This window comes from Miniopterus natalensis, chromosome 6 (assembly GCF_054644295.1).
Source record: "Miniopterus natalensis isolate mMinNat1 chromosome 6, mMinNat1.hap1, whole genome shotgun sequence".
In the NCBI taxonomy this organism is placed as follows: domain Eukaryota; kingdom Metazoa; phylum Chordata; class Mammalia; order Chiroptera; family Miniopteridae; genus Miniopterus; species Miniopterus natalensis.
The window spans coordinates 35,791,855-35,936,033 of record NC_142086.1 but is presented as its reverse complement, the minus strand read 5'-3'; the positions used below and the strand labels follow the sequence as shown (position 1 = coordinate 35,936,033).

The window sequence follows — 144,179 nt, the reverse complement described above, 5'->3', positions numbered from 1 at the left end:
GGCATGTGGAGTGAATCTAGTTCTGGGTAATATGATACCCCTAGGGACCCCAGGTTTAGACTTTAAAACATGCCATTGCAGTATGTCAGGTGACTTATGATTGGCAGGAACAGATAACATCCACCCAAAATTAGTTCCCTAACCAATGAATAAGCACCCTGTGCTGGTTTTTGTTTGTTGAAGATCAGTACCTTCCTACCTTTCTAAGCTCTCCTCTGTACTGCAGGGATGAGAAGCCTAAAGCCACAGTTTCCCGAGCCCCTTGGCAGCAGGCCCAGTTAGATTTGGTCTGTGAGAAGCATTTGTTTGAGATTTTGTAAACAGAAGATCCTTTTTCCCCCTAAATGGCAGCTGCACATCAGGATGTGGGTATCAGCAAATGACAGACATAGCAGGATGTTACCTGAGGTTTACACACATCCTCCTGAGTCACCCACTTCTCTGCAGAAGTCAGCTGAGGTCATGGTGCTGGCTTCCTGTATGCCTGTTCTTCCTGGTCCCTGGCATGCCTTGACTCCCCCAACCTCCAATCTATGGCTCCAATTATCAAACTCCAATTCCCTGACTGATATGCAATCTATGCTTCTGAGTAAAGAATGTTTACAAATATGAGATCTCCTGGTCCTTGACCTAAACTAAGCCCCAGCAAGCCACATCCTCATCTGGGTTGTAAAAGCATACATAGCTTGTACTCAAGAATCCTTGAGCAGTATGCCTTCATCCACAAAGAAAATGTTTCTTCAGTGCCTCTTGGTGTCAGCACAGTTTTAGCAGTGCAAGGAGCTTACATTCTAGTGAGAGGAGACAGATCATAAACAAGTAAAACTGTAATGTATCAGAGGGTGATGAATGCTATGGTAAAAAGAAAGAGATAGATAGAGATAGAGATAGAGACAGATGATAGAGATAGAGATAGAGATAGAGATAGAGATAGAGATAGAGATAGAGATTGATAGAGATAGAGATGATAAATATAGAGATAAAGACAGAGAGGTAGATGGAGAGAGGGAGACGGCTAATATATATATATATATGTTATATATATATAATGTTAGGATAAAGAGGACAATGTGCTTGTGGGGAGGGAGTTTTTTAGTATATGGTAGTCAAGAAAGGCCTCATGGATAGGTGATATTTGAGCAAGGATCTGAAAGAAGTGAGATAGTGAGTCATGGAGCTTCGTGGAAGAAGACGTTTTTCCTGTTGTAGTCTTGAAGCCATGAATATGTTTAGCACCAATGAGGGAACAATATGCCTGAAGCAGAATGAGTTATGGGGACAATAGAGATTCAATCAAGAAAGTGACTATGGTCCATATTACACCGTGTCCTATAGATCATGGGAAGATTTCTGGCTTTTACACTGAGTGAGGTGAGAAACTGCTGGCTAGTTTTGAGCATGTATTACTTAAGAGAAAACAAAGAAACTTTATTTTTAAACCAATAAAACCTTCCCAGGCCTCCCACTAAAGAAGATATGCAGATGATAAATAACATATGAAGAGATGCTCCATATCATATGCCGTTGGGACAATTCAAATTGAAATCACAATGAGATACCGCTTTACCCATTAGAATGGCCAAAATCAAGAACACTAACACCACCGAATGCTGGAGGGGCTATGGAGCCGCAGGGACTCTCATTCATCGATGGTGGAAATGCAAAATGGTGCAGTCACTGTGGAAGATAGTTTGGTGGTTTCTTACAAAACTAAACATACTCTTGTAATACAATCCAGCAATCATCCTCTTTAGTATTTACCCAAAGGGGTTGAAAACTTATGTGTACACAAAAATATGCATACAGATGTTTATAGCAGTTTTATTCATATTTGCCAAAACTTGGAAGTGACCAAGTTGTCTACAGTAGGTGAAAGCATAAATTATGATATATCCAAACAGTGGAATATTATTCAGCACTGGAAAGAAATGAACTATCTATCAAGACACAAAACAAAACAAAACATGGAGAAACCTCAAATGCCTATTACTAAGTGAAAGAAGCCAGTCTTACAAGGCTACATACTGCATGATTCCAACTATAGGATTTTCTTTTTACTATAGAGACAGTAAAAAGTTCAGTGGGTTGCCATAGGTTGTGGGGAAGAGGGATAAACAGGTAGAGCAGAGAAGATTTTTAGGGCAGTGAAATACTCTGTATGATATTATCATGGTGAATATTGTCATTACACATTTGTCCAAACACACAGAATGTACAACACCAAGAGTGAATGCCTATGTAAACTATGGACTCTGGGTGACAATGATGTGTTAATGCAGGTTCATCAGTTGTAACAAATGGACCACTCTGGTGGGAGTGACGTTGATAATTGGGAAGGCTATGCATGTGTGGAAGCAGGAGATAAAGGGAAATCTTGAAACCTTCTGCTCAATATTGCTGCCTGTGAACTTAAAACCACTCTATAAAATAAGTCTATTAAGAAAAATAAAGCATGAGAAAACACAAGCACAGAATTCTATCCTCAAAAGCCACGCTGCACTACCTTTCCCACTGACCAACGACTCCTCAAATATAATCTGGCTCCTTGGCTCTTATTTGACACCAGTTTTTGCCATCCTATCATTTTGGCTTATAAAGTGATTATGAATTCTATAATCAAGCTCTTAGAATTTTTAGCAAATTAAAAAATAAGGGCTTAGTTCCCTGAATGACTAAAAAATCATGTTGGATTTTAGGAGAAGGAAAAATATAATCACAGCTTAATGCTAAGGGAGAAAATGCCTGTAATCTGGCTGAGAGGATTTCCGTGGGAGGAATGCCCACTGGATAGTAGAGAACGTCTCATTGGAAGGGGCCCCAGAGCAATGAAAACTGTGAAAGCTCCCAGAGCTGCACTCCAGACTCCGCTGTGCTGAAAAAGACACCAAAATGAAGAGGCGTCTCCTTCAAGGGGCTCACTTCAGTTCTTATGAGCTGCACACAGATACTGTGCTAAGTATGACTTGCCCATGCCCAGGGCCTCCAGGCCAAAGCAGGCCCCCGAAACAAGCAGCTGAAAGCCAAGGAGGCTGCAGAGAAATGAAAAGAAGACCCGAGGAGGGGGAGGAGAGGAAAGAAAAAGTGGAGAATTTAGACTGTCCCGGGTAACACTCCAGGGTTGCTGTGAGAGAGAGAAAAAAATCTTCAACAAGACACTGGGAAACAGAGGAGATAAAAACGTCTGAGTTGCATTAACTGACCTTAGTCGGAACAAACACGAAGAGGAATTCTAGTCTGTCTTTGGAAACAGAGCTCGTTTTTCTAGTTTGGTTCAATCAAAGCCTTTCCCCAATAAGCTTCCCACCCAAAGCTTCATCTGGGACAATAACAATAGTCATAAAAAAGAATCTCCTAGCTCTATGTAGACATAAAAATAATTTAGCGCTGGCGAGTTAGAGTGTCGGCCCGTGCAGACTGAAGGGTCCCAGGCTGGATTCCGGCCAAGGTTGCAGGCTCGATCCCCACCCCAGGTGGGGGGTGTGCAGAGGCAACCAATCGCTCTGTGTCTCTCACATCGATGTTCCTCTCTCTCTCCCTTCCACTCTATGAAAATCGATGGAAAAAATGTCCTTGGCTGAGGGTTAAAAATAATAATAATTTAAAGCATCTGTTGTACAACCAGTATTCAAAGAGATATTAACACACAAATAACCCAATTTTTAAAAAGTCATTTCTGGCTCTAATAGCTCACCTTGTCAAGATTCCTGGGCCCTCTTCCCATATACACAATGCACACCACACTCCTTCACTCCTCCCGTCGGCTTTGGGTGTCACCTATCTGCTCCTCCACAGCTTGTATACACAGCTAGTCCCCCTCATCTACTTCAATACTTGACACGGGTTGAACGGGGGTGTTCAACATCGGGGGTGGCCTTCTGACTCTATATTGTGCTCATGGAATGAACTGAAAAACATTGAAAGGCCCATGCCCAGAAGTATGGTTTCTGCTCGTCTTTTACAGATTCTTGCTATTCAAAGTAGGTATACGGACCCCCAGCATCAGCATCACCTGGAAGCTTTTACAAATAAAGAAGCTTGGGTCCCACCCTCAGACCTACTGAATCAGAGTATGTATTTTAATACAACCTGCAAAAGTTCTGTATGCAACTGAAATTTGAGAAGGAGCATTGCATAGGGCCCCACACTTTAGGCCATTCAGAGTCAATCATTGCACAAAGGTGCTGCTCTCTTCAGTGTTCTGATTGGAAAGCACACTGGGACCTTCTTTGATGTCTTCACTCTGCTATGAACTTACTGTGGACTGTAGGCGAGTCTGAGAGATGCAAAGGCAAGCTGCAATGTGAGTTTACACTTCCTAGTCACCATCTTAAAAAGTAAAAACTAAAACAAAAAAACAGGTGACAATAATATTAACAATATATTTTATTTAACCCAATCTATACAAAATACAATTATCTCAACATGTAGTTCATATAAGAACTTATTAAATAGATAGTCTGCATTTCTTTTGTACTACATCCTTGACATTCAGTGTGTATTTTACACCAGAGCACATCTCAGTTTGGACTAGCTATATTTCAAGTATGCAGCAGCCACCTGTGGCCAGCGGCTTCAGTATTGCCCTGTGTGTCTCACAAGATTGCTGTGTATGAAGAGCTAACTTATGTGAACACACCTTATAAGCTCTAAATGCTGTCATGTGAATGGAACTTGTAAATAAAAAGATCACTAATTATGTATTATGTATCATGTGTCATGGGTCCTATTTCCCTGTCATACTTTCCCTCTATGACCATGAGCTGTGAGCTGGACATACAGCCATGTGCAGTTAGTTGTATCAGGTGCCACAGTTGCGGTCTCAGGGAAAGAGCACAGACTGTGCAGTCGGGATACACAGGGTCAGGTTTTTGACAACATCCTCGCTCTGTGACTTTGGGCAAGTCCCGTTCACTTTTCAGCATCAGTTTCCTTTACTGTATAAATAATATCTCTTCTATTTATCTCACAAATTTGTTGTGAAGATAAATAAACCTAACATGTGCAAGTAAACTGTTACATATTATAAAATGCTGGATATTGTTTTTCTGGCATTTACTAAACCTAGTACACCCTCACATAATTGTTGATTGTGTCCTGGGAACATAACTATAGATCTTTCAGATTTTTTAATAACTATCCTATTCATTGCCTCCTCTAGCACAGAGCTCCTTGTGAGGCTTGGTGTGCTGGGCTCCGCTGTCAGATGTGATGCCTCTGTGTCCCCTCTGCTGCATAATGTGCCCCTGTGTGGATTGTTTCTGCAATGGGTAGAGGGCAGCCAAGGCGAATTCGGATCAGAGCGATGTTAAGATGTTAAGAACATGGGTTTGAAGTCAGAAAGAGCCAGGCGAGACTATCAAACCTGCTACTTTCTCTCTGTTTTCCTTTCTGAACGGTAGTTTCCCCATCTGTGAAATAAGCTACTGCCTAGAATTGTTGTGAGGCTTCCAAGAGAAAATACAGTAAAACACTTAGCACTGTAAGTGACCTGTAGTCCACCCCATTAAATGCTAACTGTTTTTATCATTGTCTCAGTACCAGCTGCCTGACACGCCACTGGGAGAGAAAGGAGCTATGGTGAAGTTCCAAAGTGGCCTGACCATTCATCTTGTTTGGGGGGTTTTGTGGGGAGGCCGTTGGCAGGTTTGTTTAGCAGGGATCGGGCCCTCGGTTCACACTCAGTTTTATAACTTCAAGCCATTTAGTCACATCCCGCTGGATAGGCTCATTACTTCTGAAGAGCGAGACAACTAGCTCACAGGATTGATGGTGCTTTCCAGCCTGTCCGGCTCCCATGGGGCCTTTCTCACAGCGATGGCTTCTCGGGGAGAACCTTTCTGCTTGATCAACTTGGGCAGGTTGAGTCCTGTCTTCTGAGCTCTCACATCCGACATGCACTCGCTGAGTTAATGAGAGCATTGGTCATCCTTCTGGTTGGGTATCTGTAAGGCGTCCTTTCAACCCAAAGGCTCTCAAATTACTTTTTATAGTTCACCTCTTGTGAGAAGCCTTGTCTAGGAATGATATAATTGCTGGGTGCCAGTGGGAGCACTGCAGGGAAGGGCACGGGGTCAGAGAGGTGACGTCTAGCAGGCATTTATAGTTGTAACTAACTGTGCCTTGGTGATGGAAGGCTGGCTGACCAACTGTCTCAGTTAGCCTGAGATGCAAAGGGTTGCTTTGAATGCAGAACATCGGTCAGATTACTGAGAAGCCTAGACAAGGGGTCTCATCCTCAGGGACAACAGGACAGAGCAGTGCTTCTCAAACTTTAATGTGCCTACTAGTCACCTGAGGATCTTGATAGAATGCAGATTCTGATTCAGAAGGTCTGAGGTAGGACCTAAGTTACTTCATATCTAACAAGTTCCTGGTAATACATACCGATGCTGTCACTTTATGGGCCACAATTTGAATAGTGCTGGTGGACCTACACAAGGCCTTGGAAAGCCCTGGGTCACCATCCTGGCCGTACCTCTTCCCAGACGTTATTCTTTGGATTTCACTTTCCTCATCTGCTGTACCCTTACCGTCCCTAAGGATGAAACTCATTGTTGAGACCATTCAGAATTCTGTGTTCCTGACCTCCTAAGCGTCCATCTCCCTAGGCAGTCCCTACCCCTTACTGTCTCTTACTCCTCCCTAGTTGTACCGGTGCTCACATTTTCTAGTAGGCTAGCACATGATCATGCTCAACAAATACAGGTTTCCTCTCCCCACTGCTCACACCTCCATCAGTACTGGTCCAAAGATATCACTGTTCAAATGCCCCTTCTCCTCAGCCTTACCCACCTCACCCATTTCCAATATCAATTTGGATGATTTGGGCCTGAATGTGCCTCAGGACATTTAACTACAAACATTCCCCTCTATCATATACAGCACTCTAGTTGTTGGTTTTCTCACTATTGGAGGCAGAAATCTAAGATGGTCCCCAAGATTCCTGCCCCCTGGTGATAATACCTTCTGCTAATCACACACTAATCTAGGTGCTACTATGAAGGGATTTTACAGACATAAATAATTTCTGTAATCAGCTGACTCTAAGACAGGGAGGTTATCCTTGATGGGCCTGACCTAATCAGATGAGTCCTGAAAGAGGCTGGGCCCTCCTTGGTATATGAGATCAGAACTCACAGGAAGCTCTGATGTGAGGAGGATTATCCATGCTGGCTTTGAAGACAGAGGGTCGCATGAGGCAGGAGACTAGAGGAGACTCTAGAAACTGAGAGCAGACCTTGGCTGATAGTCATCAAGGAAGCAAAGACCTCGGTTCTCCAAAACACCAGGAACAAATTTGGCCAAACATCTGAATGAGCTTGGAAGCAAATTCTTCCCCAGAGCCTCAGATAAGAACCTAGATCAGTCAACACCTTGATTTTGTCTTCTGAGACCCTGAGCAGAGGATCCAATTAATCTATGCCTGGATTTATAACCAACAGAAATTACAGATGATAAATGGCCATTGTTTTAAGCCACCAAATATATGGTAATTTGTTATGCAGCAGTGGAAAACTAATACACTAATATACTTACTCAGATTACCGAAGTAAGAGAAAAAAATGACTATGAATCCATTTGCTGGACTTCCTCTTGTATAATTTTCCCCAGGAATCCAAGCACACTGGGTCAAAGTATTAGTAAAATGATATGCACTCAGCATCTAGAAGGTATGTTATTAAGTTGAGAACCATGATTGAGGAAACCCCCTGATTCCTCTCTGATTATTCCCCTCACCTCCCCTATTCTGGCCATACTGGCCTCCTTGATTTGCCTCACATGCATCAGTTGTGTATCTGCCTCAGGGCCTCTGTACATGTTGGTCCTTCTGCTTACATCACTCTTCCACCAGATAGCTACATGACTCCCTTCCTCACTTGCCTCCTTATCACTCACATTTATGGTGTATATGATTTGTCACTTATATGCTCAGGCCTTCCCTGACCATGCTGTTTAACATAGCTATCTTTCAACCCCTCCCCACCAACACCCACTAACATTTATACACACTCCCTATCCCTCTGCTTTTCGTCTCTCCCAAGCAGTTATTTAATTTACTTCTTTGCTTTTTCTTTGCCTCCCTCCACTGGAGCATGAATTCTGGGAGGGCAGAGACTTTTGTCTATTTGCTCTTTGCTTTAGCACCAGTGCCTAGTAGAGTGCCTGACACATGGTAGGCCCTCAATAAATACTAGTAAATAAAGGACTATTGTAAATTGTATGACATATTAAAAGCTTCAATATCAGAAAATAACCATAATTAGCCAGATTGATGCACATATCAAGTGCAAAAAGAAAATGCATCTTGATTCAAAGCCTTTTGTAAATTCCTTCTATACTACTTATAACTTGGAGCTTATGGACTTAAAAATGCTTAGGTATCTGTGAACTGTCACATGTGTTTGCAGACACATGTTCATACACATACACACACCACAGCTTAATAAGGAATACATATAACATACACAGTAAGTGTGTTTTTTGTGGGGACAAATGAATTCTCTGTGAACCCTGAACAGCATGGCACTCTCTGCCTTAGCACGAAGTAGTAGAAACTTCTCTTGCAAGGAAAGGTGGCCCCTGTGACGGTATGCCTCTTCAAATAGGAACCTGACCAACTCTGTTTAACAGGGATAAATTCACCGAGTCTCTGTGTCACGCAGAAAGGCAGAGGAGAAAGCATATTTGTGTCTAAAAGGTGCCCTGACTGTTTCATGATGGCCTTCATTTAGTGTTAATGGTTTAATTTCCAGATTGCACGGACTCCCTCCTTAAGTAGCTCTTCATGTAATTGACACCTGGTTAATCACTATGCCAGCCAAGGAAGTGTCCACTGGGCAGGAGCCACACGCTGTTTTACCTGCGCTTAAAGAGGAGAATGTCACGCATCTCGGAAGAAACAATGCCGCCCCAAAATAGTGCTGTGTCTCAAAGGAGGTCTTTGTGCAAAATAAAGCACGAAGCACAAGGTGGGGAAGAGAGAAAAAATTTGCCACTATCTAAGAATTAAGATGAAGATTAAGTCGACTATTTTTCTTTATATTATTAAGTAGTTTCCAAAATTATAATAGGTATGTATTTTTTATAAATATCGACAATATGGTGTTATGTAAAAATAATGCACATTATATGGAGCGCATTCCCAATTTTAGTTGGGACTTGTCTTGGTCCATTTGAGCTGCTATAACAAAACGCCATAGACTGGGTGGATTACAAACAACAGAAGTTTATTTCTCACAGTTCAGAAGGCTGAAAACTCCAAGATCAAGTCATGGGCAGATTCAGTGTCTGGTGAGAACCCACTTGCTGGTTCACAGACTGTCTTTTCTCTGTCCTCACGTGGCAGGAGGAGTAAGAGAGCTCTCTGGGGCCTCTTTTATAAGGGCTTTTCTCTCATTCATGAGGGCTCTCCCTTCATGGCCTAATCACTTCCCAAAGGCCCCACCTCCCAACACAGCCACACTGCAGGTTGGGCCTCAACATGTAAATTTTGGAGGGACAGAAGCATTCAGTCTATGGCAGGACTCTGAAGAACTATAGGACTCTAAGGAAACACACCGAAATGTGGGTTATCTCTGAGTTGTATCCCTCCCCTTTTTCTTTTTTATTATTTTCTAGATTTTTGACAGTATGTGCAACCTTTTTAATTAAAAAATAGTTGGTTTATTTTCTAAAAATTGCTCTCATACTGTTAAGCACTTTATTTGTTTGTTTGCCTTGGGTCTATTTTAAACAGGTTTTGTCTCTTATTCCTGGCCTTACGTTAAGAGAGGAAAGTTTTTGTCTCAGAGAGGAAAAGGGAGTGCCTCTCAAAGTGTATCATTGTTTAGAAGGAATCCTTCCATCCTGCCTTCTCCTAAGATTTCCCCCTCACTGTCAAGACAGGGTAGGCATGGAAAGCGGCACCCCTGGCCTTACACTCCTCTGAATCCAAGGCTGGAGTGACCTTGGAGATCAACCAACCAGGGCCATCTTCCTCCACCATAGAGGAAACAGTTCCCGAGGGAGGACAGGATTTGCTCAAGGTGACCCTATGTTGGCGACACCCAAACAAACGAAAGTCTAGAATCCCAGAGAGAACCTGCGTGTTCTGCCTGTTCAAGATGCTTATTCTTTAGACCTAGAAATAGAATCCTGCTGAATTCCAAGCCTTGTATGCAGTAGACCCTCAATAAATTAAGGTTGGAAGACTAGAAAAATTAAAACATTTTGAACATTAATGACGATCCTTCACATGAGAAAAAAAAGAAGCTTTAGAAATAAAATCAATTCCTGTTTTTTAACTTGATGAGAGAAGGAAAAAAAAAGCAGAGACAAAACTGTCTTAAAAGTAGGACATCTACCACTGTCTACGACACATGTTGACATCAGGGGCCGGGGTCTGTCCCCAGCTAGGGAGTCAAAATGTCTCTGAGGATGGAAATGCACAGGGAGGCCTGCACAGATCTGTCTTTGTATTTAAGGAGTCCAAAGAACTGGGAAAATATGTAAAAATGTCTCTATCTGTTTCCTGGTGGGTAAAGAGAACCTAATTCAATGGCCACAAGGGAGTCCAGTGAGTAATTGGCCAAGGAGCCTCCAAACCCAATGGGATATCCCTCAGCTCAGTGAAAACCAAAGCGGCCAACACATGACAAACTTCAGGTAGTAGAAGGAGGTTTAAATGCACCCTGGAGACAGTCAAAGGAACAGAGAGGATATTTAGCTTCAAAAGTAGGGACAGTTTTAGAAGCAAAAAGAACATTTTCAGGATTTAGTAAGGCTTACTAATAACACACAGGCTTCTTCAGTGACAGATTGTACAAGACATGCAGGGCTTGCTTTGCTTCTGTCATCACTCTGTCACTCGAGCCAACCGGAGTCTCCTCAGGAGCTTGGCTTGCTCTGAGCAGCAGTCATTCCGTGCAGCTCAGCAAACCACAGCCCTCGCAGGACACAGCAGCTGCCAGAGCCGACAGAGCCTTCCCCGTTGTCCCCATCGTGAGGGTCTGCAGTGCTAGTGTCCGTATTTCCCCACCCAGGATGCCTTCTCTGACGATTCCAGATCGTCTTTTTCATCTCAGCCTTCCACCCAGGTGAACAGTAGTGCAAACTTGATAACAATGGCATACCGAGCATCCTTTCTTTGAAGATTTTCTCTCGCAGTTCTGAGACTGGGGATTTGCATTTTCTTAATAAGATGAGAAAACCGAAGATTACCGAACACAATACTGTGGCATTGCTCTCCTGTGTATCATGGGGAGGGTGCCATGGGCAAAGGTGCGCATCTAGTTCTCATAGAGCTTCAGTCTGCTTAGGTGCTTCCCATATTGAAAGACAGTCACCTCTTCTCAAGATAATCTCTGTTTATTTTCACTTAACAAAACCACTAACAAAATTTATTTTGATAAAAAGATGGCTTTCCAGACAGAGCTGTCGGTACTGATAGGAAATCTATCATGGGCTTTCATCTTTAAAAAGGACCTTACTCATAGAAGCTGCTTCATTTGCACTCATTAGATAAATAATCTGTGGAAGGCAGAATAACACACATACCCACCCCCCCACAAAGATATCCATGTCCTGATCTCCGGGAGCAGAAGATGTAGCCTTATGTGGCATAAGGAGCTTTGCAGATTGATCAAGTTAAGGATCTTGCAATTGGGAGATTATTCTGTATTTCCTTGGTGGGTTCAGTGCAATCACAAGGGTTCTCACAAGTGACAGGTGGAGGCAGGAAGTTCAGGGTAAGAGAAAGTCTGAAGATGCTACTCAGTGGGCTTTGAAGATGGAGGGAGGGCCAAGAGCCGAGGAATGGAGGTGGGCTCTAGATCCTGGAAAAGGCAAGGAAACGGATTCTTCCCTAAAGCCTCCAGAGGGCATGAGGCTCTGTAAACCCCTTAATGTTAGCCTGGTGCACCCCATTTCAGACTCTGACCTCCAGAACTGTAATATACTAAATCTGTGTTGTTTTAAGCCACTCAATTTGTTTCGGCAACAGTAGGAACCTACCAAATAACCCCAACGAAAAGGAACATTTTAGAATCCCCAGTCAAATGATCCCTCACCCCTTTCTTTAAAGAGGTGATTAACAGACAGGAAGACTTCTAGTGTGGACTCTTCCACTAACCTCTTCCATCAGAATCCTCCCACAATGGCCTGCAAGCATGAGCACACAGGACCACAGCCACCCTCGCTTTGGCTAATACGCATTTCACAAAGCCATATGCAAACAAAACGATCTATCCTAAATTACAGAGCTTTTTGCTCTGCAAATCAGCTCTCCAGCCTCCTTTTTACTCTCTATTATAACAAATTCAAATACCTCAGTAGCACATGAAACAAAGGCACAGCCTAATGTGTAATTTGGGAGGGAATTTAATGATAGATCTGTCTGTTTTGACAAAGCACAGTCTTGAAGTATCTGTTTAAAATAAAATCAGCAGATTGGCAGCGATTAAAAATGGGAGGCTATAAAAAGTTTAGGAAAAAAAAGCATTAAAGTCTAATAGCTCTTGGTTTATGTGCCAGCACTATAGTAAATATTTCCAGCACCAAATTTCTCTCCTAAAATCTCAGCATTAGCTACTGCAAAAAAAAATATACCACCATTAAGCACATACCACCCCCACAAAAAAAATTCGTATTTTATAAAGATTAGGCAGTGAGTCCATCTGGAATCCAGTAAGACTGGGTATGCATAATATTACAGGATATTTTATTGCACGTTGCTGAGTATTATCTTTCAAACCAGTAAGGTAGAAACAATATGTTATTGCTTTGTATAAAGATGCCTTAAAATCTTTTTGGTACTACACTAATGTTATTTTGCCTGAGCAATTTATTAAGGGATTTTGGAAGTTTGTGAGTTTAGGATATTCTAAATGATCATTTGGAAATATACTAATGGCCATAAGACATATTAGTGTCTGTTGTCCAAAGCTTTAATATAGTTTACACCTTAAAAGCAATCATGTAACCACCTGAGATAGCTACTATGAAAATAAACTTTTAAGTAAAGTTAGTCATGAAATTGATAGGGTCACTTATAATGTCCAAAGATTGAGCACCTGAATCAATCTGAAATATAATAATATTACTTATACAAATGTAGAACACATATACTTATATGAGCAGGGATTTAAGTTTTTTTTCTTAAGCTTCTTTCTCCTAGGCCTTTGCGTCCTACACTCCCCTTGATCCCGGACTGAAGCAATTAAGGAGGTGGCACAGCTGAGAACAAGGAGTGAAGATATCACCTTATCGAGAGACATCCCCAGGCACCAAGATCAAAGGAGTGAAGATATCACCTTATCGAGACATCCCCAGGTGACCAAGATCAAAAGAATGACTTCCAGGACTGCACATAGCTGCATTCCTCAGTTTGCCCCACATAACCCCATCTCTCAGGTTTTGGATGCTCACGTGCTCCCTGTTCTCTTGGTTGGCCAGCCTTCTCAATAAACACCTTATGTGATTCAACCCTGCCTCCGCTGAATTGGATACAGCAACAGGCAGCCCCGAGCCCCACTGGGGTTTCCCGGTAACAAAATCACCGGAATTACCAGTGGGAAATGCCATATGTAAGATCCTCAGTGGTAAAAGCTACTGCAGATGAAACAGCCTCAGGCCCAGAACTCCACCCTGAATCATATCCCAATGCAGACTTTACTCCCCTTCGGAGATTAACATTCCCTTACCTTCGGCTCCAACCATTCTCAATGTCTTCTTAGGTCTCCTGCTTCCTTTCTTTAACTTAGCTTACTGAAATTGTTGGAGGTTTGTAAGAATCTAGCTCTTGTCTTATATATCTCTTATCTGGTATCAACCTGGTGATAGATATTCCCTTGCACAAGTTCTTTGTGCTATGCAAAAGCCTTACATTCAGTGAGTCTCCCAAGAACAACAATTAAAACTTCAAAATAATTCTATAGCTTTATAAAACTACTTAATTCGTAAATGGCTAGAAATGATTTATGTCATGGCATGGGACGGTGCCAATGTGGACTTTTAATACCTCTATTATTATACCTACTTCCTCAGCATAGAGTTGTCCAAAGCTTATCCAAGAAGAAAACAGAGGCAGAAGAGAATATCATTGAGGAAATCATGTTTATTTATTTAATATTTATTGTATATCTGCCATATGCTATGTCTTGTGCTAGGTGTTGAAAATACAATGGGGGATACAATGGACATGGTTATGGCCTTTTTTCTCATGGTCTAAGGTAATTATTAAAACTCCAGCTATCACAAACACATTTTAGGCATGTCTCCTCCGTTTAAGGGAGGAATTGTCCACACTATCACTTAAATCTCCTTAACAAAAACTTAGTCCTGCTGAGCTACAAGGGAGCTGAGGAAAACAGATCCTTAGCTGTGTGGTCTGTTCGTAGCTTAAAGTTAGTATTCTTATTTCTAAGGGAGAAAAAGTAATGGATCTTGGAAGTTATCTGGTACACTATACTCCAACACAGTGTCCTTATTTCTTTTATATTCAATAGCATATAGCCTGACTTCAGGCCTAGGAAATTCTCCATTTAGTTTGAATAATAATTGTGACAATATGAGAAACAGCTTTGTAATGTAAAAAGTGCCACATAAATATAAAATATTATCACTGAAGATAAAAATCTACTAGCTGTGAATCCAGAAAATTGGTTCTTTCGACACCCAGAGTCTGAAAGGTGTCATAGGACAGGACCAAGATCGATTCCTTAATATATTGACTTCTCTGTTAAATTATCAGGTGTTTCAATTTCAGATTTATTTGGTTGCTAATTTTTGTAGAGTTTTTTTTCTATTGATGCATTGTTTTTCTTTTTAAAATATTTAAGTATTGTTCTTGTGTAAAATATCTGTCCTCAAGGTTTCCTTCCAGAATTCACTGCATATCGTCTTTATCAAATGATTCAAAAATAAATTCACTCATTTAACATGTCTACTGAATACCTACTGTGTGGCAGGTGCTATTCTAGGTCCCAGGTGAACAAGCATACAATATCAAAATAAAACCCAAAATGTGCTTTCAGAGAGCTTATATCCTAGTGGGGGCGGAGAGAAAACGAAGAGCAAAGAAAATCTTTCTCTTTCTAGCTTTGCAATTTCTGTGAGTGACGCAAAAACAAAGACATAAGCAAACAAAAACCACTAATGCCCTTTACTTCTATAATGATAAAATGAGAGAGAGAGAGAGAGAGAGAGAGACTGAAACATTTGCAGGGCTGAATGAACCAGTTGGATAAGAAGAGACTTTATGGTAAGGGCAGGAAAAGCAATAGAGAAAAAGAAAAAGTTGGTAAATGTTAATGGAGGAAATAAATTCTCCCCCGCCCCCAGCCACTGGGGACAGTGCAGAGTGTTTTGCTGGTGTGGGTGATTTGGGATGATGCGGGCTGGAACCTCAGGAGCTTCCCAGGTGAAGGTGGAAACTGGTCCCTGGACATGAAGGACAAGGGGAGACAAGAGGCAGGACACTCCAGACCGAGATGTGGTGGTTTGAATAAGCAAGGAGCTTACGGGGAGCCTTGTCTTGGGCACCTCAGGACAAGCTGATCTCCCTCCCACCCTCTGGAATCTTAAAAGTTTCCTTAGAGGCCTTACCTGGGCTCAGTCCTGTATTCAGTCCTGATGGTCTCAGCAACACCTTGCTCTCTCAAGCCTCCTTCCTTGCAAATGGCTCCAGTTGTGGGACTGGCGCACAGGACACGTTTCAAGGACAGGGGGTGGGGGGTGAGGAGCCTCCAGTTTCTGGATGGAGCTCTGGGGTCAACCGGAGGTCAGGTCTTCCTGATGACCTCCCCCAGCAGATGAAAATGGCTGGAAACAATAGTTTCTTTTGCACTGTGATATCTTCAATAGACTAAAGGGTTTATGAGCCAAGTGAGAGGAGGAAGGACCACCCCAGTGCAGAAGGAGGGGCACCTCCTGAGGTATTGCTGAGCAGGAATTCCCAGTCAGTGCAATTATTTATACATTCATTCATCATACTGCTGGGCCAAAAGGTAAACCAAATAGACAAGGTCCCTGCCTTCATGTGGTGTGTAGCCTAGTAAAGGTTGTGCACATTAAATAGGAACAAAAATAAGCATATATCTGGAAATGGCATATAGACTGGTGCGAAATTGACATGCGGTTCTGTGTTAAACTGGGTGTGTGTGGGCGTGGGGAGGAGTGGTCAGTGGAAACTAAGAAAGAGACGTCTGCACCCAGACAGGATGAATACACATTAGCTGGGGAAATAGTGGGCTAATTCCAGGAAAGCATTCAAAGTTAGAGATCACTGGTAAGAAAATAGATTTTGGAGACTGAAGTCACTCAAAACTCCCAGTGTCCATGTACAGATGAGTCATTTGAACTTCGAAGCACATTGTAGAACATTTTCCATTAGTTAGATTTAATATATCCCTAACACTGATGTGCTGGAGCTAGCTCATGCAGGCTCACTATTCTAAGCCTCTCTCCCAGATATCCATTCAGTGATAGCAAAAGGGTATCTTGAAACTGGCCATGGTCGCAGCCTTTGCATCATGGAAACTGACAAGGCTACACATCAGGGCTTTTTTTTTTTCATTCCAGAGACTTGGTTGTTAAACATTTACCAGCACATCATTGCTCTCTTGTCAACTAATACCAGAACGGCTAGGCAAGAAACACCTGGAAAAAGTAAAAAAAAAAAGCAGTAATTTAATGAAGCTATACTAATAAAAATTAGATACAATATTTAGATGGTTCTCTACTAGTTTAATATCTTCATAAAGTATCAAGGTTATTTTGGGAACAACATAGAATAATTAACCATTCAGTTTGCTGTATCTGTTGTAAGTTGTTTAATAACAATTGTTCTAGAATTTACCCAAGTCTAAGAGCATCACTTGTAAACAAGAAGCACTTTTCTGAAAAGTACAAAACATTTCATATTAAGTTTTATTTTTCAACTTTAATAACTGAAAACCTGTTTTTTGATTACTAATTATTATGCCAACCTCAGCAAGGGAAATACCAAAGGAAAATAGCAAACCCTGGGACCCAGAGAGTTTCCAATGTTGTTGGAATGAGGAGATTTTTAAAATTAGAAGTATTTAAATATTAAAAGACTACTAATGTCAATGAGTGGTTCAACTGTTATGTGATGTAAGATAAAGGTAGGCATAGATAAAAATGATGAGGGGGGATGACATCGCTGAGAGCTTGAATTGATTTGGGTTATCAAAGGTGTATGGAATCTCATTTTATTATTGTAAAACCAATCTAATATATTGGTGGTGGAGATGTAAAATGGTACAGCCAGTCTTGAAAAGTATGCTCACTTTTCTTACAAAACTAAATATGCACTTACCATAAAACCCAGGAATTGCACTCTTGGGCATTTATCCCAGAGAAATGAAAATGGAAGTTCACCCAAAAATCTGTACACAGATGTTCATAGCAACTTTATTCATAAGAGCCCCAAACTGAAACACACACACAAAAGAACAAACAAATAAAAAACCACACAAACAAACCCTGTTTCTTAAGCTTTTAGTTTACAATGGAGTGAATGCCTAAACAAATGGGCACATCTATTCCATGAAATGCGACTTATAGAGATCTCAAGGAAATTATGCTGAGTTAAAAAAACAATCTTAATAGGTTACATATTGTATGATTTCATTTATATAGCACTCTTGAAATGATGAAAGTGTGGAGATGGAGAAGAGCTTAGTGGTTATAAAGGGTTAAGCAAACGGGGAGAAGTGGCTGGGGTGATAAAAGGGTCGGAAGAGGAATCCTATGGTGGAATTTGTTTTGTATCTTCACTCCAGTGGTGGTAATATAAGTCTATACATGTGATAATATTGTATGGGAATAAATCCATATGCACACACACTCTTGCACAAAAGTAAGTGCATGTAAAACTGACGAAATCAGAATGAGTTGTATCAATGTCAATTTCCTGTTTGTGATATTGCACTGCAGTTTTTTCAAGACTACTGTGAGGAGAAACTAGCTAAAGCGTATAGAGGGAGACCTCTGTATTGTTTCTTTCAACTGCATGCAAATCTATAATTATCTAAAACTAAAATGTCTATTGAAAATTATAACATAGTAGATAGGAAAGTGACAATAACCTCCATAATGCCATCATACTACATATTGTAATAATAACAGCCATTTCTTTTATTCATGTATGTAGCAGTTGGATAAACACAAAGAATAGAATAGGTTTTATTATAATATCTCAAATAATGAATGACTCTACCAATATCAAAAATTTTGGTCTTATTGATTCTCTGTAAATATGAACCAGGAGAAGAAAATAGTATAGAACTGCACTGCCAACTCAGGTTCCTCTCTTATTTATCCCATTCTGCCCATGATAAATGTATCATCCTACCTGCATCATCCTTGGCTCTCCTGAGAAGGATAACTTGAGGAGGCAAAGCTACCTCCGACTGCCATTTAGCGCAGAATGTATGCAAACCGAGTACTCCTCTCCCCGCCCCTCTTAATTTCTTAAAATACAGTGACAATCAGGAACTTTATAGCAGAATGGACCCCAGTGTCTCGGCCTGCTGTTGTGTTGGATGTGAAATTTCAGGCTGAGTGACAGTGAAGTATATTTTTCATCTGATGAGGCACAAACCCAAGCAGTAATCTGTCTAGGTGTAAGTCAGAATTGCAGGGTTTGGATCTTTATGTACAATACCTTCCCGCCACCAACACACATCCGAAACATACACAGGTTTTAAGTTCTTCCTGTAAATCAATATAGAAAATTATGTAAAACTTACTGATGAAATTCTGTCATAAATGTGAAATTTGAATGCTCTCTCCTGAATAGCCCCAGATAACATCCAAACGCTACAACTTCATTGTAGACCCAAGTGAAAGGTTTATGGCAATGTTATTCAAACAAACACATGTTGCCGTGAAATAGCACCGTGACCACACCATCTGTTTATCTGGGCGATTTCATTCAGTGTGTAGATCTGACAGATAAATCAGCTGCTTTTTGGCATAACAGGACTGCAGAGACGGGCAAAGTCTATAATTCAGCTTCTGCTCATCACTGGTCAAGCAAGAAGCCAGAATGAGAGTAGAGGGGCAAATGGCTGATTTGAAACAGCAGGCACTGGCCTCTATTTCTCAAATCTCTCTTTCCAGAAGTTCCTTCAAATTAGATTAGATACACAGTTATACATATGTTTCTGATGCCTGTATGACCCAACCAGGTATTACCTTGGGGATGTTGATTACATTATTTATCCTTTCATGTGTTGTCATGTTGTTACACTGTTCAATAAATGTCTCCCGATAAATTTAGTTAGTTTATATTTTAAAACTAAAAATATGGAGAACAAAACAAATTAAGATATTAGATAATTTGCATGTACTTCTTAGTGTAGGACAGTGGAAGGAATACAAATTTGAAATCAGACACATGTTCAAACATCTTGACCAGATGTATCCTGGGCAAGTTATTTCCTTCACCTCTCTGAACTTCACCTCCCTGAATTTATTTCCGCACTTGTAAAACAAGATTAAGGAAAAATACCTCTCAAAGTTCATGAGAATTGACCCACTAAGTGGCACACAGTAGGTGCTGGATAAATGCCCACTCATGTCTTTTACTGAGATTGTCTTGGGGAACAGAATGGAACCATTGAACAGGAGCTGCCATCAGCGTGTGTGTAGTGAGTGGTTCAGAGTGCAGATCCTGGGTCCTGACTGCCGAGCTATGAACACCAGCTCTAGAACTTTCTCCTTACAGCTCCTTGGACAAGTTATTTCATCTCTCTATTCAGCAGCGTCTCCATCTGTCTTCATACAGATTGAATGAACTGATTAATCTAAAGCAGTGCCTGGCACAGGGCAAGTGCTAGATAAGGTTTAGCTGTCAGCATCATTATTACCATGTGTTTTTGAGAAATTATATTTCATGTGTATTTATTAATTCCAAAGACCATTTTTTCCTTTCAGTATTTAATAAAACGATTTCTTTTTCCATTGTTTTCCATTAAAAATACCTGGGTATATCTAGCTCTCTTCCTCCCTGCCTCATCAAGTCTTTCTGGGTGAAAAGATGCTTCGAATGAGGGAATCAATGACCTTTTGGAGTCTCTCTCAGCAGGGGGAGCCGGCTCTAAGGTTCTTTCGAATGTCTGAAAAAAGGTGGGTTTGTTTTTTTTTTCTAGTAAATCTGCCCTCAGGCATGACACTCTCTAGGGTTCCTTCCTTTATTAGAATTCTGTGAGGAAATCCTTTTGCACTCTCAGAACTGACGAGGGAGAAAGAAACAAGTTTATCTAAATCTCCAAGGGAAAGAAATGAATCATAAAAATGGATCTAAGGCCTACTTAGTCCCTTCTCTTTAGTAATGAGTCCATTAATATGTTCCAGGCTGTTCTATCACAAGAGCTTTAAAAAATTTCCTTTTTGCTTTCCATTTTACTGAAACAGCATACTTAATTATGTTAAATAAAAACTTCTAGAGCCCGGAATAGCAATGGTCTGCTTTGCAGAGGGACGTGGCACTGCTGTTCTCCGCAGCAGGGCGAGTGTGTTGAGTGAAGTGACAGTGGGGGAAAGGACCTGCCCCCTCCCCGAATGCTCTCACGCTCTGCTTCTCTTTGACCAAGGTGAAGTATTTTCAAGATGACTGCTTCAGGCTGGGCACATGGGTTTTCTCCACAGCCAAGCTACCGTGCACAGCTGCCAGGTCACACCATCAACCCCCCGAGCCGATGGCATGTCTGTGCTTTGCTGGCCAGCCACAGGCTCAAAGACGACAGCAGCCGAAGGAAGTGAGGGCGTGGGGGTGGGAGGGTGCTCAGCTCATTCAGTTTGGCGACCACCGAAAGTGAGGGGACCAGGACAGAGAAGCATCTTTAAAAGAACATCCTGACACTTTTTCTGCTCTCTCATCCTATTTCAGATCCTGAGTCACATCACGGCATCCATGAGAACCTTCCTAGAACTCAAGAAAGACAGTTCCCAGTTTAAAGAAAGAGCTCCCAGCCACAAAGCTGACCTTATACTATAGATGGGGGTGCTTACCCCCGCCCCCAGTGTGGCTCTAGAGGCTGGAAGAAGCCTCCTGAAGTTCCTCCTTTTTGGCCTACGCCCCCATAAGAATTGGCTGTTCAGATAGTTGCTGTAAATAATTTGTAATCTGAGATCAACTTTTCCCATCTTTAGCTGACCTCTGAAAAAATAAAACGACCACGGAAAAAGCGGAGAGAGCATATCTAATTTTATATTGCTTACCAAATATATAGACTATTTTAAAAGCTTAGCAGTGAACGTACTTAACTCTTTTAGCAATAAATTGGAGATGGCTCAAAACTGCTAGCTCATTAGTTCCTAGGTGGCCAAGTAATTCTGTGCAAGGTCCTCACAGGAAGAAGGCGCTATTGCTCATTTAGGGTGGGGCAACCTGGCCTGGGGCGGGAGGAGTCCCCGGGAAGACCTTGCTGATTCCCCGTGGCTTCCTCAGGACAGGCCGCCAGGCGTACAGTGACCATGGAACCAGATGCGCTGGGACAGCTCAATTTCATGCATTTTTTCCTTAATAGAAGCATTCTGCTAAATATAACTGAATGTGATCTAATTTTCATATTGAAAAGACTTTTCCAAGACAAATTGGGGAAAAGTGTCCTGTCCCACATGTTCTGGTTTGAGGTTAGGAAAATATAGCCTTTATTGTAAGGAATGCATAAGTCAGAGCTGGGCAACTTGGTGCCGAAGGGGGAGAAACACTGCGGAGGGCTACCAAGCCCAGGCGAGTGAGGAGCTGGCGGAATACAGCATTGTTTCTCTTGACTAGAACCTAAGAAAGAAAGGTAAGGAACTCAGAAAGTTGACCGGCAAGGCCTTCCCACTGGAGCAGGTCCCCTGAAACTGGGAGAAATGCAGTGTCCAAAAGCAGCATTTTTCCACTACAGCTGTACTGTGGTTAAACAAACCCAAACCACATGTGGGCCCGGCCCAGCAAGGCGTCTGAGGTTTGCTCCCCTCCTTACTTGCGTGCCTGACTCCTCCATCCAGCTATCTGGTCTCTTCTTCCTCAGACAAAAGACTTGAGAAACCTCGAGAGTAACTAGGAAGTCACTCAAAAAAAGTTTGTTTCAGGGAAAACAATTTTTAAACAGAAGATGCCTGTTGTTCTAGGAATTCAAAATTACATTCAATCTTATATACAGGGTGTCCCCCCAAAAAGTACACACACCTTAACAGCTGATAGCTTAATTTTGAAAACAAAATGTATTTTAATAAACGTTGCCTTTATAATTATTTAAAGTGTGTGTATACATTTTTGGGGACACCCTGCATGTCCTGAGTTTACTTACAGTTTTTTTTTAGTGGAAGTGTCCATAGCTTATGCCCACATTTTTGTGTTTTTTTAGGGGGAGAATGGGGAAGGTTCCAGCACAGGGCACAATCTGTATAGTCTCTTCTCTGCATCTCCAGCAAGTGTGATTGGGACAAAGTGGTCAAAGTTAGCTGCTCAGTTCAAGTTCTAGCACTTTTACTACCTGGGGCTCCTCAGTGAGCACAATTTCATACCATTATAATTGTCAGGTTCAATTGTTCCTCTAAACCATGAGGAAGCATGGGTTACACACATAAGTTAAGAAGCCGAAAGAATGTAAAATCTCCAGCAATGAAACAGGAAAATGCACTGATAGATGCAGATTGCTCTGCTACTTGAATGTTCCTCCTCTCTGTGCTGGAGGCAAGCCCTGCTAAGCAGCTCCGGCTGCTATAAATGTTTATTCTGAACGCTAAGTACCTGTGTGTTCTAAATGGTGTTTTTGAGACTATAAAAGTAATGCATGTGTTAGAGAGAATCTGAGAAAACACAGACCATAAATACAAAATAAAAATCAATTCTAAGCCCATAAAGAAGCATTAATATTTTAATGTATTTATCCCAGCCTTATTTATACAATACACACATATTCAAACACGGACACACAACCGCACCACTTGTGACATAATTGAGATCACAGACTATAGTATTTTGAATCTTACTGTTTTCACTCAATAGATTAATATTTTCCTATAATATTCAAATATTAAATATTCTTTGAAAACATTACAATGAAAACATTACGTTTAGATTGTTTCATAATATAAATGCATCATTATATATTAACTTTCCTCCATTAATGAGTTTTGTATTTTTCCAAATATTTGCTCTTTTAAATAATTTAATAAACATCTTAATACATGAATCTTTGATTGTTTTACTATAATTGTAGGGTAGGTTGCTGAGAGGGAAATTATTCAGTCAGAGTACGGGCTTTATATTTAGAAAGATGCATTAGTTTATATTCCTAGAAACGGTGTGTGAGAATGTTATTTTATGATCCTGTTTTCAAACTGAATATTATAATTAAAAAATTCTTTATTATTATAAGGAGTAAAAAATGGCCATGTCATGATTGTTTCAAGCCTTGTAGTTTTTAAGAGGTTTCTTCTTTTCTAGGCATATTTGTGTGTGGCATGTTCATTCACAAGATGATGGCAGGTCTGTCCGCAGCACTTTCCATCATAAAGGAAGCAGTTGGTGGTGACCATGATGTTCTCAGTGTAGTGTTTCGAGGGTGTGCCTTCAGAACCAATGTGTCAGAGCACCGGCTGCAGGAAGGAGAGGAAGGGGCCTGCGGAGGTGGGGTTCTCAGGCCCAGAGTGGGATCGTGGGAAGGGCAGGCGCTGTCAGAGCTGCCGTCCAGGAGGACTCTGCACGCTGGGAAAGGAGGTGCGCGAGGACAGAAGAGAGTCCTGGAGGCTGTGACGGTATTGAGACAAACGCTGTCCAATAGCCTGTCCTACTGAGATGTTCCTGTTGAGAGGGAAGCCTAGAGGATGCTGAAGTGGGCAGAAATCATTAAACACTCTTACAGCAGAAATGAAAGAGGTCAGCCCTACCCATCTGGTGAGCAGCTTCCCGTCAGCCACAGGCAGTGGGAAGATATCCGTCTAGGAAGGCAGAGTATGCCATCCGGGTGGAAGGCGACGGCTGTTGCTCAAGCGGACAGCACTCGGCACTGAGGAGCTCCTAGACTGATTCCCGGCGGGTGTCCCTGACCTTGATAAGACATGGAGAGCTAAATACATTGTCTGCACAAACGCAAGGCTAGGCCAGGGAGGTGCAACGTGCAAAAGCAGACCCCGGGCTGTTAGCTGTGGTTCAGGGAAGGACCAGCAAGGGAAGGGGGACCGCAGATGTTCCGAGGATCTGGAAAAGTTCAGCCCGATCCTTGAACCCAGACATCCAAACAGGAAGCCAGTTGCCAGAGCTTATGCGCAAGGTGTGGCCTGGATGAAGAGATCCTTGAGATCTATGACACCGACTCCATACGCAATTCCGGCAAGGTCCAGGATTGAACCCAGATGCTGCTTCCAGATGGGGCTTGAAAGGTCTCAGCGATGGGGACTGGCAGACCGAGCTGGCAAGGAGCCAGGAACGTCATCGCAGAAAACAAGCAGAGAGCTCGGGAGGACGCCCCAAATGAAACTCAAAATACTGCATTTCGCTCTCACTATTCAAGTTCAAGAGCAACTGGAAACTTCAAATGATAAGTTGCAAGAGATTTATGGGTGACAGGGGGAAAAATGTATTAGAAGAGGCCCTGTGGGAAATGAACAAAAAAACATAACTGTAAAAGTAGCCTAAAAGGTATAAAATGAGCAGCCAAAATGAAGTGTATTTTGATATCAGCGAGGGGGGACTAAAAAGCAGAAGGATTTGTAAGGACACATTTTTTCTTAAGCCAGCTTGTCGTAAATCAAGAGCGTGAGATTAATGATGACTTTAAAATGGCTAAGGTATTGAACTGATTTTCTTAATCTGTCTTTAATAAAAGAAATGGAACCAAGCAGCCGTTTCAATTAGGTGGTAATGTAAAGTTTGCAAAAATGTCCACAGCTGGTAAGAAAAACCTGGGGACTGTATAAATATGCAGCTCAGCAGGTCTTGATGAGGTTCATCCTTGAAGTGATACCAGCAAATAATCCACATTATGCAGGGAAAGGGGTAGGCAGGGGGGGGGAGGGGGAAAGGAGGGCGGGCAGCCAGCTGCTTAACCCCTAGAAGAGAGCCATGCAGCAGTGCGCTGGAGGAGACGGGCATCATGCAAGAGATGCATGAGATGTCCTCATTACAGGGCTAGGAACAGGCACGAATGTGTGTCCCCATGCCAGGAACTACCTGTCAGGGTAAAGCAGTTAGGAACATGGGTAAGGAGTTGTAGATGGTCAACATCATGTTTTCCCACGTCTCTAACACATTCAAAACCATTTGCCAGATCTCTACCAAAGGCATTTTTTAGAAAGCGTTACCTTCGTTTCGAAGAGCTTAAGTTGTGTTTTGTTCAATCCAGGAAATATTTGCCAAATATATATTACATGCCTCATTTGTGCTGGGGGCACAGGGGCATGGAGAAGGCAAAGATATATTATATCCAGTTTCTGCCTTTGTGGAGCTTATGAACTCATGGAGGCACCAAAAACCAAATGAGAAAATCATGCAAAATGGTGTAAGCTAAATGGCCCGCATGTGAGGCGCAGGCCCTATGGGGCAGGCCAGAGAACAGACTTGCAACATTATGGAAGACATCAAGAAGCCGGCACTTGAAATGGGCCTTAAGGATGGGAGGGATCCAGGAAAGAAGAGTGTGGGTTGTCCTTTCAGAGGTTAGAATAGTGGGTAGTGTGTGTTAGGTGGACAGTAAATCAGCTAACAGGGGAATAGAGAGCTTGTGCCGGGAAGTGGGAGGGGGGAAAGTAGATAGCGTGCCAAGTTCCAAAATGTTAGAGCAGCAATTTTCAACAGTTGTGCCACAAGAATTTTTTTTAAAATTTATCTTTATTGTTGAAAGTATTACAGATGTCCCCCTTTTTCCTCCATTGATCCCCTCCACCCCGCATCCACCCCCCCCAGACCTTCCCCAGATCAATGTCTGTGTCCGTAGGTTATGCGTATAAGCATATAAGTTCTTTGATTAATCTCTCCCCACCCACTCCCCCCCAACCCACCTTCCCTCTGAGATCCCTCAGTCTGCTCCATGCTTCTATGTCTCTGGATCCATATGTCTCTTGTTCATCAGTTTATTTTGTTTATTATATTCCACATATGTGTGAGATCATGTGGTACTTGTCTTTCTCTGACTTATTTCACTTAGCATAACACTCTCCAGTTTCTTCCATGCTGTCCCAAAGGGTAAGAGATCCTTCTTTTTCACAGCTGCATAGTATTCCATGGTGTAAGTCACTAAGCATCAGAGAGATGCAAATCAACCACTGTGCCACAAGAATTTTAAAGGATGCAGTCAGTACCTGACTATTTTAGTCAGGGACACTGACCTCTTTTCCCTTAAAAATATATTGTCAAATAAAAATATGAGAACAGCAAGCACAATAGCCATCCAGTGTGAATTAATCAAAATTATACTTTTTTTTTTTGTCAGGTTGACAAAGAATATATTTTTTGATGTGCCGCAGAATTTTAGTAATTAGTTTGTGTGTGCCATGAGATGAAAATGGTTGAAAATTGCTGGATTAGAGTACTAGAAAAGAAACACACAAAACAGAACATGATTTGGTCAGCAAAGAGTTAGTTACTTTGGTGTTCTTGAGTAAGAGAGTGATGTGAGAAGCGTGGAATTTAGAAAGAGGTTCTGCTTCTGCTCTGGAGGACACAGAAAGGAATGGAGCACGGGCAATATGTCTTCAATATAAACAATACTTTTCCTACCACCACCCTGATCTAGACAGCATACCTCTCATGAAATACTTGACTGGCCTCTAAACCAAGCGCCCGGCTGCTGGCCTTGCCCCACTGTGGTCAATGTCAACATAGCAGCCAGCGTGATCCTGTCGAAGGACAAGCAGATTATATCACTCCTCTGTTGAGACCCCTCCAATAGCTCCTAATTTATGCAATAGGAAGCCCAAGTCCATACATTGCCTCAGAAAGTATTGTCATAATTAGCTAGTTATTAATATTAATAATAGGAAGGAGCAAAGGGGAGTCCAGACATTTTAAGCACGGTCATCTGGGCAGCTTCACCAGGAAGCTACAGCTTCATGCTACCCAGGGAACCACTGGTCCATTCCCTGCAGATCACTGGGGGGAAGGGATCCAACAAAGGGGAAGATGGGCGCAGGTGCAGTGAAGTCTGGGTGACATAGGGAAGGTGCTTGCCTGTCAGTCTAGCCTGGGGAGCAATGGATTGGAGAGAGGGTGAACCCATCAGAAGCATGTGAAACCTTGGAGTGTTAATTGGCTTGAAGAAGCTCCTGGTTAAAATCCCCAGAAAAAGAGCGCCTTCTCTCTTTGTTCTCTCTTGTTTTCTCTGGTCCTTGACCAGCACTTTCCTTGTGCATTCGAGTGTTCCCTCTCCATAGCCATGTGGCCTTAAGCAGCTCATGGCTGTGCAGACCCCACATGCAATAGACTGTAGTTGGGAACACAGGCTAAGTTACCTAGATGCTGACTGGGCTGTACTTTCACACGGAGCAGAGATTCTGGGCAGTGGCCTTAATTTTGGCCCTGCTGAAGACATGGTTGGACTTCTTTCTTGGCAAGATGGACAGAGATAGGACTTTGGAGGGGAACTCCCTTAATTTTACATCATAAATAAAGCTTTCCACAAAACCCCATCCTCTTGTGGGGGACTCAGGAAATGCTTTTCCTTGCAGCACTCCAAGAACTCCACTTTCACCGATAACAGTAGTACCCAATCCAGTGCCCACCTCCCATTCCTTCTCAAACCTCATATTCTACTTCTTTCCCCCTCCCTTACCCATTGGTATTCCTCAGATGCTGTGCTCAAAGTCCTACCACAGGACCTTCACACTTGCTACTCAGGTCCTGGCAGTTCTTTCCTCAGATGCATCGCCCTCCACCCCTTCATACCTTTACTTAAATATCACCTTTTCAGTGAAGCCCTACCTGGCCAGCCCTTCTAAAATTGTAAAAGCACTATGCTCCCAACACTTTCTAACTCCCTTCTCTGATTTTTAAATTTACACTTATCACTTTCTAACATATGAATTTCTAAAATTAAATTGTTGACTCTCTCCCTCTCCACTCTCACAAGGCAGAGATTTTTGTTTGTTTTGTTCATTGCCATAGTCTCAGCACTTAGAGCAGAACTTGGCAGACACTCAACTGTATGTATTGGATGGATGGATAACTGGACAGATGAATCGATGCATAAATATCACAGAAAGCTGAAAAGGGTTGAGCATGTAAAGTGGATGAGTGCTGTAAGGATGGAGAAAAGGGGATAACCGAGGAGAGAGGTTGCATAAAAATGCCAGAGCCTTTGAATTACTGAAAAAATGATTAAGGAAATGCACATCCTTTCAGCAGAAGCCCTGCTATTTATTACTCACTATGTCTGAAACAAGGGCTGATAAGGTCAGAGGTTTATGAATGGGAATCATCTTTAAAGCATGATTAACATCTGAATGAGGCCCATTAGGTGACCTGAGACATGAATAAATCTCAACTTTTTCTTTCCAGGATATTCCTAGTGAGGTTTTGAACCATGCACATTTTCCCTCCTATCTTTAATTCTGCTTGATATTAATGCAAACAAAATCCACTTTAATAGTGGTCAAAATTCTAAAATCAGTTATTAGTAAGTTCTATTCTTTTCCAGAGCTCATTTTTAAAGTAGCATTTTGAGGTTTCTTATGACAAGTATTTTAATCCTTTGTTGTATAGTGAGAGCTCTCAAAGGACGTCACACACGTGGACACTGAAAATAAGAAAAAAATATAATATGAAGGAAAGGAACATAAATGTGAGTAAAAACAATGATACAAACAAGAAAGAGGCAAAGTTTTTTCTCAAGTGCTGCTATAAATAAATACTGTGGGGCTAGAGCTGAGGCTTGATCAATACAAGAATAAGCCAATGGAGTGAGGTGGGGTGGGTGTGGGCTTGCTCATGCTCTCAGATGGATGAGAGAGGGGCTGAGGGAGGCTTTGCACAAAGTGCTTAACATCCTCTCAGCATCCATCTGGCAATATGTGGTCCAGATGGCCTAAGGACACAGAAGGTATGTGTGGAAGGAACAGAGAGGCTTCTAGAACCTAAGCAATTAAGAGAGGGGGAGGGACTGATATGAATGCATTTTTTTCACATGTAAAGCAGTCCATACGCATAGGTGTGCAAGAAAAATCCTATCTCTTTATTTTCTTCTAGTCAACTTCTAAAGCCATGCTTTCATCTCACCTCAGGGAGGTGGAAATCTGGAGCTATTCTTGCAACATGCTTCTGTTACCATTTCCATTTCAAGGTTGTTTCAAAGTCCTAGAGTTGCATACAGTGCCAAGCTGGTGGTGGCAGTGATTGAAAAATTCTGCTCAGACACCCGCCGTGTAGCACATGTATCTCCAGGTCCACCACTCTGTTGCTCCTGAGCCAGGATTAGGACACAGACACGGATGGTCCTGCCTCCCATATTCAGTGGGTAACCATTCCCTTGGATATCTGCTACATACACAGGGAAATACCAGAAACAATAAACACGTCTGTATTTCTTGTGGGACCTACCATCCTAGAGCATCTTTGTTAGAGAGAAATTGCCTTCTGTTCAAACTCTATTCTCAGAATAATGGTTTTAGGTTTCTAGGGGAAAATCCAGAAAAGAATGGAATTAAACTCCCCTGAGATAAGGAAATATGAGAGGTCGCTGCCCCATAATAGGGAAAGATAAGGGGTAAAGTACAGGAAGAAAACATAAGTTCATAACCTAAACATTATCTTGCCTTTTACATAGATTCCCTGCCTATAAATAAATGAATAGAAGGCAATCTGAACAGAAGTAGCCAGCTTCCTTCCTGGACTGGGCAGTGGAAACGCACCGCCCACATCCCCTGTTGAAGAAAGTATTGAAGCCCCAGCTCTCAGCCTCGAGTTGACCCTGCTGCAGGGGCCTCGTCACACAAGGACATGCTCATCCAAGGGCAGGTCACATCCAGTGACTGAGGGAGAAGCAGGAGTATGGAAACCTGGCCATTTCAGCCAAATGTAGGACAAAACTGATGGGCCATATATACTCCAGACCTCCCTGTGGGGTGGATTGAGGCTTTTCGGGCCTGCATCACAGTCCTTCCATCCCTCTGCCCAGTGTTACTTCTTTCCTCTCCCTTCCACGAGTGTTCAGCTCTACCTAAGTGCCCTGCACACCAAAATCATCTCAGCATCTACTTCCAGAGAACCCAACCTACGACAGTGCATCTAGGAGTGGTCCTAGGAAGTAGTCAATAAAATGGCTGGAGTCAAATCACTAGCTACCTGGCAGGCAATGAGGACCCAATTGGTGATGGACAGAACACAGCATCCTCTGGCCCAAGGTGATAGTGCACTGGGTGGTAGAATGGAAAGATATATCCATGGGAAGGAACACACAAGCAGGTAAGATTTATCAGGTGTTGAGAACTAAGGGGGAAGTAGTAACTCTAAGAACAATGGGATTGGACGAGTATTGCCAAGAACCATTGATAATAAAAAGCTGCAGGCTATTCACAGGTAATCTAAAGCCAAATACGAAAGCCAGATGATCTCCCTGGTAGTTTACTGAGAAGCTCTCATAATTTGTAGCTGAAGCCCAAGCCCAGGACTAAATCTAGTGGTGATATCCAGAGATTATTAAATTTCCAACCAAGCAGACCTGTTATCCCAACTTGGTTGGGGAAAATGGGACCTTGACACTTGGGACAGAAACATCTAGGAAGATGCCCCTGAAAGCTTTGAATCCCCAGAATCCTAGGGAGATCAGCTGTCCTGGTTTCTACTGATCGAGGGGTTTCCTGAGATGTGGGACTTTCTGTGCTAAAGGCCAGACAGTCCTAGGCAACTTGGACCATTGTTTGCCCTGTAACTCCTGAATTCTCTTGGCGATAGCACTGCCCTCTTGCTGTAATCACTGCAGTTTCCCTCCTTGGAGACAGCATGTGCCCCACTCAAGATCTCCCCCGACTTCTCCTGCGGGTTTCTAGGCCCACGAGTAGGATTAAGTCACAGCATAATGACTGCAGGACGTGCTAGGCCTGATAAAGGGGAAAGGGGACTCTGTGCCAAAGGAGCCGTAGGGCCCAGCCAACACACAGGCCGGTGCCAGGGCAGTAGCAGGGCGACTGGATTCTGAGGCTGCATGACCGAGAGAGGCTGGAACATGTCATTGGACAAGGGAGAGTGTATTAATTGGGGAACACTCTCCAGGGATATACCTTGGCAAGACCCTCAGGAGATGGTGTCACCTTGTTACTAGGATGATTTCCAGAAACATGGGAAAAAGCAATGGCCCATACTAAACAAAGTTGGAATGCCAGAATTTCCTTGGCAGGTTGAGGAAGAAAGAATTCAAAGGCTCAGGGATGTGATAGGCTGGAGTGGATATAAATTATGTGAGGCCTGAAAAGCAACCAAAGGATTATGTTCCACAGAAAAGCGTAGACGACATACCAGTAACCAAGGCCCTATCAGGAAAGGCCATCAGAGAGATGCTGGTGAGAGGGGCTCCAGCATCACTAACATGTTCAGCAATAATGAAGGACCACAAATGACAGGACCCCAAAATAACAGAGGCAGGTGTGTAATGCCCGAAGCAAGCCAGGTGGACACAATTTTCCTAATGAGCAGCAAGGAGAGAGTAGCAAACAAAGGAGCTTGACCTCTAGAGCTATGTAGATGACAGGGGCCCCCAGACCAGCAGCCTCCTGAATCAGAAATCTGCTGTTTAACAAGCTCTCCATGTGATTCTAGTGCAAGCTAAAGTTTGAGACCCCTGAGTTAACAGAATACAGGTATGACCGAGTTGGGAAAGCAGGACTGACCTTGGAAAGCAGGAATATGCCAGGAAACCCAGGAAGTCGGCATCAATCACTGCAGCTGACATTTGTGCTAGAATGTCCTTTGCATTTTAGAAAAGGCTTTGCTTTCTCTTTAGCCAACAGAAGAACAAAAGAGTTACAAAGAATTCACACATTCTTCAAGTCACTTTGCCTTACACATTTCTACCTAGGAAATGTCAAACTGGGAAGTTAGCAATTGTGAGTCCCGAGCAATGAATGAATAGCTCCACCGTTTGCTACACCGAGCAAGGTAACATGATGACCACTTCTGCCCAGCAGAGCTGCTGCTTTCTTTGATTTGTGCTGACAAACACAGGTTAAAAGCATTAATCCCACACGGTAGCTTTGGGCTTTATTATCAGTAGGAAGGAGGAAGTTTAGAAAAATTAAGGGGAGCCCCAGGAGATTGTGGACCAAAGGCTGGGTTATTCTTAAAATGCAGTTCATGAACAAATACTGACTTGGAAACATATTAGACTTATTTTGTGGATGAGTCACTAATTTCTCTGGAGCCTTCTTGAAGCAATTTCAGAGGCTATGGAAGAACATTTTTTCTATCCCTGACATTGTGCTTTTTGATGAAAGCATAAATCTAAAGGTGAGGCTTTTCCCAGAACCTCCTGGGAGAAGAAACAAGGAAAATACCTGATTGCAAGAATTCACAATTGCGTATCTGACCATGGAGACATAGGTTCCCCACTTTCTTTTTCACTCCCATCTTGGAACTCTTGCACAAACCATTCATATGCGTGGAGTATGTCTGCTCTTCTGTTTACCTGGCCATTTCTTATCCATTCAACATTCAGCTAAAATATATTTCCAGGAAGTCTTCTGGATGGATCAGAATATAACCCCCTTGCCCTGGATGGTGTGGCTCAGTTGGTTGGGTGCCGTCCCATGCACCAAAAGGTTGCTGGTTGATTCCCTGTCAGGGCACATGCCAGGGTTGCCGGCTCAGTCCCCAGTAGGGTGTGTGCAGGAGGCACCCCATCGATGTTTCACCCTCACATCCATGTTTCTCTGTCTCCCTCTCCCTACCTCTCTATCATACATATATATATATATATATATATATATATATATATATATATATATATATGTATCCTTTTGTTTCCTTGACTTTTTTTTGAAATGAATTTGACTAAATCACAATCAAAGATGTTTCCTTAATGAGGCTTTAACTTTATTCCAATAAGGTTTTGACATTCTTGGAAGTGTGCATGTGGAAAATGTAGCTACGATTCCAAAGTAATGATGGCTGAGAAAGAGCCACAGGCTATTTGGAAGTCTAATAATATAATGGGAAGGGAAAGCTATTTTCCTTTCTACTGGTTGGTTGTAGGAGTGGCAGAGAAGGCCAATGATAGCCTTGGAGATAGAAGCTGCCTTCCCTGACTGCCCTATGTCATACGTGCACAGTTAGAGATGGGTGACGTCAGTGATGTGCTGTTCAGCTGGCACCACTCGCAGTGCCAACTGTGCATGTCCCTTTCCAACTCCAGATTCAGTGGTGTCACATCACGAGCTTAAAGTTGGACATGGTGGGAATATTTATACTGTGAAACTCAGCAAATGCTGCTAAACAAGTTTCTTGTCTAATCCAGCAAGCTGATTTATCAGCACTCCACTGTGGGCCTTCTTTTCTGATGTCCCACATCTACCTCTCACAGGCTCATTATTTCCTCTACTTTCTTGAACACAGTGTACTTATAATACCATTTTAATGTACTTGTCTACTAATTCTATCTTCTAAGTCAGAGGCTGGCTAACTGAGGGGCACATCTAGCATGCAGCCTGTTTTTATATGGCCCAGGAGCTAAGAATGGTTTTATATTCTTAAACGGCTGTAGAAAACAAACAAACATCAGCCATTAGGGAAATTCAAATAAAAAACACAATGATAGCACTTCACTCTTACTAGGATCGCTGTAATAAAAAGACCAATAATAACAAGTATTGTTGAAGATGTGGAAAAATTGGGACCTTCATACACTGTTAGTGGGAATGTAAAATGGTGCATCAGCTTTGGAAAACAGTTCTTCAAAAAGGTTAAGCAGTTCTTCAAAGAGATCATATAGAGTTTCCATATGATCCAGCTATTCCATTCCTAAGTATATTTGCAAGAGAAATAAACACGTATGTTCACACAAAGGCTTGTACGTGAATGTTTATAGCAGTGTTATTTATAATAATTCATAATTACTTGCAAACGTGAAACAACACAGTGTCCATGAACTGATGAATGAATAAAATGTGGTATATCCATACAAAGGAATGTTATTTGGGACTAAAATAAAAATGATAAATGTTACAGAATGGATGAGCCTTGAAAACAGTATGCTAAATCAAAGAAGCCAGACACAAAGGACCACATATTATATATGATCCCTTTTATATGAAATGTACAGAATAGGTATATCCAGAGAAAGAAAGTAGACTGGTGATTGCCAGAGGCTAGAGAGGAGAGGGGAGGAGGGGTGAACATCTGATGAGAGTGGATTTCTTTTTGGGGTGATGAAAATATTCTAAAATTGATTGTGGTGATGATTCCACAATTTTGTGAATATACTAAAAAACACTCATTTTTATACTTTAAAAGGATGAAGTTTATGGCATCTCAATAATTTTTAAAAAGTGGTTCCCAGACTTTGGGGTTTTATAGATCAGTCAATTATTCATCTCTAAAAAAAATTCAGGGATCCATCAGAGATGTCTTTTTTTTTTTTTTTTGGTAAATAATCACACAAAAAGTTATCACCTAGCACCAAAATCATTTCATAAAAGTAAGGGCATTTTAACATCTAAAGATTAATCAAGAATGAAGAAAAATTCTTTAAGTGGAATAAATTTAGCTTTATTGAAAAGAAGTATTACAATAAAATATAACTTGTCACATTTTAAAAAGCACTTCCAATACGGCTTATGTATAAAAGTACTCTTGTTACTATTTTAAAAATAGTTTTCAAAAGAACTCCTGTATTTTTTTCTATTTTGCATTTCTCAATATTTCTACAATAACATTTGTTATTTCTTTACAAAGCTGTTTGCTAGTTAAAAAAAGAACTCCTGTATAAAAACTTACCATTTCTATGACAGATGTTCTTTAAATCTTGAAGTCTAAGTCCTGTACTTAGGTTACTAAATTTCATATGTATTTTAATCAGAATTGATTTATTGATAATAATGTATGTGAAAACCTTTAGTTGATAAAACCTTTATTCAAAACATGTCAAGAACCAGAGTTCAAAACTGCAAAAATAAAAGACAATTTCTGGTAACTTAAAAATAAAGAATATCTAAAACAACCACATTAACATCCACTATTTATAACATAATCTCAAAATCAAAGATAATCTATTTCTCTATTTGCCACACTTGACCTAGACTCCTACTTATCCCAATGCGGTGTTATGTAACCCATTCAGTTTTAAGCCTTAAATTACAACTTGAGTATTTTCTGACAAGCAATATTATATACTATTGATTTCTTTCTATACATCAAAAGAAAAACAGTTCACATGACTAGAAACTAATTTTCACTAAGTAAAAGGACATATTAGCAAAACGTTTCTTCTGAAAATAGTGATTAGTATTCTGAATTGAGCTGCACCTGAACACATTTCTACCTGAAGACTCTCCAGATTACTCGCTAAGCCTCTATACAGTACTGGGCATTTGCAAAATGCATTTCATCATTTATTAGTCAGGACTCACACCCCCAGGTGCTGGGAAATAGCAGAATTAACTTGTGTTTATACGGGGAGAACCAAGGCACAGGGTGAGATCTGGTCAGGGCCAGAGGGAGACCTCATTAGCTTCTGACTTCTTGGGTCCAGAGCAGGATGCCTCCTTCCAGAAGACGCTGATTGATTTAATGATGGAAGTAGAATATGTGGATCTGCTGTGGGGGAGTTAGTTTTGGCTCCTTAAGTAAATAGTTCAGAGCGTGCATAAGGTAGAGAGGACAGGTTCAGTGTGAAAGGGTTAACAGGGGGAAAGTTAGAACCAGAGTAGAGACTCTGACAGAGATCGCTTTTCAGAAATAAAAATAGCAGTACAAGAATAGTAAAAAATACAATAGCTATAGAGTTTCTCATTTCTAAGCCATGGGGTTTTTATAAAATCACTTTAAAAGCAGGATCTCTCTTGAAGACAATTGTTACACATCTTAGTTTCCCCTCCATAAAACCCCTATGAGGTAGAGAGAGTTCACAGGGGTGAGACTGAGAGGTAAAGAAGAGGTTAAGACCACATGGAGAGTGAGCGGGCTGGAGCAGATGTCACGTCTTAGAGCACCGACTTCGAAATGAAACAGAAGGAAGGGCGTAAACAGGAACTTTTCTGGATGGACGAGTGGAATAATCCCAGGATCCAGTAGCAACCAGCTACTTAACATTTTTTACAAAGGACTTGGAATTTCAAGTACACAACGAAACCTAAGATGACAAATGCGCTTCTGGGTATTAAAGTGCTCAGTTGATGGGAATATACATAGAAGCACTAATTTCTCATAAGACCACATGCAAAAGCAGAGCATAAATGAGCCACAGGGCGGGCGAGTGAAAATTAGTGCATTTAGGACAAAATACTGCTGCTTATAGTTAAAATATGATGGACAGTGAGCCATCAACATGGCTTAAGAGAGGAATTTAACTCAGCTGTGTTAGGGTGCATTAAGAAAAAAATACTGGTCGTTATCAGAAAGAATATTGAAAACCAAAGCAAGGGAACCTGTTTACTTAGAAAATCATGTGTAACCCTGGGCTTCATAGATTCACTGTGATGACCTATTAAGGGACACTGGGGATGTCTGAAGCACATTCCTGACCTCTGGAGAGGGCACATAAAACATCTCCTGGCTGTCAGGCATATATTGTAGCGGGAGAGGCCACAGTTTTAAAGCAGTGTAACAAATCCGATGTTCTGGATTCCCAAGGAGGCTTTCCCTCAAGATCTCCACTAATCGACTTTCACAGTTAAATCCCAGGACATGGCAATAAATACACCCAATTTAGGCCACAGGGGATGTGATCATAAAAACTTTAATGGTAGTGTTGGAAATAAACTCAAGAGGGCAACTACTGGTCTCCCACCTCTAGATGGAGAGCAAGATTAAAATATCTCTGAAGGCTGCCTTCTGTTTACTGAAAATTGTTTGAGATAGCAGTTATAACCTAATAATAATTTAAATCCAACAGTATATCTCCTTGGGTGCAGCTGACATGACTCCTGTATAAATTGCTTGCAATGGCAACTGCAAGCAACACAGCTACAGAATGGAGCACTAAGAGGACAGGGCCCTGCCCATTTTCAATTCATGGAGATGCTACTCATTTCTGTACATATTCACAACATCTGTTCCCCTGAAACTCAGGCATTTATCTCTACACCTCACAGCTGGAAGGACACAGACTATAACTAGTACATTTTGGTGCAGGGAGATAGTAATTTGATATATATCGTGGCCATAGCTCCCCAAAACTGATTAGAATATTCTGGGGGACGAGCCAATGGGAGGGATTTTTCCCAACCAATAGAATGAAAGATCCTTTTGTCACCAGTGGTTTCCCTTCTCCCTGAGACATTCCACATCACGGTCTCAGTTGATAATATATGATAAAAAGATATTTAGTGTCGTATGAATTTTTGACATTCTTTCCACAATCAAACTGCGACTTGAGTAGAAAATAACTTACCTAATATTGGAAATAGAGTAGAAATAAACCTAATATTTTACATATTTCAGCTGTCAAGGTAAATATGGCGTCGCTCATCCTACCTCTAACCATTTTTTAGAGATAATGTTAAAGCAAATATAGTAAAATGGACTTGAAATAGTGAGATGTTTGCACATGTAAGGGTTCTCTTGTGCATATGAACTGCAAAGTTTTTTTCAGCTGCAAATGTTAAGTAGCCCTCTTTTCCTCTGTCATAACACATACACACACCCCTAAGAAGGAAAGGCTGTCGCTAAAGAGAAATGCCAGTGGCAGCCTACTCAGCAGGTGGTCGGCTTTAGAGCAGTGAGTACATCTGCCTCACGCTAGTGGGAGGAATCCTTAACAAATTGTTACATTCCATACATTTTAATTATTTTGGCACAGGTTAATTAATCTTAAAGGAGTGGTTAGTTAACGTTTGAAGTGTCCTACTTGGAAACACCCTCCAAAGGTTATTAATAAGCATTTGAAAAACTGTAGTCACTTCAGAGGCTACTAGCTCAACACCAGAGACTTTGTTAGTGAGTGATCATTTTCTATGGTGTTAAAGGAGTGTGGACTGGCCCAAACACTGTAGGGCACTGCGGCCCTTCTGTGAACAGAGCCCTGGAATCCCTAGATTCCGTATCTAGAATTTAAAAAGAATCAGGTGCCTGACACTGAATCTGCCTCAATATTATTGGATACATTTCTAATAACCCTTTAAGATATTATTGGGTTTCTTAATAAAACAGAGTTGGGACTTTTTCAAGCTTACAGGACAGGTTGACTGTTATAGGATGTTTTCTCTAGTGCCTGCTTACTTATAAACATGAGTGATGCAGAAATTGGTCTAAAATCTGGTATCAGTGTAAAGTACCACCTGGTAAGGTTTGGGAGAGATTTACAGCCCTCCCTCACCTCTACCTACTGAAAGCCACCAAAAGCAACCTAATAATTGCAAGTGACCCAGTTGGCCAAGTCCAGCTTACAACAATTTTCTCTAAAGGAGGAAACACAAATACCTTTACAGGTGCAATAAGATTAATTCAGTTATTGTCTATGGCTGAATAGGCTTGCAGAAAGCAGTTTTTAGTTAACAGAAGAACTGAAGTCCCTGGTTCTCTTATAAGATCTTTCAACAGCCTAAGGACAAAAGACCTTGTCAGTTAAACACAGCAACAAGAGAAGCACAGAACTGTGACATTTCTACTTCACACCTTTCCTATTCTGGCTTTCCACCAAAGCCAGCTTTCTTTCTACCTGTCCACTATAAGAGTACCACCACTCCTGGGAGTGCAAGCAAGGTGAAACTAAGCAGAGCAATGAACTAAGCTGAGCAAGAGGTGTTAGAAGTTTGTGCCACTAAAACGGAACCAATTGAAATGGAGTGGTTTTAATTATTTGGCAGGTTATTTTTGCAGCTATGGTTAACCTAATGGGACTCTTAGTGAGCATGTTGAGAAGTCAGAAAAACTAAAAATGGGTATATACTCTTGCTTTCATCTTAATAAACATTTCTAATGGTTTTGCCCATGTTCTCTTTTATAACTCTGCTTTAACAAAATCAAGAAAACCCCTTCCCTACCACCATTCCCAAAAACAGATCTGAAAGACGACCAATAAGGATGATGTGTGGGTTTGCAGCATGGGATGTGAGCCTTTCTGTCCCCACAGGGGCTGCTGGAGAGGGAACAAAACAGGAGCTCAGTTCCAGTCTGTGAGATGGCTCATGGAAGGTGCTCACCTTAGAATCCAGTCTGTATTCTGCACATAATAATAGTAGCTGCTATTAGTAGTAATTTGTAAACCAAGCAACTACTGGTCATGGCAACATGTATTTTCAATTCTAGCCAAAGCTTGAGAGGCTAAAAATCCAGGTATCGTTTTCCATGTGACAAATGTTTATTACAGTAAAAAAAATGTTTTCCACTTGCACGTGGCTAAACTCAAGCCAGGTCTAACTGAAGCTTTCTTTTGCCACTTGGTTCTCCTGAGGACACTATGGTATTTGAAATGCTGGAAGGGGTGCTGGGAGCTTAGGTTCAACATGCAGCAATAACAGAGTCACAGGCATCTCATTTGAAGAAACTTATAATATTCCATCCGTTATTATCTTGTTTAAGTCTCACCACACTGCTGACAGGGGAGGTGTTACAGTCTCTGCCTTATGGACAAGGGCAACTGATGCCCCAGGCAGGTTAAGTGGCTCGTCTAAGTTTCCATGGCTGGAAGGGGTGAAGCTTGCAGTGGACCCTCTTCTTTGATTACTGGTATAATGGTCTATCCTCTACACTCCCAGGTTTGAAGGAAGGCTTTATTGTGTATAAAGAAGTGCGCTCGGAGACCAGCCCAGTGCAGGGAAAGACCGTACAACAGAACACAAACAGTAAATTTTAGACCACTGTGAAGCAAGACTTAGGAAATCATTCTCGAAGATGAACAAGGAAACTGCACCACCCCTATCAGTAAACAAGGCCATAAACAATTAATGAGACGAGATAATTTAGTTTACAGCACAATTTTTTAGTATCTACGATGGGCATGTTATAGGGAAGCCCAGCACAGGTAAGACTTTTATATTTCATGCCCCAAAGAGCATGGACTGCTTCAAATTTAAAACACGTAAGAAGGTCAGGGATAGGGGAACCCTCACCGAAGACAGAACAAATCACCGTTAAATAATTCATCTAAATTCTTATCCCATTATGTCAGACCAATCCTGAGTGGTGCAGCTGCTCCGTTTCAGCGTGACTTGCACAGGGCTGGTTACCTGCTATGGCACCGACAGTGCAGGCCCCGGAGCCTGGGCCCCTCCGAAACAGGCAGCAGGGGCTGCGGGCTTCGGGCGGAGCACGCACACGCCCCTGGCACGCAGAGCCGCAGCCGCGCGTGGGTAAGTGCTCTGGGCTTCATCTCTGCCTCAGTGTTTCAGTAAAACCGGGAGAGTCTCCAGTGCCTCCTCCCTAAGCCTCACTGACCTTTAAGAGTCTAACTTCCAAATTTAAATAGCCATCGTCAAGCAGTCTAGGCTCCAAATTTAGAGACTGACAGGCTAATTTTGGAGGGTATATTTTGGTTAAGGGAGCTGGTTGATCAAACCCCTTTAAAGCTCCTTTCTGTTCCACTCAGTATTTGGAGAGAACAGATGGGATGCAATTATATAGCTTACGTGACCCACGTCAGGGGCCAACAGCCATAAAATCTACCAGTTTGTTAAAGAAATACCACACATGACAGAGAGGCAAAAAGGATATTGAACTACCTGGCTGTGAGGGAGGTACCTACATTCTGAAACTTCTTTTCCATAACTACACTGAGAATCTTAAAATGCAAGGGTGGGAAGGTGCTATAGACAAGTCAGAGGGCTCCTGAAACCCAGTGCTTCCAAATCTCCTTCCCTGGTGCAAATGAAGTCACCTCAACTCCCCACTAGGTCCCAGGTGCGCTCTGAGGACACTAACCAACAACCTGCTTCCCCGCAGGGCCCTGGAAACCACCTCCTATGTGTGATACATTTTTAAAGCTTTCTGAAGGAGGTGATGCTCCACAGTATCTCGTCCTCTGTAACACCCAACATTTTATAAACTCTTCCTGGGAGGAAGAGCTCTGACCAGGGTCATGTTTCTACTCTACTGGAAAGCAATTGCAAGGATTCCTGCCCCTTCAGTTACACCAACTCACTGATGAGATGCCACATAAAAAGGCAAATATTTTCTTTCTGTGTCAGCTTGCTACAAAGGGCAGTGAGTTCTAGCTCTGAGGTAGCTGTGATACAGCAGGGAGGGTCCTTGGGATTTACCCTTTGATCCCATATACCTTTTACTGCCAATTACCTAGCTGAAGCACTGAGTTAGAATTTAGGCATCTTTTCTCCCAGAATCACTGGTCACCCGGGCCCTGGGGGGAGTGGATTACTACTGTAGAACAACTGGATGATTTCTCTGACAAAGCACGGCACCTAAGAAAAGGAAAACACACGAGCAACAACTAGAGCCAGCACAACACGAATCACCAGGTGTCTTTGGTGTTGCATTAGAAATCCGTGTTCATATTCTCCCGCCCCTTGAAGCTCAGGTTGGAAATGTATAACATTTCATAGTGCTATGTCGCTCTTTCCTAATAGATGACAAGTCCGTAGTTTGTTTTTTTTATGTATCTGTGGCATACCTCTACTCTTGCAGAACTTGCGGTAAAACACGGCTTTCCTTAGGATGTGAGGGAGGGTGACCGACACCGGTACCTGTGTCCCTCCTCTGCTCACCCCACTCCAATTACTACCTTGAAGTGAGAAAACTCCAGGCCGACACTGGCAGGCACCAGAGTGGTGCAAGATGAGCTGCTACGACAGCCGCTACATTATTGGCTTTTTTTTTTAAGCATTTCTTTATTTTTGTTGTTGACCAGGTAAAGCAGGGGTGGGGGATTAAGGACAACATGCGGGTTTAGCACAGACGCCACAGTGAAGTGGCTTTTCTGTTTAAGTTTTCAAATTTCCCACCTGCCTTTTAAGAACAGGAGCAATTTCACGGTGCTTTTCCAGCAGGCTTTTCTGAGGTAGATAAAACCGACTGTAAGTAGTCTGAAGAATGCAGAGGGTGGCTAAGGCCTATGTGGGCAGGATTAGCTTGAAAGAAATTTCAGGAGTGAAAGCCGAGACTGTCACACACAATGCCACAGATGAGGGAAAAGGCTCGCCACGGCTGCCCACCGTTTAGAGAAGGTCTTTAGAATTTAATAGGTGAGAAATAGGCTAATCTGGCTAATAAAGGACAGAACTGTGGGAACAGTGACAGAGCAAGAGAAGGACGTTGGTTAGCACTCCACTGATCCAAACTAGGCAGATATGTGGACCAGGCGAGAACTATGCATCCCTCAGGACCTTAGTGATTAAGAAGAAACATATATTACAATATCAACAGGCTTGAAGGTTTAAACTGCCTTTTGTTGTATTTTTTGGAAAAAGAACAAATTTTGCCTCTTTCCTCAGACCTCTCATTTGTACATAGGTATTGTGATTGTATCAAGCATGTCAGGGAAAGCCAAATCCCAACTAAGTAATTCGTGAAATGAATTTTGAATTCCTTTTTCTGCCTGCCTGAGTGACAGAGGAACAGGCTGGCCTGCCTGAGACCCAGCGAGGTTAACATTCCCAGCTGGGGCCTTTCTTTCTGGAGACTCACTGCTGGCATCCCGGGCACATGCTCTACTGTTAAATGAACATGCCATTGTAGGCCAGATGTTAGTAGTTAAACACCATCGTCACAGACACACACAAAGCTAGAGTCAAGTTCACAGACACAGCTGGTGGTGAAGAAACTTTCTGGAGGAAAGAAATTCACCACTGGCTCCAAGTCGTTCATCACGACTCCTGGTACTTAGAGGGGTACTGTTTTATATGAGAGAGCAAAATAATAACTATTGACCTTGGTTTCTCTCCCCAATCTGGGAATAGCATTTGGTAGAACACGCACTGGAAGCAGGGTCATCACACGTAATGCTCTCGCGGGTGGATGCAGGCTCTCCTGGGATTGCTGCTCTGATGATGTTTGCCGGGGCTCCGATCTTGGCAGCACATCTGGTTGTAAAGAGGGTGCATCTGCTGAATTTCATCTTCCCCCACTGGATTCTCGTCTTCATAGTCAAATCTCCTGCTATTTAGTCCATTCTAAAAATTCAAACATTGCTTACATTAGCAGAACAGCTGTTGGCATTTTTCTAGCACTTTGGTAAAAGCAAGCAAAAATAGAGCTTGTTACAGTCTGTGTCCCCAATTCCTCATTCCACAAACTATTGAATGGCCAGGTAAAGTTCGACAAATTTTCATTTTCTGGTCCTATGTTGCTTTCAATACCTGAGCAAGACTGGTGGCAGCTCCTAAAGAGAAGATTGTGACCAAGCCATGGAGACTACAGTCGGTTTCAGGTTTTCCAATACGGAATTAGTATCAGTTAAAGCAAACTGCAGAAAAGCAAGGCTGTGAATGTCAGGCGTCCCTCAGCATGGCTCAAGCTTGGAATGACCGCATGAGATATGCAGGGAATTCAATCAAACAACCCAAAACAAACTAACACAAAAACATACCCTGAGAATAAGAAATACTGTCAAAAATATTCTCTCATCTTGACCTTCCTTCCTTACACAGCTGACACTATAAAAGGAAGCCCCTGATGCTCTCTTTGCCTGGTACTATTTGGTTACTGGTTTCATAAAACTTGATTACTTCTAAGAGGGACAAGCAAGCTCAAGGACTTTACAAAATGATATTGCAGATGCTTAGATATCAGAGAGGTGAATAAAATAAAATGTCATAGAAATCAAGTGATGTTTTAATGAACATGGTGGCCACCGGCTCCACCTGGGCTCATGGCAACAGGACCATGTTACTCACAGGATGCTGGAGACCGCCAGCCTCTCTTCCTTTGAAGTGAGTCTGCAAAGGTAAGAGTTCAGTCTGCAGGAAGAAGACAGAAAAAGCATGTACCCTTTAAAGCTCCAAGCACATGGTCAAACAGATCAACCTAGACCACTGAGACTCCTATTTTTAAAAGAGCTAATGTCTTATGAAAGGTCTACCAACTAAGCAAAATATTCTAGATGGAGATGGAAAAAACAGCTATATTTCTTGAGAGTCTCCCTTCTTCCTTTCCTCCCTCTCTCTCCCGACCCCTCAGTCCCCCCACCCCGTCTCTCTCTCTCTTCCCATGGCTCCAGACTTCTTCTGGAAGGAAGAAGATACACAGAACATCTGCTGCAGAAGTTCCCAGGCAAACCTGTTTACATCTTACTTCTAGGAGGACTCAGCACAGGTCTCTCACCTTTTTTCAGTGAAGAGTTTGCTAAAAGTAGTTTTTCAGTGCTAATGAAAGGTCATTTTTTGTCCTTATCTATAGATGGTTTATATGATCACCCTTCTCTTCCTGCTGTTCCTCCCTGCCCCCCAACCCCACGCAGATCATAAAGAGGACTCATGGTTTTTCAAACTCTAAAAAGGCTCTTTCTCAGAGGCCCTTTGGCTAATAAACACATACTTACCTTTCAGTCCCCAGGTCAAGTATCACCTCTTCCTGGAAGCCTAGCACTAAATCCTCAGGCAGAGAGAGCCACTCTCCTTTCTGTGCTCTCACAGTATGTGCTATCACAATTATCCGTGTATTTGCTTGTCTCCTTCACTAGACTGAGGGTGCTGGCTGGAGTATTTTACAAACATCATTTCATTTAATCTTTGTAATAATTCTATAAAACCAATATCTTTATTTTACAGATGACTAAAACTGAAGCTCAGAGTGGCTAAGTAAGTTGTCCCCAGTCACACAGCTGGGAAGTGGTAGACTGTGATTCAAACATGGATTTGTCTGATGCCTAATCCTATATTCTTCTATCGCCTGCTTCTATCTCAGTGTTTGGAAAATAGATGTTCAATAACTATAACCATAGAACGCCTGCAAGTCCCAGCATGTAGGCATATCTATCAACACACGCTCTATTTTACTGCCTTTCTTATGCTGTCCATTTGGTCTAGAAGGTCTGCCCCTTAGTCTCTGGGAACTGAAATACTACCCATCCGTCTTGGCCTGACCAAAGTCATTCTTCCCCCTTACAAGGCCTTTCCACATTGTCCACCAAAATTAATTCCTTTATTCCCAGTTTTCCTGTTGTTCCTGTTGATACCTCTATTACCTTACTCATCAAGACCCGTTTGTTTCATAGTTTCTAATGTGCCTTCCAAGCCCAGTAAACAGTGAGCCATCCTTGGCCATGGTCCTCCATCCCACACCCTGCCTGTGGTTCTGTAAGGGGAAGACGTCGACTGATAACCAATGAATTTACCGAATTTTACACTATCAACTCTTGATGTCTCATTTCAGGGTTATCCAAATTATAGATTATCTGAGACAGATATGTCCCCCTGTTGTATTCTGCATGATTCTAGGATGCTTTCCACATGACCAGTTCATAACAACGGTACATAAAAGTCCAAGACAGTGACCAGTCATGGACGAGTGACCAGCCACACAGGACCTGGTACTCACAAGGGTCCCCCACTTTGGGTTTCATGCTCTGTGCTTGCAATCTTAGACTTCTTAATTTTACTGAGACTGTGTATTGTAAGCGATCTAATGGGACAATGGAGCATGCCCCAGGGACTTGCAGCCTCAGCCCAAGGGTATCCTGCCACCTGCTACTTGTCTTTGATTTGTTTCTTGGTCACTACTCACTCACTCAGGTGTGTCCCCCCCCCACATATACTTTTCCAGAGCAGTCCCAGAGCAACTGCTACTGTGCTCTGCCTGGCAGGGGCCTGAGTACTGGTTCAGGGGAGCATGGTGTCAAGAGTCATCCACATCTAGGAGGTGGCTGGAGAACATGTCTCACGAGGGTAAGTCTCTCACTCACCCCTGATCTAGGGACCTAGTATTGACATCCTGACATTCTTAGTTTTAAAACAAAGGGCCCTGGGTTTTCATTTTGCCCTGAGCCTCTCAAATTATGTAGCTGGTTCTGATCCAAGGAATATAGGCTCAGGGAATAAAATACCTAAAATGAAAATTCGCATTTTGTTTAGTTTATTTGCTGTCTTAGACTGTCCCTGTCGCTGTTCCCCTTCCATTAATGCGGGTCATTGAGAAGTGATTCTAATCACGGCTGTATGTAATTTGCCAGGAGGCAGGGCACTTAGATGCTTCTCCGTGGAAAGAGTAAGTGCCTTCCTCCCGCTGGTGGCAGCGTGTGCGGGCACAGGCCACACTGAAAGAGATCACGTTCCAGGAACGGTGATTACATCCTCAAGGGTTCAAGAAAAGACTTGGCTGGAGTACATGCTATTCTATGTTTATGTTGTAAAATTCCAAATGGCAAATTTAACATGACCAGATAAGAAATTATCATTCACACTTTCCTGAACACTCAGGGTAAGATCTGCATCTGGTCGTTACCAACGGAACACAGTACAACCTTTCAGTCCGCCTGGGAAGCTGGTGTTCACGGTGGACACAGTGGGTGGCACAGTATCATGAGTAACAATACAACCAGTATTAATTTAATAGTACTGGGAAATTAAGAGAGGAAGGAAATTCTATTCTGTTTCAATACAAAGAGATTTCAAAGAGCCGGGGCTTCATGAGTAATAAGAGCATTGCTACCTTTTTCTCATAATAGGAGATATAAAATTAGCCAGGAGTGGTACATTTGACAATAAAGGACAAGGCACAGAGTTTCTAGACCTGAACAAGAAAAATGGTGCCTGGGCACTATGAACAGTCTTCACATGCACTGACTGGACCATAAGCAAAGGCCTACGTTCCTCTTCTCTACCCAATATTGTAAAGCTTCACCCATAGATTACTATACCTCACATGGGCCCGTGAGTTTTAAATTCTGGAATACAATACTTAATCAAATGGCTTATATAGACAGGATCCCCACACATCCTAGGGATGCGCCTTCCCCCACCCCAGGAACAAAGGGCTACAGAGCTACAGAAAAGCACGCTTGTCTTTACATTACGTAGCCATCCAATTTCTCACAATATACAGAAGGAACATAATTTGTTCTAACAGTGGGTGGGTACATATGTCCTCTTTCTGCTGGTCCATTGAACTACCCAAAATGTTGCATATTCAGATTTCTTTAAAAAGTCACTGACCACAGTATACAGAAAAGTGTCTTGCATAAGACCTCACATTTGGTGCTTAATATATAGGTCCTGAGTTAATCTCTAATACTTTAACTGATAGATTTATGGCATATGTTATTCTTGCATTCTAGGAAGCCTTAGGCTACTCTGAATCTCTAATATATATTTCAGTTTCCCTACTTACATGTATGTACCATCTTACAGCAATTTCTATTGACCTACAACCCATATTCACTTTCCTGATTTACTAAAGTCACAAAGACTTCCATTCCTGGCTTCCAAGGTGCTAACAACACTAGTTTTTTTTTTAAGTTTTATTATATGTTATCTTAATAAACATTTTACCTTCTATGGCTCAAAATATAAAGCAAAATCTTCAGCTTTTACTATGTATTATATTTTAACCTGTTTCCAAAACAGAGCTTTCAGAGTTGTTGAGGTTTATTTTCAGTAATGACAGAGTGAGATTTCAGGCTGTATTGTCATGAGATGGACAATAACTGGATACTGGGCTTGCTCTGGCAGCGTCCATGTGGATCCATTATTGCCACTACCAAATCTGAGGCCTTCTGATCTCCTATCTTGTTTCACAATTTCATCTTGAGAGAGAAATGAAAAGATAATACCTATTAAAACTTCAACTTCTTAAATTCTAAAAGGTCCTTAAAACTTACGTCTCAAAACCTCAGCTTAGGAAGATACCTAAAACTCATCACCTGCTGAAGGACCGCCTGCCTTCCCTCAGCTCCTACTGTGAAGATATTCTAAGTGCCCTCAACCTCACACCTCTTGGGTAACTGGTGTCTCCGCCAGTGCCACCTTCCCAATTCAAGCATTCGCTGAGCTTCTTCATCGCATCATCGGGCAACCTTCTGCTGGCACGCCAGACAAAACCAAATGTTTTCATATGCACACACTATTTCTCAGGAAACCAGAAAACCTCAGTATAGATTATATGAAGAATGCATAAATAATAAATACAATACTTAATTACTTGGATTCTGCCTGAAATCTTGGCCAGTTCTCTTAGAAGTGGAGCAAATTACCACACATTGCTCTATGAGGCCTGTCAAAAAATTGAATCCTAGATAATAGAACATTTTTATGACTTTAATTTTTAGTTTGCTTCTATTTGTTCCTTTGTTCCTCTCTCAATACCACTCGTGACCAGGGGAATTGTATCTCTTTCTTTCCCTCCATCCAAGTTTCAGCTTAATACTTAGGATTTACACTGAATTACCTTTCACTAGGCTCTAAATCGAGAAGTTTCTGGAATTGCTGGGTTGCAGGAACCCCAGCCATTTTCCTTGAGCTGAGCTCTTGCTCCATTACCTATAATGCAACAACATGAAGCTCAAAAACATTATGCTAAGCAAAAGAAACTGAACACAGAGGAGCACACTGTGATTCCCTTTATGTGAAGTTATTTTAAAAGGGCATAACTAATATAGACGCTGTCCCAAAAAATGTATACACACACTTTGAATAACTATAAAGGCAGTGTTTATTAAAATACATTTCATTTTCAAAGCTGAGCTATCAGCTGTTAAAGTGTGTATACACATTTTTGGGGGGAAATCCTGTATTGTAAAAGAAATCACATTAATGGTTGCCTGAGGCAGGAGGTATGTGTGTGCGGGGTGGTGGTGGTGGATGGTGTATATGAGAAATTTTACAACTGACAGAAATGTTCTCGATTGGGATAGTGGTTGCATCAGTGTGTGCATTGGCAAAGCTTATCAAACTGCATACTTAAAACATTTGGGGGAGCATGTGTGTGGAGGTGAAGCAGTCACTGATGGCCCAGAGACTGGCATGATACAAGTACATAGTATTCTCGATAGTTCACAACAGACTGTCCTTGATGCAGGACTTTCTCAGCTCGAGTATCCAATTGCCTACTTGTGTTCTAGTGACTGCCTTCCAAACCTATAGAGATGCTTTCATCACACTGAAGGAGCAAGGCATAAAAAATGGCTACCATACATAATTCACAGAGTATGAATCCTCAAGGCATAAAGGATAGTTCATTCCTATCCATTAAGTACCTCTCTAAATGAATTTATAAAATATTATTAAAGTTATGAACCAAAGGTCAGTTTTCCTTTTCATTTTTTTAGTTGTCAGAGCGGCTGACCATGTCACATAAGCAACAAGGGCTGTGTTCTAGTCAAGCAAAATTTACAACATTAATTAGGCACTTGTTTAATGAGATATACAATTGTTACTGTTCTCCACGATAATTACCCATAAGGCTAAGCTATTCACATGAATGTCTCTTATTAGTAAAGTAGACCCTTGGCATTCACAGGCTTAACATTGCTGGTTTTAACCATTCATGAGTGAGTTTGAAAAGGTTATGGCAGCTAGTAATTTGTAATTCTGTTGAGACACAAATCTGAATCAAGATCTAGGTTTTGTGATGGGATAATTATTTAGCTAGTTAATGAGCTTAGCAACTGCTCAATATCCATCTTTCAATGTGTCTTTATCATTCTTAACCCTATGAGTTTTGAAAAGATAGGGGTATTTAGAAATGTAGTGTTTTTCAAAAGCCTATGCATGTCAAGAGTGGGTGCTGTATTATTAATCAACCTTTCTTTAAACATTTGTAAGTGTTTCCTTATTATTTTTTAGTTGATTCTTAGTTCTCGTGTTACAGTCAATCACAATGGATGCGGATTGCCACTACACACTGTATAGGTTCAATGTCTGATCTCATTCCCAAAGACTTGAGATTTCCTTACAACCCCTCTTTCTCAATGTCTGGGAAGTAAAAGTAACGTCTATGTTCCGTCCATGTATCCCATCCTATAAATCCTTTCCTGTTGACCCCTAAAAGGTTGACAGGGAGGTTCCCCCAAACCTCACATGGTGCTATCACAGAGTAGATGCTCAATGAACACTTGCTGACATGCTATCCATGCACAGGATCTGTACTGACTTCCACTCTCCGTCAGTGGTCCACAGAGGTCCTGGGTGCTGGAGCATGCGGGGAAACCTGTACCAGTTGGACTAAAAGCCTTGGGGTCTGAATTCCTAACTGCAAGGACCACACTCTGCTCCTACTCCCTGCCCCTTAAGATAGGTGTTGTACAAGATGCTTTACACAGGCCCATATTCTTACACTTCCTCCTTGAGGTAACTTTATCACTGGTCCCATTATAAAGATAAGGAAGCTAAGGCTTAGAGAGATGAAGTGATGATCCCAAATTCACAGAGCTAAGATTCGAATTCATGTTTATGTAATTCCAAAGTCTGTGTTTTAAACTATCACACAACACTGCCCCTCTTGAGAGTCTCCAGTCTCTTCCCAACTAGACCGCAGAAAGGGACTGAAAAGCAGGAAGGCAATGAGCATATCAAAGGAGAGAGGGCCAACGACGGCGGGAAAGACTGGCGATGCTCAGTACTTTATAGTTTTGCCACCTGCTCTGGGTTATCTGTATCTGCTCTGGTCACATAGAGGCTATGGTCTCAGTTCCTTCATCTCCTGCTCTGGCTCCAGCCTTGGCTAAAGGAAAACAAATGCAAGGCTTTTCTTGAGCAGTTTGAGACTCTCACAGATTTAAAAAAAAAAATCTGCCCCAGCCCATGGCCATTTGCTATGATACTTCAGAAAGTTAATATAGAGGGCATTTTCCCTCCTGTTTATATCCTGCAGTGATAGAGCTGACACCTTAAAATGCAATGTCAAGTCCCCTAATTTATAATACTAAAGACTGCAATAAGGCAGTTAGTTACAAGAAGAAAGGACTACAGAATGTCCTAGTGGCAAATTTCAAATGTAGGCGTAAGTCAATGAGGTTTATTTGTAAAACAGAAGAATATTGGATATTTAATCCCATGAGGTAGCACTGAAATTTTCTCAAGTCACTGGAGAACTGTTAACAGCCTAGCGGTTGGAAATGTCTTATCCAAAAGGAAGTCAGTGTTCCCTCTTATCACTGGTAAATAAATTTCATTACTTCTATGGAGTATACATCCCAGATTTTAATTTTTCAAAGTGAAACTGGATATGACACATTTTAATGAAATTTCTTATCTTGGTTTTGGTCTCACTTAATCCTTACATTAAAATGCATAAGAAAGTGATACTTCACCTAAATTGTAATATGTATGCAAGGTCAAATATCTAATTAAAGCAGACAGATGATAAAGGTGATGGGAAATTATGTGCAGGCAAACTAGGCACCCACATACAAGGCTAAGATGGTCCCCAGTCCTAAATCCTACCCATTCCCAGGGTACAAATCAAATGCTTATGTATTCATATGCACTATTTTCCATAACGAATACCTGCCCATTTTACATCAGACTGCTGTACTGTCCTTGTCACATCTGTGCTCTCCAAGCAGGTGCCCAAAAACTGAACCAGACTGCCCACTCATACCACTTTGGAGCCAAAACTGTCTGCCCACAAGGTAAACCTTCAATTCAGGGCTGTTAATGTAACTTCATCCATGTACCAAACACCCTCAAAGGTGTCAATTGCCTCTTCTGTATGAGGCACACCTGTATCCCAAGCCACTGCACACAGAAATATCATCCATTATATGCAATATACTACCTTGTGAAAACATGGGCCCTGAGGGACCACAGGACAGAAACTATCCTATTTCTGGCTTAGTTGTTTATCGTAATGTTCAAAATTTTACATGCCAAAATAAAAACCAACTCTAATCCCTTTCTAGAAACCACTATTATGGGCCTTCCCAAACCTCATCTTTAATCCAGCAGCTAAGTTTCTTAACTAATGGCACCTGAAAAAGACACTCTGGTAAGAACCTCTGTGTGGTTAATAATTTATGCTATTTTTAGCAAAAAGGATTAAAAAAAAAAAAAAAACCTAAAAAGAATCTCCTAAAATCTTCAATATTGAAAAAAAAGATAATATACTAAATGTAGACCACCACTCCCCATACGTTCCCTACCATTGAAAGGTGAGAGGACACAGGAACCCTCCCCTTACCAGTAATCTATCTCCTCTACTAAACCATACACCAAACAAGGAATCTTTGAACATATTTAGTTAATAATTACATGTATTTTTGTTTGGGATCTTACATTTAAATGAACAGTATTTTTCTTTTTTTCTTTTTCTTTTTTTTTATCATTTTCCTGAAAGGAAAAAAAGAAAATAGTAAGTAACATAACTATTTCTCCTTCTGAAGGAAAATAACCTAATAACAGTAAAGAAAATGAGACAGGAAGAGAAATCACTGGCTATGGAAAGCAAATATTAACCTTCAGGGACGCCCATTTTGTCAATATAAAACCCAAAGTAGTAGTTTTATTTGAATTAGAGAAGTGACTGTAACGGCAGTTTGGCATTTTGCTGCACACGGGCGCTCAGGTGCTCAGCGACCTGCACGGGGCGCCGTGAGCCGGACCCACGCGGACGCCTCAGCGAGCAGACGGAGAACCACAGCACGCGCGGTCTGCGGGGAATGAAGCAGAGGCTCCCGGGCCAGGAATCCCGACTGGGGATCTGATGGGGATTTGGGTTCCGCAGTCTGTGAGAACTGCGCTCCACAGAGGTGCACTTCAGTCTCCTCCAAATGGGCTGGAAACGAACAGTCTGTCCCCTGAAATACCCTCAGTAATCATACTCTACTAATGGGGATGCCAGAGAACGTAGGGCCCCCCGCTCTCCAGGAATTTACGATCTTGTTTCACGTGGCTCTTCTTCCAGTTAAACAACAAAGGCCGTCTGAATGCAACCTCCTTAAACGCAGGAAGCCTGTCTTACGCTTTTCCTTTTCCTTTCCTATCGCCTTCCCCAGCACCCTGCAGGGATATAAATGCTGGTGATCTGATCTGCTTAGATGCCCAAATCACTACAGATCCACAATTTTTATCTGAATCTTTTAGGGACAGGTGTATTTTGGAATTCAGAATTTTTCAGATTTTTAGAAAGGTGTGAGGTACTTATTCCATATATTTATAAAATGTATCTGGTACAGAGTCCCATAGCCAAGCATATAAATATGTCTAGTGGAAAATATGAGTATGCACATTAAGTGAAGAAAGTAATGAATGTATATAATTTCACGAGGGTCAGCAGTTCAGGTCAGATTTTGGTACAAAACGAGTTAGGAAAAACCTTGAGGTGCTTAGAGATTCTTGGCAATACAGATAACAGACTATAGAGCTGTAATACCTTTCATGGGAATGACAAGAGTTCAGAGGCTATAACAAACAAGACAACCTATGGAGGGGTGGATACTAAACAGCATTAGTGAGGCTCCAGACTTTACTGGTGAGATGGGAGAACCCAGGTGACCCCTGAGGATACTGGGCCAGGTATGGAGGGGTCCGAGCCCTGAGCACCAGACCCAGAGTTCCAAGCCCCCAGAACGACAGGGTGAAAGCAGGCTTAATAAATATCAATCTGACCAACGCTGCTGCTGCTGCTGCTGATGATGATTCTGATGATGAGGGTGGCTAGGTCCTCAGGGTTCAGGAGAATCCAGCATTTTACTATCAATAGTAGGCAACAGAGATGGGGAAATGAGAGAAGGCAGAAAACACCAATAGATCTATAGACCTAAGTCAAGGCTGCGGAGGCTGCAAGCATATCCAAAAAGAGAGACTGGACAGAGAAAACAAGGCGTGTAGGCCACATACTTCATTAAAAGTTTACGGGAGAGTGGTATATTTGTGAAAAGGGTAACAGTAGGGGAAACAGCAGAGATTGTTACTATAGAGTTTAATCATGAGAAATAAATCACATTCCACCCAGGAAAACAGAACAAAGATTTTTCAGAAGCACAATAAAAGGATAAAAGAAGATCAGCTCAGTTGTAGGAGGGAGTATATTATGGGCTGTAATCTTGAGGAGAGGACAAGGGCTGTAAAATCCCCGGGGAGTGAGTGAGCAGCTCATGTTACAGACATGGAACCAGTGTGAGGTTGGGGAGGAGTACAAGGCGTAGAGCTGCTATGCACCTGAAAGAATGGGCAAGCCTGTATGGGCCCCAGTGAATAAGGCAAATCAGAGCTGACTCAGGAAATTCTGATTGCAAGCATCATGCATAATTACAGATGAAAGATCCAGAAGAGACGAAAGTTGCCCAAGGCTTGAAAATGACAAGATGCAACAACATGGGAGGGGTTAAATGTTATCACATGGAGGAAAATGCACGTGAAGATGAGGAGCAGCTGGAGGCTCAGAAACAAACCTCCTTGCTCACAGAGATGAAGCATGTTGTATTAAAGAAGAGTGGCATGCACTGGACGGAGTCATGTTTTCCTAACAGACCAGGATGGGTAACACATCCGAGAGTGAGCACCATCTGTGTATTAAAGAAAAGGCAAAATGTTTGCTTTTGATTGGAGCCTGGTTTTCAAAAGAAAACAAAGTTGCATTTCTATGTAAGTTGCTTGGAGGAGAGAGGGAAAGAACATACTCAATGTAAGTGGCTTCAAAAGCTGCAAACGTTTTCTATTACTTTTCCTCCGAAGAAGCTGAGAGTGTTTTGCTGGACTCTCATATTTAGTTTAAGAGGATTTGGGGAAAGTCAGCCAGAAAGGTGGATCAGACAAAGGTTCTCAGAGAGACTTGTGCCAGATCTCAAAGTAAGGCTAAGTGCTCTACTATGTTCACCGAACACACGGGGCTCCAACCAATGTGTACCCGTACTTGGCAGATCAAAGAAACAGGCCAACAGGAAAATATCCTCCTGATAACAATTTTGTGGGTGGAGAATTCTCTAACAGATATTATAACACCATTAAGGATGAAAGTTTTACTGCTTAGCCTGTTCAATAACTGAATGTAAAGGCCCATTTTTATTTTCCCCCTCTAAAATCAACGTTGAGTACTATTATCACCTTATATCTAGTATGGTGTGGGGAAATATAAATTTTTAAAAAAGAGTACATAAGGAAGCTACATAATACAAATTTCTTTTCTGTGACACAGAATTCAGGCTAACTTTAGACCCTTTAGGTGCGTACAAGTTAGATGGAAACCATCCTTGTCTAGATTTAAACATGTTTATGACATTTCAAGCTCAAGTTCAGTTATGAACATGCATTTTAATTTAGCATTATTTAAGCATTTGCATCAAAGTGACAAGGGCCCCAAAGGACACACAATGTGTTACCGGTGACACATGTGCACATGCATGTTTAGCTGGGGTGGGGAACAGTGATGTGAGATGCTAGGATAAGAAAGACAAAGGATCATGGAAAGAAGCAGCTGCCAAACACACAAGGGAAGAAGATAAGCACTAAGATTCCAGGGCTTAGAGTCTACCTGGAGAGCTCATAAAGGGGAGTCATGAGATACAGTGAGCACTCAGAAGGATGTCTAACAGTACATCCTTTTATTTTAAAATACCATGTTCGGTGAGTTTGCATTTGGTTCAGAACAAGAAGAGAAGGTTCAGAATATTTATTTTTTTATTTTTTATTTTTTTCAATATATCTATTGATTTCTGAGAGAGAACAGGAGAGGGAGAGAGAGAGACAAACATCAATGATGAGAGAGTCATTGATGGAGCCCGCAACCCAGGCATGTGCCCTGACCAGGAATCGAACCCTGATCGCCTGGATCCCAGGTCAATGCTCAACCGCTGAGCCACACCCAGCCAGGCGGTTCAGAATATTTAGACGGTTAATGCCAACCAAAATGCCTGAGTGTTTCCCTATTTTGCAAAATGGTGAAAAAACTCTACTTCAAGTACTTGGCTACAAATCTGTGCCACAGACCTTAAACAGGGCAAGTTGGATGACTAAGTGAGTTGTTCTGAGAAAATACATGCACTTCACATTGTAGCTAAACTTTATTTTTAACTTACTAGGAGATGACATATATATTTCAACTGTTTTTAATTTAAGAGGTCTTTTTCCTTATGAGGTTCCACCCATATGTGCAGTGGAGTCATATGATATCTCCTTATAAATAGCTTTCAAATGGCAACATGCACCGGCGAATGGAGCCCTGTTCCACGCAGATGCAAAGGCACCTGATGTATGGGAAAGGATGATGCATTAAACTGCAGCAGCTGAGCACCGTCTGGGTACAATCCCAGAGGCTGTGGGCTAGCACAGCTACAAAAGTCTAAGGCTGTCCTTAACTGATGAATCCGAAGCACACTTGCTAGCCCTTTTCATCTGAGGAATTCTAAAATGTCAGTGCAAGAGGGCCTCGGGCGCTCTTCAGAAATGAATGCCCTCCTTTTACATGTGAGGCAACAGAGTTCCAGAGAGAAAAAGGACTTCCCCCGGGATTCAGCCATGACAGACCTGGGACATGAATCTGGATCCACATTTCTTGACTCCCAGGCCAGTGATCTCTCCAGTATTTGCAATACAGTGTGGACTCTCGAGCTAGAACGCCTGGGTTCTAACCCTGGCTCTCATACCTGGGCAACACTGGTGGTTATTTAATGCTCTGTGTCAGCAAGCTCCTCTGAAGGTGGAGGGTACTGCTAGCATGTTGTTTCTCACAAGCCTGTCATGAGGACTACATGAGTTAATATAGGTAAAGCACTTAGGACAATGCCTTACATTTAACAAACAAGTTTTTTGTTTTTGTTTTTTTAATATTTTGGAGTGAATCCTTCCAGTTACTTTATCTGAACACACACACACACCCCAAAATCACATGCACACACCGTACATTTTTAAAACAAATGTATTTGCACTGAATATACTATTTTGTAAACTTTTTCCACTTAGCAATGTGGAAATTTTCCACATTGTTCTGAAAGTTTTCCATCGACATTATTTTTTGTTTGTTTTAATTTTTGTTTAAAATATCACAAATGTCCCTTTTTCTCCCCAATGACCCATTCCACCCCGTTAAGCTCTCTTATTAAGTGCTACTATATGTTCTCTCAAATGGCAGGCAACAAGGACAAGAGCCCAAACCTAGCAGCCCTCTGCTAAAAATGCCCATGGGGAAATCACTTAACCCCTCAAAGCCTTAGTTCCCTCATCTACAGAATAAAGAAAATAGCAATTCCTACCAGAGAAGGTGACTACAAGGATTAAATAAGACGGTTCATGTAAAACATTTACAACAGTGCATGGCATGTAACTAGTGCTCAATAAATAGGCATTATTCACGATACAGCGATTCAATGAAAGTTTTCGCCAACCCATTTCCTTCCTATGCACTACCTTTCACCTATCTCCATCCGTATGCACAATAAAGAAGAAAAGAGTAGAGGATTTATTTTTCGACATTAAATAAGGAAGAAAAAAGTTTTAGATAAGAGGATTTAATTTACTACGTAAACAGCCAAATTTACCCAATATATCAATGGATAAGAACTGACACTTTGGAGACAGGAAAAGTGGATGCATGAGCACACCTTCAACTCACCAGCACACCATTCAGGGACTTAATGTGGTGTAGCAGTGATTTTGCTAAATGCAGAACTAGCTAATAAATGAACTAACAGATGTGCTTCCCACTCATACATGGTTGGTGGCAGTGTACATTGGTATAAAGTATAAATTTGTTGGCAATAACCATCAAAATAAAAATCCATGTGCCCATTAATTTTCATGTAAAGAATCAATTCATAGGTATACTTCCATGTGTATAGAAATTTGTTTTACAAGTTAATCATTGTGGCTGAATGTAAAATTGTTTCCCCATTCTTAGTTTAAGACTTGGTATCTTTCTAGCGTCCAGGTATACGTACCTATCATTGAGGATTTTAATGAAGAAGTGATATCTTCACATTAGACCTTAGAAGTTAAGTAAAATAAACTTTAAAGTATACTATGCTAACCATGCTTACAATATACTGCTTTTCCGTGATAGTGCATTTTATTTACCCCTGAGCACAATTTGTTACAGGAAAAAGATGTTTATTGACAATATTACTATATCATGCTACATTATGCTTGAGACCAAATTTTGATTTTATAACATCAAAGATTTGGGGGAGTCAGAAAGCCCAGGCTCCATCCCCCGACTAAATGAACAATTAGACAGCTGCCCACAAACAAAAACAGCTCAGGAAGAGCTCAGGAGTCCACTTAAGAAACTTCGGCAAAACAGTGGAACAAAACACCTGAGGACAGCCGCACGGAAAGGGAAGGAAGAACAGCTGCATTTTGCCTGCCTCGTCTCATCCCCCAGGCCAGCACTGCTCAACAAGAGAGAACTTTTCAGCGAGAAAGAGTTCCCCTTTCTGGGAAAGGGCGGGTGGGGGTGAACCACCAGCTTCCCCAGCCTTTTGGGGCACCAGACAAAGCTCCGGTTTCACTCCACCCAGAGACTGGCAAAGCTGAGAAGTACAGAGAGGGCTAGAAACAAGAAGAGCAGAAGCGACCAAGAGCAGCCATGCAGTGGGAGCAACCACAGTTCCCAGTGACCAGCTCTGCAGAAAACCCCAGAGCTTTCATCCCTAAAGAAACCAGATCCAACAAAGCCACCATAGAATCGCTGCAGATTTTACCAGTTTTCACCCCAAGGTATTTGAGCTTGCAGACCGCCAACCCCGAGTCCCTCCCCATTGCCTGCCCTCCCTGACCCCACTGCAGCCCAGGATCCTCCTCAACCACAGCCAGCGCAGGCCTGGTGGCTGCATGAGTGTAAGACCCCAGCCTAGCTAGACCTCTGTGGCTGACTCCGGCCACAGTGCACCTGGAGATAGCCCCTCCAGCTGTGTGTGCACTTGCACATGGCCAGCTTATGCCCATCACTGGCCTCCACTGCTGTGTATGCGCCCGTGGCCAGGTCCTGCAGTCACAGGAGTACTCACTGACAGTCAAGGCCCCCGCAGATGCTTGTGGGCCCAGATTCAGCTCCCTCTCCAGTCACTGGCTATTCCACTGGGCCTACATATAGGACTTACGTGACACCATTAGGATAAGCAATCATGTATGCGTTCCTGGAATCCCAGAAAGAAAGGAGACGGAGAAAGGGGCAGAAAGCGAACTTAAGGAAAGAATGGTTAAGAACTTCCCAAACCTGGGGAGATTTGGACATGCAAGTCCATGAAATTCAAAACCATTTTGTCCTAGTCACATTAAAATAAAAGTACCTAAAATCAAAGACAAAGAGGTATATAGGAAAAGCATCTAGATTTAAAGAAACCTATGTACTTGGTAATTGAAGCTTAAATGAATTTTAAGAATTTTAGAAATCAGAATCAGGACTACTTAAGTTGAAAGGAGGCTAGATTTCTAATTTTTTAACCATTTCAGCTATCAAAAATGAAATATACTGCATAGTGAGGTAGTGAAATTGTTTATAGGAAGTGTTTTAACTTGACACTGGATGACTGCCTTCTTGGAATACTGAAGGAAACTTTGCCTTGAGTTGGAGGCTGGGCGGTGGGACCTCCAATGGTATTTTCAGTGCAAGGCAATGACTCAGACTTGCCGTATGCCGCCCTGACAACTCTGTTCACAGTCCTCCTCTAAAAAAATTAAGTACTGTGGATCATGGGCAGTTAGTTCATTACGGAAAAAACTACCATCAGGAACAGGCTTACTCAGTTGTAGAGAACTGTAAAATCGTAATGGGGAAGAGGGTGAGAGATTACTCTCTAAAAACAATTTTGATGTTTCTACTTCTAATTACATGTAGTATTAATCTAGTAGAGCAAGAATAAATAAATATAAACTGCTTTTATATAAACTAAATATACACAAAAGTAGACTTATAAAAGGTAAATTGAAGTTATTATTAATTATAACATCAATACTTAGTACGGTCAGCCTTTTTGAATTTTAGCCAATCTAATGGGTGTGTAGTAGCATTTTATTGTGTTTTAATTTGTAGTTATCTGAGGACTAATGATGCTGAGCATCTTTTTTTTTTAAAGCATCTTTTCATGTGCCAATCGGCCAATAGCATATCTTCTTTAATCAAAAGTCTATAAAAATATTTTTTCCATTTTTTTAAAATTTCCTGTTATTGACTTATAAGACTTCTTTATTTATTCTGGATACAATTCCTTTGTCTAATTTATGTGTTGCAAATATTTTTTCCCAGTCTGTTGTTTGCCTTTGTTTTCTTATTGGTCTTTTGAAGCTCAAACATTTTTAACTTAATGAAATGTAATTTATTATTTTTTACCTTTTATATTCCCCGTTTTTGTGTTCTAGTACAATTGTTTGGTGTGTATGTGCATACACAGGGACACATGGTTTCCAGTTTTATACACAGTTCATATCCCAGCAAGAAGTAACCACAGTAAAAATTTTCAACTTTGTAGTTCCTTTTTCTTGAATACAGCCTGCAATTTCTCAGGTTCTACTTAAAAGTAAAGCTACTATTTTACATCATTTTTCTAAAGGGGTATTTGTGGTTTCCATGGGAACGCATCTCAGTAATAAGGCATTTAAAATGCTTCAAATGTTTCAAACAGAAACATTTACATGGCACTTCTTTTAATAAACAGGATTGATAAGTACTGCCCACCAAATATTTGAAATTGAGATTATTACCTTCTGTACAGTGTCAGTGAATTTAAAATAGGAATCATTAAAAAGCCAAGTACTTCCTTTTGAAGACCTTTAACAATTCTCATTCTTCCCAAGTTACTTATGTGCATGAAATATTCTGATTAGGAAGTTTTATGTCTCATCTAATATTCACTGTAGTTAAAGCTACTGCAAGGATATCATTCAAAGTGTATTTTAAGCTTTAGTATCTATGTGAGCAGTCAGTCATAATTGTAAACCAACCATAAAACAATGTATAATTTGCATTTTAAGAAGAAAATCTTTTTGTTCTTTAAAAACCAGTAAAAAAAATTTGAAGTAATTTTTGCTTATGTTAATTTTTCTTTTTTAAAGACTATATCTGGAAATGACAATAGATCTTGAAATGAAACTCAGTAAAAATGTGTAGAGTCAGCTACCTCTAAAATATGTGCTTTTCAATAACTCATTTGCTAACTAATCAATTGTATAGTTAAATATTACACTCAGAGTCACATTAAGACATCTGTACAGAACACTGGTTCCCAAGTAACACCAATTTTTTTACTCTAGCACCTATATTATTTTCCTAGGGGGAAAAAAAAGAAGCAAGAGACAGGTCTAGAAGGGGCCTTAAAATTCAACTTTAATCCCAGTGCAGAAATGCTTCCTATAATCACAATAAGGGACAGCAGCCGAATCCTTTGCACAGGGCCATTAGGAACTATGCATTACTCCTTGAGCTTTCAGCCCATTATCAGAGAGACCTAATGATTGGAAATGTCTTTTCTATATTGAGTATTGAAATCTATGTTCCTATGACGTTCACTTTCTGATCCTAGCTCTGTTTCCTAAAACTACAAAGAAAAATCATACTCTCCAAATCAGCGGAACACTAGGAAATCATCTGTGAGTTCCACTCTGTGGAAAAAGCAGCCAAGCAGCCATGTCATCGGCGAAGGACTAAATGAACTCTAGCTGGGTCTCCTAACAAACAAGGAGGCCTAACAGAACTCATCGTGAGGGATGATCCCGACTGTGTTACACAGGTATTTGGTGGTCATCTCCGCACAAAAGTAAGGGATGTCAGTTGTGACATCTTTATAATGTCACAAAGATGACGTCTTTGTGATGTCACGAAGATGTTGCAATGATTTTAACAGGCCTGATTTCTGAAAAATATTTTTAAGGTAACATCAATGATTCAAACTAAAGTGCCACTCCAAACAGTGGGTTTAATTTATTCCTCAATAACAAAATGCTGTCTAATCTAAATTATATGATTAACTTTTTAATTTACACGCCCAAAGAAACACATATGTCACTTTGGGGCTTATTTCTTCTCAGAATCAGATGCCCAAATAGCAAGCAATACATTTAAAACACACACACACACACACACACACTGAGTAACAACAGGCTAATTGCTTATCCAGCACTCATTCCTAATTAAGTGTAGATTAGTAAAGCAAACGAAGGGAGACAGACTGCTGTACACAGAACTAAGGAGAGGAACATCTTGATCTGAGACTATGTGTCAAAGAATCAACAAAATAAATTTGGAATCCTGCCACAACCAAACTAACCATGTCTCTGGGGAAAGAGGGTGGTAACTGTGTCTACTATCATCTTAGAAACAGAACATTTATACTATGGTAGTTTGGTAACTATGGAAACTCATCTGAAAAGTTGCCAAGGCAGACGTGGTGGAAGATTCTCAAACTCATAAAGAAAATGAAATAATTTGGTGGCTCTAAGTCAAATGACTAGGGTTAACTCATCCAAGGATAACAAGCCTTTTTTGTTTTCTCATATATTAATATTTTTTAATTTCTTAATTTTTGGCAGATTAAAGATTTCTAAACCAACAAGCATCTTAAAATGAACTGAGTATTTCTAGCTGATTTCTAACTTGTAGCATTAAAAAAATATTTATGGGCTCTGCTTTATCGTTGAGTTTTTTTTTAAAAGCCAATAAACTCTCTAGAAATATTTAAATTAGTTCCTTCAAACATGCTTTCTTTATATAAAATTTTATTTTAATGAAAATGTTCATTCTAGTTTCATTTAAGACATCTGACTAGATTCTAAAATAATCAAAAGTGTGTTAAGTACTCAGTAAATCTGTCATTAAATGAGCTATGTTTTAAAGGAAATGATCAATTACCCATTTTCTAGTTCTTCCTAAAAAATACCTTATGCCGTTTTCTAGTTTCTCCACCACTTCATGAAAGAGAATTAAAATGAAATATTTATATGATACATACACAGCAAATCGCAAAATCAGAACCCAGGCTACCCTCCACCTCTTAGAGTTCTCCAAATAAGATCACTGTCTCCAATTATACTTTGGAAACTGACTATCACAATAACAAGTACTTATAGTTCACACTGGTACATTTATTCTAAAATATTCTTCTAATTAGCTTAGGAAGATATTTTTTTAGAAGAGGTTAAGATATAGGAGCCATTTAATTATGGGGAAAAAGTACTTTGATTGGAATGAACAGAAATGGAGCAAGAGACTTAAGAAATTGAAGAAAAGGCATGGGAATAATACTGAGGGCTAGAGAAGTCACTTAGAGAAAGCACTGTCTCAAAATTGGGGTAGGTGAACTTATATACATACTGACGCTAGGGTACAAAGATGTGAAATCAGGACCATCCTGGAAATTCTAAATATAAGATTGCTGTACCTACCAATACATAAGGAGGATTTTGAAACTAATCAACAGCCTGAGCTAGCCTCTCCATAGGACTTTCATGTTAACAGGTGGTAGTAACGGGTATTACTAAACGTATCTCTGTTAAACTCTGCTGTAAATCTCTCTGAATCGATTATGCTCTGATGGGAACTGAGGCACTGTGGCAGGTATGTGGCCTCAGGCATTGTACATTCCAACATGAAGGTAGTTGCCTAAAGCAACTCCATTTAGCAAAACTCATTTTAACAAAGGACTCCATATTGAACTGACTTTAAAGGAGTTTAAAAATAAATCACTACAAGTCACTAAATGAATGAATACATGCTCTAAGTTTAGACGTAGGGGTAACATTTATCTTAAATAATATATCATTTGCATTATCTCTCAAAAGTCCATATGTGGCCTTTGCCATTTTTATTTTTATTTTTAACATATCAAAAAAATACTCTGCCAGGACTAAAATCAAGACTAAGTAGCTAAATTTAAAGTTAGGTTAGATTGATAATTTCTATGTGAAACAATTTAAAATAATGAATAAATTCATTCTCTGAAAACAATTTAGTTGCTTTGTTCTGAACATTTATAATAACTCAGCTCTTTGTCCAGGTTTCTCTATACTTAAAAAGGCATCATTCCCAATAAAGAAAATCATGAGTGCTTTTAAATAAAGAAAGCTATTAGGTCCTCTAAAATTTGGGAGGAAATTTCATTGTAGTTAGCTCACTGTATTTAACTTCAATAGTCTTTTACTTCTACTTACTCATGAGTCAATCAAGAGTCACCCGTAATTAAGACTTATACTTCCCCAACGGCAGTGTGAATTTAACACAGGTCTCAAATAAACCACTCAAGATTTAATGTTCTGATTGCATCTCAAGGATGAATAGTCTAAATTTAATTCTTTAAAAATCAAGGCAAAAACACAATTTAAGTAAATTAATGGTTAGAATAATATCTTTCTGCAAGAATTCCCAAGTAGCTTTGAGCCCTTAAAACAGTTTTCTTCCCCAAAGTTTAGTATTACCTCTGAGTTAATGCTTCCGCCTTTAACGTGGTTTATGAGGTGCTTCAAAAATATTTTGGTGGTCATGTTAAAAGGTTGAGTTCCGCTTCCAGTTATTATGAGTTGATAGTGATAATTCTTTGGATATGATATTACAGACTGGCACTTTGTTATACCATCTTATTCAAAGACAATGATGGACTGGCTGTAAAATTTCCCAGCTATTTAAATTTCCTAAGTGTTATACATACAGGAGGAGGTGGCACTGTCTGATGTCTTCCCTGTTCCTCCCAACTTCCTGAAATTACCCTCAGCAAGCTTGAGAAACTGATTTTACAAATATTTTCACTATAACTGAATCTCAACTGCAATTACTGAGTACCTATGTGCTGAGCAGTTTATTAAATATAAAAGAAAGATTACAAAAGCAGGACAAGTCATGGTTTCCATTTCTGAAGAGCTAATTATCAAGAAAATAGAAAAACAGGAGAATCACAACTACACGTATATAAGCACAAATAGTATGTAATTTTTATAATGAATCAGTTCTTACAACAGTGCTAAGGATTCAAAGCAAATAAAAGTGAAATGTTTAGAGTGTAGATAGAACCAAGTGGAATTATATTACAAAAAAGTCTTACAAAAAGGTGTGAATTATATGTTCTCTCTAAACTGCTCAAAACATCTTAAAAGGCCAACATTTAATTTATCTATTTTAATCATTTACTTTCTTTTTTAGTATTGAGTTGGTGATTAGAATAAAGCTAGCTCTTTTAGATCATTTAATCTGCATAAAGTAATTCAATCAGTATTAGAAACAGCTCTAAAGAAACTATTGTGTAACTTAGTTTTTAGTATGTTTGGTTTTTCCTCTTTAAAGACAGTCCTAATTCTTCCACTCAGGCAGTTCAGCCACAGGTGAGAAACAGGAAGCCATGAGGATTTCAAATCCTTTCTGAAATACCCCATAATTAATGCACTGATGCTGCAGTGCAATACACTGAAATGCAATACAATTTAGAAGATTTGTTGTTTAGAAATTTCCACTATAGCTTCCCAAGACCAGTGTTGGTTTATACATATACAGTAAATCTAAAATAGGCTTTCTTAGAATATTTCTATAATTTACAGCAAGTCAAAATAACTGAATCTTAATCTTCTTAATTGTAACAAGATTGTTAGATTCCATTTGATTCTATTGAAAATAAGAGTTAAAATATCCATACTATCCAAAGCAATCTACAGATTTAACGTAATTCCCATCAAGATAACAATGGTAATATTTCACAGAACTAGAGCAAATGTTTCCAAAATTTATAAGGAATCACAAAAGACCCCAAATAGCAACAGTGATCTTGAGAAAGAAGAACAAAGTTGGAGGAATTATGCTACCTGATATCAAACTATACTACAGGCCACAGTAATTAAAACAGCATGGTACTGGCATAAAAACAGACATATAGCCCGGCCGGGCGTGGCTCAGCGGTTGAGTGTTGACCTGGGATCCAGGCGATCAGGGTTCGATTCCCGGTCAGGGCACATGCCCGGGTTGCAGGCTCGATCAATGACTCTCTCATCATTGATGTTTCTCTCTCTCTCCCTCTCCTTTCCTCTCTCTGAAATCAATAAAGATATATTTAAAAAAAAAATAGTCTATTCAATAAATGGTGCTGGGAAAATTGGATAAATATGTACAAATAAAAGAAACTAGACCACCTTCTTACACCACACAAAAAAATAATGCGGTTTTGGGGTGGGGGTGGGATTGGGGTAGAAGGGGTCAATGGGAGAAAAAAAGGGGAGCCCGGCCGGGCGTGGCTCAGCGATTGAGCATTGACCTAGGATCCAGGAGATGGAGGTTAGATTCCCGGACAGGGCACATGCCCGGGTTGCGGGCTCCATCCCCATTCCGGAATGTGCAGGAAGCAGCCGACCAATGACTCTCTCATCATTGATGTTTCTCTCTCTCTCTCCCTCTCCCTTCCTCTCTCTGAAATCAATAAAGATATATTTTTAAAAAAAAGAAAAAAGGGGATAGCTGTAATACTTTCAACAATAAAGATAAATGTTTTAAAAATGGATTAAAGAGTTAAATGTTAGTCTCAAAACCATAAAAATCCTAGAAGAAAACAGGCAATAAAATCTCATCCATTTCTGACAGCAATATTTGTTTCTGATATATCTTCTCAGGCAAGGGAAACAAAAGAAAAACTAAATGGGACTACATCAAACTAAAGAGTTTTTGCACAGCAAAGGAAATCATCAACAAAATGAAAAGACAACCCACTGAATGGCAGGATATATTCACCAATGAAACATTTGATAGGGGATTAATATCCAAAACTTATAAAGGACTTACAAAACTCAACACCAAAAAAACATAAAATCCAATTAAAAATTGGGCAAAAGGCTTGAATACACACTTCTCCAAAGAAGACATACAGATGGCCAATAGACATATGCTCAATGTCACTAATCATCAGAGATGCAAATTAAAACCACAATGAGGTATCACCTCACACCTGTCAGAATGGCTCCATCAACAAATCAACAAACGACATGTGCTGGCGACGGTGTGGAGAAAAGGGAGCCCTTGTGCAGCTGGTGGGAATGCAGACTGGGGCGGCCAGTGTGGAAAGCAGTATGGAGATTCCTCAAAAAATTAAAAATGGAGCTGCCTTATGACCCAGAGATTCCACTTCTGGGAATCTTTCCGAAGAAACCCTGAACACTAATTCAAAAGAATATATGCACCCCTATTTTCATTGAAGCATTATTTATAATAGCTAAGATTTGGGAGCAGCCCGAGTGCCCATCAGTCGATGAGTGGATATGAAAGCTGAAGGACATTTACACAATGGAATACTACTTTGCCATAAAAAAGAAGAAAATTTTACCCTTTGTGACAGCATGGATGGACCTGGAAAACATTATGCCAAGTGAAATAAGCCAGGCGGCGAAAGACAAGTATATGATTTCACTCGTATGTAAAATAGAGAGCAGGCAGGCAGCTCTGGTGGGGGAATGGTGCTGGGACGGGGGTGGGCGGAGGGACTGAGCAAAAAGGAGAAAGAAAGAAAGAACTCAAGGACATGGACAACAGTGTGCTGATGGGGGGGGGAGTGGGCATAGAGAGGATAAATGGTGATAGAAAAAAAAATAATAATAATAAAAAAAGAGTTAATGACATGGCTCTAAAATATTTTTCCTTCACGTACCACTATTACGTCCTATTTAAAATAATTTTATTAAGCATCTCCTCTGCACTAATTACTATGACTGATAACAGATGAATAGAATATATAAAGAGATAATGGCTACTTCAGTGCCATGGGCCACAAAACACTATTAGAAAGGCCAAGTCTTCCTAATTTCACATTCTCATGTGAGGTGAGAATTACTTATACTATTTATGTCTCCTGAGGATACTAGAAAAGGAAGGAACTCTAGTAACCAAGTTAAACTACTGTCTTTGAATTCATTTAATTTCCTTATTGGTAATAAAGTTTACACAGGGAAAGTAAAGTGATGTCATAAAAATATAACTGTATGAATAGCAACTAAAAAAATAATTATTAACTCCCCCATTCCAGAGAGAAAGCATGGCATTACAATGTCATCATATAAACTGGACTTCATCAAAATTAAGAACTTCTAGTCTTCAAAAATCACTATTAAAAGAATGACAAGCACGGGAATGGGGAAATATTTACAAGTCATGTATTGGACAAAGGACTTGTATCCAAAATGTCTTATTCTGCTAGGGCTGCTATAACAAATCACCATGGACTGGGCGGCTTAAAGAACAAATTTATTTCTCACCATTCTGGAGGCTAGGACGTCCAAGCCTCCTATTTGTCTAAGATCTTGGTTTCTGGTGAGGACCCTCTTCCTGGTTTGTAGACAGGTGTCTTCTTGCTGCACCTTCCCATGGCAGAGAGCAGAGGGGGAAATAAACTCTCTCCTGTCTCTTCTTAGGAGGGCACTAACCCCACTGTGAGTCTCCACCCTCAAGACCTAATTACCTCCCAAAGGCTCCATCTCCAAATACCATCACTTTAGGGATTAGGGTTTCAAAATATAAATTTTTGGGGGGTGCGGGACACAAACATGCAATCCATAACACAAAATATATAACGAACTCTCAAAAGTCAACAATAAAAAAAACAACAAAAAATAAGCAAATAATAGAACAGAAATGTCACCAAAGAAGATAAATGAATGACAAATCAGGAAATAAAAAAAAGTTCTACATATTAGTAACTAGAAAAATAAATTTTAAAGTACAAAGTAAAATCATAATGAAATACAAACAAGCACTTATTAGAGTGTCTAAAGTTTAAAAAATCTGGTCACAGAATAGTGGTTAGAGTACAGAGCAACTCGTGCAGTGCTGGTGAAACATAAATGGAAAACACCACTTAGGGTGATGCTTTGGCATTTTCTCAATAATTTATACTTTTTAAGTTACATTTACCACATGACCCAGCCATTTCATAACTAGGTGTTTACCCAAGAGAAACGAAAGCATATATTTACACAAAGACTTAGATATAAATGTTCACAGCAGCATTGTTTCTAATAGCCCCAAACTGGAAACTATGCAAATGTCCATCAACTAGTAAATCTATTTAAATATGTAGTATCTCTACAAGGTACGCCTATCTAGAAGGAACAACTACTGATCAACTCAACATGAAGGAAGCCCCAAATCATTATGTGGCAAGACCAAAAAAGAGAACATAGTGTATGATTCTATTATATAAAATTCAAGATCATGTAAACTAATATATGTAGACAGAAAGCAGATCAGTGTTTGCTTCCCTGGGGATGCGGAAGGGAAGCAAAGAAGATTACAAAGGGGTGCAATGGAACTTATGAAAAGGATGCATGTGTGCATTATCTTGACTGTGCTGAGGTTTCCTGGACCTGTTTGTATGTATCTATGCATGTGCTTATCAGTAATATGTAAAGGGTATCAAACTCACACTTTTTAAATATGTACAGTTTGTTGTATGTCAACTACACTTCAATAAAATCCTTTTTGAAATTGCCAGTCCTGGAACATATTAAGTATTCAAGAAGTGTTTGTTAGATAAATGAATGACAGTGAGGGGGAAAAACACAGAACTATGAATCAAAAAATATAGACTCCATACATTTTAATTTCGTTTCAGGCACGACTAAGCTTATAATAAAAGTATCAATAATTTCCAAAAGAAACAGATGCTGAGTTTACATGAGTCAAAGTAGGATGTTTTATTCTTCTATTAAAATAATTTCACTGCTTGCTGAATTTAATATTTTTATCAAGAATTACATAAGTTCTTTTTAAATTTAACAACAATAATAACAGCAAATTATATAGAATTCACTGTGTCAGGCACTGTTCTAAAGATGTAGCATATTATAATTTATTAATCTCTATAAAACCTTATAAAGTCGGTTTATTTTCTTCTTGTTTACAAGATTGGTTAGTCAGAGCTATGATTTAGTAAAAATATCAATTCTTTATACTTCAAATGTTGCACCTATATTTCACTTGAATATATTATTTCAATATTATTTGTTTGTAAATCACTATTTCATCCAAGTTTTCTTGCTCACAAAACTTTTACTCTCCTCAGACCAGAACAAGGCCCCACAATTCTTTGACTACTTGACTTACTAATTGCCACTACCTATCAACTGGAGGCAACAGGCAAGATAAAACTTTTTTGCTACTCAATGCTAGAAATACTCATCCCTCATTTACTTGAATAATCCACTTAGTCATATACTTTCTTCTAACTTGGAAGAAAAATGTTAATTCTATCATCTTCCTTCCTCCCCCTTTCTCCTTGGCCCCCAAACCCATAACTACTGGTAGTTTCTGGAAACATGTTAAAATATTCAGATCCTGGGAGAAAAACCATGCCATCGATGATCATTAACACAAGAGGCTTAACTAAAAAATATTGAAAAATGGCAGTGATGTGTTGGGAAGATGAGTTTTGAGAAGAAATAATAGGAATCTATGAAGCCATAAAGAGTCAGAGGGTGAAAGGTTCAAGAAAGCCTTAAGTGAAATGTGGAGTGATTAGTAACTGAGCTTAAGAAACCTGCTAGGGCATATCTCTAACTCTAGAAACTTGATAACAAGCAGGAACTTCATGTTTCTAAACTACACAGCTTGATGGTGTGCAAGTTCTAGTCATAACAGTTTTCCATTTTTTTATCTTGCTATTTTATAAATCAATGGGAATATGTAATTTATCTTACTAAACTTTCTGTACCACAAATTTCAATACCAAGGAACAAAGTACATACCATTCATGCTAGAATCAAAACCAAAAAGTTTCAAATTTACTTATAAAATGTTTAAGTGGCCATAATTTTGTTCAATAAATAAGCATGCACAAAAATGACAGCCCATAGAAAAAAATGGCCTTTTACACATTGGAAAAGATGCTGAAACTCACTAGTAATGAGGTTGCAAAGTTACAATAATATAGGTATATACTATTTTTTTGCCTATCAGATTACCAATAACCAAGCAAAATACATATGCTATTGGTGAGGATTTGGAGAAACAGGCACTTTCAAGTATTACTCGTAGGAGTCAAAATGGAACAGTATTTATAGAAGACAATTTGACAATATTCATCAAAAGTATAAACACATTTACTATTTGATGGAGCTAAACCAACTTCAAAAAATTGCCCTGCAGATTATACTTGCATAGATACAAAATGCCACATATACAAAGCTATTCAGCACCATTATTGGCTTCTTAAAAATATTTTGACATTACAAACTCTGTAGTACATGCACATTGGTGTCCTATGCAGACACAAGAGAGAATGAGAGTACTCTGCATCCCAAGAAAGATCTCCAGTATATCTTAGGGGTGTAAATATGTTCCCTTTGTATAAGATAAAATGTGTGCGTTTCCTTGTCTATGCTTAGACAGTATTAAGATGAACAAGAAATTTATGAAAGTGGTTTTCTGTAGGAGGTGGTGGGTGTAGGGTGAACAGGAATGGAAACGGGAGTGATACATTAGAAAATACTCATTTATATTGTTTTTTATGTATTATCTACTCAAAATACAATACATATGTAGAAACACTTTCTCTGTAACACTCTGCCATGAACATTTACAAAAATGTACTAAAGAATGGGATATATGTTGGTGAATTATTGGGGGGAATCATTTTTCCAGACAGTAAATTCTGCTTAAGCACTGTCATAACTGGTCTGACTGATTAAACACTCTAGTCCAGTAATTCGGGTTCTCAGCAGATCTTTATTTTCCTATGCTAAAAGGCCACTGATGGGAGAAAAAGCACTGTAGAAAAATCAGAAACTATAGGAAAATGAAGCACAAAATGGAATACTCACTAAAAAGTCTCATACAAAGATAATCACTCCTAACATTTTGGAATGTCCCTCCAGTCTCCTGTTCTCTCTGTTCTTTTTCATACATGATATATAAATACTTGAGACATGATATTAGATATACTGATGTTAAATATACTGAAACACAGTCTCTGGGACATGAATATTCTAGAATAAACAGTGTAGAAATTTTCACAGGTCATAGACTAAAAGAGAATATAAAAAAGGGCTTGATTCTTTCTTTCACTTAGTCATTCAAAAAATTTTATTAGATACCTACAATAAGCCACACATTGTGTTGTGCACAAGTACTCTAGTACTAAGCAAGGGTAACACAATCTTGGCCTTCACACTGCTTATGGTCTACAGCACAGGTTCTCAAATTTGAGGCCTCAGAACCACTTTATACTTTAAAATTTTGAGGACCCAAAGCACTTTTGTTTATATCTTATTTTGGTAATAGCTATCTATATTTATCATTAAACATTAAACTTAAGAAAAATTTAAAGTACTGAATTCATTTAATGAGTTAATAGACCCATAATGTTAATATAAATAGCATCTTTGAAATGAAAAATGTTTCCAAAACATAGGTTAGTGAGAAGAATGGCCTTTTATTATTATTTTTTTCACATTTCCAAATCTTTTTAATATCTGAGTCAAAAAAAGAAAGCTTGATTTTCATATCTGCTACAGCATTCAAGCTCTTGTAAAATGTGGTTTGGTTGAAATCTATGAAGACAAAATGCCCTCACACAGATGCATAGATGGAAAACGAAGGAGTATTTCAATAGTATTTTCAGATATTTGGGAAAATTCTCCTTAATACTATACCAAAACTCAACAAGTGGTAGTTTCTTAAGGTTAGCTGCTATCTAAAACACATCAATAAACTTTTCATACTCTGTTACATGAAAAGCCTTACATCTATCTTGTACTCTGAATGGATATTTTACCCATGCATGATTTTGTACTGGCATTCATTGATCATTTGGAAATTACTGGTTCACTAAGTTATGCAGATCTTTAAAACATTGTTACTTTTCCTTATTCAATATTAAAAAATCATATTCATTAATTTCTCCAACAATGTCAATCTCACGCTTGCAGATACGAGTTTTATAAAAATTATAATTTTTACTTACAATCCAAATTTTTCAATGACAATAAATACTGTCAGTTGTTTGCCTTGAGTGACAGGTTATTTTAATGATTTCTGAGAAAATGCAAAATTCTCAAGTTTGGATGACCATAGATTTTTAATCATTCTTTTAAGTAAAAACGGTATTTCACAAAAAAGACAGCTTGTTCACTGAATTCAGTCATCAAAGTACTTTACACATATATCCCATTTCATCACAGAGAATGTTAACACACATATTTGCATATTATAACAAATGTTTTAAACCAGAAACATTGATCTGTGTATTCCAATTACTAAAATATTGTCCATAAAACATTTTAAGGTTGTTGAAAATAAAAAAAATTACCAAAATTCATCTGACAGATAACTTCTTCCGCAAATGTGGATATGTAGGGGGAAAAATCTTATGACAGTTCAAGAGATTACAAAGCTTTTAATAATGAGATAGGTCAGCATTATAAAAATAATTTCAAAAGCCACATCCCCTATAATATTGCTGGCTTCACTGAAATCAGTCGAGTCAAGTAACAGTATCTATTTCAAGGAATCTACTAGTTCTGACTTTCTAAGAATAAATGCTATTTTAGGCTAAAACACAGTATTCTAAAAGATTTACATTTACATCCAGATTTTTCCATATTTGAAACCAAACTGTATTCATTAGATATTTTTTCCTGAAACTGTTCCTTGGATCATTTTAGTTGATTTGGGAAATATTTTTTTCACATCTAAGTATAAAACTCTTCCGAGGTTAAAAAAAATAGCACTATCCATAGCATTGTCCAAATTTTAATACAAAGACATTTATATTGGTGTTCAGTATTTCATGCTGGATTTGAAGCTCAATAAGATAAAGCCCCCTACAGTTGTCAGCATTTAGCATTCTTCTAGAGGCCCTAATCATTGCAAATAATAATAATAATAATAATAATAATAATAAAGCAAAATAATAAAGAAAAAAGATAACTGGTTATATGTAGCAAGTAGATTATATATTTAGAAAATTCAAGAACTAAACAAACTAAAAAACTATTAAAATAAATAAATTTGAAAAAAGATGGTAGATGTAAGATTTATATTACAAAGCCAAAGAATGTCTATTTGCTAATAATAACCAAATAGAAAAAGCCACGGGGATAGGGTGGGGAGAATGCCATTGAAAATTAAAATACTTAAAATGCCAAAAGAAATGTGAGGCTACGCCATTTATGTGAAAACAAGAGGTCAGAAAAGATGGCATATCTTCACCTCTAAGATGCAACTTGTGTAAGATGACAATGCTGGTGGCCACTGTCAATGAGTGCACCTGCCAGGGAAGGCTCCTCCCTGCCCCATGCTCGGGCAGGACACTGACTATAAGGTCAACAAAGAAACAGAAACGGAAAATATCTTAACAGATATATTCCCTTGGAGTTTTTTCACTAAATTAAATAAAGTAATTGGTGGGCCAATGATTTGCCTTGTTCAAGTTGAAGATACAGGGCATATTTTAGGAATAAACTATTATAGAACTTTCTCACAGGTAATAAAACCCCAATAGGTTGCATGGGTGACAGAGGAAAAACAAAATTTAAAAAACACAGTGAAACTAAAGCTAAGAATAAAAGTATTCATATATTTCAATGGTTTAAACTTTCCCAAGAGCACGAGATAGAAGCATGAATCAATACTTTCATATAAATTATTGTAAGCTACTCTGAAAGAAAAATTTTAAGTTATCATATATGTAATATGAGGCCCAATATTTACACCCAGGCTTTTAAATTGGAATATAAACCTGTTGTTGCTAAACAAAAAACAGCTAAAATTCAGACCTTGAATATACTGAAAAAGAAACAAAATACATACTCCAAAGAGAAAAAGCTCATCATATGCTACCAAAGATATTCATTTTTTTTACCTTTTTATATATAGAAATGGATATTTTATAATGAATCCCTATGCCAATAAAACTGTATTAACAATGTCTTCTGCTATAGTTTTAGTAAAAATTTGTACTCCTAATACAGTGTTGACTTGTCTTAGCTACGGTGGCCATTACTTTTTTTTCTTTCCAATTCGTAGACAAAATTTGATCACCTACCCGTTTCAGAGAAATGATTACATATTACTATGCAATAGTTAACGTATCATGACTAGATAATATTTTGAAACAAATGATATATATTGCTTAGTACATTTTATTTCATTTTATTTTAAGTGTGCTCGTGAACACTTGCCTGATACAGAAGGTCTTTTTGAGGCAAAGGTGGGGATCGTTCTTCATACGCAGGAGGTGGTTTATGTGTGGGTGGAAGGTCAATCCTGCATTAAAAAGGTTAAAAAATGTGACTGCCACATTTAGCAAAAATAAAAAAGGGGAAAAACAACGAAGGTTCTCTTCATTTTTTAGGATATTTTCCTCATACTCACATTTATATATGAGTGTACATTACATATTTAATTTAGCTCTTACACTTTCACTAACCTATCGCAGATGGAAAAGACACTAGTTTTAAAGGTTCCAATGCTTAAGATAATCTAATAGATGCATATTTAAAGAAGCAACTCAAATAGAAACATTTTCTTCAAATTATTACTAAGCACGTAATAGAGTACATGACCAATTTTATTTAGGCTTGCACATTTTTACATCTAACTGTGCCTATCAACATTTTAAAGATAGTAAAACATGTGTAATGGAAGACACTTTGCTCTAAAGTGTCATAGAAGTGATTTAAAAGACTGTATCTTCAAATGATAATGAAAAAAAGTTGAGATTGTATTTGGAAATACTTCCAAAACTAATTTTCAAAACTAATTTTCAAAAGCATGGCCACTCTTAGAATATTCACCATGCAAATTAATATTTTCAATTTACAGTCCAGTATAAATCTTGCAACCGGAAATAAACAAAGGGACCATTACAACCTTAAGGGATGCATTTCTTTTTGCTAAAATGACTTAATCTAGCTTTTAAAAGCCCAATATTATTTTAAACACTGTTTCTTTTTTTTAAATTTTTATTTTTTTATTGTTCAAAATATTACAGATGTCCCTTAAATTACAACAGTAGAATTAAATGTAGCTCTCTGAATTTTAGAAGACAATTTTTAGCCCTGGCCGGTGTGGCTCAGTTGGTTGAGCACAGTCCTATGCACCAAAAGGTTGCCGGTTTGCATAGGTCAAGACCATGCCGGGGCTGCAGGTTTGGTTCCCAGTCGGGGTGTGTACGAGAGGCAACCAGTGGATGTTTCTCTCTCACACTGATCTCTCTCTTGTTCCCTTCCTCTCTCTAAAAATTAATAAAAACATATTTTAAAAAATAGAAAACCATTTTTACATACTCTCATACTTTTGAAGACCCCAGGAAAGTGATTTTCAGGACTCATGATTAGTAAACTAAACCAGAACCTTACCTACATTAAAGGGTTAAGGGAACGAAAGTCATAGGGGCCAAAGTAACTACCAACTCTCTGTGGTCTAATAAACTTCTCAATGAGGGCACAAAAGTCTTTTAAATGAACAGAATTCAAAGGATAAATAAAATTGTGGCATGGATTTACTAGTCTACTAGTAAATTATGTTTTTAAAATTCTAGAAAACCCTGGGATAATGTGGGAACTAAGATGAAGTTAATTAACCACATGCCAGTCACTCTTGAAATATTAAAGAACTCGTCTTACAGGTATTGCACTGAAAGGGCACCTGACAGTCCTTTTATTTAAATTACTTACTTCCTTTCATCTAACAAAAATCTCAGCAACTTTATAGCTCCAAGGTGCCATAGGTCATTTAGGTGAGAAAACTGAGGCTCATGCAGGTCATGTGACTTGTTCTTAGCCATACCACTAATCTGATCATGAGAGCTGAGACTCTTAGGGGTCTTTAATGCAAAAAGATTAGTGTTACCACTGTGCCAGATTAGAGACACAGGCAAAGCATTTATGAAAACAGAAGAAATACATTCTTTGTCCTAATATAAAAACTATAAAAGACAGAATGGCACCGTATAGAACATTAGAGCCCGTAATCAACATTATCTCATTCTGCTCCCATCACAACCATGTGTGGTAAGTGGGACAAGTATAATTCTCATTTCACAGATGAAGCAACAAAGCTGTTGATGGAATTACATGAACTGGGACATTAATCTTTGGACTCTACAGCAAAGTAATTCTTTCTGAATCACAAGGCCCAAAACACTGTTTTCTCTTTAAATAAATAAAGATGTCCATTTTATAATTCACCTAAACCAAAATTAAGGATAAAAACTTTAAAATTCTATGTTTAATAATTCTTGTCAGTTGAAAGTTAAGTCATGTCTATCTAAGACAGGCATATACAATCTGAAGAAGCAATTAAACTTCTAAGATTTTAAAAATTATTTTGTCTTTCAACTACATTTTTATTTACAAGGCAGGACAACATAGTGTGTCATCACGTAGGTGTCTAATGGAGTGTAGGTGAAAAAGATGTCTAATACATTTGTCTTCAGCAGCCCCTTGACAGTTTATTTACTAAGATGTAATTCGAGACATTCTGATGAAACCATGGTCATCACAGAAAGATCTAACAGTACCTTTACTTTCATCACGTTACATGAGTAGCTATAAAGACAGACATAAAGACTGACACATACTGAATATTCATAGTTGAACACAGGCAAAAAAGTTACCTACACTTTGTCAAGATAGGATGGTCTCTTTTTTCGAGGAGTCAGCAGTACAGTCACAAAGACAGCAATGATGAGAAGGGCAAGGACAGCTCCAATTATAGCTCCAGCGACGGCTATGGAAGAGGTCTGCTTAACCGGGACATCTGTAAAGTGACAAAAATTAGGCTTTTCAAACAATTTTAGAGTTCTTGAATTTACGTACCCTGATTTCTACAATGTGCAAGGACTATGTGATTGAAGCATGTCATTCAACAGCAAGCTTAGAAGGACCCCAGACCTGACTCACTGCTTTTGGAGCATTCTACTAACACCCTTCTTGCTCTTAAGATATCTTGTCACCTTAGCACTCCACCTTTGCTTTCCTCAGGTTATGAAAAGAACAGCCCCAGTCAGATATCAACAAATGAATCTGTTCTCTAAGGGCAAAGAATATCTGATGAGAAAAGCAGATAGAGAAATGGATGGAAATTTGTAAGTTCAGACTCTAAAAGGTGATAAAACAAAATAAGTCAGTATTTTTTAACAGAGTTAACCAACAATAGACATTTACCATCGTTATTCTATTTAAATATAAAAGACAGTCTATTAAAGAAACTAATAACCTTCAAGGGGTAAAAGGTCAACAACAAAAATCCCAGACTTACTTAAAATAGTCAAAAAGTCACATTGTAAAACTTAAGTTTTAAAAATAAAAGTATTAAAATAGTAGGTACAATTTCCCTTGATATATGTACATTTAATAAGAAGTTAAGGTAGTGTTTCTATTATAAAATAAAATGAAAATTCATCCCTATCTCCTGACTATAGATACACTTTATCATTTCTGAATACCAATTTCTCTTCCCTACCCTTCACCTCAAACTTAAGATTTTTAAAACATAGTATTTAGTGGTTAGAATTTCACATAATTCTTAAAAATTAAGTCACCCTATTTTATTAACTCCCAAATAAGAAAAATTACTAAAATTAGTGTAACTATATATTTTCAAATATAAGTATCATGAATATGACACAACCAATCCTTAATGTGTATTATTTTGACAATTTTAGCCACACTAAATCCAATAACTGAACTTTGTTACAAAGCACCTTCAATATACATATTTTATCTAATAAGGAAGATATTTAACTTCTATAAATGAAGACACTTAAGTTCTAAACTTAAGTATTCTGGCAAGGCCATTCAATCGATGGGTAGCAAAGAACAGAGAATAAAATAAAGCTAGGTTGGGGTAGGATAGAAGCCGCCGCCCTTATGTCCTTGTTGGGAGAGAATGGTTTTTTGCAACCATTTTTTGCAACCAAAAGCATAATGTAGATGGCTTTTTCTGGGTCCCCAATTTGGTAATGAAGAGCTCTTAGTTTTCAAACTGACATTCACATATACTCTTAAATAATTGCAATTACATTTGGGATCCAGATGTGTAAATTTAAATGGAATTAAAACACTATCAGTTTTGAAATATATTTCGCCTACGTACCATCATAGCAGTCCATATAAATAAATATTTAGAAATATTTCCCAACTGTTTTTATTAAGGTGTGAGTCATGTGGTGCTTTACATTGCTAAGAAGAATGCTTCCCTTCCAACTATGAAAACTTCTTCAGCAAACTAAAAAAAATTCTGGGTTTATTAATGGGTCATTTTATTAACTTCATTCTAAACATCTTACACCAGTGAGGGCCAAGTAACTCATTTCAATAACCTTTTAAACACTGAATAGAATCTAACAATAGTAAAATACACAATTATTTTAAACAATATAACTGGCTCAGTCATTCAGGATGTTACCCTTATCTGCTATTACGTGCCTGGTTTATCTTCCCTTTGTTGCTCATTTCTCTACCTATTATCTCCATCTGAATATGTGCTAGGTGAGAAAAATATGTGACCTAAGCCAGTCACATATTACTCTGCTCTTGTAAATGTGAGATTTGGGATGACTTAGGGGTAATCTTCTATTCGACACTATCACTTTTCCCACCACGAAATTATAGCTTTGTATTCAGTCTTTAACAGTAGGCCAACTGAAACCTATTAAGGTTATGTGATCAAGTTTATTTGACCAAGGTCATAAGCCTCAGGATTGATACAAATAAAAAATCTCAATGTGTCAATCAAGTATGCTTGCTACCTATTCCACACTTGTTATTCTAAAGGTTTCCCTTTAATGGAAATTTTTCTTTTGCTAAGCAGCCCTATGATTTTTTGTCCAAGTATACAGAATTTAAATGAGTCTTGTTTTGATGATAATGGCAAAGTTAATACTATATTTACAGTAATACTTCTGAAATTATGTTTCAAAAACTCAGGCTATTCTTTTAATATAATTAGTCCAATTAAGATTCTCAATGTACACATCACTATAAATTCATCAAACCTCACACCTTCTCCAAAAAATTTAGTCTTAGCAATATTATTAAATTTGGTAGTGCTTTGTAAAATACTAAAACATAATCAGACTTTTAATATTCTAAAGTAATTCCTGACTCTGAATATATAACACTTTTAATATCCTGAAGTAATTCTAAAGTCTAGATACAATTTTCTAAACATTTAAATTATGGTCTACTTACCCAATTCTGACAATTAGTCTTATAATTTCTAGCTCTTGGATTCCGTAACTGAGAGTTGATTGTGAGTATACCATGATACTTCATTTCATCTTAATTTGGGCATATTTACTTCATTTGCTTCCATCTACTCTTTATTCATATTTATCCTGTGTGCACACCTCTTCTGAGAATCAGAGCAGGCTAGACAGTACTGGACTGTGCAACCAGAATAAAAGCCACCTCTTTACCAATTAGATAATCTACTCTAGATAGGTTAACTGATTGTCAAATAAATATATGGTGTATTTCATATGGGGACCGAGCCTGCAACCCAGCATGTGCCCTGACAGGGAATTGATCTCTGATTCCTGGTTCACAGACTGACGCTCAACCACTGAGCCACACTGGCTGGGCAGGCTGAAATTTCTTGCATTCAAGTCAAAAGAATTTTGGTGATAGTTCAGAATTTAGCCCCAGCAGTGCCTCCCTCACATCCTTGCCCACATAACCTATACAGACTCTATATTCCAACAAAAATGACTACATTGATAAAACAATTAAGTAAGCAAATGTATATAAATGTGGTCTTGTAAAACATTAAGCTAGTTTACTGGGTCAATGGCATGAAGTAATATTACCATCACCTAGGGGAATGATCTACTAAATCTGAGTCTGTGCTTATAAGCAGAAGAAAACAGAAAGATGTGTTAAAATATTTAGCATTAAAGGACTGGTGCATCTGTCTCTCAAAAGAACAGCTTCCGGTCATCGCAGCAGTTATATTAACCCAAATACATTGAGAACTCACTTCCAAAACCAGAAAAATAGCATTCTCCAACAAAACAGAAGTATACTGTCCATAATTAAAGACAGCATGCATATGTCTTATGAGGAAAATGTTTAAAAATCAGTTACAAATAATACTAAAAAAAAAATAAATATAAGAACTTTCATTATTTTGAAAAAAAAATACATTATAGAAAATAAACTAAAGTTTGTCCTTATTACAAATAAAAAAATTGCCTGGCCTGAATGGCTCAGTGGTTGAGAATAGACTGATGAACCAGGTCACTGATTGAATCCCAGTCAGGGCACATGCCAGGGTTGCAGGCTTGATCCCCAGTAAGGGGCATGCAGGAGGCAACTGATCAGTGACTCTCATCATTAATGTTTCTATATCTCTCCCCCTCTCCCTTCCTCTCTCTGAAATCAATAAAAACATATTAAAAATAAATACGTGAAAGCTATTCAAACGTGCTCACCTTATTCACATCTGAAACTGAGGCACGACATTATTTTAAAAAATACTACTCTAGCCCGGCCAGCATGGCTCAGCGGTTAAGCATTGACTTACAATCCAGATCGAGGTTCGATTCCCGGTCAGGGCACATGCCCAGGTTGCGGGCTCGATCCCCAGTGGGGAGCGTGCAGGAGGCAACAGATCAATGACTCTCATCATCACTGATGTTTCTCTCTCTCTCCCTTCCTCTCTCGGAAATCAATAAAGAGATATATATACACACGTGCAGACACACACATATACATGTGTATGTATATATAAAGTAAAAATACTGTTCTATACACTAAAATACTTGTTTACAGCAATTTTCTAAAACCATTTAAAAATCCCCTTTCACACTTACATTTGAATACCTAGTTCTAACAATTAAATGAAACACTAAAGTTTTGCCCCTTTTCCCCTCTTGATTCCTTTCACCAAAACTTCAGTGACACCATCATGATTCTCAGGTTAATGCAATACCCTACAAATGTATCTTCCTACCTTCTATTTATTCCCATAATACATATCACTGCACTGCCAACTTTTTTTGCACAAATAATCCCATCCTTTTATTTTTCAATAGCCTCTTTATTTATTACTGTATTTTCTGTATGTCATCTAAGTCTTTATATCCAGCCAGATATTTATCATTAATTTTTAATGAGTCCTCTATTTGGGTCAGGTTAGACTCCTCAGCCACTCATCCAACAAATTACCTATAATAACTGGTGCCAGGTCTTATGTTAAGTGCTAGGACTACAAGAATGAGTTTTACATAGTTCCTGTCCTCATAATAGAGAGCAAAATCCCCAAAGTGGGGTCACAGAATCCATTAACATATTTTCCAATGAAGTGTAGAGACTATCATTTAACTAAAGAAAAAAAAAAGGGGGGGTTATTTAATAAAAATGTTCTAGAATATATGCATGGGCATTGGTAGTTCCCACTGATCCATTGTCAGGTGTTCACCTGTCACACAGGAATCCATAATACCTTATGTGAAGTGTGGAGTGGGAAAGTTACAGAACGAAATCAAGTACAGTTACACCTGCACTTGGTTGTTCCCTCTTAGTACAGTCAGCACCGTGTGACAAACTGTGATGTATGACAGTTCAGCTGAATGAACTAATAACTTATCTAGAGTTAACTAACAAAAATGTAAAGGAGGATGGCATGGGTGCCCTGTGTGACAAGTGACCATCTGATACATGGACCAAGTGAGGGTATCACTGCTAATCCATGTTATATATTAGTAAGCACTTATTCCTAGTGAGTATCATTCCTCCAAAAAATTGGCAGAATTAAGATAACTCCAACAGCATAGGCACAAGTAAAAAAAACCAAAAACTGTCAATGCAAATATGTTATTCTTAATACACAAATGTTATCAGTTACATATGAAGTAAAACCTTGGCAATCTAATCAGCTGTAGTCAATCAAAAAAAAATTCAAATACATTAGGAGACCAAATAAAATAAAAATGTATGTTCAACTCTTAACAATAAACCTCACACTAAACCCATACTACGCAGAGAGAGTAGCTAATGTGAGGGGTGAGTTCATTGTGCCATTGAAAAACCAAACATCTTGAACATGAAGACAAGCTCTCAACAGTAGCTGCAATGAAACTGTTGAGATCCCCAACAATATACTTCCTTTCATTCAAATCTGCTTGTTTTTGAAAGGTAGCATTTTAGCTATAATACCTAACAACCAATTATAAAAATATACTGAACCTGAATTCACACCTCTGAATCACTGAATCAAAAAGTATAAAATCAAGATAAAAAAAGAAGCACATTCAATCATGTGGGTTTTTTAACCACATTATGTATTTTTTACAATTGAAATGTTTTAGTGAGAAAAAAGTTAACTTTTAATATGAAGGACATACAGTTTCTCCAAATATTATTGCTTTAGTGAAACAAATATTTTAAAAATATTCCACCAGATGTTAAAACTTCCATTTTTGAATATTTTATAATGCATAGAGCAAACTTCTATAGTAGCACATATGTAATTTATAAACATAAACATATTAGGAGTACATAAGAATTTTTAAGCAATAGGTACAGAAAAGCGTTTCGAAGACCACTGATCTAAAGGGAATAGGTAAAAACTAAAATAAAATGTGACGTTATGGTAAAGTAGATAAAAGCTGACATAAAAGAATATGGCAACAGCTATTAATTCTAGAGGGGAAAGAAGTTTCATTAAGCTATCATTTGAACTGGACATTGCATATGGACTGATTTCCGAGTGTGGAAAAGGGAGGAAAGGTAAAGAGAGCTGCATGGACACAATTACTCAGGCATCAAAGCACACTGTATAGTAGAACAGTTAAGAGATCTAAATTGAAATGAACATTAACTATTATCAAGGTTTAAGAAAAGACCCTGGCCAGTGTGGCTCAGTTGGTTGGGAGTCATTCCTGTGCACCAAAGGGTTGCTGGTTCAATTACCAGTCAAGGCACATTCCCAGGTTTTGGTTCCCATTCCCGGTAGGGGGCACGTAGGAAGCAGCCAACTGGGTGTTCAGCTCGCACATCAATGTCTCTCTCTCTCCCTTTCCCTTCTCTCTAAAAATCAGTAAAAATATTTTTTTAAAAAAAGAACCACTAAGGGTATATATAGCAAAAGCTTCTGCAAGCTATGTTTGGTTCCAAGCTCTTGATCGAAACTTACCACTACTCAACTCAATTAAAAAAAAAAAAAAAAAAGTACAGCTTACTGGAATATAATAGAAGAAAACAAAGCATTTTAAAAAACAGAACGTTGTATACGTGTATACTATTCTAAAGAGTCTGTCCTGTATAAATTTTTATTGGTATAATAAGAGTAAAACTAAATTTAATCCAGTCAAATGTTATTTAAATAAAAAGCTGCTATTTGCTCTAAAATAACTTAAAGCTTAGAAAAATACTGTAATTTCAAACATCAAAGACAGAAAATAGGGAGGTGATTACACACAATTAGCAACAATGGGAATTAAATGATTAATTAACAGCGAAGTTTATAATGGCTAACATACCAGCTTAGATGCTCCCTGAACTTTAACTGATACAGTCTTATTTGGGAAGAGAAATAAAATAGATTTCTAAATCCTACAAAGCATCATGAATTAAAGAAAAACTAGGTTACACACACACATGCCAGCAAATACTGTAATAAGGACAAAGAAGGTGATACACAAACCATAGGTTTGTTACAGAAATATGCCTAAGTAACCTGGAAAAAAGTATCACTGGTAAAAATTAAAATTCAATCCAAACCCAATATACCAAAAATTTGAGAAAGAAATTTTTTATAAATGTTACATTTCTAATTAATAAACAGGAAAAATAATTTGATCTATAAATCATTCCCCTATTAGAATTAAAAATTCAATAGGGGTACTTCATTTCTTCTATTTTACACTGATTACATCTACACGTAACAGTTTCTTGTTTATATACTTTGTTTTAGCAGTATTTACCAAAATCAAAACCAAACACTCAAATCAGATTTCACATGTAAAATGGCTGCATTTTTCTCAAGTTTTGTACTTATACATTGAGCTTCCTACAGCCTCTTATGTTAAACATTTAGCCAATGTTATCTTTATAAAACTTTTTACTACATGGCTATCAGAAGCAATTCAGAATAAGTAGAACTTATTACTAAAAAACTTAATGGTTTATTTAATGTTAGACTTATCAAAAAGAAACCTTTTAGACAAATGGTAAAATACTAAGTCTTTAAACTACAAAGTACTTTTAAGTTTCAATGTATTTTAATAAAGAATGGCAGGAAAAATAAGACCTGCATTAATCTCCATTGTAATATAGAAATATTTCAATCAGTTGTTAAAGAAAAACCTAAACTAAATACAAAAATGAAAAACCAGTTGAAAAAATAAGAAATATAAGTATATATATGGCCAAAATACTATTCTTCCATCTTTTGAGTAGGATTTTCATATATATCAATCGGCTGTGCACATCATTGATATTAAAAAGTTAATTTAACAAAAATGTTTATTTGCTACAACTGTTCATGTTTAAAAACAAGTCTTTATGTACAGTAAACACACACAAAACTCTAACAACAGTGCAATGCTTCAGAAAGCCTTAAGCACCAGTATATTCTTAAAAGTTTGAAATCGTTTAGTTTGCCAAATAGTTTAGATTAAGGATACAGAAATTTATCAAATACTCACTTGCAGCCTTCCATGCATCCTCTCCAGCCAAACACAAAAGAAACAAAAACAAACAAAGAAAAAAAACAAACCCTAACCGCATAATGGCCACAATACAAAGGAAATTCATAATTACTAAGTATTTTTATTTTTGAATTACAGTTCTAATTTCCTTCAGATTACACTCAAGTTGAGATTAATACAGTACTGTAAATGTGACTGCTCAGATTTATAAAGCATTGCAAATTATTGTTCTAAAGATGAAATTTCTTCAAAAAAGCCACAAATTTGCATCATCCATGGTAAGAAAATTTAGACCCATTTTTCTGTGGCCATATCATTGCTGATACTTAAATAAAAAATAAATAAAGTTGCTTTAATCACAGAATATTGCCAAGAAAGTTTTTCTTCCAATGACTTAGACCAAAAGAGATTTAATATTTGTATATCAGTGGTTAATTATATTTAAGACCAATATTTTCAACAAGATATCAGTGAACTGGATAATATTCTTAACTGATATTACAGCTTTATACTAAGTGTTTGGGAAAAGAATTGGTTTCTAATTTTCAGAAAACACTAACAGTTAAAATAAAGGAAACTAGGCTATAATCATTTATAATAAAGCCTTAACTACTTGCAAAATTCTATGAACATGTTAGAACTTTGCCTTATAAACCATTTTTTTAGCTCTGACAAGAATCAGAAGGAGGGTAGTTGGGATAGTAAAAACAAAAAGTACCTACTTTGCTTTTTTATTACAAAATAATTTATTTAATTTATGATTCTCCTACTAACTTCCACTTCAATTCCCTGGCAAAACACCTAAGGCAATTCTATACAGTCCTTTTTTAAATGAATCATCAACAGAAAAAACCCATATTCTTTGGGCTTCAAAATAGTTGTCATTATTACAATTTTATAGGACTCCACCGTAGAAGCAACTTAATTACCTCACAAAGAAAATCCACATTTGAAGATTTATATAACATTTTTTTCAAGATACATTTCTGGAAAGAATATACTTAATGAATTATGAAACAAAAACAAAACAAAAAAACCTCATGATGTTTCCAGTTTTAATTGGAAAAACAAAAATCTTGAAACATATACATACATTTAGGAGGAAAAAGGATGGTTTGACAATATCCATCAGCAAGTGTTAGTGATTGGCTTTATAATTCAGATTTTTGTTAAATCTCAAGTTTATCTAAATTTTTTTCCTGTATATTTACCCATTTGAACAATATCAATATTAAATGACTAAAACAACATGGTCTAGAAAATTCTTTGTATAGATTCTTGGCTGAAGTATCTCAATTCTAAAATTGGCATTCCAAAGCTAGTTTGGCCATCTTTATCCATATACTGAAATGCCCTCTCTGCACTATACTTGACTGTGTACCGTATTCTCATTCTTCTTATATTTAGGACATAAAGCATCAAAACAAACTACCACTTATTGTACTGAAATCCATGTTTACATGACTACATAAGAAATGTCCTCCAGAGATGAAAAACATTGTAATCATTATGATGTTTAAAAGGCATGTTTTTATTATTACTCTTGTATGTATTCTGGCCAAAAATATTGAGCAGCTAATTATGCTCTTCCACACATCATGTTCACTGAGTTTACTACCACAGTTTTAGTGCAACAAAATATCTTTGAAAAGCCACTCTACAGTAATTATGGCAAGGCTCATTAAAATGCAGAGGTAAAGATTCCATTTGTAGAGAAACAGAAAATAATGTTTGAAAAGGAAAGGTGTTTCATTAGACTGAATATTTTTGTATACTAAAAATATATATATAAACATTTCTTGAATTAGTCAATTTTGATGTAATATCATTTAGTGGTGATAAATTTTGAGAGGTATGTTTAACAAACATTATAATTGAGATTATAGTCTTAGGTAAACATTTAATAATACACAATGCCAAGGTAATTCCCCCCCCTTTTTTTTCTTTTTTAAATTTTTGTACCAAAAAGTCATACATTTAATGTTGACATTTCTTCTTACCTGTGTGCCTCAGACCAATAAAGTACTCTGCATTAAAATTTAAATCTTGAGACAGTAGTACAGCATTGAAAAAAAATTGTAAAGCAGCTCAGATACATTGAACCCAGATTTTACATTTTCATCTGTCAAATTAGATATAAAAAGCAAGCTTGAAAATCAAGGTGTAAAAGCTTATTCTTCCTCAAGAAAAAGTATGAACAATCTGAAAATGATCAACTAGTATGAATGAAACATTGTACATAGTTAAGTCACATTTAGTGGTTGCTAAACATACCACTCCCTCCTGGAAATTACAGAACCGTCTACGTGTGAAACCAAGTCATCTTCATTTTCATCATAATGTTCATCACTGACGAACTTCATTCCCATTTTTAGATCTTCATAATAATCCATTGGTCTTTCAAATCTATTGAGATTTTCTACATTGTTCCACTGTGTTTTTTCAGGCTCTTCTAAATAGTCTTTCCGTATTAGATTGTTCACTGGATTTTTGTTTTCTTTTTTTACACTGTCTGGGTAAGAATCAAGCTCATCTTGTTGAAGGACATCTATTTGAGATTCTTTTTGCATATCTGATGGTGGAATGTAGTTCTTGGCAAAGTAGTCTCCACGAAACGTCCGTCTTCTCCTATAGTAGTATATCCCAGCCAAAACACTTACAAGTATTAGGAAAAGAGCCCCACCCACTACACTAGCAATGATTGTGCCAATTGTGTCATCCTTAATTGTTGCCAAAGTTGACAATGGGAAGGGCAATTTTTTTACTTCTTTTGTTAGATCTTCAATGTCAGCAGTTGAGAGATGCCACTGAATTGTAGGCTGAAGAGTGGTAGTAGTAGGAGGATCTAATGGAAACAGTAAAGATAGACAAGACACAGAAAGGCAAAGAATGTCAATGCAGGCTGATTCAGCGCCAAGTTGAAAAGACAGCACAGTTAATGAATATATATTCATAGTAATAATAGTTTTTCATTCTTAATTTAAGATTAGAATGTACTTCCAAATTTTTAAAAAATAACAAAACTGACAGTCAATTTTCAAGGTAGTTAAAGGAGTGAAATATTATGTACAGTGTATATCCTAAATTATTCTAGTCCAAGCTTAAACATGACATTGTACTCAAAGAAATGGTTTTTTTGTTTTTTTAATGAAGAGCATTACTTAAGTGTCCTATATACCGCTGGCTTAAGAATTATCATACCAAAAATTAAATAATTCAAATGTAAATTTTTTTAGCCAGTAGCACAAGAAAACAAAAAAAGATTGAAAAAAATTAAAGTTTTCTTAATATCCATTTTACCTAATATAGTTTTTTTGGTAAGATCTGAACTTATTTATAAAAGAATGAAAAACTATAGAAACTTGTTAAGTGGTCACAGAATAAGCTGTTGGTTTAATAATTCTCTCAAAAATATTTTTTAAATAAAGATAACTTCAATTTTTAAAAAGGACTTACATAGTACATACCATTATTTAGTAATTAAAAAATTAAAAGCATACTCAAACAGTTGTTAGCCAAAAGGGCTATTATCAAATGAGACTTACAAAGTAAAAACAAGTAAACTATAAAATATTATAAAAATGTCGTCATTGTGTCTATACCGCATGGGCAAAATATCTGACCATTTAGAAAATTGAGGGATTTCAACCATATCTGCACACAATTTAATGTTACATTGCTTTAGGATGGAGTCTCAAAAAAGTAGCTAATATTTTAGAGAGAACATTCTAATAATACTTAAATATTAGATGCAAATGATCCTGTGTATTGCCATTAGAATACAGATAAAATAGCCATTAATATTAAAAAGCAACTAAACATAAACAGTAAAAATTAAAGATTGGTTAATTATCAATTAGGTGGTATTTGTAGGTCATGTTACACAATACTCTAGAGTTTGAAGACAGGATGAGACTAAAAAATCTTGAATTTCTTCATCAATAAAAATAAAATGACCCAAATGGTAATCTCCTATTATTAATTTTTAAATGAGTGGTACTGATAGAGCTTTTAAAAAATGATTGTTAGAAAAACACTAAATCTACATGGGATAAGTTATTCTAAAATTACAAGCTAAAGAAAAATACTTACTGAAACAGGTTTCATCACGGAATGCCATATGTATAGAATGTGGTAAAAATTTAGCAAGTACAGTATAAAATGTAATAAGTACAGTATAACTAATTTCCTATCAGTGTAAACCAATATAATAGGCAATCATGTCAAGTACCTTGAAGTGACTAATAGTTATTATATGTAAGTGAATCAAAGTTAAGTGAATTTGTGAGAAAATATTCACTAGCTGAACAAATTTAATCTTAAAAATAAAACAACTGTGGAATTACAGGATCATTTCTAGTACAGTATTCAAGTAGTAAAGCCTCATATAATCCAACTTCACAGAGCCAGGCTATTAAAGAAATAAACTAAAAATTAATCATTTGGCAGACAACTCGTGTATTTTCTGAGGAGGGAGGACTAATGGAAAAGTCAAGTTTTAAGTATTAAATGTCATCTTTACAATGATTCTCAAAGAAAAAGTATTAAAATAAACTGGCATCAGCATGTTTAAATAAAAGTAGAAATCACCTAAGTAATTATTTATAACTCATACATTTTTATGCACATAAAATTTTTAAAGTTTTTAATAGCTCTTAATGAAATGCTATTTTTCTCAGAACAGTGCATATACCTGAGCTTTCACCAAGTATAAGATATACCAACATTTTTACCAAGTTTCCTAAATACAACAATCCCTGAAATTTACTATTTCTACTTGGAATGTTCTTGATGTGCACACACACGGGTATCTGTCTAACTCAAAATTAACAAAACATAGCTTTCAGAAAAATCTAACTTAAAAAAAGAAAAAAGGAGTACCCCAAAAATACCTATTTAAAAACCTTGTTATTTAATTTTGTCAGGAGTTCTGGAAATTTTTTAGCTTACCTCAACCAGTGTTAAAAATAGCATAGTCTCACTATTAATATGATTGCGTGAAAGTGGGACTAGTGTTAATACTATATTATTTTGTATTTTTAAGCAATGGACATATAACAATGCATACAACATTTATTCATATTTTCTAATTGTTGCCCTCCTCCAAGATAATGACAGTGAAAGTCACAATTCATGTAAGGAGGTAGAGAGACTAGTATTTCAAAATCATCATTAGGTACTTATTTATCATTATTTAAAATGCTTCCCAACAGCATTTCTTATTTTTTCAGACATTATTTTTTTATATTCCTTGCTGACCATGTGATAAATGAGTATATAACAAATGCAATGAGCTATAGACTGAGTTCTCCACACCTAAATGAAGAACTTCTTAAGTTTCTTTTTCAAATTAATGAGTTCTGCCAAATAGGGAAAGAAAAACAAAAAGTCGAATGAGGCTACTGTAGCTATAAAGTATATTTTAGCATAATAATTACTATGTTAAAAATTAAATTAATTCATTTCTTTTCTTTTAGACTTTATGTGAATTCTTTAAGTAAACAAAATCTATGAATTTTAAAGCTTAAGGACTGCTAAGAATGTGTGGATTATTAAGTCTGATAATATGTATGGATCTTAAAATTAGTATGATTTGAAATTCAAGATTTTCATAGAAATGTACTTTGAGTTTTAGGCAGGGGGGAACTTATGCAATACATAAAAATTTGCCTCCCTATTCTCAAAGAAAAGTAAGAGGTATCATGGAAAAATACTCAAAAAGCAACTAGAAAAACACATATTGGACAAAGAATCACATAAGAACTGAAGTAGACTATCACAGTTTTGAATCAATCACCTCTTGTCTAAAATCTTATGTTTATCAACGTGGGAAATGTATAATAAAATTGTGAACAATTTCTCAAACAGAGTTGCTAGCTCTGTTCTGAGTAGAACTTTCAGTCTTCAGTCATAAGACATTCCTTTTACAAATATTTTTAGTAATCATTTCAGAAAATTATAAATATCAATTTTAATACTGAGGTAAAAAAATTTTCTAATGCAAAAGATTAACTGATCATTTACTCTGTGTTAATTATGATCTTTTATTCTGATAAAAGCCTAGTAGGCTTTATTAGTCATTTTGGAAAGACAGTATTTTATCTAGGATACGTGATATACTCCAAGAAGCTCTTAGAGGATTTAAATAAACTCAGCATAGTCTACTGTATTAAACACTGTCGATAAAAAAGTAAAGTCTATTTCTTGATGGTTTCTTGAAGAAAACTCTCTCATATAATGCTATCTTTTTCTTATGTCCTTAGTGGCAATTAACTGTGATTTTTCACATTTACTCAAAATTATTTCCCCTCTTAGAAAACTTAGTAGAGAACGACTTAAAAATATGTAAAGTTTATTACCAGTTACTTTGTAAAAAAAAGTTACATAAAATCAAACAAATTTATTTATTCATGCAACAAAAATTCACTGAACACCTACTATGTGCTAATAAACATTATTGCAGATGATGGGAATACAGTAGTGATTAAAGCAGACAAAAGTCCTGCCCTCCTAGGAATTATGGTCTAGTCTGGGTAAAAAGAAACAAGCGTATAAAAAATTAAAATAAAATAATAAAATAAAATAAAATACACAGTGTGTCACATGACAATATGTATGGTAAAGAAAAATAAGGTAGAAAAGGACAAATTAGTAGAGAGGCTAGAAGAGAAAGGTTTTAATTTTAAATACAATTATGAAGGTGATATTTGATAAAGACCTAAAGAAAGTGAGAAAAAAAGCTATGAGGATATCTGAAGAACATTCAAGGCAGTGCAAACAGCAAGTGTAAAGATTCTGAGGTAGAAATGTGCATGTTGTTTTCAAAGAACAGCAAAGAGGCCAGTGTGATTGAAACTAAATGAGCAAGAGATATAATGAGAAATGAGGTCAAAGAGATAATCTAGGGCCAGGACATGTACAGAGTCTTATAAGTCACTGTAAAGACTTTGTTTTTATTGTGTGTAAAATGGAAAGTCCATGGAAGGTTTAAAAGAGAGGCATGGCATGATCTGACATACTCATTTGATGACAGATTGTAAGTAGAAAGATTAAATCGCTGTTCTAATAGTTAAGTAAGAGTTGCTGATGGCTTCGACCAGAATATATGAAACAGAAGTGGAGAATTGGTAAGGTTCTGTATATAACACAATGGGAGAGCTGACAATTTGTTGATGAAATGAGTGGAGTCTGAGGAAAAAAAATCAGAATCAAAGATAAGTATTAAGGATTATACCTTCAGACAAAGTAAGGACAGAGCTACCAATAAGTGAAAGGAGGAAGACTAATGGAGGAAGAGATTTAGTGGCAAGGGGCAGGAGAAAGATCAGGACCTCAGTTTTTCATGTTAAGTTGTAAATGTCTATTTATACTTCTATAAAGGGTTAATAATCACTAATAGGCAGTTGGACACATGAGTCAGGAGTACTAGGAAGTGAACCCAGAATGGCAAAAGATATTAATTTAGGATATCACCGATGTAATCAGTATATAAAAGATTTCCAAATTGAGCCTTAATATTAAATGATTACATAATTATAACACATTGAGTCCAAGATTTACAAGTAACTTCTCACACCAAATTTTGTACAACAGAAACAAAAAGTAAGCAGTCTTTAAATAAGTACATTTTAAATATGTATTTCCTGTGGATCTTTTTAATAAAATATCTCCAAGGGAAGAAAGAGAGACCAGTATACTAATATTTAATCTTATTTTGATTTCCACCAAAGCACTGCTGCTGGAAAAAAGCGATACTAGGGATGTACACAGCTCTAAGCTTCTTGTGAGATTCGTGCAAAAAAAATTTTTTTTTAAATGAGTCCGTATCATATGCCAGGCATTAACTAAGTGGTAAAGTAAATGAACACCAACTGTTTAAATGTGAGGATAGATAAGTAAATAAATAAATATACAACTACAAATTGTAATAAATAATACGGGGGACTTTTCTTAGATTGAGTGATCATACAAGGACAGAATATAACATAAAAACACACTTAAAATTTCTCTAAAATCTCTGATTTAGTTTTAGATTTGAACAGAAATGAAAATCTTAACTACCTATTACAGAATTACCATACAAACCTGCATTTCTCAAAGTTCTCTTCCTTTTGTCTTTAAGTTTCCATGTTAGGCATCAAGATTGCTGCATTCTTATAGTCAGTAAGGAGATGCTCAAAATAGTTTACATAATTTGTAAAAATAAGAATTCCATTGACAATTTATTATTTATAGCCACACCCAGGAAACAATATATTTTTAGCTCTAACTATATTTTGTGAATATTCAAATTTTTACTGTCAAATTAACAAAAACTTTCACGGTGAAACAAATGGACTGTGAATAATCTAAGTCCTTAAACAATAAAAGACATCTTAAATTTTATTTCATTAGAACATTTTCATCAGTAGCATTCTTACTTCACCTCTCAGTAATCTAATATAGCATAGTAACATACTGAGTGATGATGTTATTTAACAAGCTGATTTCCTATTTATCAGACACTTGTGTGCAGAGTATCCACCAAAAACAAACAAAAAACCCCAATGTTCATTCTTGGTGTAAAGACAAAAGAACCTAGAAAGGCACACACCACCCATAAAATAAATTAATACTATTTAACTATAAATTCAACTATACACATAGGTTTTAAACTGTGCATAAAGTTGCTGCATAAACATTGTGACAATTCTTTAAGTAAAGGAATGCCACTTTACACATGTTTTCAGACAGAGTTAGTTTAGTATATGTTTTGAATTATTTGGAAAATCGTAGACTGAGGAACCTCTATCTTCACAAGTATAAATGGCCACCATGATTACAGTGTTACTACTGTGACTATCACTGCAGGAATAATTCAAGTACTCACTCTGCAAGTAGACAGTAACTCACCTGAAATGTAGATGACCTTCTGATCACTTCTCTGACCAAGGGAATTGGTCACTTTACAGACATAAACACCAGAATAATTGAAACTCAGTGGATGGACAAAATGAAGAGTATTGTCTGAAGCCAATAAGCCATCAGGCCACTGTCCATCCAACCTAGATTTGAAAAAGCATAAAATGATTTTATATATTCTCGGTCTCTATTCATTGACAGCTGTTTAAACAACATATTAACTTTTAAGGTGTTAGTGAGAGAACCAGCATCCTATGGGGAAACTTGACTATGAAATGGAAGTATGTACTACATTATGAATTTTTATTTTAATAAAGTTGAACTAACAGGTAAAGTCCGTTAAGAATTCTTTCAAAATATCAATTCATACAGGTATACCTTAGTTAATATATTAGAATGGGAAGGAAGGAGAGAAAAAATTATGTGATTTTCAAGAATTATATTCAGAAAACTAGAAAATTAGAAAAACATTATTTGAAGGCATACTCATATTATCAAAGGAATCAAAATAATTATCCGTGAATTATGAACCTACTCATGTTATATCTATAATTTTCTTAATGGCAAGTCATCTCATTTAAGTACTTCTGTTTTAGCACTTACTGTAATATATTTAAGAAGCATCATTTAATGCAAGACAAGTCTATACTATGCCCCATCTAAAAGATGGTTAGTTTTTAAGCCACCAAAAAGGGTCTTCTTATAAAATAATTTCATTTGTAAGGTGGACATCTGTGACAATAAAAACCAAGGCACTATTTGGTATCAGTAACTCTTTTTAAATGGTGCCTATACTAACTTGGCTAAGAGGTCCTATCTAATATATTACTATAAACCATAATGGGAAATAAAATCCCACTATAAGAACTCTAGCCCAGCCAGGCCTGGCCCAGTGGTTGAGCGTCAGCCTAGGATCGAGAAGACTGTAGTTTGATTCCCAGTCAGGGCACATGCCCAGGCTGCAGGATTGATCCCCTGTCAGGGGCGTGCAGGAGGCAGCCGATCAATGACTCTCTCTCATCATTGATGTTTCTATCTCTCTCTCTCCCTCTCCCTTCCTCTCTCTGAAATCAATAAAGATATATTTTTAAAAAAGAAAAGAAAAAAAATAACTCTAACACCATTCACTGCAATGGAACTAAGTATACTGCTACACATCATTTTTACCACCTTAGGGTACCCCCCCAAAAAACCCCACCAATAGGTCTTTCTTTTAAAACCAGTTCTAAAGTCCATTATCTTTTTTTTAAAAAAGAAAAGAGTTTTACCCCTTTTTCTTACTATAGTTTGAGTTAAGTAGATCTTCAAAAAGTTAATTCACTTCCTCACTCAGTCATCCACTATTTACCCTACTCTCCTCTGCTAGTGTTGCTTAGATGCAAAGCTACATTAAGATTTGGTGCTTGCTTTCAATGATCTAAATACTAGTAGGAGACCAAGAATTAATTACAAAGAAAATAAAAACAAAGAATAATAAAACAGTCGAATGAAGCAAATCAACACTGGAGAACAGGAGGGATGATTTCATTCTGATTCCCACGGGCAGTAGGTGAAAGAACAATCAGTAAAATCTTTCAGTTGCCAGTACTTTAATTTAGCAATGAAGAGAACAAAGGTAATATTCTAATGGTTAAAAAAACAAAAACACTCAACTTCCTTCTTAAGAGAACTTTGGAAAGAACATTTTTACAAACATCAGCTTTCAAAAGGTGAATTCTTTTACTAAGAGGATAAGAATAAATATAAACTATATCTTTCCAACTATCCCTACTTTGGGGCCCAAATTTGAATCCCTTTAATTCTGGCAAATAGAAAAATGTCTTATAATCCTTTAAATTGTTTACTCATATGAACCACAGTGAGAAAAATCTAAGTATCACATTGAACTTGCAAAAAATGACATTCTAAGTGCCTTCTGTGCTCATGCACCTATGTTCATTATTTATATTCAGTCTCTACCCTCATAAAAACTCTGTAAAGTACTATGACGACTTCCTCAAAAAAGGGCATCTACAAGCAGATACTAGGATGAGAATCCAGAATTATACAACTTTTAGCAATACTCTATATCTTAACCAATGACTGTTTCCCACTTTTAAGAAAATGTAAATGAAAGGCCATCCCTACTTTTAAAACTGTATATTTGTTTAAAGGCAACAGACTGACCAAACATACGATTTCCTCACATTCACAAAATCCCACCTAAAACAAGAGCAAAGGAATTAAAGCTATGTTAAAAACCTATGAGAAAGAGAACAGGAGGTAGAATTCATCAGATAAGATTCAAACTTTTAGAAGACAGAAAACAGATGGAGACAACAATGTATGCTTTAGGCCAGTGTTTCTGTCAGAAGTGATTTTTGTCTCCAGGGAACATACAACATGTCTGAAGGTATTTTTGGTTGCAGCAAGCGGGGTAGAGGGGAGGGAAAGAGGAAGTGGGGAGATGAGGTGATACTGGTTCTAGAGATTAAAAGTCAGGGAAACTGCTAAACATCCTAAAATTAATAGGGCTGCCTCCCACAAAAAGATTAATCCAGCCCAAAATATCAACAGCCCCAGATTTGTAAAGCTCTGCTTTGGGCTGAAGTAGTGCTCACAAGGAGGCATATGGATGAGCGAGAAGCCATTTTGGCCCAGAGAACTCAAAACAGAGTGAGGCAAGGGGCTAGAGATAAGAACATTAGTTGAAAGTTAAAAAACAAAATAATAGACAACACACCCAACTCTGTATAGACACCAGGCATTTATGTTTAGGCAAAAGAATGAAGGTTAATTCAATACATAAACTGAATGGCCATGAAGAAAAGACTTCTACCCTTTCATAGGTGACATCAGAGCTTCCCCAGAGAAATAACCACCTCTCCATCTGGTCACTCTGAATGGAATCTACTAATGAGTAATCCCCACTATGGGAAGAGTTTCCACTCAGCATTTTAACTTAATGCAACACTGTGAAATAACTAGACAACTGAGAAAAACTAAGGAATACCTACAGAATGACAGAAAACAAGAAAAAAATAGGAGGAAAAAGGAGACAATAGGTAAAAAAAAAAAAAGTCTGCAGAGGCAAGAACTCTACTATCCCTAGGAGAAAACAAGAAGATACTATACCCATAAACTAATAAAAGTATGGTATGAAAATGAAGAGAGAATAAGAAAATGTTCTTAGAAAATAAAAGTATGCCCCAATTTTTTAAATCATGGGGTGGGGGAATCAAGCAAGTCTCCTAGAAATAATAAAAATATTTGAAAAATACAAAAGGATATTTAGTATAGAACAGAAAAAAAAGGGGGGGAGAAAGGAGGAAAATGAGCAAAAAAAATAAGAAAATTACCCACAGTTGATAAATACAACTCTCTAGATTGAAGGAGCCCCTAAATATTGAGAAATATGAATGAAAACATTACTGTAACAGTTGAAATTTCATAATTAAAGAGAATTAAGAATATTCATAGTATGCTACACAAGTAAAAACAAGCAATTAGCTTCAGACAAAAGAAAACAGAATTCCAGTATACTACTTTGCTCTCAGTAAATAATATTTACCTGTCACAAAGAGACAAATAATAATTACAGAATTTAACTAAAAGTAGCTTAATTTCACTGGGACTATGAAAGGTAGGAATATGTATATGAGTATACACATGTATGAAGGGGTAGATATAAAATTAAATTTTCATCTATCATGATAAGAAGTAGATAGCATTAAAAATTACTAAATCAAGAAGCAACAGTTTAAGACCTATAACGGTTACTATCAGATGCTAAAATCATTAAAGTAGTCTCTGAGGAACAGAACAGTGGTTGATAGGAAGGTGGGGAGAAGCGGAATAGGAGAACATTTAGAAACCCTTCATTTATTTTAATTTTCAGCTATTACTATAATCATATATTACACTGATAGAAGACAACTTTATGCATTTAAGAATACTTTTCACCTTTAAATAAACTCTTTTTAGAAATATCTAACATTATTACCTGCTCCACACAGATTTGAAGGGTGGTGGATTTGCATCAGCATTACACTTGAGATTAACACCTTTTCTTCCTACAAACCAATTTCCATCATAGCCTGTTACTGAAACCTCAGGAGCATCTATAAGATAAATTCATGACAGAACAGATTATCTCTTGTTAATGATAAATATACAATGATAAAGCACAAACATAATAAACTTTAGCATAACAAATAATTTTTCCTTCTCTCAATATACATAACCAATATGGAAGACAGTACTCAATAAATATTAGTTCACCAAATGAGTAAATAAATGAACATGAGTACTCAAACATTAAGCAAATATAAGCATGTACAGTTCTAATTATAATCACTGAATGTAAGAATATTCACAAACCTATAATCACCAAAAGCAAATATAAGAGTCCTATTTTGAAAAATGTAGATCTATATGAAAATACATTAAGTACTTTATTTGATAATGAGGAATGGTATTTAAGTACAAAGTCACCATATAAAACAGTTTTTAATGAAATGTTTAATCTGAAAGGCAGTTTCCCCAAAGAGATATCAAGTCAATTATAGTTAATTAATAATCTACGGGCATGCAGAGATTCGACACAAACTTTCTAAGACTATAATTATAACTTAAGTAAATTATCTAAGACTTCAACTGTTCTAAAACATGATCTTGCATCCATTCAATGTGCACAAAGGTCTTTTAGCATATATGCAATATAATTAGTTAAATGAGCAATTATTCATGTCTACGAGCAATATAAATTTATGCCTTCAAACTACAAAATCCAATACTAATCATTCATTCAACCACCATAATGTTTAGTTACTAATAAGTGACAGTAACTGTTTTAGGTGTTTGGTATACATATAGACTCTATATTCATAAAATTGTATTTTAATAGTAATAGGAAAATGAACATTGAAAAACTATTTAACTAAAACCTGTTATAGCAAAGAATAGTATGCTAAGACAGAAGACAAGAGGAAGGGCCTAATTTAGATTGGGGATGAGGTTGGGGATGTCATGAAAGACTTAAATAAGGAACTAATACTCATACAAGGTACAGGGGACCCTCCATCTTTCTGTGACCTACATAGTAAATTAGATAAATAGTACATGGTCAGATGGGAGGTTAGAGAGAGACCTATGTCAGAAAAGCCTGACCTACTATCAAGCAAGGTTCACAAAAGGTAGTAAAAAAATTAAACTTTCACTAAAGTATAATAATCTTAGAATTTTAAAAAAGAAATGCCTGCCTCTTATAAATACCAAGAATGAACAATTTTTTTTTTCCTTTAAGAGTATGTTTTATTGATTTTAGAGAGAGAGAGGGAGAGAACGAGAGAAACATCAATGAGAGAGAAACATCGATTGGCTGCCTCCTGCATGCCCCCTACTGGGGACTGAGCCTGCAACCTGGGCATGTGCCCTGACTGGGAATTGAACTGGCGACCTCTCGTTGCAAAGGAGGGCACTCAACCAACTGAGCCACACCAGCCAGGACACAAATATTTTTGAAACTTAAAATTGGTACTAAAAAATGTTGCTAAAAAGACAGTATAGATATCTGTCAGTTTAATTTCTTTTAAAAGAAGGAGGGGAAAGGTATTAAAATATCCCCAAACAATACCTCCAAATTTTGAGAGAAGAATTTTGGATGTAAGATTTTATCTTCTTAAACTTTGTTCACATGTTTTATAGGTCCCAATTAAGAGGAAAAAGTCAAAAGAACTCTAACAACACTTTAGGAGCATGCCAATAAATCTAAATGATAAAGTCTTAGGTATTGGAAAAAATATTTTTACATACTTAGGACTGCATTCAAGCAAACAGAAATTAATAATATACATAATACAAACTGAAGAAAATTTCAGTTATGATTAGACACAGGAAAGGAAAAAATATGAGAAAAATATTAATAGTACTTACAATTAAGATCTGAATTTTACAAGAAAAAGGAAAAAGTTAGGTCTGTGAAAGCAAGGTAGGAAAGGGGAAAAAAAATTTAGTTGGATCCTCCCGAGAAGTAAGGAGAAAATGAGGAATTTGTATTCAAGAATACAATGGCAATAACATTCACATAGATATCTTCTCAAGTTTAATCCTATAAATGTTTTTTTAAAATCCTTAGAAGTAGCTTTAGAAACTATTACACCAAGTGTAATGAATATATGTGATTTAAAATTCCATGCAGCATACAAAAAACAAAAACAAAAAAAGGAAAACGAAAGACAGAACGTCTTCATAAACCTGTCTACATTTATGATCTGTGAATTGATGGAAATGATAGCATAACCTAAATAGCTCTCCTAATTTTATCTCTAATCTGCTTAATTTTCATTTTCCTTGCTATAAGCTATCATCAGTTTTCAATTGCTCAAATTTTAAAATGCTACACAAAGAATGTAAAGGGAAAAGTACATACACACATACACACACACACAAATATAAACACAACAGAGTATCCCATAACAGGAAAATAAAAGATGGGCCAGCTTTGAGTCTTGTCTATTATGATTATCCAATGATGTATTTAAAATAGTTTAACCTATATGAGAATCTTAATGATCAATAAAATTGTGTTTGAATATTGAAAGAATACAGATTTTCAAAATAATTTAAATGCATTTAGGAAGTAAAAGACTCTTATTGGAAAATGAAAACATCATGGGTGGCATCAATGAAATTGAGTAACAGCTAAAATAATTGATTGGAGAAGTAGTTTGTCTCTAAGTATTGTACATTTTGAAATATAAATTTCCACAATTTACTTAGTTCAGCTTATTTTTTAAGGTCTAAAAAAGGATAAAATTAGATAATTCTAAGTTAGAGAACAACTTTAATATCATTGTCCATCTTTACAAACTGATAAAAAAATGTTCCGGTTAAATGAAATTTTCACAAAAATAATTTAAAAATTAAGGGAAAAAATACCAATATGGAAAAATGGTAAGAATTTCTAAATACTAAATATTCAAACTAAAAACAGTTTGATACAGAATAATTTCAAAGGAAGAAAATAAAAAGAAAATGCACCACATGTTTAAAAAGCAAATGTTACCATTTACTTACATTGTATATCTAATACGAAAGAATATCGGATGTCCTTTTCCAAGGCTGGATGTTTTACAACACAAGTAATTCGCCTTCCTCTAGCAAATCTGGTTGGAAACAGCTTGTATTGGCTGACAATTGTGGCCGTTTCATTTGGAAAGGAAGTTGTGGTGGATTCCATTTCACCGAGATCACCTTCCCAGTTAATATGTGCAACTGGTTTCCCAGTGGCTGCAATACAAATGGCTGCTACTGTTTCATTTCCTCCATCAATTAAAGAATCTGGCCCTTTTATCAGGCTCACAGTGGGTTCAACTGTTCAAATTTAAAAAATAAAGTTACATTACAATTAAGAATATATTTATATCCCTCCAAGCCACATCTAGACATGTTTCATAAATTTAGGAGTAACTGCATATAAAATCTACACACACATTTTTAGGTAATGCCAGCATCAAATGAATTCTTAGAACAAGAAAAGATCATGAACCAAGACAAATAAGAAGCCAAGATTTTATACAACCATTACAAAGATGGCTCTCCTGGTAGAGATACACTTTTCTTTATAGGGACAGGTGAGCCCTTCCCAAAATTGGCACATAACAAAAAATTCCTGTGAAATGGATAATTTCCATTATGAAATTAAAGGTATTATTACTCTGAAAGAAAAAAGTAGTTTTAATATATAATGCTTCATTTTTGCAGAAAAAATATTTAAAGAAAATATAAAAACAAGTTACAAGTATAGAACCGACACTGTTAGAACAAAATATCACTAATACTTGTTCATTGGAATGTACGTGCCACCTACTTTTTCCTGGTATAAAGCTCCTCAGAAAGGAAAAGTAACCTCAATGTTAGACACTTTCTATCAAAGGCCTTCAATCATGTTTTTGTATCTCCCTTAAAAACTTTTATCTGATAAACACTACTACCCAGATGATACCTAATTTTCTCCAACTCTGATTTAAGGTATGACTACAGTTTCTAACCACCTGCCTGGTATTTTTGGCCTATCTTTCTTCAAACTCAAGAAACCAAATACTGAACTATCATCTTGCTACCAATCCCTAATACCTGTTTAAAGAAATGCCCACTTAAATTTACTCAATCACCAAGGTTCAAAACCTGTTATTGTTAAAACCTCCCTTGTTTCTTATATCCAGTCAGTTACAAGATCTTAATTATTCCTTTATAATAGCTCCCTTCTTCAGTCAGGTGGCAGAAATTAGTAAATTAATTTCAAGCCCTCATGGCCTTATGGCTGAGGCATTATAATTTCAGGAACTCTTCATTTGAATTCATCAAAACCACCACACTGATCATCCTAAATCACAACTTTTATCACATTACTACCTAAATCAGGTCTGAGTTAGTCATCCCTCAAAGCAAGGTGAGAAAGTGTCAAAGCAGTTTCTCAAACTTTACTGTGTACACAAATCATTTAGGGATCCTGATAAAATGAAGATTTATCACTCAATAAGTCTGAGAGGGGTCTGAAATTCTGTATTAATATTAATGCTGTGATATTAATGCTGCCAGTTCATGAACCACACTTTAAAACAGCAAGAGCCTGAGAGAAGGGAGGGGAGAAGCAGCACAACACTGCACACTAAGTTTACATTTCTAGTAATATAAAGTTCAAATTCCCCACCCTAACATTCAAGTTACTCTAATGTGGTCCTACTCTACTTTTCTAGCCTTTCATTCTTGTAATTTATATAAATCCTTTGAACAATCAACAAATTACTCAGTGGTTCCACTAATGAGGGCTCTCGACAGTGAGTGATCGATCTCTCCTCTCCTCCCACAGAGGACACTTGGCAACGTCTGGAGATATTCTAAGTTGTCACAACTGAGGGACTGCTACTAGCATCTAGTGGGTAGAGGCCATAAATGCTGCTAAACAGTTTACAATGAACAGGGTAGCACACCACAACAAATCCCAGTCCCAAGTTTCAACAACTGCTGGCTTTGAAGAAATTCTGCCCTAATATATATTGTTTTCTGCCAAACTCTCTTGGTTCACTTACTTTCACTATATTTTCCTTTTTGCCTATCCCAAACCTACCCACCACTCAAGAACTGGCAACTATTTTTTTCTACAAAACATTTCTGAACTACCAAATTCTTATACCCTTCTTAATGTATGAGATTGCTATAAACTAGGAACTCTCATAGGTTTTAGGGATACAATGTTAAATTTTAAAGTGTAAAGTTGAAGTCCACCACGTTTACAGTGAAAAAAAGCATATAATAAACAGTATGGCAACCGCTACAATAAAGACATGCTCAAGATACAGTGGCAAAAGAATGAAAATCATCCAGTTGTGGAGGCAGTAGATCTTTCAAGAATGGCTTCCAAAGGGATGTGGTTTGAATAGCAGTGAAATAGAAGGATATAGGATGAGAGAGACAGGAGGAAAAAGAAGGCAATCTAGGCAGAAGAACAAACAGATGTAAAAACATAGACAGGTATTAACAGAACTATGGGTGCTGGGAGAGGGGGAGGAAGGAATGAAATAGGTGAAGTTAAAAAAGTAGGCATGGGAAAATTATTAGTCTTACACTGTGAACAGTCTTGAGCTTTAAACCACTGAGTACTGTATTAATTTAGGAGAAATTCCTAAAATTTAAAGCAAAAAAATTTATTCCCACGAGCTCTCTTCCATATACAAACTACTTATCTATTATTTCCTTGACACTGAACTTTTTTGTGACCTTTTTTTAATTCTGACAGTCTGTACTTGATTTTTCAGATACTTATGCCTTGCCTTCCAATCAAAACATTTCTCAAAAGCAACAATTTCATAAATGTCAGTAATATTTCCCCACAACTCTTAGGACAGTGTTTTAAATATATAAAGTCTTCAAATATTTAATTTTACTTCTATTTTTACATACTACCTCTCAACATGAAAATACATGTAACAAATCTGGACAAAATTGCTTTCCTGAATTTAAGAGACCCTAAAATTAGTACATTAAATATTAGGGGCTGTGCATGTGCTCCGTTCTCTGAAAGCAGACTCAGACCAGGTGAGAACGGGAGCAGCATCTGGGAGAAAGTGAAGAGAAATGATGAAATGGGGGGAGCCTCCCGCAGACCTGACAAAATCTGACAGGTAAGTAGGCAGACTTGGAGCAAAGACTGCCCCCATTAAAAAAGCCCCACTTTGGATGGAAATGTCTAAGGTGATATTTAACTCCTGAATCTTTGTCCCACTATTCAAAAGTACTCACCAGCATTTCCAAATTGGTTTATCTTTCACTGAAAGTGGCTATCTTAATGTTAATATATTAGCTCATTCTAAATTCCACCATAAACTTGAACAGTTATCAGATAGAAAAGGGTAGATCTTTCATTAGAACAGAAACCCAGGGTTCAAATATCTATGCAAATCCATGATAGCAGAAATAAAATTTGATTTGAAAAACAAACCTGAGGTGTCAATGATCCAAGAAGAAAGTCATTTTTAAAAAACGGAAAAGCTATTTAAAGGTGGTAATTTAAATACAAGTTGAAAATTTGAGGGGAAATAATGAAAGTAAGTATGGCAAAGAAACTCAGCACCCAGTATAAATAAAAAGCAATCTTTCATGAAAAAAGTAAAATAGCTAAGACCTACATATAATGAACATAGAGCTTGAAAAATTATATTTGAATTTAGTTTAAACCTAAATTTATATGTAATTTCAATAATTTTAAATTCTTGAAAATATTTTCAGTATAATCCTCACAACTACCACCAAAATATATAATTCAAGCATACCTACCTAATACAGTTACAGTTGTAGAGGACTGAGCATTTCCAAGTGGGAATGTAACAGCTTTGCATATGTATTTTCCAGAATCAGAAAATCCTATGTTATGTAGAGTAATTGTTGCATCATTAAGTGAATAGTTTTTAAACAAGACTCTTCCCTGATATTCTCCTTGAACAGAGAATCCATATTGAGGATGATGAACTGCAACAGTCTGTGAACTTTTGCCATGTACTTTTTCCCATGAAATTTGGGTTATAGTTTCATTTACTTCAATTAAACACTTCAATGAAACATTCTTTCCCCATACTGCTGTGACATGTGGCTCCACAATAATTGGTCCAGCTAAGGCACCTATGGAAAAAAATAAAAGTATAATTTTTAAAATAAAAAAATGTTATGCTAAAATATGATCACTCTCCCATCCCTTTTGTTGCTCTCTCTCCCTCCTTTCTTCCCCTCCTACAGATACACACTTATAACTGAGTAAACAGTGCCAGACACTCCCAGGGCTGGATGTAAGACCCAAAGAGCGACTCTTAAATAAAGCAAATACCCAACAATATGTGTTGCAGTGGAAAAAACCCTAGATTGGGCCAAGGGTAAGCTTAGAAGCAAATCCTTTACCAGTCAAGTCTAAGTCAGATAAGATCCCAGCCCTAGCTGACAACTTGACTGCATCCTTGTAAGACTCTGAAGCAAAGAACCCAAATAAGCAACACCTGGATTCCTGGCCAAAAGAAACTAAGAGGTAATAAATTTATGTTCTTCTAAAATGAAGAAGTTTTAGAGTAACTTGTTTAGAGTAATAGATAACTAATACCTGAAGGATATGTCAAACCAAATATAATTCCAAATATAATACCAAAGTATCTTCCTTTGAAGGTTCCCTCTATCAAAAATCTCTATTAAAAACTTAATTTAAGACACACCAATTGCCAGAAAACATTAATTTAAAAACCAAAAATTTGAAATCACCTTTTTCCATTTCATAGATGAAGAAAAAAAATGTCACAAGCAAAAGTTAAATGACATCAAACTTCTCCCTTATAATACTAATTTCCTTCATAAAAGCAATGGATCAAATCTAAATCATTTTAAGAGAAATAAAACTGATAATCATGAATTCTAAAGTCAAGTAAGATACTGTTCACTGACAACTATATTAAAACATAAAACAAAGTCCTGTATTTTTCCAAGTACAGCTCTTTTACCTCCTCGGTTAAGTTTATTCCTAAGATCTTAATTTTCCTTGTTGTAACAGTAAATGGAATTGATTTTTTAGTTTCTTTTTCTGAGTTCATTATTGGTGTATAAAAATGCCATCGATTTCTGGGTGTTAACTTTGTATCCTGCTACATTGCTGAATTCATTTATTAAATCTAGTAGTTTTTTGGTGGAGTCTTTAGGGTTTTCTATGTTCAATATCATGTCATCTGCGAATAATGATAGTTTTACTTCCTCCTTTCCAATCTGGATGCCTTTTATGTTTTCTTCTTGTCTTCTTGGCTGTGGCTAGGGCTTCCAGTACTATGTTGCATGAGAGTGGTGAAAGAGAATAACCTCGTCTTGTTCCTGTTCTTAGGGGAAATGGTTTTACATCTGATAAGGGGTTAATCTCCAAAATATATAAGGAACTCATACAACTTAACAAAAGGAAGACAAACAATCCAATTTAAAAAGAAGACAAGATGGCTTACTATCTTCATAGTTCAACTGAGACCGAAAAGTCCAATGCAAGGAGATAAGAAAAAGAAACAGAAAAAAATAAAAATTAGAAAGGAACAATCATTATTTGAAAAACCTATTACCTGAAAAACTTAAGAAGGCCAAGTAATGGGCATTAGAACCAATAATGTGGTCACTTACAGAGCATGCAAAATATAAAATCAACATGTTATAATAAGTGATAATCTTTACAACTTTATTGCAGAAAAAAGATTAGTATCTGCAAAACTTTAATATTTAAAGTATCCATAAATAAAGTTGCAAAGAACCTATAAAACTGAATGATTGACTTGAATAAATAAAAGATATGGCATATTCCTGGATGAAAATACCTAATACTATATAAACATCAAATCTCCTCATATGAACACACAAATTAAATGCAATTGCAGTAAAACACTGATAAAAATTCTTGAAACTAGACTAAGGAAAATAGCTAAGAAATATATCAAAAACAACAAAGGCCCAGTTGGAGAGAGAAAAATACTAAAGTAAAAATAATAAAAATCTTACTATTAATATCATAAAACAATTGAAAGCATACAGACCAACATATATAATGGTATATGGTATATAATACAGTTAATTATTTTGTATGAGTGGGGAAATAATCAATTAGTCAAGTCATGCTAAAAGATAAAGAGCTAACAGATAACTTGCTTTATACTAAACACACACACACTCCTTTATTCTCAACCACACGGATGAACTGAACATCTAAATGTAAAAAATTAGTCACATATACATGTACACATACTCACAGTAACTTTTTGTATATTCCGGTAGTTAATATTAGTTACTCCCAGGGAATGGGATTACTGAGGATCAAAGAAAGAACTTTCAGTTTTTACTTTGTGTTTTTCTTTGATGCCAGAATGATTTACAGAAAGTAATTTTCCTAATAAAAAGCGAATTAAAAATAAACGATTATTCTCCTCAGGCAGAGGTGGAGAAGAGATACGATAATGAAAGTATTATGGACTGAATGTTTTCACCCCTTTAAAGTTTATATGTTGAAGCCCTAACCTCACCTCTAGTGATAGTATCCAGAGGTGGGGACTTTGTGTAATTATTAGATCTGTATGAGATCATAAGGGTGGGACCCTCATGCTGGCATTTGAAAAGAGACTAGAACTTTCTCTCTCTCTCTACCATGTTAGAACAAAGTGAGAAGGTGAGGGTCCTTCACCAAGAACCATATCTGCCCTAATGAACAAAGAGCTTGAGCAGATATTTACCAAATAAAAACTATAAATGGCTATGTTAATGTGTTCAACTTTACTAGTAAACAAATATTAATGTAAATATCAAGTTTTTCTTTCTCATTTTTAGGTTGGATATCTAGGAGGTAATGAGTGATTTTTGCTTTCTAATTTTTTCTACAAAAATATTCTGATCAGTTTATGTTAGTTGCAAAAGTAAATTCTGATGTACATTTTTTCTTGGTTCAACTCTTAAACCACTGAGCAAGGCTCTATAGTACCCTTTAAGTATTTATAATTTGGTTCTCTCTCATATTCTATAAGTTTCTAATGATCTAGGTCCTTTTTTGTATTTTAGTTAACCATAGTTAGTTTCTATTGCTTGTGAACAGAAGAGTCTAATACATTTCCAATTCTAAATTAAACCACTTCTGAATAAGATTTTCCCCACAGAATCTTAAAACTATGGAGAAACAGATTTTCCATTGTGGTTCTTGGACTAAAGTCAATATTACAATGCCTCACTACTCAAGGTCTCCCAAACATTGTACCTACGCCATTCCCCCTCCTCCCCACATGAATTGTGTCCTGGAGAAACATGTTTATTATTAAAGACCTAAATTATTTGAAGTATGTACTTCATTAATGGTAACATAAGCTTAGAATATAAAGAGCCTAAGGAACAGCAAAGGATTGATTCTTTCATATCTGGCAAGACCCTAAACTTGTCATAAGAAGTTCCTGGCTGCTGCACAAAGGGGCCAAGGAAAAACATGCTAAGATACAATGTTCTGTTTCTTTTCTCTGAGTCTACTTAATTTACATTAAGTTTTATATCCTTATCTAATTAATTAAATTGAACTTACCATCTTTCAGAGAAAAAGAGAAAGGAGTGTTTTCCACTATCTATAGCTCTCATGAAAACACTATGATCATGAAAATACAACTATTTGGAGTTTTCATATGTGTCTGAATAGTCCAACGATTTTCAACCGATGTGCCACAAGAATTTTTAAAATATGCAATACCTGACCTCTTTTCCCTTAGATTGTCAAATAAATGACAACAGTCAACACAACGACAGCTGTCCAGTGTAAATGAATCAAAATTATACCTATTTTTTGTCAGATTGGCAAAAAATATATTTTTTGGTGTGCTGCAGAATTTTAGCAATTAGTATGAGTGCTATTAGATAAAAAGAGGTTGAAAATAACTGAACTAGTCACTCAGGATTCAGAATGCCCAGAGGATACAAATTATCTGAAAATATATGTACTTAAAAATAAGCTTGTGACAGAGAAAGAAAATATAACAACTCACATATTATAACTTCTATGGGTTATTTAAAAACAAAAAGATTTGAGATTCCTATTAGAGATCACATTGAAATGTTTGAAATAAAAGTATAAATTGGCATTCGTTCACTTTCTTACTCTCCCACTCCCAGCAATGAACCAAAAAGTAATGGAAGTCATCACAAATGTTTAATACTATCCTTTCTGATACTATCTTTTACCATATCTAACTTCTCAACCTACAGGAAAGGGTAGGCATCTTGGGCATGATATGTCCCAGGATCTTTCAAAAATGTTAGAAACTATGAAACAGGTATACAAATATTCTACAAATGAAATATTTATTGCACTCTGTGTCCAGCTACAAAAATATCTCCAAAGATCTCTACGGTATGGATCTTTTCAGACTCCTCAGAATTTAGAATTTTTTTGAAGCAACTGAAGCATGTATTTTCAAGAAACTAGCAAAATCACAACATCTAGATATCTTCAACAATTTCAGCATACTTAAACACATTTTGGATTAATCAAATCTATCACCAACAAATTCAATTAATTTTAATTGTTTTAAATTGATGTTTAAGTTCTTCAACTTTGAAAATGTAACAAAAAGTATTTTCAACAAAATCCCCAAATACTCAAAACAAAAATAAGCATAGAAGAGAACCAAAATTACAAAATTATAAAACGTGAAACCTATTGATAAACTGCAAAATCAACTACTATTAGAGAATGGAAGGATCTCTAATTTCCTGTCATGTCAGAACTAGAAAGAATAACTCTGGAATCATAGGAGGTCACATATATTCTAAGGAGAAACCTGGATCACATACCAAAAAATGGTTGAGAGAACTGAGGGTACTCATTTATCAGTATTAAAAGTATTACATGTATTAGGTACATACCTTGAGCCAGATGCTGGGTATAGTATTGAAAAGATATCCATATCATTCTGAAGTTTATACTTTAATCAGAGAAACATAATTAAGAAGAAAATAAAAAGATATCAGATAGTAGAACTATGGAGGAAAATAAAGCTAATACAAATGGTAATTACTTTAATGTAGCACTATAGCTTTTTTATGAGTGATAAAAGAACCTTTTTAAGATGACATTAGAACAGAGACTTGGAAAAAAGTGTAAGAGTGAGAAGAAGCCTGCAGTGTCCCTGGAATGGAGAGGAAAAATAGCAGGAAATGAGGTCACAGGGACAGTAGGATGCCAGACCACATAGGTTAGACTTGGCTTTAATTCTGAATATAAGACAGGAAACCAGTAGAGAATTTTTACTAGAAACGTGACGTTCTAGTTTATCTTTTAAAAGGACCACTGTTTAAATAAACTTATACAGAAAAATAATTAATGGTACTTTATGAAGCTCCATTTATAATATGTGAGTCAGGTTGAATCATTAAGAACTATCAGTATTGGGCTGGAAGTGAAGACCAAGACTGACAAACTGTATGTCAGGACCAGGCCCACAACAGTGTCAACAAATTACATGATTAACTCATCTACCATCCTCAATAGTTTCCTAATTTTTTGCAATTCTATAATACCAACACAGATAAACTTAATATCACAGAGCCACTTAATTTTCTTGAACAAATACTCTGATTCACCTAAAGCAGGGGTGGGGAACGTCCGGCCCTCGGGCTGTACACAGACCACAAAATTGTTTGCTCTGGCCCTGCCAAGGCAACTGCAGGCGGGACTAGGAGTTGATAAATCCAGGAACTTCTTTCACTGCATCACCATGTATCATCCCTATGAAACCTCCTCTCCTACCTCCCTGTCCCCTTTCCCTCTGGTAATCAACATACTGTATCTGTGTCTATGAGGTGTGTTTTTTGGCTTAAACCCTTCATCTTTTTTCACCCAGCCCCCCAATCCTCCTCCCCTTTAACAGCTGTCAGCCTGTATTTAGTAAGCACAGTAGTAGTCCTTATGTAGGACCTAAGATCAATATACAAAAATCAATTTTATTTCTATGTATTAGCAGTAAAAAATTGGAGAAAAAAATTTAAAATATTGCTGTTTAGAATCACACACAAAAAAGATAAAAAAGGAATATCTCTGACAAAAGCTGTGAAAAACCTGAACATTAAAACTACAAAATTTGCTGAGAAATTAAAACCCAAATAAATAGAAAGATATACTTTGTTAGAAGTATAGGTTTGAAGACTCAATATACTTAAAATGTTAATTCTCTCTAAGTTGATCTAGAGGTTCAAGACAATCCCAATAAAAATCCAATTAGACCTTTTATATAAATTGACAAGCTGTTTCTAAATTTCATACGAAAATGCAAACATAAAGTTCCTTAATTCTGGTTGGCAAATATTTCTGAGATATGTGACCAAATATCTCATGAATTTCATCAAAATTAAGTCTCTCTACTTCAAAAGACACTCTTAAAACAAGCTATTTAATGTGGGGAAAAAAAAATCTGTGCAAAACATATTTGATAAAGGAAGTATTTCTGATAAAGAACTTGAATCCAAAAATAAAAATCTCTCAAAACTGCATAAAAACAAGCAAACCAATAAAAAATAAGCAAAAGATCTGAACAGACATATCATCACCAAGCAGCACATGACATATTGCTCAGCATCATTAGGGAAATGCAAGTTAAGACCACAAAATATACCACAACACATCCATTAGAGTAGATAGATGTGTTGTGGTATATTTTGTTTGAATGTTTTCTCTTTTTTCCTTAGTGAGTCTAGCCAGAGGTTTGTTAATTTTATTAATCTTTTCAAAGAACCAACTCTTTGTTGCATTAATTGTTTTGTAGAGACGTTTTGTTTTCTATTTGTCTGTCCCCATATACAAAAATTAATTCAAAATGTACCAAAGAACTAAATATAAGACTTGAAACAAAAAGTTACATAGAAGAAAACATAGGTAATAAACTTATGGACTTCAGTCTTAGATTTTATGAATTGGACCCCAAAGACAAGGGAAATAAAAGTAAAACTAAATGAATAGGACTATGTCAAACTAAAAAGCTTCTGCACGTGGCTCAGTTGGTTGGAGCGTGGTCCAATACACCAAAAAGGCTATGGGTTTGATTCCCAGTCAGGGCACATACCTGGGTTGCGGGTTTGATACCCATTTGGGGCACGTATGGAAAGCAACCAATTGATGTTCTTTCTCACATCTATGTTTCTTTCTCTTTCTTGCTCTCTTTCTCCCTCTCTTCCCCCCTTTTCCGACTCTCTAAAATCAATGAGCATATCCTTGGGAGAGGATTAAAAAAATTAAAATAAAATAAAAAGTTTCTGCACAGGAAAAGAAACCGCCAACGAAACAAAAAAAACCACCAACTGAATGGGAGAAGGTATTTGCAAACAACAGCTCTAACAAGGGGTTAATATCCAAAATATATTAAGAACTTATACAACTTAATACGAAACAAACAATCCAATTAAAAAATGGGCAGAGAAGCTGAACAGACACTTCTCCCAAGAAGACATACAAATGACCAATATAAAGAGCTCAACTTCACTAGCTACTAGGGAAGTGTACATCAAAACTACAATGAGATACCACTCTCACACCTTTTAGAGGGGCTATTATCATCAAAACAAGTACTAACAAGCGTTGGAGAGGTTGTGGAGAAAAAAGAACCCTTATTCACTACTGGTGGGAATGTAAGCTGGTATAGCCACTAATGAAAAATAGTATGCAGGCTCCTTAAAAAAAATTAATTCAGTTAGCATATGACCTCTTCTGAGTATCTACCCAAAACTATGAAAACATTTGCAACGATATATGCACCCCTATGTTCAGTGCATTATTCATGGTAGCCAAGACATGAAAACAACAGAGATGTCCTTTGATAGATGATTGGATAAAGAAGATGTAGTAAATATATACAATACAATATACTACTGCTCAGCCATAAGAAAAGATGAAATACAGCCATTTGCAACAACATGGATGGACCTTGAGAATATCATGGTAAGTGAAGTAAGTCAGAATAAGAACCATATGATTTCAATCGTATGTGGGGTATAAAATTGAAAGCAACAAATAAACAAGAAAAGCAAACAAAACCTCAGACACATACAACCAGTATGGTGGTTGCCAGAGAGAAAAGGCTTGGTGGAGGGTACTAAACGGGATCAAATATACGGTGACAGAAGATTTTACCTTGGGTGGTGGGCACACAATACAATAAACAGATGATGTATTATAGAATTGCACACTTGAAACCTATTTTCTTAACCACTGTCACCCCAATAAAGTAAAAAAAAGAAAAGACTGACAAGTGCTTGTGAGAATATGAAGGAACTGAAACTCTTCTATACTGCTGGTTGAACTGTAAAATTGTACAACTACTTTGGCAGTTTCTTAAATATACAAGCACCATATTATCCACTCATTTCACTATATCTTTACTTATTAGAAAAGAAAGCATGTGTCTATGTAAAGACTTGTACACAAATGTTCACAGCAGCTTTATTTGTAATAGCCAGAAACTGGAGCCAACTCAAATGTCCATCAACAGGTGAATAAATTAAGAAACTGCAGTATACCCATACAGTGAAATACTACTCAGCAATGAAAAAGAATACCCAACTAGAAAAAGACAAGATATTCTTTAACTTTATACAAAACACATATTTTAAAAACCTACAGCTAATATCATACTTGATGAAAAATTAGAAGCTTTTCTAATAATATCAGGAACAAGGCAAGAACATCCCCTCTGTTGTACCTTTTATTTTATTTTTATTTATTTTTAAAAAATATATCCTTATTGATTTAGGAGAGGGAAAGAGAGAGACAGAAACATCAATGATGAGAAAGTAATTGATCGAGCCTGCAACCCAGACATGTGCCCTGACCAGGAATCGAACCCGGATCACCTGGATCCTAGGTTGACGCTCAACCGCTAAGCCACGCCCGGCCAGGCTGTTGTACCTTTTAAACATCATACTGGAAGTTCTAGCTAATAATAAGAAGAAATAAAAGGTATAATGATTAAGAAGGAAAAAATAAAATTTTGTTCACAGGTGACATGACTGTCTATGTAGGAAATAAATAAAAAAACTGACAAAAACTCAAAATAAGCAATTATAGATAGCAAGATTGCATTATACAATTGCTTTCCTATATAATAGCAATGAATGAGCATAATTGGAAATTAAAAACACGTTGTTTACATTAGCACCTCAAAATTAAATAGGTATAAATCTAACAAAATATGTACAAGATGTATATAAAACTGATAAGTGATCAAAGAACTAAAAAAATGTAGAGATATTCCACATTCATGGGCAGGAAGACTCGATATTGTCAAGATGTCAGTTTTCAACATGAACTACAAATTCAGTACAATCTCAGTCAAAATCTCAGTGAGTTACTGTGTGGATACTGACAAACTGATTCTAAAAATATATATGGAGAAACAAAAGACCCAAAATAGCCAACACAGTATCAAAGAAGAAAAAAGTCAGAGTACTGACATCCTCTGACTTTAAGACTTACTATAAAGCTGAAGTAATCAATACAGTGTGGCACTGGCTAAACAGACAAATAAATTGATGAAACAGAGAGCCCAGATATAGACTCATATAGCTATAGTCAATTGATCTCTGAAGAAGGAGCAAAGGCAATATAATGGAGCAAAGAGAGTCTTTTAAACAAATGATATTGGAACAACTGGACATCCACATGCACTCAAAATTGATTACTGACCTAAATATAAAACATAAAACTATAAAACTCCTAGAAGGTTAATATAAAAAAAATCTAGATGACCTTTGTTATGACAAGAACTTTTTAGATACAATGCCGAAAACATGATCCATGAAAGAAATGAGATAAACTGAATGACATCAAAATTCAAATTTCTGCTCTGCAGAAGACACTGTCAAAAGAATGAGAAGACAAGCTACAAAATGGGAGAAAATGACTGCAAAAGACATATCTAATAAAGAACCATTATCCAAAATATAAAAATAACTTTCAAAACTCAACCATAAGAAAAGAAACAATTCAATTAAAAAATGGTCAAAACCCTAAACAAGTATCTTACAAAGAAGATATACAGATAGTACATAAGCATAAAAAAAGATGCTCAGATGATGTCATTAAGAAACTGCACACTGAAACAATAATGAGGCACGATTACACACCCATCAGAATGGTCAAAATCCAAACACTGACAACATCAAATGCTGTCAAGGGCGTGAAACAACAGGAACTCCCATTCATTGCTGGTGAGAATGAAAAAGTTTGATAAAGCCACTTTGGAAAACAGTTTGGCGATTTCTTACAACACTGAATATACTCAGACCATAGGACTCTGCAACTGTTTTCCTTGGTATCTGCCCAAATGAGTAGAAAATGTATGTCCACACAGAAACCTGAACACACGTTTAGAGCAACTTTGCAATTTTCAAAATTTGGAAGCAACCAAGGTGTCCTTCTACAAGTGAATGGATAAGTTGTGGTATATCCAGACAAAGGAATATTATTCAGTGCTATAAAGAAATAGCCACAAAAAGACATAAAAGAACCTTAAACGAGCACTGTTAAGTTAAAAAAGCTAATCTGTAAAGGCTACGATTCCAACTATATGATGTTCTGGAAAAGACAAAACTAAGAAACAAGGAAACAAAAAGATTAGTGGTTGCCAAGGATTAGAGAGGTCAGAGAAATGAATAGGTGGAACACAGAATTTTTATACAAGTGAAATTACTCTATATGTATGTTACTGTAATGGTAGATGCATGACATTATACATTTGACAAGACACACAGAATGTACACCACCAAGCATTAACTGTAATGTAAACTACAGCCTTTGGGTGATAATGATGTGTTAATGTAGGTTCACTGATTGTAACAAATGTACCACTTAAGTAGGGGATGATTATCTGTTGATCATTCTGGAAGGGGAGAGGGAGATGTGGGGGAGGGGCACAGGGGTATTCTGTACTTTCCATTCAATTTTGCTTTGAACTAAAACTGCTCTAAAAAATTAAAGTCTATTAAAAATTTGTTTAATAGTCATACAACCAAATACTGATCAGCAATAAAAGGAAATAAACTGATACATACAACAACATGGATGAATTTCAAAATAATTATGCTCAAAAGACAGAAAAAGAGTACACAGAGTATGATTCCATTTACACGAAACTCTAGAAAATGCTTTACAGTGACAGAAAGGTCAGTGTTTGCTTGGGGACAGGGAAGTAGGAAATGATGAGACATGACTTAACAGAGGACACAAGGAAACTCTTGGGGATGATGGATAACATTCACTACCTTCATTGTACTGATGACTTAACAGGTCTATACTTTGTTAAAACTTATCAAATTGTACACCTTACATATGTGCAACTTATTATATGTCACTTGTACCCAGTAAAGCTGTTTTATAAAAAAGAGAATAAGAGAGGGGTTGGAGAACATGTAGTATACAGATAACTTTTGTTAGGATTTTTACTACAAAGGCAGGCAAAAAAATCAGACAGCAGCTCAAGAGAAATGATGAGTAAAAGAGTATTTTTTATAATGAGACATTAAAATGACTGAAAAGAAAAAATTATCACAGGACAGGGCAATTTTTAAAGTGGTATCTTAGAGGAAAAAGGACAGTATGGAACAGGATTGGAAAGGATACAATTGGCCATTCATTGTGCATCCACTGTAGCAGGAACAGTCTACTAGTACAGACAGGTAGTTTGGTTGATAGGTAGTGAAAGTTATTTTCTGCCTACAGTAGCCCCATCATCTGTAGTTTCACTTTTTGCAGTTTCAGTTACCTGCAGTCAATTGAGGTCTGAAAAAATTAAATGAAAAATTCCAGAAATAAACAATTAGTAAGTTTTAAATTGTGCACTGTTCTGAATAATGTGATGAAATCTTGTGCTGTCCCACTCCATACCCCCAGGACGTGAATCATCCCTTTGCCCAGTATATCCACTCTGTACACACTATCCATAAGTCACTTAGTAGCTGACTATTGCAGTATTATAGTGTTTGTGTTCAAATAACCCTTATTTTACTTACTAATGGCCCCGAAGTCATTCACATAACTTTTATTACAGTATAATTGTCTTATTTTATTGTAATTGTTAATCTCTTACTGTGCCTAGTTTATAAATTAAGAATTATACATAGGAAAAAAACAGAGTATATATAGGGTTTGGTAATATCCATGGTTTCAGGCATCCACTGGGGGTCTTGGAATGTATCCAGTGAATAAATGGGAACTACTGTAATGAAAGTGCCATTTACCATAATCTAGAGGATCAGGAAATGCTTTGCAAGAGGTGGCATTTAAGCTGTGCTTTAAATGATAAGATTTTCATAGGGTAGGAAGACCACTCCAGGCTAAGCAAAAATCCAGTATGAGGTCAAAATACAGAAATAAAATAAGACTGGAGAAAAGGCTTAATCCAAAACAGGTCAAGGGCAGTAATCAGAAATGACACAGTAGAAAACTAGAACTAGTATTCTCATTACCCTCTGGCATCATGCTTAGAATTTCCTAGAACAGCACACTGTCCCAAGCCACTAAGCCACCTGTAATTTAAATTAAAATTAAATAAAACTTAAATTTCGGGTTTTCATTTACACTAGCCATATTTAGTGCTAAATTACCCCAGGTGGCTAGTGGCTCTAGTCCTGAGGAGTACAGCTTATATTTTCTTCATTGCAGAAAGTTCTAGATAGCACAATTCTAGAACAGAAGTTCAATATAGATTCTTTTCTAACTACAGACCTAGTGTTTTCTACAAAGCTAAAAAATCAGTCTCCAAGAGTTATTTTTTTAAAGTTTTAGATTTCTATAATAATGCCTTACATGTAACCAATACAGTAATAAAAGTAAAAGGTACAGAGATTATAAACTTCTACTACAATATCTTCTATACATTAACATTAAATATAGATTTCACCCCACTGTATATTATCTCTACTAATCTTTAAGTAGCATTTTCAGCCTTTATAAAATGATCTTTCTAAAATGTCATTTCCACTATGTATTTCAAATAAATATCTTAATTTAAGCAATCAATGTTAATAAAGGTTCTCTTTACTTGAATTTACTTTATACTTAAAAGCGTAATTCCTTCATATTTTGAGAATAAAAGCACAAAAATCTTAGACCAGGAAGGAATTCAGAGGTCAACTATCTAACCTCATTTTACAGTGGCAGTGAAGTGATTTGCCCTCATATGGTCAGTGAAAAAACACAAACAAGAAAAAGTCTTCTGGCTTCAAAAAGTAATCTTTCCAACTTCATCATGTTGAGTGCATTATGAAGAAATTCTAAATGTTTCATAGAAAGAACACCTGGAAGGGCTATTAGTTGAGACATTCAAAAGCTCAGAAATTTTAAAAATAAAAAGGTGGAGGAGAACTGTAGTTCTTAAGTCAGCACTACTTCCACCACAGGTGAAATGTGTGGGAGAATGGAATTTCATAATTGCTGAGAATCTGCTCTTTTAACTCCCATTTCAACATGTGAAACTGGCAATTTTTAAATAATGAAGCTGTTTAAATAAATTTGAGTTTTAGCCATCATAATAAAATGTATTCCCAGAATACTATAGTAATTACATTGTGTTGGGCTTTACTGTTATTCTAGCAGTAAAATTTATAATCAATAGTAAACAACTTTCGGCCAAATTATTTTTCAACCGTACTACTGAATTTACTTCTAACATTTTAATTTACTTTAAGCCTTATTATAAGTGATACATACAAATGATAAGGCCTGTGAACATGTAAATATTCTCAGATGAAGTATACATATTAAAGAACTAGTGCTTCAAAGACAATGAAGTAATATCAATTCTTATAAATGACAGCCTTCCATAATGACCTACACAAAAAATTTATATACATATTTATACAACATGCATTAATAATCCAAAAATCTCAAACTTACTGTTCTAAAAGAGGCATCTCTAAACAAATACATGTAGCTTATGGTTCAGTAGTATGGGAAACTTCTCAGAGTCAAGTATGAGACTTAAAATTGTGAATGGTAATAGGGTTTAATAACAAATAAAACCCTTTGGAGCCAGACTAACCTAAATCCAATGACAAGTGCCCTTATAAAGGAAAGACAGGTGAGAAGGCCATGTGAAGACAGAGGCAGAGAAAGGAGTTATGCAGTCACAAGTCAAAGAACATTTGTAGCCACCAGAAGCTGGAAGAATCAAGGAACCAGAATGAGCCTTGATTCCTAGAGCTTTCTGGAAGTCATGTGGCCCTGCTAACACCTATACTCAAAAAATGTGAGAATAAATTTGTTGTTTTAAGCTCCCATGTTTATGGTAATTTGTTATGGTGGCCCTATCAAATGATTATAGGAGATTACTGTACTAAACAAGGCATGAGAGAATAAATGTCCAGAACAACAGAAGTGTCAATAAATGGAAACAGGGAAGATGTTGAGACTTACAGACCACTCAAAAGTCCCAGAATCACCGTGTAAATTTAGAACTATTTTTCTTCCTTGTTCCAAATCTGGAGAAAATTTTTACAGATTAAGACAAAAGAAAAACACAATTATAATTTCAATAGGTCTCAGGTTCCTCATCTAGAAAAGAAAAACTCCGGACTAGAAAAGTGGTTTCAAATTGTTCTCCAGATGCAATATTAATAATGTAATTCAAGGAAGGGGTGGAGAGGAAGTACCAAGAGAATTTCAAAGGACAGGGCTTAGAACTTCTAGAGAAGCTTCACTTTAGTACATGTAAAACTGCTGGGGGGGGGGGGCGGAGAGCAGGGGAAAGAAGGAGGAGGCTGAATATTACCGAACTAGATCTAGTCATTTTCAGCACTGTTTGGCAATTTGTCGTTTCTTCTGCATTCTGGACAAAAGATGGTCAAAGCTAAATTTATGCTATAATCCACTCTCTCTTCCACCAAACTGTTCAAAAAAGTCATCTCAGTAGCAAATATTTATTATCCTTTGAATTTGGGTAAATTCTTCAATATAGCAAGCAAACAAGGGGAAAAAAAAGCAGTTTTTAGGTTACTTTTTTCTATTGACTCAAGATGCCTACTTTTCCACACCTCTAAAACTGGGCTACAGGTAGCCTGAGCATATGCAAATATGGTTTTTATTCCTGGTGGTGTTGATTGACAGTGTGCAACCACATGACCTATGTGACCTTTAAAAGACCATATGTTCTACTAATTCCTTCTGGTAAGATTAGGATAGCACCAGAATAAATACTTGCAGAAAGGATATTAGAGGCTTGCAAGAAAAATCTCAGAGATGATGGCCTTTTGTGTATTAAAAAGTTAACATAACAAGACTAAACTGCTATCCCTGGAAAGGCCTTCTTGCAAGGATTATCGGGAAAGTTGCCACCACTAATTAATTGGTAATAGTAGCACACTGTGCCTGAACTGTACAACCATATGGTTTATTATGAACACCTACTTTCCTCTGGGAATCTAGAATTTGGGTATGTGCTAGGCAGGGAGTACCTATTTGATCAGCCTCCAATAAAAAACACAAAACCCTGTTCTGTAGTCTCTAATGAACTTCCATGGTTGGCAACATTTTGCCCATGCTGTCACAAGTCATTCTTGAGGGAATTAAGTGTGTCCAGTGTGACTCCACTGGGAAGGGGACTCTGAAAGATTGTGCCTGGTTTTCCCCAGACTTTGCCTCATGCCCCTTTGATGACTATGGGAGCTATATGCTGAGTCCTATGAGTCTCCCTAAAGAATTACTGAATTTAAGGGTGGCTCTGAGGACCCTACAACACACTTTTTAAGAAAGATAGCATCAAAGAGCTCTTCATGGCACAGAAGTAAAAAACAATATGAAGAAGTAGGATTCTGAATGTGAACAAGTAACAGGAGTACCTTAAACAAACATTTTCCCACTTATATTCTGCTTTTCATGTGTGTACACAAGTTAGAATAATTTAAAAAAATTATGACTATGACTATATAAGTATGAAATAAAAGTACAATAAGTATAAAATAAGTCAATACATATAAAAAATTGTAAGTGATAGGAAAGTACAATCATACAGTTTTTGTCTTTCATAATAGTATCTAAAATCATAATATATCTCTTAATGACCTCTTATATTTGATAAAATCTGGTAGTCAAAATTTGATATCCTAAAGCAGTAAATAAGCATCTAGAGTAAGCATCACACACAAAACAGAAGTCAATGCAAGTTATGACACTCAAAAAAATAGTAGAGATTTTAAAAGAATTACATTTATGTTGTTTCTACATTCCACATACTTTCTAAATATTTAAATTAAATATTTTATTTACTTGAATCAATAATTCTCAAAGTATCTAGAAAAGCAGTTATGTAGACATTTTTCATTTCATTTGGCTTAAGAGATACATAAAATACATAATACTAAGTTTCAAATCTTATGCAGGAACTTTAAAGTGTCTTTAAGCTATAGAGATATGTGTTATCAATTTATTGTCTCTCAACTCCAAATGCACATCCATGACAAATGGAATTTCTTCAAGTATTTCTCCTTTAATAGGAACATAGTGTTAAGCTTTCTCAGGAGGGGATGCTACAGGGATAATGCAGAAGGAAGAGATTCTCCTGCCATGTTTAATGTAGACTAGGAGTTAGCAGTGTGGGTGTGAGGACCCTGGATAGAGCCAGTGTAGATGTGAGAATATCAGGTAGACTGAGGCCCAGCCATGAGCCCAGAACACAGTCCCTCTACAACCTTGAAGCCATGGTCTGGCAATAACCATTCCTCAGTCCTCACAACACAGAAACCAGAGACCCCATGCAGCCCAAATGTTCTTGAAGTCTACTGTCCCCACTAGCATCAGAACTCACACTACAAACTGATCCATCTCCTGCACTCCCATAAGATAGTTTATTCCTTGCCTAACAGCTCCAAACCAGTTCCAGCCTCCTCTGCTATCAAGCAGGCTGAACTATACCTTCTCAACAAAGTCTGAACCCTTTCCAAGTTTGTCAAACCACAGTATAAAGAAAAAATAATAATATGATCAACTCAAAATTAAGACAACGTATTTGATAAAATTCAACACCATTCATTGACAAAAATTTTAAGCAAACTAGGAATAGAAAGCAACTCCTAAATCTGAATTTAAAAGGGGGAGGGGGTCTATTTTTTTAAAAATATCTATAGCAAGTATCATACTTAATTTTGAAATGCTGAACATTTTACCTCTGAGATTAGGAATGAGACAACAAAGCCTGCAGTCACCACTTTAATTCAACATCAGAGTGGAGGTCCTAGCCAGTGCAATAAGCAAAGGAAAAAAATATATATATATAAGTATTGGAGAGAAGTAAGGCTTTCATTATCCACAGATGGCATGACTGTACAGATAGAAAATCCAAGATTCAACAAAGTATTATAAAGTTAGCAAGGTATCTAGATATATGGTCATGATACCAAAATAAACTGTATTTTCACATGTCTGCAAACAGTAATATTTTAAAATATGATTTTCAATGAATCAAAAACCAAATAACTTCAAATCTATAAACTTAGATTAAATTTAATCTAGAAAGTGTACTTACGCAAGACCTCTTGACACATAAAACTAGACTATTTTATGACAAAAAGGTTTAAAAAAACCTCAGTATACAGAGATAAAACAGGTTAAAAGATTAGATGATTCAGTACTATAAAGGTGTTAATTTAGCCTTATGTTAATTTATACAGATTTAATGTGCTCACAATAAAAATCCCAGTGTGTGTGTGTGTGTAAACTGGTAAACTGCTACCATGGAAAGGAAACGGTCCAAGACTAGCCATGATACATTTGAACAAATAGATGGACTTACTCTACCCAATACCAGGATATACTATAAAGCTGTAATAAGACATTGTGATATTTGTGCCAAGATAGTAAAATGAACCAAAGGAAAACAGAGTCCAAAAATAAATGTAGGCATATATGGCTATTTAACTTATTATAAAGCAACACTGCACAGCAGAGGGTCTATTCCATAAATGGTGATGGTTGACTGGATAGTAAAGGAATTAAAAATATAAACCCTACCAATAATCACAAAAATAAATTATAGATGTATAGGCAAAATAATAAATCTTCTAGGGAAAAGTTGTCATGATGATGTATTAGAGAAAAATTTTGTAAATAAGGCACAAAGAATTAACTGTAAAGGAAAAAATTGGTTTTGGCTAAATGGATAGATATTCAGGAAGTTCTGTTCATTTACAGATACCACTAATGAAGTGAAAGGTCAGAGTGGGAAAACTATTTGCAATACATATACCTGGCAAATGGTTCATGCCTAGCATACAAAAACCAAATCCATAAAAAGACATAAGACAATCCAACTGAATAAAATGGGAAGAGAATTAATGGAGACTTCACAAGAGGATATTCAAATGACCATAATCCTTAGATCTCAACCACCAGGTAAACACAAATTACAGTCACAATGTTATACCATTACATACTGATCAGAATGGTTAAAAGAAAAATACCGCTATTATAAACGGCTGGTGAGGATGTAGAACAACTGATACTCTTATACACTACTGGTGGTAAGTATAAGTAGTTAAAAGCACTTTGGAAAACTTTTCAACAAAAACATACATAAAAGGAACCAGCAATTCCACCACCAAAAGAGAGGTATAATGATGTTCACAGCAGTACTATTCATAAAAGCTTCAAAGTGAAAACAACCCAAATGTCTGCCCAAAATAATAGATTAGTCATGGAACAGAATACTGTACAGTGGCATAAGAAAAGAAAAAAGAACTGCTACATGCAACAACATGGATGAATTTCTCAATGCCAACAAAGTTATATAAGGTTCAAAAACAGGTTAAACTAATGTATGGTGTTAGAAGTCAGAACTGTAGTTATTACTGGGGAAGAGATAAGGATTTGTGATTAGAAAGGAGTGTGAGGGGCTTCTGTAGTACTGGTAAAAATGTATTTCTTGACCAGGGTGATGGGTGCATGGATATGCTCACTCGGTAATAGTTCATCTGACTGCACACTTGCGTATCATGAATACTTTTATATATATACTCAATAAAAAAGTTTTAATATTTCATGAATCCAAATCTTGTTCAAACCAGCTCATACCACACATCTTCAGTTGCTGTATTTACCTGGAACTCTGACTTGACTCAAGCCTCGAATCTCACAGTTAACACAGTATAAATTAAAATCATTACCCCTTTGTTATGAGTTGAGTTGCCCCCCCCCTTAAAAAATAAGCTGAAGCCCTAACTCCAAGAACCTGTGAATGTGATCTTATTTGGAAATATAGTCTTTGCAGACGTAGTTAAGATATAAGTTAAGATAAGGTGATACTACGGTAGAACTGGCTTAATCCAATATGACTGCTGTCCATATAAGAGAACAAGCCATGACAGAAACACATAGGGAGACCGCCATGTAACAACAGAGGCAGACACTGTAATGTTGCAGCTGCAATACAAGGAATGCAACAGACTGATGGCCACCACCAGAAGCTAGGATGAGGCAAGAAAGGATTCTACCCAAAGTCTCAGACTTCTAGGTTGCAGAACTATGAGAGAATAAATTTCTGTTATTGTAAGCCACCCAGTTTGTGGTACCTTGTTCTGGCGGCCCTAGGAAACTAATACACTCTTCCTTGCAACATCTAATTCTTAGCCCAACCTTCGTTTCAACAATATTTACACTATTCTCCCATCTGCCTAATACAAAAATTCCAAATGCACTAGTTTTCCCCCACTCCTCATATCCTGGGATCATTAAGAAGTATTATTTTGCCTTTTTAATTATCTCGTTTTTAAACCTTTCCTTTCATTTCTACTATTACCATCCTAATTCTGGCCTAGTAACTCTACATCTAGACTACCGTGCTTATGATGTCAGTATTTCGTAAATACTACTTTCACTATATTATTTCTCTGCTCCCAAACTTCCGACAATACCCTACTACATCATATTCACAAGACACTGTAATCTAGTTCTGTTCTATTTCCTTCGATACCTAAAAGCGATTGGTCCCCAAGAATACATTTTCCTTTATCAGCTAGTATTTCACAGTACATAGAATAATTTCTGGTGCTCAATTAATAACTACCACCAACATAAACTTTTACTATCTCCACACCAACACTCATATTTTATAAGTTTATATCAATGCAAACTCTTGCGTTCAGTACAGACCTATCTTTCATTCTTAGTTGATGTCTTACTCCATTTTTACCTAAAGGTTCTACTACTAATTCCCAAGATTACCCCAGCACTCATTTATTTTCAAAATAAAATGTTCTCTACGACCAAGGTCCATAAGTTTGGTACCTATGTTTTCTTCTATGTAACGTACTGTTTTGGGTCTCATATTTAGGTCTTTGATCCACTTTGAGTTAATTTTTTTACATGGGGACAAGCTGTAATCCAGTTTCATTCTTCTGCATGTGGCTTTCCAGATTCCCCAGCACTTTTTATTGAAAAGACTAGCTTTACTCCATTGTATGTTTCTGGCTCCTTTGTCAAAAATTATCTGCCCACATACATGTGGTTTTATATCTGGGCTGTCTATTCTGCTCCACTGATCTGTGTGTCTGTTTCTGTGCCAATACCATGCTGTTTTGACTATCATAGCTCTGTACTATAATTTGAAGTCAGTAGCGTGATACCTCCAGCTTCGTTTTTTTATCCCTGGATTGCTTTGGCTATTTGGGGTCTTTTGTTGTTCCATAAAATCTGATGATTTCTCATTTTATTTCTTTAAAAAATAACATTGGTATTCTGATGGAGATTGCATTAAATCTTTATATTGCTTTGGGTAACATGGCCATTTTAACTATGTTGATTCTTCCAATCCATGAACATGGCATATTTTTCCATTTTGTTATGTCTTCTTCAATCTCTTTTAATAATGCTTTGTAATTTTCAATATATAGGTCTTTCACGTTCTTTGTTAAGTTTATTCCTAGGTATTTTATCCCTTTGGTTGAAATTGCAAAAGGAATTGTTTTTTTCATTTGTTTTTCTGAAGTTTTGTTAGTATACAGGAAAGGCAATGAATTTTTGTACACTGATTTTGTATCCTGCAACTTTACTGTATTTGTTTATTGTTTCTAATAGTTTTTTGGTGGAGTCTTTAGGGTTTTCTGTATGCAGAATCATGCTGTCTACAAAAAGTGACAGTTTTGCTTCTTCCTTCCCTATCTGGATGACTTTTATTTTTTTCTCTTGTCTTACTGCTCTGGCTCAGACTTCCACAAGTAAAGGCAAAGGAAGTAAAGGCAAAAATAAATTAATGGGACTAATCAAATTAAAAAAACTTCTGCACAGCAAAAGAAACTGACAACAAAACAAGGAGGCTGGAGATATTTGCAAACAGGAGCTCTGACAAAGGTTTAATTTCCAAAATATATAAAGAACTCATAAAACTCAATACCAAACAGACAACACAATCAAAAAGTGGGTAGAGGACGTGAACAGACACCTCTCCCAAGAAGACATACGAGCAGCCAATAGATATATGAAAAGATGTTCAACCTCAGAGCAATTAGGGAAATGCAAATCAAAACTACAATGAGATACCACCTCATACCTGTTCGAGTGGCTATTATCAACAAGATTAGCAATAACAAGTGTTGGAGAGATTGTGGAGAAAAGGGAACCCTCATTCACTGCTGGTGGGAATGTAGACTAGTACAACCATTATGGAAAGAAGTCTGGCGATTCCTTGAAAAATTAAGAATAGAGCTACCATATGACCCAAAAATCTCTCCCCCCGGTAGATGCCTGAAAAACTCTAAAAACATGTATTCACAAAGATATATGCACCCCTATGTTCATTGCAGCATTATTCACTGTGGCCAAGACATGGAAACAACCAAAGTGTCCTGCGATAGAGGACTGGATAAAGAAGGTGTGGTACATGTACACAGTGGAATACTACTCAGTCATAAGAAAGGATGAAATATTGCCATTTCAACATGGATAGACTGCTAAGAATATTATGCTAAGTGAAATAAGTCAGTCAGAAAAAGCTAAGAACCATATGATTTCACTCATATGTGGGATATAAAACTGAAACTTGTGGACACAAACAGCAGTGTACTGGCTGCCAGAGGGAAGGAGGTGGGAGGTTAAAGGGGTCCTAATATATGGTGATGGGAGAAGACTGCACTTTGGGTAGTGGGCACACAGCGTAATATACAGATCTTATAACACAGAAACTCACATCTGAAACCTATATGTTCATATTAACCAGTCATCCCAATAAAGTTAATATAAAAAAATCAAAATATATCACTTACATCACTAAAGGTCAAAGCCTCTCCATAACTTCCCTCTCTTATACCTGGAAGTATCTCTGTATCTTCACACATCATTTTCTTTTTTTCCTATCTAATAGAAAGAACAGTCTCTCATCATTTCTAAGACCAGCTTCTCTCATCTCCGCTTTTAATGTTTCTACTTACTTTCTGTTCCTGGACCTTGCCACATCAATGTGCTTCTCCTACCACCCTCCCAAAGACAGAGAAGTCTCATCATAAAAAAAGTTTTTCTTCAACTTTCTGTAGTGGCCCATGGAAAATATATTCTCTTAGACTATGGCGACAACAATATCCAGTTTCTGAGAGCAACAATGCCAGTGTAAGAAGCAATACTGTAATGTCCAATGTTTCAAGGGGCAGCAAGCAATGAATGACTTTGGAAGGCAGACTCTTCTTGTTATCTTGGCTCTGGTTCTGAATCCCTAGTCTCCTTTAGTTCTTGATTTCCATAATTGAACCACCTAATATCCTTCAGTCAATTTTGTTTTAACTAAAGTTGTTTCTGATGTCTGTAATTAAGAACCTTGACTGATGTCATAGCTCAGGCTGCTGTAACAAAATACCATAAACTGGGTGCCTTAACAAACATTTCTCACAGATCTGGACAATAAGAAGTCAGACCAGGATGATAGCATGGTCAGGTTCTGGTAAGACCTCTCTTCCTGGCTTACAGACAGTTGCCTTCTTGCTATATCCTCAACATGATAGAGATAGGAAGCTCTGGTGTCCCTTCTACTTCTTATAAGGGCACTAATCTCATCACAGGGGCTCTAAACCCATGATCTCTTCTTAATCTCATTACCTACCAAAGAATCCTTCCTGATATCATGCTGCAAGTTAGGGTTTCAACATATGAATTTTCAAATGACCACAAACATTCAGTCCATAACAACTGATACATTATTCTTTTCCTTAAATTACTTTCTCATCTTTCTCTTTCCCATCTTTCTCAAAAGTAGGCCCTATCCTACTACTTCTTCACTGTCCTCTTATTTATTAGTATTTTGGAATTTGACTTCTTTCTCCTAACCACTTTTACTAAATAAATTACTGAATCATCAATGCACTTTCCTCTTCTGTTGTTTACTTCTGAATCCTCACCTGAGGATATTTTTTCCATTGTTTTACAGAAAGAGTGGAAGGGGGAGAGAGAGAAACATCAATGTGAGAGAAATACATCCTTGAATGGTTGCCTCCCTGTGCCCTGACTGGGGCTGGGGATCAAGCCTGCAATCAAGGTAGATGCCCTTGGCCAGAATCGAGCCTGGGATCCTTCAGTCTACTGGCTGACACTCTAACCACTGAACCAAACCAGCTAGGGCAATGCCCTCCTCTCAACTACTAAACCTACTGTTCTATTTATCAAGTAAGAGCTCTGCCCCTCCATTATTTCTCCCCTACCCCCTTCTTCACTCTTATCCAATCAAAATACCTCAATGTTAAAATTTTTTCCAGTCCCTTCCTTACTTCTTCCTTCCTTTTCCTCTTCTCCCTCCCTTCTTCTTTGCTCCACCTCTGCCTCCTCTCTCTCGCAAATAGCTCATCTAATCCAAATACCTCAATCCTGATAATTCTCAATTCCATATCCTACCCCATCCTCTCATAATAAATTTCCAACTACAGCTTTAAAATATGCCCCAGAGGCAATTAAAATTCTTCCAAAAAATATGGATTGATTAATCCTTTTACCAACCTTTTCTAGTCATTAAAGACAGAAACCTAAATTCACATCCAACTCTTCCTTCCTCACCCATAATGATATCCAAACACCATGTAATTTACTTCTGAGATCCATCTCTCCTTTAAAATCCCTCTGCCAAACTGTCATTTATCTCTACAATCTTCTCTTCCCATTAATGACTGCAATTTTCCCTTTTGCTTGTCTCTCATATCTCCAATATATCTTTTACACTGCTGTCAGGGCTATACAAAACCAGACTGAGTTACCTGCCTTCAAAAGCTCCTCACTGCTTACCACATAAAGCTTAATCCCTTTAGCAAAAGTATTTTAAAATCCATTATTTCTCTCCATAAAGCTCATGCTTAAACCACATGAGAACATTAACTCCCTGCACAGAGTTCTCAGTCCAATCTCTTTCCAGCCTAGAATGCCCTCTTTTTCACTGACCTTCCCTCACAAATAGAAATCTAAACTCTTCCTTTAAGGTTCAGCTAGAACATTAGGTCCTCTAAGTTTTACCCCATTCCCAGTTGAAATGCTCCTTCGTCTGTAATCCCACAATATTTTTATATTTCTAAGACAATTCATTTTCCTTTGCATTATTGTTAGTTGTATTTGTAAACTTTATTGCAATTTAATAGGGAATTCATTTAATTTTCACAGCAACTCTGTACATTTTGCAGGAGATGAAACAGGAAGAGAGGTCAGCAAATGGCTTTAAAAGAGAGATAGACACACACACATTTTTCTAATTCCAAATCTCTTAACAATTAAAATTTACATTTCTTAAGGGCAAAGATTCCAAGGGGCCTAGCACAGTCCTTTCTGTGTAACAGATGCTTTGTGTTTTAATAAACACTCTCTTCTCTGTCTGAAACAACCCTGTTTTACCTGTCTGAACTCTATTCTTGAAAACATAGCTCAAAAGTTTCATCTCCTTTAGCTAGCTTTCCTTAACTATTCCAGGCCTTACTTACCTTTTTTAGGCTGAATCATACTACTTGGTATGCTGTTACAAATGTCTTTTATGTGTATATCTTAAAATGCATTAGTCTTAGTAATGGGTTTATAAGCTTGGGAGCAGCCACCATGTCTTATTCCACTGTGGTATCCTCTATACTATCTAGCACTTGGTACTCTATCACCTGTTTCCAGATTGATGTTCAACAGTCCCCAATCTACTCCCTGCTGCAATTTCTAAGCCTTTTATTTTTTGTATTAGAGGTAGAGATCAACTGTTGTGACTAACAAAAAATTATCACATTTTAACAATAAATATTACTCAAACCATTTCTAAAATTTAAAACTCACAGGTCAAGGAAATATTTTAATCATCTGATGGAAGAAAAATCTAGAGTGACTATTTTAGATGACTGTAGAGGGCAGCAAAGCAACAGTAGTATCCTCAAAGAAAGATAAGTGTTCTTAGGGAATTCCAGATTTGTTTTTTGTATTTTGACAAATGCTGTTATGGTTAAAGCTTTTAGAATACAGACCTTTTAGCATGCTATGCACAAATTTCACCAACTAATCATATATTTAAACATTTTTGCTATCAATTATAAATATAACAAAAATGTATCAATGCCCAGATCCTTTTACATACAACTGAAAAAATGCTTCATAAACAACACATGACTTCAAAACAGCCACCCTAATTGCTAAGTTGTTTACGAATCTAAAAGTTGAAGATGTTTTTCCACTGAAAAGTGTAAAGAAACCTATGTTAAATACAGAAAAGAATGTCAATAGTCCAAACAGTCTTATTTCTTGCTAAGAAATAACAGATGTCTTCACTAGTATTACTAATTCTAACCTTGACATGCCTTCTTTTTGTTATTCAAAATCAGTCAATCAACTGTAGGGGCTACCCCAGCTTTAAAAGAAAAAAATAATAATACATTCTCTGACACTGCAGTAGTATACAACAAACAGGAGGTAACAGGAGTTCCTTGCTATTATTTCAATATTAAAGTTCATTTTGGTTCTATCATGAACAAGGCAAATGAAATTATATCCTCAAAATAATCATATATGTATAATCGCAGAATTGCTTAGGGGTGAGAATGGGAAGCAACTATTAAAGTAGATATTTAATACAATTGCATTATTTGCATATGTTGCTCAAGGTTTATATGGTAATTTTTTTACCTTTTAAGTTTGAAAAGCAGAAATCAGAGATTTAGAGTAGCTGGTACACCCATTAGTATGTGTAGACACATGGTTTAGTGAAAAATGCTATGATGTTCTAGCCCTTTGCCATCAGGGTGGCTAGAACTGTTAGCTATGTACCTTCTACAACTAAAATCTCTTCAAAAACAAAGAAATTGAGAAGCTTTTTAAATTTATTATTGCATTTAAAGTAAAGTAACCAGGTTATCTCTGAGCAAATAAAGCTAGACAGTTTATTATCTGACTTAGTCAATATTAAATTGAATTTATAGCCATGAACAATTATAATTATCTCTAATTTAAATAAAATTAGAAGGGAATTTGGTTTATAATGACAAGACACTTGTGAAATGAATCTTAATCTATCTCACAGTAGCTACGACTAAATTAAAAATCAAATTAATAATTTTCAAGAACAATGGCCTAGGATATTGTACTAATGACAATCATGTCTATCATGGATAACTTATAGAAATAGTTACTATATGAAATTAAGTTTATCACAGTTTACCAATACTAACATTTCATTGATATTTTTGTTTTTCCTCTGAATTGAAGCCATTAGAAGAGTCAAACACACTCCTAGAAACAATGTTCTTAAACACTTAGCTGAGTCCTACCTGTGTGCACCTACTTTTTATATGACACTTGGTTTTCTCGTGTCCTTCCCAACATTACAAAATAAATTAGCCATCTTAAATTTATCTACTTTATTCCTAAAACTCAAACCCAGAATAAGATATGTTGTACATCAAGTGAGGTATGCCCCATAGAAGCTGCTTAAACTACATCTAAACTGGGGTAAATAATACACAGCTGATTTTGCAATGCCAAAGAAGAACTGTAGTCATCCTAGGTCAATTTTGCAAACACTTCAGATTCAAAATGGGTAAGACAATGGGGAATAAAGAAATAGAACTAAAGAAAGCAAAGAGAATTTTTAGAAAAAAGAAAAACCAATGAAGAACTATCTCATCAAGCAACATCTTTAAAACCTATCAACCTTTTCTAGTTTAAGTAAATATGTGTGTGTGTGTGTGTGTGTGTGTGTGTGTGTGTATGTGTTCCCACCCATCTTGGCAGGTAGCAATAGGACTAATATCAAGATAGGAATAATAACAAGTGTACAAACCTCTCAAAGGATATAATTCCTAGAGGGTGCACTGCACAACACAGCTTCTGCAACATAACAGATACTACGCAAAAAATTTGTTTAGTTTGTAAAACAGAATATTTTACTGAAGAATTTCTTAGACCATTAACAAACTAATGTACACAGTGACTTTCCATGAGGGGGCTATATGGTTAGTTTTTCCCATTCCCAAATGTATTCAACCATGCTACTTTCTTCCAAAAACATATCTTCTGAGACTAGTATTCCACTGAAATGCTTTGGCAAACACTGCTCTAAACCTAAAAGCATGAAAAAATGAACAGAATTTGCATGCATTTCCCACTAATAACCACATGTCACACTGTTAAACACAGAACAGGATAGGCCTCCAGGGACTAAGGATTGAAAGAGATCTAGGATCAGACAGGAAATAAAGCAGATTCAGAAAAGTTTTTATAGTTATTTATTATAGCTATTACTCTATTTTATTATTTTATTTCAACATGGAAGATGAAATCATAAACCAAGTATTCTCTGATACCAGTTTTTTGTATAGCAAATTTGGTCCATTCCTAAAACAGTTATAATGGGAGGAAAAAGAAAATATTAAAATCAATATAATTTTTAAAATAATTTGTGTTTATTCTGTGAAATGTGCTATGATGCATACAATGAAGCTTGAAGCAAAGTCTTTACTGAAAAGAGCACACATCAGAAAACAATTTATAATTAAACACTGATTAATTATATACTATGTAGTATTGAAGGTTCCAAGGAGAAAATCTTAAACTGGGCACTTCAGTATCTGACTAAGTACAAAGAAAGAATAATGTCATTTTAGGCCTTATAAGGACCAGAGAAGGGCATAACCTACTTCAGAAACAATGAATAGTTTAGAACTGCACTGTCCAATATGGTACCCACCAGCCACATTTGACTACTGAGCACAGGAAATACAGTTAGTCCAAATAACGATCTGTAAGTATAAAATATATACCAGATTTCAAAGACGTATTACAAAAGAAAATGTATCTCAACTTGTAAATATTAATTGCATGCTGAAATGATACTTTTATTATATTGTGTTAAATAAAATATTATTAAGATTAATTTCATGTTTCTTTTCTTTTTTAATTTGGCATCAGGATAACTTAAAATATGTACGTGGCTCACATTTTATTTCTATTTAGACAGTGCTGGTTTAAACTAAGTTTGATTTTGCTGTTAAATTTCCTGAAATAAAGAGATTTGAGAGCCTACCCATGTCAAGCATATGGGGACACGTGAACAAAATAATGGAGTATTATTTCTTTCAGAAGAGCAACCACATCTAGTCAAATTGTAAATAAAAATTCTGTAAAAAGAGCACTTTGGAGGGCGCAGAAAGAGTCATCTGATAATGTCTCTTAAAATTCAAATGCCCCAATCCCCAGGCTCCATTTCCCCAACCCTCTTGCAAAAATTGGTGATCCAGTAAGTCCACAGTGGGACCTGGAATGTTTGAAAAGGATTCCCTAGTACCTATCATTTGAATCCATCAGCACACCCCAATTTTGCTGACCCTGGCTATCTGAAAATAATGATTTACAGCCCCTCCTCACTTTAAAAAATGTCATTTCTTCCGAAGAAACCTAAGCTGAGAGCCTCTACTGGGTGTACTGGCCAACCTATTTAAAATAAAAACAAGTTTGATTTTATTTTTAATGATAAAAGTTAAAGGAAACTAAATAAAGTTTTTAAAAAACTATTATCACCTCTCCTATTTATAAAGTCACATTTACTATCTTACACCTAACAAAATAATCATCTAAAGTGTTGAAAACCATACTGTCAATTCTTAGCCACTTAATCCAGTTATAAGCTGGTATGTTTACCCACATGCCTCAAATTCCAGTTTATGAATATCTATTCACAATGCAACACAACAAATAGTTCTTTCCTAACTCATCTTAATTAGCAGAATGAATGTTGGGTAGTCAATAGGATTACGAGAAAAATAATCTCCCTGGATGCTAAGAATTCACAATATAAGTATGCAATAAACACAATATCTTTTCTAAAACAACTATGGTACCTATAATATGGCTTGTATCTAGATTCATAGAAGGCAGCTCTCACTAAAATTTTTAAGTAGTGATCCACACTGAGTCACTCAGAAAAACACTTAAAGCTCACCCTTGACAAAGGTTCACAACAAATTTTATTTAAATGACTAAATTATGTCAAAGCCTATTATAAAAATAAAAATCGTAAGTTTTATAAAATTCAGGAGAAGATATGGGTTCAAGATTTTACAAAAAGATAATCAAAAATACAACATTAATGGTATAAAGGCTTTTGGACCTCAGTGCTTGGCACACAAAATCATCTTTAGTATTCATTCTATTACTGACTTAAGGGGTGGTTAATTTCACATTAATAACCATGATTCATTAAATACCACATCTTTTGTATACCAGGTAGTCCTTCTTGTCAATTTTTATGAAGATGTTAAGAAGTTACAGAATATGCTATAAGAGTATAATTACAGTATACTGTATAATCACTAATTTTTAAGGAGTAAATTACAGAATGTCAAAATACTATTTTTTAGAAAGCTTTTCTTCAATAATTTTCAAATAGGCAAAAGCCAGTTTTATTCCTTAACTAACTATACAGATACAAAATGTACATGAGAGGTGCTGAATCACTAAATTATATATATAAAAATATGTGTAAGCATAAGAGACGTAAACACACATACACACACACAAACACACACACACAGCCCAGCTTTTTCCAATTCCTGTATCTGATGCTGTAGCTAAACACAATGAAAGACCTTATCCTTTCTGCTTGCTTTTAAGTTTGGTTCACTTTCTAATTATATAAGTTTAGGATGCAGAAAGATTCATATGTGCAATATGTATTATAGGCCCCAACCTGATACTATAAGTAATTTGATAAAGTATAAGCGAAGTTGAGACTCTCCTCTTCAACCCCTTATTTTCAACATAATCACTAATATTCTAAGTGATTTTAGGAACTGCCAAGTACTAAAAAACATTCTACATCATGAAGAGAAGATTCAACTAGGTTTCATACAATTACACTGTTGATTTCACCATATCCTAATATTCTGAAAATTGGCCATCTGTATATTTATCTGAAGTAAATTTAACAAATATCTAAAAAGCATTAATTGGACTATACACTTAAATAATGATGTAAAGTATAAATACAACAAGTCAGTGAACTTAAAAACTCAATTATTCAAGACATCCTGGTATAATTTAAGAATGACAAATATCAGGCTGGTTGGCTTTAATGTGCAATACACTAATTGCTAACATTTGAATGTTTACTATATTGCATGCACTCTGCTAAATGTTTTTATTTTATTATTTCATTTAAGAACTCTATAGGCAAGGTGATACTATCCTTAAAAAAAAAAGAAGAAAAAAAACGAGAGAGAGAGAGAAATTTTAAGTTTGCTGAGGTTAATCTGCCAATGACTCACACATCTAGTATGTGGCAGTCTTTTTTCAGAAAGACTTTTGTCAGTTCACATTCATATATCTTTACCTAATGGGTTAAGTATCCCTCTTCTGGGCATAGTACCTCATGCAGATCTCCACCATAAACTCCAAACTGTCCTATAATCATCTATTTCCTTTATGTCTACCACAATGCTATAAGACCCTTGAAGCCAGGGTTCTGCTTTATTCATGTTTTATGTCCCCAAGTACCTATCAACTGCCAAGAATATAAAAAGTATTCAAAGTGCTGTTAGAAGTTCAATATCATATTAGATCTTTTCTATAATCTTCTAAACATCATCTTTAGATTAAAAAAACCTTACTGAAAATGGAAATTATAAAATCCTAGATTCGAATAGGAACTTACTAAGTAAGGTCAAATAGTTTAGCTTCTTTTATTAATACTATATCCTTGCTAATATTCTCTACATCTCAAGGAAAATGTTGGAAAGAAAAGTAAGATAAATCCAATCACCTATGAATTAATCATCAAGGAATATGAAATTCCTGAATTAAAAAAATGTGGTTAATCAGTCAGATGGTATTATAAATCTAGTCTCCTTAACCTTTATACCTAGGAATTTGTTAGGTTTAAAAAATGCATCAAAAGCTGGCAGTCTGTCAACCTGTAAAGTTCATTTCTTCAAATAAGACAGCTAATGTGCATCCCAAAACAGCAAATCTGATGTAATTTTTTATAGCTTTCAGAATACTGAGTATACCAGTTGCAAGGGTTTTTTTAGCAAATTAACATGGTATGAAAATTACCTTGTACTGATAAATGATATTGCAGAAGTTGAGCATAGTTAAGACTATGCTAAGTGTAAACCACATATCAAAAACACCAGCAAAAAGAAAGAAATAATCTGTACATTATAAAAAAGTAAAGCATTCTATTAACAAATCATCAGACAGACATCTCTTTAAAGCCTAAAAATTTTCAGCTCTGAAACTGCCTACTCAAACATTAGTAGTATATGTCAAACTTTGTAAGAAGAACTATGAATGTGTGATCAGCAAACTGGTTACATGAAGAAAACTCTGTTCCCATACTTACTAAGCATCCATATGTCACAACTGTGCCCTACTCAGACTGAATTTAAAATAGAGAAAGGTTGATGGAGAAAACTCAACATAAGGGTTCACAAATTAGGGTGTTATAACACTATAAGCCAAAAAAGGAAACAGGAACGCAAAACTAGTGTCCGCCTCTACAACTACAAGCAGAGTTGACTCTAAAAACTTCAATTTACACCTCCTATAAATCGCAGTCCATTTGCCTATACTGCTTGAATTTTTAGGACTCTGAAATATCATGTCCCTTCTATAGCACATTACTAAAGAGATTTTAAAAAACCTCTTTTCTTCTTCCATGAGAAAATCAATGTGTTCCTTCAAAAAGCAATCAACACTTCACTTGCACAACTGTGAAATTATTACCCAAATTCTATTTCCTTCTATTAGCCGTACATATTACCTAGCTTCAGTCTTCCATAGGGCTTTTGCCTAGCTGATTAAGCCTTTACTGGAGGTACAAATAATACTTTCCCAGTCCTCAACACAATCTAAGTAAAAATAGTAAAACTGTTAATACTTTTCTCCCACCCAACTGTAATCCACAATCCTTCTTAATGGAAAGGAACAGTACACAAAGTCAATCTAGAATCCTGCATCAACTTAAAGAGATAACAGCTTTAAGAATTGTGTGGTAGAACCAAACATCTGGAGCGTAGGGCTGCAAAAACACTGTAGATTAAGACAACATGCCATTTATCATTGTGTACTTTGTAAATCAGAAACTTTCATTACTTGAACCGTGGTGGTGAACTGCTGGTGGAAATGCTCTGCCTAAAAGGGACGCTCAATCTCTTGAAAAGTTTGCCTCCCTCATAACCAACCACCTTGACACACCTACCCCAAACAGGATTCTTTTTCTGCTAAATCACACTGTCCAAGAAATCCGTACACATCTTTCCTTTTAATAAATACTGGTAAAACTTCTGGTTTCATTTAAGATTTCATTGCACACTGAGATCCAACAGCAGCCTTATGTAGCAGTAAAAAAGTCTTAGGTAAACCAATCTTTGAGCAAAGGTAAATTTTGCCTCTCCACCTTCCTCACCAAGTTGTCTTCGAATGAATAACATCCTGCGGTGTTTCGGTATTACCAAACGTCAGATACAGCTAATCCCCAAAGACTAGTGGTCTTATTTTGCCAAATCATCGCCTTCTATTAATGATCACTTACGTCCATCTCTCTTGCATGAAAGACATTTTTATAGTCTCCTTAACAAGTAGGCTTCTAGTCTCCCATACCTAGGAACAGAACTTACAAAGAGACTAGCTCCCAAATGTGACAGGAAAATTGTACCATAAACACGAGGGAAGGGTCGGGGAAGAAGCATGGGGTTTGTTGTGATCAGAAGACCCGGGCACAGCCGATGCCATATTTAACACATAAATCAAAGCCCTGAGAACAAATAGTGTTTGCAAAACTAAACACTGACAGTGTGTGAGAGAGAAACGTCCCACAAACGAAGGCAGCGACTAGCTCAATGCAAAGCCATCCAGAGGCAGACAGGGCAGGACCGGGCCGGAGGACCTAAGAAAACTGACTGTAGGGGATGCTGCAGGGTGGGCTAACATGGTGCCATCTCCAGGGTGGAAGGCGAAGACTGGAGGACCCGAAGGCTTCATTCCGTCGGACTCTGGTCCCTACAGGTATCTAGACGCACAGCTCAAGTTTCACCGGGAAGAAGGGAGGCGGCAAACGTGCATCCCCGCACCTTAGCCCCAGCCACGAAGTCCGCGCTCTCGGCTTCCGGCTCGAATTCGCGAGGAAGTAACGGTGCCCGGAGCACACACGGATGTTCCAGGCAGAAAACAGCACCGCGAAGCCCGGCCATGAGCGCGGCGAGCTGGGCGGCCTCGCAGGACGGGAGCGGGCGGCCGGCGTCGCCCTCGCGGGTCCCGGCCCTTCCCCGGCCTCGCCCCGGGCGCGGCCAAAAGTTTCCAGCCAAAGTCCGCGGCCCCCGCTAGCGCAGCCAACCGCCGAACGCAACCGCCTCGCCGCTCGCAAGAGCGGCCCGCGCCGGCCCGGTCGCGGCGCCGGGACCCCCGGTCGCGCCTCCCTCCGCCCGTGAGGGCCGACGAGGTTCACCTACCGCAGAGCCTGGAGAAGAGCAGCAGCGGGAAGAGCAATAGCAGCAGCGACGGTGGCGTCGGGGGCGGCAGCAGGAGCCCGGCCCCGGGGGGAGAAGCGGAGGAAAGTTGTGCTTTGCCGCCTCCGGGACACAGCGGAGCCGGCCCCGGGGTCCGCGCCATTCCCCACCCTCCCCCCGGCCCTCTCTCGCTCGCTCGCCCGCTCGCCCGCCCCCACCGGCTCCCCAGGACCCGGCGCCTCTGGCTCCGGGAGGCGGCGGCGGCGTCTGCGGCACAGCAGCGGCGACGGCGGCGGCGGGGGCGGCGGCGGAAGGTCCGGCGCGCGGCCGCCTAACTCCTAGTTCTTGAGCCTCCGCCGCCGGCTGACACTCCACGGAGCGCTCGCCGCTGCCTCGACACCGCCGTCGCCGACGCCACTGCCGAGGCTGAGGCGGGAGCCGCCCGCCGCCGCCGCCGCCACTCCCCTCCCCCCGGCACCCGCCCGCTTCGAACTCCTGGGAACTCGGAACGCACCACCCCGCCCCGCGCGGGAGGGGGGGAAAGACAGCCGACCCTCAGAGCGGGGCGCTGGAACCCGCCCGCCCTCCCCACGCAACTCCAGCTCCCGTCTGATCCCGAGCTGCCTGCCGCGTCTCCTCCCACCTCGCTCCCCTACGCACGCTCCACCCCTTTCAAAAAAAACCCCACAACTCTCTTCTTTCCACTTTGATAACGGGGTTTCTCCCGAAGCAGGGCTTTAAAAAGGACAGGAAAATCTGGAATAGGTTAGTAGGCCCCGCCCCTCGCTCCAGCGTCGTACCCCCCTTCCCAGCGTTTGCAATGGTCTCGCCCACTCCGCCCCTAGCGGGTCCACCGCTGCCGGGACTCAGACAGAGGCGGAGGGCGGCGGCGGGACAATCGGCTCGCCGCTGTCCTCGGCCGCGCGGCGCGCTCTCTCCGGCGTGGACCCCGGAGGGTGTGGGGAGGGGAAGGCGGGATGGGGGTGCCCGTCCTAAAGGTTCCTGTCTAGGAAGCAGGACGCAGCCCGCTCAACTAGTCCTCTCTCTCCTCGCCGGGGCGCGGGGGGCTGAAAGCAGAGACTTTGTCCTTCCTGCTTCCCGGGACGGCTTTGCTCTCCGAATTCCTCCCTTCTTCCCAGCCCTGCTTTCCCCCGCCGGCCGAGGCACGTTTGGGGGGGAGGGGGGCTGTTTCTTGCTCCTTTCAATGGGAGGGTCTGCTCGGTGGAAGGGTCAGCGTTGCCGGGCGAGAAGCGGGGCCCCCAGAAGGTTTGCTTTCCCGCTCTTGCTTCTCCCGGCTGCCGGGCCGTCCGCTCTCCTCGCCTGGCGACTGGCCACAGGAGGCCATGGATCTCCCCGACCGGAGCGCCTCGAGTGCGGTGGTGTTTTTCTTTGCTTTTGTTTCATTTGCATGTTCGCACGTGTAATTTTATTTTCATCGCTTGCTTTCCTTTGAACTTATTGCGGGGAAAGCGACCCGGGGAAGTGGTAAACCCTCCGCCCTGAAGAAGCGCGTCTGGGGTCCACCGCGACCTTCCCGCGCCCAGCTGGGTCGCTCGCCCCGCGCGCCCCGCGCGCCCCGCCCGCCCGCCGGCCGCGCGCCGCGCCGGTGGCCTGACCTTGCAACCACAGCCACCCGCGGAGCTGCGGGGGTGGTGGGCAGTTTGAGCTGTCCTGAGGGGGACCGGAGGCAGAGGACACACGTCCTCAGTCCCGACACCATTAATCTTACGGAGATCTTGCTGTTCTCCACCGAGGGTCACAGATACTCCTCCAGATAAGAAGAAAATCGAACTCGTCTGTAGCCGCCTGTCTCAGCTAAACTAACGCTTGCCCGACTCCAAGATCCCGCTGTCACCCCCCTTCAATCACTAGGGTCTCCCGTTCTCCACCTGCTGACAATGTCTCACTCACCTCCAAGGCTACGCACCATCCCACTCTTCCGCCCACCTCCTTTTACCTTCCGCCTCCGATCCTACTTGTGAGTTTAGAGCCTCTTTTCCTGCACCCCGTCTTCGCTCTCCCGCCCTAAGCCTGCCTGCCTCGGCCGACCCCGAGCTCGCCTGCAGCCGCCGCTCCTCCCACCACCTAGTCTCAGGGTGCACCTGTGGCTAGGACTTGTCCTGCACTCCCTCTGGGAGATCCCGATGATGGTCGTAACTGACGAAAGGTAGCTATTGTGACATACCTCAGCTCTGCTGACACCGCCGTTTCCCTCGAGAAAATTTATTTTCTGGTTTCCCTTTCCCTAAACCAAATTTCACTGCTAAATTTAGACAGCCCACCGCGCAGTGACTAGCTAATTATGTTTAGCTGGCACTTTAACACGTTGCTGATACTCAGTTACATGTTAAGTAATCGCTAGCCACCTCCACCCCCACCCCCCAGCCTTTCCCTGGTGATTCCAGTCTCCAGAAAAAGTAATTTAGCCAACATTTGAAAAGGTGCCAAAGGCTTTTTATGGGGGCCACTGTGCAATTGCTAAAGAGACCATGAGGGATTAACTGGTTTAGTGCTTCTCAAAAGGATGATACAGAGCTTTAAAAACTATATATGCTCCATATTTTGAGAAATTGAATTAGTGACATGCTATGATTATATTCTCCTCTGACCTAAAGCGAAGAGAGAGCTTGAAAGAGTAGTATTTATAGATGTTATATAAACATTAAAAGAGCACCATGCTGGTGTTTTATGTGCACACAAGCATTATGTTCTAATAATAATAATTTGTGTTGATATAGCATCTTCAGCCAAAGATGTCAAAGCACACTCTACTTCTCACAGAAGGTAGCAATTACTATTATTCCTACTTGACAGCTGGAGAAGCCTAGGCACAGAGGTTAAGTGCAAATACTACAAGCCATGTGTGGTGGTTTTCCTGCCAGAACCAACTTCTTGCCTTCCAGTGGGCACCACTAACCTCTCAAGATTCCTTCTTAAGTTAAAAACAAATTTACTGAAGTAACTCAAATTTCTACTTTCTATAGTGTCCAGTCTTAAATTATGTTCTTCTCAAATGAAGACATACCCACCCCAAGCTTTCCTATTAGAAATTATTATTAGCTACAGAAAAATATTTTACATATCGTAGTACAGCTCATTTTTTAAAAATTTTATTTAAATGTTTTTATTGATTTTAGAGAGGAAGGGAGAGGAAGAGAGAGAAACATCCACAGGAGAGAAACATTGGCTGCCTCCTGCATGCCCTGCATTGGGGATGGAGCCCTCAACCCAGGCATGTGCCCTCACCTGGAATCAAACCAACATGAGAGGATGCTCAGCTGGGCCGCACCAGCCAGGCATAGCTGCTGGGGTTTTTTCAAGGGGCAGAATTGTTGATTTTTTTAAAAACCTTAAACACGAGAGCATTATTGGTTTTATACCATTTTTAATTGTCTAACTTTATAGATAAGTTCACCTTTATTGTTTGAGGGACAAACTGGTTGAAGGAATGCTTAATTATAGCTAACTTATTAATATTTGTGGTACCATTGAATCCAAAGTGTGCATGTATTTTATTAGAAAAAAAATTATCTGAATAAAAAGCAACATGATCCTAATGCCAAAAATGATTCCATTGTTTTGGGTTGAGAATACTGATGGTATCCATCCCATTTTCTGCCTCAAAAGATTGCTGGCCAATTATTGAGGTTCATTAACTTAACTAAAAAAAGTTGACATGTTAAAAAAGAAGTAATTATGTACAGTGCTGGGCATTTTACATTTACTGAAATAACCCAAATGAAAGGTTTGAGACTATTATTAGAATTTCATAGCTGACTCTGAAACGAAGTATTTTATAGTAGAGGTAGGCCATTATGTACTCTATTCTAGGTAGTTCCACTTACCATCAGCAAATTTTTTTATAACCTGCTACGTAAAGAAGTATAGCTTTTTCCTCCATGAAAGGGATGAGCAATGCTTTGTGGAATGTTTGAACTTGGTACTATATTTGATAATAAGTTGATTTTGCTCAGCTATAATCAGTCTTCTAAAGCAGAACTATGCAAATAGTTAAAAAAAACAACTGAAAACCCACAAAAAAGTCCATCCATTTGCAAATCTTCACCAGCCTAACATTTATCAAATGTAACTATTTCCTACTGAAAAGATCTCCCCGCTCCCATAGATTTATACTGTTTTGTTCCTCATATATCCTTGGGGGTCTTTGCTCAGATTTCACTGTATCACTGAGATCTTCTATGACCACTTCATATGAAAGCCACCCCCATCTCAATCCCTGCCCCCTCTTACCTTGCTTTGTTTTCTTCACTGCACTCACCACCTGACATGATGTATCTTTATTTACTGTCTGTTTTCCCTTTGCTAAAATGAAAGTTTTACAAGGATGGGTGGGAAATGTCTATTTTTTCACTGTTCAAACTCAACCATCTAGAGCAATATAGGTCCCAGATTGGATGATTACATAAGTATAGTGACACAGCATACTCAGATGCACATCTAATGGCAGATAAACTCAACAGAATATTAATGTTTTAAGGTCTTGAGTATATGATCATGTTGAGTTTTTTAAGCTGGAAGATAATCACCCTGACTATTGTTTAAGACTAGATTTAATTTCTTTTGATGCCTCTTATTAAACTCTTGCCTCTCCCCTCCATGTTCATCCTTCGACTCGCCTGGTTTGTAATATGGGGGTTGTGGCTCTGCGATCTGCCTCCTTTGCCAACTGATTTCCTGGTAGGTGCTATCAGTAGAAGTCACTGAGGGAGGGTGGAAGGGAAGAGTAGGGGAGAAGACACCTGTTCCTTTCTGTTTGCTTCCTGCTCCTATCAGCATCACCTCAGC

At 37.6% G+C, this 144,179-nt stretch overlaps 1 protein-coding gene across 2 annotated transcripts; it reads right to left on the bottom strand.

The window, feature by feature from the left end:
- Positions 1 to 41,829: 41,829 nt before the first annotated feature.
- Positions 41,830 to 139,549, bottom strand: NECTIN3 (nectin cell adhesion molecule 3). 2 transcript variants are annotated; one of them, XM_087818147.1, is made up of 9 exons: positions 139,377 to 139,549; positions 105,222 to 105,563; positions 101,463 to 101,759; positions 98,389 to 98,506; positions 94,398 to 94,549; positions 77,470 to 77,608; positions 75,028 to 75,112; positions 43,930 to 43,992; positions 41,830 to 43,206 (listed from the first exon to the last, which is right to left on the bottom strand). In XM_087818147.1, exons 1-9 carry the CDS (start codon positions 139,534 to 139,536, stop codon positions 43,027 to 43,029), a joined length of 1,536 nt encoding a protein of 511 aa, XP_087674273.1. In that variant the 5' UTR covers positions 139,537 to 139,549; the 3' UTR covers positions 41,830 to 43,026. The 2 variants fall into 2 exon arrangements, with proteins under 2 accessions (XP_087674273.1, XP_087674272.1); XM_087818146.1 differs by lacking the exons at positions 41,830 to 43,206; positions 43,930 to 43,992; positions 75,028 to 75,112; positions 77,470 to 77,608 and adding an exon at positions 83,115 to 88,350.
- Between the last annotated feature and the right edge of the window lie 4,630 nt (positions 139,550 to 144,179).

Bases quoted from the DNA above. Each gene is read 5' to 3' on its own strand.
- NECTIN3 (XM_087818146.1), bottom strand. From the start codon at position 139,536: ATGGCGCGGACCCCGGGGCCGGCTCCGCTGTGTCCCGGAGGCGGCAAA. The intron at 101,760-105,221 runs GTAGGTATGCTT...AAATTTGAACAG, and splicing joins TACAACTGTAACTGTATTAG to TTGAACCCACTGTGAGCCTG. The intron at 94,550-98,388 runs GTAATAATGTTA...TTTCAAATCTAG, and splicing joins TTCAAATCTGTGTGGAGCAG to GTTGGATGGACAGTGGCCTG.